Raw genomic sequence first — 144179 nt, 5'->3', positions numbered from 1 at the left:
GCTTGTTTCGTTCGTAGGTTAGTTCGCATGAAACCATGTGTGACTCATGAAACGAGTTGGGTAAAGTACAAGAGGGTTTGTACAACTATCGCTACTTGGTTATCTGTCATCTTGCCTCTATATGATGAACTTGTTACTATTAGTCCATGATACGTCGAAGGAAAACATGTACTCTTCGAAATGAACCTTAGTGTAAACACAACGCTTGTGTGCTAACTAGTGTCACCTTCACTAGTCGATTGTTTTTGGGTTAACCCTTGTCAACTCAATCAAGTAGAGTAAGGTGAGGGGGAAAACCTTAATAGGCACATAAGAGATATAATAAACTACTTCTCTGCTGGAACAACCTCCTCTGCTCTCAATAATTTGGGATCCCTCTTCCACATATGAAGTGAATAAGTGATATGCACAGTGTAAATGAAAAAATGAAAAGTTAAAAAAAAATAATCAAAAATCAAAATAAATAAGGCAAAATAAGAGAAAGGATTCCTACGTAGGGAGGTGATGCGAGTAACTCAGCCGGTGTACTGACCAGGCTCATTGGCAGCGGAGCCATGCTTGTGTTCCTATGTGACTCCATCGAGGTACTATCTAGGCCTGCTGGCAGTGGAGCAACACTAGAGATGAGACTAAGACTTTGACGACTATACTTCTTGTGCACCTATATACCCCTCAACCCCAATCAAAACAATTGTGTTTCCTTGGCTTGGAATGTGTGTCAATTGACCAAGAGTCTGGTAGATACTACATCTTACAATTAAACTAGTGTGAAGCCAGGATGAATTGAGAACTGAACAATAATTCCGGAGGTGTTAGATTTGCTTTGACGAACAAGTGTTATCGGGAAAACTAGTGTCTATATAGAGCTGCTAGTCCCACTAAGGCTGGTAGCTACCTTAGAAACAAACACACTAAAAACTACTTTCGTTTTCCTTTATGAGAAATAGATAAGAGAAGAATAAGGAGACCAACCTCTGTCTTGCGCTTGGTTCCTTGCTCGATTCCTCTCTCCTTTGGTAGGTCTTTGCCACTCGCTTCCTTGTCTACCCAGCTTCAAGGAGTACCTATAGAATCAAAGCAGCATAACACTATCCAAGAACATAGATCTATTATCATAAACAATATAGGATCAGATGTACATTGACCACACAAATGCATAAATCATCAATCATACAAGAATGTGGAGGAAAACTTGAATATCTTTATTGATAATCAAGAAAGAGAAAAGAGGATTACAACCAATTGTTCTGACCTAGCATCATCCTCTCAGCAAGAAAACCCTTCTTCATCTCATGAAAATCTTAGATCACCCAAGACTATGATATTGCGCCAAGAAACCAACAACACTTCCTTACAAGATACAAAATTCCAGCCTCTGGATCTCTGGGATGAGGGATCCATATATAGATGCCTGCAAGGGATGTGAGTCAGCTTTTGAGATTTGATTAGTGTCTTCTCTCTGATAGTTCTTGATTCCACTTGGAGATTGATGATCTCTTACTCATCCTTAGTCAAGTTCAGAGAGGCAAGTGTCACAAGAGAGGTTTCTGGAAGATTCCATGCTCCTCCACCTTGTAGATTGACCCTGCCATTTGTCCCTTCTCGCCCATCGCACCCCATAGAAGGTTTTTTTGACATGCATCACACCTACTGTGTGTATTCAGGTGGGATGCAATGCACTTTGCCTATGGAGCAGGTGAAATGGTCCAGTTTTGACCAGTTCTGAGTAGTTTTTTATGGAGAACTTCTGGGAGATGTTGTAATCAGTTGACCTTGTTCTTTTAGGGGTTGGAACAACACCTTTAGGGACTTAGGATCCCTTGGTTTATGGAAATTTATGCTTGGGGTTTCAGTGCCCAAAAATGTCTATAACAGTTGCCCCCTAAAGCATGAGGTCATTAATCTTTTGATGTCGGGTGAAATGCTTTATCATGAGGATCCGAAGTTTTTTCGAGCTGGAAGGAGACCTATAATAAGATACAATACAATACATTATCTTCATATTATTTTCATGATCTAGCTGAGGCGGGCATTCCCATGCTCAGCTTTATAAATTTATTTTCATGTACATAGGACAGACAATCGTCTGAGTGTAGACTGATGATTCTGGTAGAGCCATCATCCCTTAGATTGGATGATTATCTGTGCAGCAATGATGTACATTTGATGTCTTTATTTTCCTGAATATATATCGCAGCCCAAATGGATGAAACTAGATCCGGGGTCTTCAATCTCGTTCGATCTTCACTCAAAGTACAAGTCGATCCATGTGAGAGATGTTCTGGAGTCGAACATGGAAAGACATTGCCTGATTACCAGCCAATGATGTAAGTTGTTAACAGGCGCGAGAGGAATCACCGATAATGATAATGACCTTCAAGGTACTGCAGTACAATTCACGTGGTGTGAATAAGGGACTTGGCGTCGAACACCATGCAAAATCTTTCAGTCGAAGGCCATTGATGTAAACCTGTCGCCGGAAGTGAGAAACTTGCCATTGAGGCATGCAAGCTTCAAAGTACTGAAAGGGTTGTTCCTAGATCGACTTCTTGGATAATGAGCTGATGTCGACAAGAAGCGATCTGTCATAGGAGGGCCTTAGTGAATCCCACATCATTGACATGGAATGGAGAAAATGATTTTAATGGAGGTGAAAACGATCTGGTGATATACGGTTCAGGGTGGCGGTCATGAAAGAATGGAGCGAAAATGTATTATAGTGGGTGAGACACAGGTGAATTCTCTGAGCGACTTCTCTTGAACATATCGGTGACACTGACATGATGGATTGGTAGCATTAACCCCAAATTTGGATGGTGTGATGGAACCATGGTGATGTGACCAGTGAATGGAACAACCCAACCCGACTTGGATGCGGAGTGAAAGTGTCATGTTCAAGAGCGACCAGCTACCAACAAAGTTTCTTCAAGTTTTCTTCCCAATTTTTCCCCAGTCATTGCTGACTAGTACCTTTTTATTTTTTTCAAGCTTGAGGAGGATAACATATGCTTGTTCTATAATTTTCCCTTCGGGCAAACCCATCGTTATGTTTTAATGAGCCTAGCGATAGTGAAACTCGTTCTTGTCTGTTATGGACAAGTTTGTCGCTATTAGGTTTTAACGAGTTTAACGACAAAGATAACTCGGTCCTTTTCAATTTTAGAGAGTCTGAAAAGGGACATAAAGGAAACTCTAAAAATCCTTTTTCATCATCTAATCCCTTAAGTCCGAAAAAGTATAAAATAATACAAAAGGGATGGATTTTCGGTAATTTTAACGAGCCGAACAAAACAAGCGCTCGATCTTTTTGTGTAATAATCCCTCAGGTCCAAAAAGATTAAAAATCTAAAGGAGGGATAGCACTTCCGGTCACTTTAACGAGTTGGAGAGGCCAATGGCTCGACAATCTTTTCATATTTTACGAGTCAGTAGAAAATAGCTTAAAGGAGACTCGTTTTTGGGGAACGAGTGATAGATTTGGGTAGCAGCTGATTCTAGGTAAGGTTTGGAATTTTCCAATCACGGCAGTGTCACAAGGATGGCTAACAAGATCACTCTTCGCAGCTGTTCCTCAAAAGGGGTAAACAATCAAGTGGAGGTGAATGATCGGCCAATACAGAGTGGAGGTGATGATGAGAACACGACCAAGGCTTCAAAGGCTGAAGTAATACATTCACGATGGTTATTTACCGGAAATTGGTTCATTTTCTAATGAGTTTAAGCGTTGGGGAAACACTTGCTCATTTCTTATGTTTATTTTTTAACGAGCTTGAATTCCGTGTTAAAACTGCTCGATTAATCCAATCGCATAATAAGGATGTCTCATATATAAAAACGACATTATTTCAAATCTTTGCCCCGCATCCTTTCTTTATGCAAGTTAGGAAACGACCAATCCTACGAGTTTAAAGGGTTAGAGGACCTATAAATTTAAAAAATAAATGGTCGCTCTTTGCTTGCACGCCAAAAGGTTTGCATGCCCCCAGGTATAGCGAAGTAGAGTTTCCAGGTTACCCCTCAATTTGCAGACAAAACATTTGTTTTATCGGGAAAGGCCTACCTTTTCAGGTTACCCCTCAATTTGCAGACAAAACATTTGTTTTATCGGGAAAGGCCTACCTCAACAGAGGTATCTTATTCCGGTCTAATCCCATTTTCCAAAATGGACGGGTGTGTCAGGCCAGTCATATACTCTCCGCGGAAACCCACCCTATACCCAAGGTTTTCCTATCGAAACAGGCCAGGGTGCATGCCCCCTGGGTTTCAGTCATGCCCTCCGAATCACTCGCGCTCATCAGGAGGATGGACTGGGGATTGATGAGACATTCCTTGTGTGAAAAGACCATTCAGGGTTGGTATATGACTATTTGCTATGTGTGAACCGGGGAATGAAAGCTGATCTACGAGCTTGACCATTCTTCCTTCGTGCGGAAAACCCATTACTCTAAAAAGTGAGGAGACAATGGATCCCATGCAATAAATATAGTCTCGTCCAAGGAGTATATTATAATCCAGGGGTCCTTGGACTACCATTACGTTCATGTGAACAATTTTCCTTCTCAATGTTATCGGAACATCGGGAAGTATCCCTAATGGTCGACTGGTTCCTTTATCAAAGCCTGTTATATTTCTCATCTCAGGCAAAAGCGATGGCGAACCAAGCGCTTTCCAAGCAGTTGAGGAAGGGATACTCACAGAAGCCCCTTCATCTATGATGGTACCGGCCATGACCATTCTATATATTTGAGCAATGATTCGGAATGGTACACTAGCCGGTAAACGTGGTTTGCCTAGTAGATTCCAGTCAAAGGAAACAACCAGGTTGCTTGGAGGTGGGACCGAATAGACGGCCGGATATGACTCTAACAAACTTCCTTCCTGCAGTAAAGGAACCGGTAGACTGCCCCCGTGTTCATCGGAATCCGTGCTTACGAAGAGAATTTGAACGATGTCGTTCTTGTTCTCTTCGGTGACTGTATCATCTAAAGATGGACCTTCTGAAGGCAAGACCGGGTCAACTGCTGCCTCGACCTTTTGACTTTCGTCTAGTATGGATTCATATGGTTTATCTTCAATGATAGACCCTTCGGCTAACCACAAGGGCATGTCAGCTGGATTTTCAACTAGTGACGGACTCGGCAAGAGTTTCTTGTATCCAGGGGGAAGCCGTAACGGTGAAACTGGATGGTCGTCCAAAACTCTTTTAGCTTCGTCTAAGAAGGGACAACGGTGGATGGCGTGATCGCCTTCACACAATTTACAAGGAAATTTATATTTTCCTTTTTGTCCAGGGGCTTCACTTTCACTAGTTGACAGTGTATGCTCAACATGATCGTCAGAGGTTGATGACACCGGATTGTGCAAATGAGGAGACCAGTCCCTTAAGATCCGAGGGATGCAAGGACAATCTCGATGATAATGGTCTCCTTTGCAAATGACACATGGCGATTTAGGCCTGGTCGGTGCAGTGTGTGGATTTTCGCTAGACGATGCTTGGTTGCCCCTTTTCACCTTTGGCTCCTTCTTCTTCTTCTCTTTCTTCTTCTCAGTTACTTGATTTTTGGCTTTACCAGCTTCATCAAGCGAAGAGGAAGGAGGAGAGGAAGAATTGGACGAAGTCGATGGTTGGGGGGTAACTCTAATATCGTTTAGTTGCTGACTTGACTATTCAGGAATCATGGTATTCTGAACGACAGAAGTTGAGAAGAGCCATACGGGCAAGCCGATTGTCAATCCTGGAAGAGACAATGTGGCCATATGGGGTGCACCAACATCTCCCCAAGAGGAGAAGGGACTAGGATTTCCTCCAAGGGGAACTCCTTGGTTGGTGGACTCCATTTTTCTCAACTTAAGATCAACGTAGGAAAGGTGATGATTATTCCATTTAAAATAAATTTTAGACGCTTTGACACAACTTGTTTTTTCAATTTTTAAGAGTCGAGAAAAAACAAAAGATGACTCTAGTCGCCTTCGATTTTTAATGAGCCTGAAGTGACAAGTGCTCAGATGGACCTTTTCCATTAAGGAGTCTGAAAAGGAACGAAAGGGACTGCTCTGGAAATCTAGACAGAGGGATTACCAAACCAATCGCAAAACTGTAGAATACTTTTTACAGTACGGCAGTCAATCTTCCCGAATGTTGTGTTCAGTGCATTGCGATCGATAGGGCGGCAGACATGGCTTCCTATGGATAAAGGATAAAGCCTATTGTGGTCACCCAAAATATACTCGATGGTACATGGGAGCACAAGTTCGTACTGGCACTTATCGTCTCAAAGTGGAGGAATCACCCAACCAACAGTGAAAACAACAGTTACCAGGCTTTACAACGCCAGAATACGTCTCTAGCCTAGACTTCTAGATGTTGTGCGTTAGGTTCCAAAGCATTTTTAGATTCATTAAATTTATTTTATGGTTGATCTTGCTTAAGAAATTTTCCTTTTAGGTTCACCGCGTGATGTAGATGTACAATTCCTAAAATGCAATCTAAGATGATAAACAGTCGTTTAATCTTCTTTTTGCAATGAAAATCCTAGCTACTAAGGAAAGAGAGATGGCGTTCTTTCAACAAAGAGCAGAGAGCACACACTATATGCATTGTCCTAAATCAAGCCAACAAACAGTCTAAATGAAAATGCACATGCATTTATTTGTTTTCAACCTTCTTAATGTGTGAATGATAAAAAGAAAGCTAAGCGCAAATCTGAATTATTTTCCAAAGCAACAATTACTAACAAGTTTCTTTTCAAAACAAAATGAGGACAATGACGACACTTTGTTATTTGGAATTGAAAACTTGCTTTTGACACTTGAAAAACTACTAACTCAAATCAAATACAAGAGTAACAGTGTCATCGACTATCAAGAACAATCAGATTCTCTTCTATGGCTGAAAACGACACTTGCGACACTTTCAAATCAAGAAACGACAGTACAATTATGCTACTTCTTTGTAAAGGAGAACTGAAAATGACTCAAATACATAAAAACATTTACAGTTCTTTGCACAATGGAGGCGGAATAACAGCAAGGAAAGGGGTTTCAAATAGAGGTGTACTGACTACAGGCAGCAAAACTCTTGAATAGATCTGAAAAGAGTGAACACAAAAACCAAAATTTAGGAACAAGGCCTTGTCTGATTAGCGCACCTGTAACAGAGTGAAACTGAAATCAAACACACCTACTACACTCGGGAAGTGCGATGCATTTGAAGTTCACAGAACAGACAGTGCGCTGGACCAGGGACGAGACTTTGATTGGGTTCCAGGCCACAGTTTGCAGTTCAGTTCAGGGATTTAGGCCGAGCAAGTGGTAATCAGTAAATCAATCACAGGGGTAGATCTAAGGAGGTTACTAGAGCCACCACGAGGGCAATTAGAGAACTTGTAAACCAATCGTTTAATTCATAAACAAAACCTAGAGATAGACTGAAGCAGTGTTGATCTACTTTGCACTTGCATAGCAAATGCAGTTCGAAGGCTAGCTCGCTTGACTTCAGGCTCCATCTGTAAGTTTATAAAGTAAACAAATGTAGATGAACAAACAATTTACTCACTCCCTAGCGGAGTCGCGATTTTGTTATCGGGAAAACTAGTGTCTATACAAAGCTGCTAGTCCCACTAAGGCTGGTAGCTACCTTAGAAACAAACACACTAAAAACTACTTTCGTTTTCCTTTATGAGAAATAGATAAGAGAAGAATAAGGAGACCAACCTCTGTCTTACACTTGGTTCCTTCCTCGATTCCTCTCTCTTCTGGTAGGTCTTTTCCACTCGCTTCCTTGTCTACCCAACTTCAAGGAGTACCTATAGAATCAAAGCAGCATAACGCTATCCAAGAACATAGATCTATTATCATAAACAATATAGGATCAGATGTACATTGACCACACAAATGCATAAATCATCAATCATACAAGAATGTGGAGGAAAAGTTGAATAGCTTTATTGATAATCAAGAAAGAGCAAAGAGGATTACAACCAATTATTCTGACCCAGCATCATCCTCTCAGCAAGAAAGCCCTACTTCACCTCATGAAAATCTTAGATCACCCAACACTATGATATTGTGCCAAGAAACCAACAACACTTCCTTACAAGATACAAAATTCCAGCCTCTGGATCTCTGGGATGAGGGATCCATATATAAATGTCTGCAAGGGAGGTGAGTCAGCTTTTGAGATTTGATTAGTGTCTTCTCTCTGATAGTTCTTGATTCCACTTGGAGATTGATGATCTCTTACTCATCCCTGGTCAAATTCAGAGAGGCAAGTGTCACAAGAGAGGTTTCTGGAAGATTCCATGCTGCTCCACCTTGCAAATTGACCCTGCCATTTGTCCCTTCTTGCCCATCGCACCCCATAGAAGGGTTTTTTGACATGCGTCGCACCTGCTGTGTGTATTCGGGTGGGATGCAATGCATTTTGCCTATGGAGCAGGTGAAATGGTCTAGTTTTGACCAGTTCTGAGTAGTTTTTTATGGAGAACTTCTGAGAGATGCTGTAATCAGTTGACCTTGTTCTTTTAGGGGTTGGAACAACACCTTTAGGGACTTAGGAGCCCTTGGTTTATGGACATTTATGCTTGGGGTTGCAGTGCCCAAAAATGTCTATAACAACAAGGTCCATTCAGAGAGTTGGAGTTCTACCAGTGTGTCGGAAAGTGTTGTAGCGGCTACAACCACCCTCCAAAATTTTTCCTTAGCCTGTTTTGGAGCCCCCCTAAAAACCTTACACTGCAATTTGTCTTGCTTCATCAATCACTCAAGCTTCAAGTGTTTTCCTCACACAAAGGCAGCCTGTTGATCACAGTTGATCCATTCCCCTCATAGGTTGCTCACTCGGACTTGGTCCAGCTACAAGCTAAGCAGCATTTGCTTAGAAATTGCGCATTTCTAAATGGAAACCAGCCTTCCCTCCAGGAATTGTGCAATCCTCTCTAACAACCTGCTAGGCTCTAGGATTACGCAATCCTTCCAGCCAACCGTCGTAGTAGGATTTGCGAAAATTTTCCCAGCATCAGGTTGTTCAGCCCAGGATTTGCGCAAATCTAGGTATTAGTCAGCTGCTCTACCTAGAAATTGTGCAAATCTCCTAGGCATCCATCCCAGCTCCTAGCCAGAAATGCGAATTTTTCTCCACCAGTCGAGTAGTCTCTTGCATGTGCAGCTGAGTTGATCATTTCCCTTCGATACTGAAAAACAGACTTGCATGCATGGGATACTTCTCCTAAGGTAGCATGCAAAGGCATCCCTTATTTCAGGGATCTATGTTTAGCAGTTAGAGGTTACATTCAAGAAGAAATTTTGAAACCTCCCACCAAGTGTCACTTCCCCTAGATTCGTCACATGCGCGTCACAACCTCGTTGTTATCAAAACTCATCAAACAGACACTGCAGAGTTCATTCCTCACATCAACCTTGCAGCTCTAATATCCCACATCACATCTAAGAGAATTCAACACATTTAGCTTAACTTTTTTGGGGTAAGCCCGCTTCCCATGCCTTGTGCTGCATTTCTGTCGCTTTTTGTGTTTTCGCTTGTAGGAGTATTGTTTTCTTGATTTATTTGAATTCTTGCTGTCATTTACATATATACTAGCTTGTCCTAGTTCTGTTTTAGTTTTCGTTGCTATCTCACAATTTTCGCTTGCATGAAACTATTTTGCACGGACGTTCGCCCAACCGACGAACTGCCTCACCCACATGCATGCTGATCTATTTGTTGAATCTTTCATTCATGTTTTGCATGCAATGTCAGCCACTTCTACTATCACTTAGTGTCTCCATGCATTCACTAACTTACTTGCTTTCAGTTGCTCGTCGGTGAGTTAGGCCAACCTTGGCCCGGGCTCTGCCTTCACCAAGGTTGCATTACGCAATCTGGGAAAGGAAGGCTCACCTTCCTCTCTAGATTTGCGCATTCCTACTCGACACTAGCCTCTAGGACTATTTTGCACATTTCTGGAGGATAGTGGCTGCTTGGCCCAAGAACTTGTGCAGATTTGTGCCTAGGCCATCAGTCCTTCCCACTTCGAATTGCGCATTGCGTAATGCCAACAGTAAACAACTAGACTAGACTATGCATTGTGCTATTGTAGTAGTCAGTCGGTCTCCCAGCAGCCCAAACTATGCCTTGAGAAGTCTTGGTAGTCGGTCTCCCGACTTCCCGGTCGAAATTGCATAACCTTCATGATCATTCACCTAGGTATGTTGCAAGTTAGTTCTCATGTTCATTTTGGTTTTCGACAGACAGATTTCTTGCTATGAGTGTTGCCATGTCTCTAGGTATTGCAGGTGTTCATATGCCTCTCAGAAGTATAGGTACAATGGTTTCCAAGAGAGCAGAGATGAGGACACCATTCAGAGCACGCTTGGGGATGTAGTCGATCAAGTGTCTATGAGCTTGCCTACTCACGAAGACATCAAGTTGTTCGTAGACAAGGACATCAAGCGGCATCATCATATGAGAAGCATCATGAACAACAATTGAAGACAGCATACCAAATGCAATGAATGTAAGAGGAGGGTTGTTGACAACACAGAGGCGGAACAAGGTTGCAATCTTAAGCAGGTCCATTGATGATGAATGCAACTTTGGAGACTCTAGCTATGGAGTGACGGCATGACATGAAGATTGTGCGAAGGAAGAAGATGTAACAAAGAAGGAGTTGCATGTGTCGAAGCAGCAACTCAGGAAGAACATGAAGCTGCGCAAATAGACGAATGAGTTGTAGCAAGATCAGGAACAATAGTGGGTGCAATGTGCGCTCACAGATGAAACTGTACTCGAAAAAGTTAAAGATCCATCCCAACAGCTAACATGGAGCAGACACAGTGAGCAGTGTGGTTGATCACATGCAAGGGATTCAGTAGCATGCATGAAATCCAACCATTCAACAAACTCACCAAGGCAAAGACAAGAAGTAAGCCCAACTGGAGCCGAACGCGTACTTCGGCAAGTTGATGTGCATGACCACCAACACACACTTGAAGATTAGTACAGACACTATGCATCGGTGTGCTACCGGTTCAGCCGCACCTAACAAGACCATGCACATGTTAGTAGATGAGTTGGATGAAAGGACTGAACCAATGCACCGGTTGCAACGAAAGCAAGAGTTTGCTTTAGCAAGATGTCACCATGAGGTGCATGCACACCATCATGGATGACCAAGCTTGTCATTAGCTCACCAGCTTCACCATCACAAGTATGTCAAAGAGTTGGTCTCACCATAATAGATTGAGTGTTAGTGATGTCTTGCAAGGCTTGCTCAAGCCATGTTGTCTCACATGAGTATATGTGCATTGTAATGTTGAGTCATGTCAAGTGTAAGTCAAGTGTCAACAGTTGGATGTAACAGTCGTAGAGTAGGTGAAGAGTCATGAGGGTAGTTGAACTGTCAAAAAGGGGAATTGTTATAGACATTTTTGGGCACTGCAACCCCAATCATATATGTCCATAAACCAAGGGCTCCTGAGTCCTTAAAAGTGTTGTTTCATGCCCTAAAGGAACAAGGTCGACTGATTACATCATCTCCCAGAAGTTCTCCACAGGAAACTGCTCAAAACTGGTCAAAACTGGACCATAAATGTTGCTCAGTGCTAAGGGTGTGATGCATCTCACCTACCCAGTGTAAAAGGTGCGATGCATATTGAAAAGCCCTTCTGTAGGGTGCGATGGGAAAGAATGGACAAATGGCAGAGATAGTTTGCAAGGTGGATGATCATAGAATCTTCTGAAAACTTCTCCTGTGACACTTGCCTCTCTGAATTCACCCAGGGATGAGTAATAGATCATCAATCTCCAAGTCGAACCAAGAACTATTAGAGAGAAGACACTAATCAAAATCCCAAGAGCTGACTCACCTCCCTGCAATCATCTATATATGGATCCTTCATCCCAGAGATCCAGAGGCTATAATTTTGTATCTTGTAAGGAAGTGTCGTTGGTTTCCTGGTGGAATATCATAGTGTTGGGTGATCTAAGCTTTTCATGAGGTGAAGAAGGGCTTTCATGCAGGGAGGATGACACTGGGTTAGAACAATGGGTTGTAATCCTCTCTTCTAATCTTCATATTAATAAATCTATTCAAGTTTTCCTCCACATTCTTGTATGTCTGATAGTATATGCATTTGTGTGGTCAATATATATCTGGTCCTATATTTTTTATGATTGTAGATCTCTGCACTTTGAAGGTATTATGCTGCTTTGAATTTATAGGTACTCTTTAAAGCGGAGTGGTCAAGGGAGAAGCGGCAAAGACTGGTCGGTGAGGAGAAGGAACAAGCAAAGAACCGAGCGAAGGATTGAGGTTGGTATTTTTTGATCTTCTTCTATCTACTTCTCATAAAGGAAAATGAAAGTAACTTTAATTTATTTTTTTCTAAGATAGCTACCCGTCTTAGTGGGACTAGCAGCTCTGCATAGACACTAGATTTCCTGATAAAAAAATGGCGACTCCGCTGGGGAGTGAATAGATTGTTTACTTGTCTATATTCGTTTGTTTTACAAACTTAAAGACGGAGCCTGAAGTCAAGCCAGCTAGCCTTCGAATTACATTTGCTATGCAAGTGCAAAGTAGATCAATGTTGCTTCAGTCTATCTCCGGGTTTTGTTTATAAACTGAACAATCGATTTGCAAACATCCTAATTGCCGTAGTGGTGGCTCTAGTAACCTCACTAGATCAACCCCTATGATTTCTATTTACTACCTATCATTAGCTCGACCTAAATCCCTGAACTAAGCTACAAACTGTGACCAAGAACTAAGTTGAAGTCTTGTCCCTGGACCATTGCACTTTCTCCCTTGGGAATCTGGATGCATCGCACCTCCCGTGTGCAGTAGGTGCGCTGCATCGCACTTTCCCTGTGTTGCAGGTGCGTTGATCAGATAAGACCTCTTCTGCTCTTAGATTTTGGTTTTGTGTTCACTCTCTTCAGCTTTATTCAGGAGTTTTGCTATCTGTGATCAATATACCACTGTGGAAACTCCCTTCCTTTGCACGATTCTGCCTCCATAGTACAAATAATTGTGAATGTTTTTATGTATTGTGCACCATTTACAGTTCTCTTTTACAACAAGTAACATAATCAAACTGTCGTCTTTTGATTTGGAAGTGTCGCAAGTGTTGTTTTCAGTCAAAGAAAAGAATTTTATTGTTCTGGATGGTCGATTATACTGTTACTCTTGTATTTGATTTTAATTAGTAGTTTTTCAAGTGTCAAAAGCAGTTTTCAATTCAAAATAGCAAAGTGTCGTCATTATCTTCCTTTCGTTTTTGAAGAGAAATTTGTTAGTACTGTCGCTTTGAAAAGATAATTCATATTTGTACTTAGCATTCTTCTTGTCATTCACACATTAAGAAAGTTGAAAACAAATACATGCATGTGCATTTGCATTTAGACTGCTTGTGATTTTGATTTAGGACAGTGCATGTAGTGTGTGCTCTCTGCTCTATGTTGAAAGAATATCATCTCTCTTTCTTTAGTAGCTAGGATTTTCATTGCAAAAAGAAGATTAAATGATTGTTTATCATCTTAGATTGCATTTTAGGAATTTTATATCTACATCACGCGGTGAACCTGAAAGGCAAATTTCTTAAGAAATATCAACTGTAAAATAAATTCAATGAACATAAAAATGCTTTGGAACCTAACGTACAACATCTAGAAGTTTAGGCTAGAGACGTATTCTGGCGTCGTAAAGCCTGGTAACTATCACTTTCATTGTTGGCTAGGTGATTCCTCCTCTTTGAGACGAAAAGTGCCAGTACGGACTTGTGCTCCCACGTACCATCGTGTATATATTGGGAGACCACAATAGGCTATACCCTTTATCCATAGGAAGCCGTGTCTGTTGCCCTATCAATCGCAATGCACTGAACACAGCATTCGGGAAGATTGACTGCCGTACCGTAAAAAGTATTCTGCAGTTTTGCGATTGGTTTGGTAATCCCTCTCTCTAGATTTCCAGAGTAGTCTCTTTCATTCCTTTTCAGACTCCTTAAAGGAAAAGGTCCATCTGAGCACTTGTCACTTCAGGCTCATTAAAAATCAAAGGTGACTAGAGTCATCTTTTGTTTTTTCTCGACTCTTAAAAATTGAAAAAACAAGTTGTGTCAAAGCATCTAAAATTTATTTTAATTGGAATAATATCACTATTCTCGCATTGGTCTTAGGTTGAGGTAAATGGAGTCCACCAACCAAGGATTTCCCCTTGGAGGAAATCCTAGTCCTTTCTCCTCTTGGGGAGATGTTGGTGCACCCCATATGGCCACATTACCACTTCCAGGATTGACAATTGGCTTGCCAATATTGCTCTCCTCAACCTCTGTCGTTCAGAACACCGTGATTCTTGAACAATCGACTCAGCAACTAGATGATACTAAAGTTACCCCCCAACCTTCTACTTCGTTCGATTCTCCCTCTCCTCCTTCCTCTTCACTTGATGAAGCTGGTAAAGCCAAAAATCAAGTAACTAAGAAGGAGAAGAAGGGGAAAGAGAAGAAGAAGAAGTAGCCAAAGGCGAAAAGGGGTAATCGGGCATCGTCTAGTGAAAATCCACACACTGCACCATCCAAACCTAAATCTCCATGTGTCATTTGCAAAAGAGATCACTATCATTGAGATTTTCCTTGCATCCCTCGGATCTTAAGGGACTGGTCTCCTCGTTTGCACAATCCGGTGTCATACCTCTGAAGATCATGTTGAAAGTACACCATCAACTAGTGAAAGCGAAGCATTTGGACAGAAAAGGAAATTTAAATTTCCTTGTAAACTGTGTGAAGGCGATCATGTCGTCCACTGTTGTCCCTTCCTAGACGAAGCCAAAAGAGTCTTAGATAACCGTCCTGCTTCACCGCTACAGCTTCCTCCTGGGTACAAGAAACTCTTGCCGAGTCCATCACTAGTTGAAAATCCAACTGACACGCCATTGTGGTTGGTCGAAGCATCTATCACTGAAGATAAACCCGCTGAATCCATACCAGACGAAAGTCAAAAGGTTGAGGCGGCAGTCGACCTGGTTTTGTCTTCAGAAGGTCCATCTTCAGATGATACAATCACCGAAGAGAATGAGAACGACACCGTTCAAATTCTTTTCGTAAACACAGACTCCGATGAACATGGGGGCAATCTACCCATTCCTTTACCGCAGGAAGGAAGTTCATCAGATTCATATCCAGCCGTCTATTCGGTCCCACCTCCAAGAAACCTAGTCGTTTCCTTCAATTAGAATCTAGTAGGCAGACCCCGTTTACTAGCTAATGTACCATTTCGAATCATTGTACAAGCTTACAAAATGATCATGGTCGGTACCATCATATATGAAGGGGCTTCTGTGAGTATCCTTTCCTGAACTGCTTGGAAAGCACTTGGTTCGCCATCGCTTCTGCCTGAGATGAGGAATCTGACAGGGTTTGACAAAGGAACCAGTCGACTGTTAGGGATCCTCCCCAATGTGCCTATAACGTTGAGAAGGGAAACTGTTTATATGAACGTAATGGTAGTCCAAGTACCTCTAGACTATAATCTACTCCTTGGGCGTGACTACATTTATTGCATGGGAGCCATTGTCTCCTCACTCTTTCGAGTAATGTGTTTTCTGCATGAAGGCCGAGTGGTCCAGCTCATAGACCAGCTTTCATTCCCGAACTTACACATATCTAATAGTCAAATGCCATCCCTAAATGGTCTTTTCATGCAAGGAATGTCTCATCAATATCTAGTTCGTCCACCTGAAGAACGTGAGTAATTTTGGGGGTCGTGACAGAAACCCAGGGGGCATGTGCCCTGGTCTGCTCTGGCAGGAAAACTCTGGGTATAGAGTAGGTTTCTGCGAAGGATATATGACTAGTCTGACACCCGTCCATATAGGAAAATGGGATTGGACCGGATAAGATACCTCTGTTAGAAGGTATGCCTTTCCTGATAGAACGAATGTTTTGTTTGCAAATTGAGGGGTAACCTGTATAAGGTAGGCCTTTCCTGACAAAGCAAATGTTTTGTTTGCAAATTCAGGGGTAATCTATATAAGGTAGGCCTTTCCTGACAAAGAAAATGTTTTGTTTGCAAATTCAGGGGTAACCTCGAAACTCTCCTTCACTATACCTGGGGGCATGCAAACCTTTTTGCGTGCAAGTGAAGAGCAACCATTCAGTTTCTTAGTTTGTAGGTTCTCAAACCCGTTAAACTCGTAGGGTTGGTCATTCCTAGCTTACATAAAGGAAGGATACGGAGCAAAGCTTCGAAAGGTGTAAGCTCCATAAAAATGGAATCTATCGATGAGATATCCTTATTATACAACTGGCACGAGCAGTTTTTATGTGATGTTCAAGCTCGTTAAAAATTAAACCTAAGCAATGAGCAAATGTTTCCCCAAAGTTTAAGCTCATTAAAAAATTAACAAATCTCCGGTAAATAACCATTGTGAATGCATTATCATCAGCTCCTGAGCCTTGGTCGTGTTCTCATCATCACCTCCACTCTATTCTAGCCGAACATTCACCTCCACTTGATTGTTTACCCTTTTTTGAGGAACAACTACAAAGAGTGATCCTATTAGCCATCCTTGTGACACTGCCATGATTGGAAAATTCCAAACCTTACCTGGAATCAGCTGCTACCCGAAATTATCACTCGTTCCTCAAAAAATGAGTCTCCTTTAAGCTCTTTTTGTCTGACTCGTAAAATATGAAAAGATTGCCAAGCAGTTGGCCTCTCCAGCTCATTAAAGCTATCGAGAGCGCTATCCCTCCTTTAGATTTTAATCTTTTTGGACCTGAGGGATTATTACACAAAAAGATCGAGCGCTTGTTTTGTTCGGCTCATTAAAATTATCGAAAATTCATCCCTTTCGTATTATTTTATACCTTTTTCAGACTTAATGGATTATATGACGAAAAAGGGTTATTGGAGTTTCCTTTACGTCCCTTTCAGACTCTCTAAAACTGAAAAGGAACGAGTTATCTTTGTCGTTAAACTCGTTAAAAACAATAGCAACAAACTTGTCCATATAGACAAGAATGAGTCTCACTGTCACTAAGCTCGTTAGAACATAGCGATGGGTTTGTTTGAAGGGAAAATTATAGAACAAGCATATGTTATCCTCCTCAAGCTTGATAAAAATAAAGAGGTACTAGTCAGCAATGACTGGGGAAAAATTGGCAAGAAAACTTGAAGAAACTTTATTGGTAGCAAAGTCGCTCTTGAACATGAAACTTTCACTCCATGTCTGAGTCGGGTTGGGTTATTCCATTCACTGATCATATTATCATTGGTCCATTGTACCATCCATATTTGGGGTTAACGCTACCAATCCATTCCAAGTGTCGCCAATATGTTCAAGAGAAGTTGATCAGAGAATTCACCAACCCATCTTGTGTCTCATCCACTGCAATACCTTTACGCTTCATTATTTCATGACCGCCACCCTGAACCTTGTATCATCAGATTGTTTTCACCTCCAAAATTCATTTTCTCCGTTTCATGTCATAGATGTGGGATTCATTAAGGCCCTCCTACAATGGGTCACTTCTTGTCGACATTAGCTCATTATCCAAGAAGTCGACCTAGGAACAACCCTTTCAGTACTTTGAAGCTTGCACGCCTCAATGGCAAGTTTCTCACTTTCGGCGACAGGTTTACATCAATGGCCTTAGACCGAGAGATTTTGCGTGGTGTTCGACGCCAAGTCCCTTTCTCACACCACGTGAATTGTACTGCCGTACCTTGAGGGTCATCATAATTATCGGTGATTCCTCTCGCGCCTGTTAACAACTTACATCATTGGTTGGTAATCAGGCGATGTTTTTCCATGTTCGACTCCAGAACATTTTTGACATGGATCAACTTGTACTTCGGGCAAATATTGGACGAGTTTGAAGACCCCGGATCTAGTTTCATCCATCTAGGCTTCGATATATTCAAGAAAATAAAGACATCAAATGTACATCGTTGCTGCACAGATGATCATCCGAATCAAAGGATGATGGCTCTACCAGAATCATTACTCTACTACATAGGTGGTTATCTGTCCTATGTACATGAAAATGAATTTATAAAGCTAAGCATGTGAATGCCTACCTCAGCTAGATCATGAAAATATTATGAAGATAATGTGTTGTATTGTATCTTATTACAGGTCACCTTCCAGTTCGAAAAACCTCGGATCCTCATGATAAAGCATTTCACCCGACATCAAAAGATTAATGACCTCATGCTTTAAGCGGCAACTGTTATAGACATTTTTGGGCACTGTAACTCCAATCGTATATGTCCATAAACCAAGGGTTCCTAAGTCCCTAAAAGTGTTGTTTCATGCCCTAAAGGAATAAGGTCGGCTGATTACATCATCTCCCAGAAGTTCTCCACAGGAAACTGCTCAAAACTAGTAAAAAATGGACCATATAGGTTGCTCAGTGCTAAGGGTGCGATGCATCTCACCTACCCAGTGTAAAAGGTGTGATGCATACTGAAAATCCCTTCTGTAGGGTGCGATGGGAGAGAATGGACAAATGGCAGAGATAGTTTGCGAAGTGGATGATCATAGAATCTTTCAGAAACTTCTCCTCTGACAATTGCCTCTCTGAATTCGCCCAGGGATGAGTAATAGATCATCAATCTCCAAGTGGAACCAAGAACTATCAGAGAGAAGACACTAATCAAAATCCTAGGAGCTGAGTCACCTCCCTGCAATCATCTATATATGGATCCCTCATCCCAGAGATCCAGAGGCTGGAATTTTGTATCTTGTAAGGAAGTGCTGTTGGTTTCCTGGTGGAATATCATAGTGTTGGGTGATCTAAGCTTTTCATGAGGTGAAGAAGGGTTTTCATGCTGGGAGGATGACGCTGGGTCAAAACAATGGGTTGTAATCCTCTCTTCTAATCTTCATATTAATAAAGCTATTAAAGTTTTCCTCCACATTCTTGTATGTCTGATAGTATATGAATTTGTGTGGTCAATATATATTTGGTCCTTTATTGTTTATGATTGTAGATTTATGCACTTTGAAGGTATTATGCTGCTTTGACTTTACAGGTACTCTTTGAAGCGGAGTGGTCAAGGGAGAAGCGGAAAAGACCGGCCGGTGAGGAGAAGGAACAAGAAAAGAACCAAGCGAAGGATTGAGGTTGGTATTCTTTGATCTTCTCCTATCTACTTCTCATAAAGGAAAACAAAAGTAACTTTAATTTGTTTGTCTCTAAGATAGCTACCCGTCTTAGTGGGACTAGCAGCTCTGCATAGACACTAGATCTCCCGATAACAGGAATGTCAAGGGTCACCCCACCCTTTGATATAAATAGTCCCTTATAACTCATTGTATAGGCTTTTGGTTAGCCAAGCTTCTACTAAGACTATTTTGAAGAAGGCTTGGACAGTATTGTAATGCGCCTTGGCTTCTCCACTGCACGGAGCTAGTACATCTCTTTGGAGTAGCAGGTAGATGTGGCTATAATGTTCCACTATTGGGGCTAGCTAGTTTACATGGATGTATTGTATGATTGTGACTTACACTTCTTTATATAATAAGAGCCAACACATTTTCATGCATATGTTGTTATTGTAGTTGGACTGCTCCTTTTTCTTTAATGATATGTGTTGTTTAAATTACATACTTGTGTATGAAATGATTGGAATGAAGTTATATGAATCTTGTTGTTAATGTGTTGCATATGTTATTAATGCTTTCACTGTCCATTTCAACTGCTCTGCCAGACATTAGACAAACCTTTCACTTGAAACTTGCTATAACAACCATCACACTCATCTCATACTGATTCATGAGTGTTGTACATGTTATCTTACCTTGTATGATGTGGCTGTCGCATCCGAGTGGACTGCTCCACCAGAGGTTGTGCATGTCCTTTGTGTTGTGTTCCTAGCCGAGTTGGGACTGAGCCCTTTCGACCTGGAACTCACCTTTACCTCCTTCCCCTTTCGAAGTGTTGGAACCTCTCATACACCTTCCTTGACTCACTGCATCAGTCACATCCTTGTTGCTGACATAGTTCTTCTACTTGCCTCTGTGTGACACCGTGGTCAAGGCATTACCTTACGACCCACTGTTGGGACTCCTACACCAAATGGTCTGAGGTCTAATTGGGACTTCTTACCATGGGGATCCCCTTGACATGTTGGCAGATCCAGCACCGTCAACAGAACCTTTGAAATCTCACTTATATTATATTTCTCTAGGCCTAAGTGATGATCTCCAAGTTTCTAGGTAATCAATTAGTGGAATAATGGTGTCACTCACCCAAGAAGTCAACAAAAAATAATTCAACTATTTGGAAATATTTAGTTGATACTTTCCCTTTAGTGTGGAGATGGACTATTTGACACATTAGCAATAGGAAGAACGTTCAGATGGGGAAGGATTTATGGAATGGAGAAAATAAAAAATTTAGACTATTAGAGAATTTGGTGGCTCCTTTTCATGATTAGGGATTTTTATCTTTGTGGGATATCAAAAATCCAAATCCAAATCCAAATAGGGTAGGTAGTTTAGGTTTGAATATGGAAGAAGAGCTAGGGTTGTTTGGGCATCAAGTGAAGGAATTAAAATCATATGTAAGAAAGCTAAGCTCAAATTTTGTGAAGTTGGTGGAAGATGAGGAGGATTCTTTACGCCTGTCAAAAAACCCATTAACCAGAAATTTTATAATGAAACTTAGATATGAAGCTTAGGTAGAAGAGGCCTTCCAAAGTAAAAAAATTTGGTGGTGGGTTCAAGTGTGGAAATTGCATGCAATCCTAAAGGAAAAAATTATTATATGGTTGGCTCTTTGCAATAAATTATTAAACTAGGATAGCGACCTAATAAGGAGTTCAATTGGTCCCAATTGATGTCACCTATGGAAGTTGGATGCAAAACATATGTATCATCTATTTTTTTCATGTGATTATACCTCGTAGGTGTGGGTATTTTTGTTTAAAATTTTTTATCCCAACGCTAAATGGAATATTTCATTACTAGAAGAATGTGACAGTGCTTGGTTTCCTGATGCGTCGGTGATCAATTTTATTTCTCTCCCTTATATCTTTATCTATGTCATTTTGTGGTCTTGAAATATGTGTATTTTCCAGGATATGAGTATCTCTATGGAGGTTATATCTTCATTGATTGGGTATTTAACCAAGGAGCACAATGTGAGCCAAAGAAAGAAAAGCAGTGCAATCTTGTGATGTCTTTTCTAGAATATGATATACCTTAGGGATTCTTCGATAGAGCCAGCTAAGGGCAACCACCCAAGTTTGGGGTTAGTGTGTTCCTATATTTGAATGCCTCTCATTTCTATTAGTTTCCTTTTTATCTTGGACATGGATCTTATATGAAGGCTAAGTTTGCAACCCTATGGAATCTCATGTATTATGTTAAGCATCTTGGGTTATGAAAGTTGCACATTCTTAGGGACTCCATATCTATTATTGATTGGAGAAAAAACAAGATAAAGATATAGAATATGCACATTTTGTCTATGTTTCTTCAAATTATAGATTTCATCTAGGATTTAGAATGGATCTCTTTTTTCCACATTTTTAGGGAACTTAATATGAAAGTAGAACAACTTATCAAAGAAGATGTGACTCTCCAATATGGATATTTCATATCATAGGAGGTTTTTGATGGCTAGATGAATGAGAATATGTCCTTTCTCTTATAATTTTGTTTTCTCTTTAATGTGTTTATGATATTCATATGATTTTTGGGGGTTTAACATTTAATTGTACAATTTTTTGTTATATTATTTTCCTATGAATGTAATTGAATTATTTGATGGTATATATAATAGATGTTATAGGACTTGGAATGGATACATAGAGATAATGGAAGTAGAGATTTATTAAGGGAGGGGGATTGGTATCATTTTTTGAAATATTGATGGGACTAAAACATGTATATTTCCTTTATTTGATATATAACTATTTTGGTAAAAGTTAGCAAAAGAAATACAAGACAAGAAAGTGTTAGAAAATGCCTCAAGGTGTTGTACTTATATTTTTATTAATAGCATGATATGAATTTATAATCCATCAATAGACCTTCTATATATTCTAGATCTAGATTCAGATCTCAATGATAACTCAAAAGTGGATCATCATAACACCTCATCAAGATACGAATTAAAATTCATGATAATTGTATTCTTGTAATTTGTGATTATCCAGGGACTCACAGTCTAACATTTTCTACCTCAATCACAAGTTTGAATAATTGTACAACACTTATACCAATCAATTTTTTCTTCTTCAATTTGAAATTTATGAGTTGAGCTTCGATGAAGGTTTTCCTGAAAAACTGCCAATATTTGAATATTGGGAAGTGAACAACTACTATGTATGAACATTTCCATTGAATAATTGTAGATTTTTTATTGAGGAGACCTGTTTCTATGATGGAATTCCCAATTTTTGATTGAAATTTGATTAACAAGACCTTGAAACTTGAAGCTTGATATTTTATATTCCCCCCTGTTAGGTGCAAGGTGATAAGTTTTTCAATAGGTCATTCTTGGAAAGGATCCAAGCTATGGCTTTGGATTCTTTAAGTAGAGGTTTTTCTATATGACCATTAACCATCATCCATGGAAATTGGTGGTTTATGGTTTACTAATAACTAATCTACATTGAATAATGCAATGGTTTCTAGATGATCACTAACCAATCTTATTTGAATAAGGTGGTGGTTTTTGGTTTACCACTAATTGGATTCACTTAAGAAATATGGTGGTTTTGGATGACCACTAACTAATTTGACTTCATCAATTTACTTGCCCTCTTAAAGGTGTAGGAGAGTTTCTTTTATCATTGTGCTCCCCCCTTTAGGTGTGGAGTGTTGTTGGTTTGAGTTGGCTTGATCTAGGTTCAGAGTGTGCTGTGTACCAGAAAAACCCTCAACCACTGGTCATAGTCTCACTCGAAGTAGTTATGGGAGGTTACAAAACCAGGTTTCTACAACCGAAGGAATATCCACAAAGTGGCGCCATGTATTTACTTCTACTTTATATCAATCTTATAACTTTGCATGCATATGAACCTCATGCAGATGATTAATTTAATAGAAATGAATACAATTTACAAATAACAGTATATCTTACAGTTCTTCACATAATTCAGTGAAAATTATACATAATCAGATACACAACAATTGATAAATAATATTTACAGAGATACAACACCTCGCCAAAACTTCTTCTTTATTAAACAAATCTTCAATTACATTCACTTCTTTGACCTCAACACCTAGTTGCAGGTGGTCTGAACACTTATCTATAGACTCTTCAAGGTCTTCGTGCACTCAGTTGCGGAGCCTTCTCCAAAACTACAGACTACAGATGCGAAAATAGAGATTCAATTCAATTATTCTCCTATTCCCATTAGATTATCCTTTTCAAAGTATTACATATCCTTTTATACAATTCATCTATACAAAAACCATGGTCCACATACCATGGATCCATAAAACAAGGAATACTACTCGAAACCTGTTACAAAATAAGGGATTTATCCCATCCCAAAAGCCGTGATGAATATATCTTCATCAAATCCACATGGTCCACTCCTTTTGCGGGGTCTTTTTCCCAAAACTTCGACCAAGTTGGGCCATGCCCAACAGGCCCCCGACATTCACCTCCGACTCGTCCTAAGTCACTTAGCAATCTTCCTTCGGCGAAGTCCCTTCCTGCATAGTAGTTTATAGTCCAATGCCCACTTTCAACTGCAGGTGGCACTAAGACTTTCTTTCCTTCATTTTTCAGTGCAAAGCTCCAGTGACATAGTCGTCCCTATATATCTTCAATATACTACCATTCACTCATCCTGGAATCATCTGACCATTCAACTTCGCGAGCTGAACAACACCACCATCTGAAATGTTCTTGACGATATATGGCCCCAACCAATGCATTTTAAATTTTCCCAGGAACTTCACGAACTTACTGTCATATAATAATACAAGATCCCCTTCACAAAATATCTTCTTCTTGATGTGCCTGTCATGCCAGGCTCTCTCCGTTGCTTTCTGCACCTGCTGATGGAATCCTACTATTAATATGTCTTCTTATAAAGCTAGTGTCTACTACATTCTCTCGTTCATCATGTCGGGGTCTACCATATCTATGACAACTATTATCAGACTAGGCATAATGTATTCCATTGGTATAATTGCTTCTTATCCATATATCAACCTGAAAGGTGTCTTCCGAGTCAATTTCTTGCATGTCATTTTTTATGCCCACAACAACGCTGGAATCCTCAAGTCCCAGTCATCTCTGTTTACGTTGCACACCTTGGTCAATGCATTCTCCATAATCTTATTGAAAGCTTCAACTATCCCATTTACTGAGGATGATAGGGAGTGCTCTTCTAATGGTAAACTTGGAATTCCTCAATTACTGCTTCAATCGTCTTATTCAAAAAATGTGTCCCTTGGTCTCTCATCAAGATCTTTAAACAACCAAATCTAGATAATATATACTTGCAAATGAACTTTGCAATAGTTTCTATGCTGCAACCCTTTACCAGTTTTGCCTCGGCCCACCTTTCCAAATACTCAGTCATGGTGATGATGTATCTTGCACCAGTCCTTTTCCTCGATGGACTGATAGGTCCAACAAAGTCAATTTCCCATTTATCAAAAGCCTGCAAAGTCACCTGGGGTACTAGTGGCATTTCATCTCTTCTGGATGGCTTTCCTATCCTTTGACATACATCACATGCTTGAAAAAAGTCTTTTGCTTCCTTATGCACTACAGGCCACCATAACTCAACTCTTAAAATTTTCTTCATAGTGGCTTTTCCTACGTAATGTCCACCTGCGACTCCTCCATGAGCTTTCGTTAGAATTTTATGTGTTTCATGTTCAGGGATGTATCTGTGTAGTACTTCATCTGGTCCCATTTTATACAAGTGTCATGCAATCAGCGAAAAATCAACTACTCAAACCACCAATTCCTTCTTTTTCTTTGTAGTGTATGCCGTGGGTGCCATTTCTATGGTTGCATATTTCATCTCAGCTTCTGACCCTATATTCAATTTCCTCCTCTTCGATGGCTTCATTATATCAAGCACCTCTATCTCAGGTCCATTTACTTCATGATGTCCTTCTGACTCTTTGATGTCAATGTTACGAGGATCCTCATCCTCTTCTGCAGTGAGGTTATAACATTCTATCACATTCCAGATCTGCGCAGCCCAATTAGGATTCCAAATAACTGGAACTTCATTTTCAAAAATATTTTTCCTAACTATATTCAGCACTGCATCTATATGTGGATAGTCATCTTCAAATCTGAATGTCATCACAAATCCATCCACCATTTGCGCCCAACTAGTAGTGCCATGTCGAAGTTCAATTTCCAAATACTAGTTCTGAGGGATTGTTTCCAGGGTATGGATAAACCAATGCACCCATTCTTCTCATGAAATTTCTCCCCATGTTTCCATACAGAGTTGTATGTGGTCCCTAGGATTACTCTGGCCATCATACTTGTCTACGAGCTTTGTTTCTACTTATCCAAATCTTACCCACATCAACCTTCTACATTCTTTCCAATTTCCTATATTCTTCTTATGTGTACCCCACCATCTAGTAGGCATAGCCCTCAATGCTTGATCCAGTGCTGACAATCCCTAACATTTTGGTACCCACCTTTCATAATATTTAAAGAAAGTATTTACATCAGCCAAACCATCATATAAAGGTAAATCACGTACCTCTGTTGTCATGCAACGCACTACTTTAGTGATCCCTGCACATCGCCTTGTAGACACTTCATGCGATCTATTCTTCTAGTTCTCCAATTCCTCTTTTGAATTTGAGGTATAAGAACTATCTTACTCCCAAGTAATCTTTACATCTGCAGTGGGATTGATCTATTCCTCTTCCTTAGTTGTGATCTGATAGATATTATCAACGTCATCTGCGTGACATTCTTCTTTGACAGGTTCTATATACCTTGCCCCTTCTAATGGATCCAATGGAACAATAACCCTCACATTATTTCTTTCAAATATCATTTTCATTTTCTTCAAATTAATTTTAGCCATGTTGGAAAATGCCCAATCCAATCCAAGCAACACGGGGTAAGGAATATTATCATCTACTATCTCAATCACTTTGAAGTTATTGGTAGTGCACACTCCGTCGATGTCCACTATGAGATTAGACAACATTCCTAGGGGTAAGATTTTCTAATGATTTTCCATCTTAGCTGAATAGTAGACCATTTCAGCTTCGACTTACCCATCAATTCCCAATTATGTCTAGGCAAGACATTGGCATCAAATCCCATATCTAATATAACTTGCTTAATGTAATATTCTCCAATTTGCGTTGTAAGCATCATTTCTTTCCCTGTTCTCTTCTTGTGTCTATGAAGATTATTCATTGCATGCATCTCGCTCTATGGTATCTTCTTAGAAGTATAGGAGTCTATTAGTTATTGTAATCACTCCATATCCTTCTGATTCCTCATCAGCTTCATGCAGGTCTATAGAAAAGACTTCAAGACATTCGGATCCACCTCCTGTGTCACAACCGGTACTATTTCTATATTGTTTCATTCATGGATGATGAGGTTTATATTCACCTTTAACTAGCATGATTACAAGTTCTGAATCACCATACATGGAAATTCTTCGTGCACCTAACCTCTTCAAGATATTCAAACCTGTTATTAGTGCATCGTACTCCACCTCATTGTTAGTGAAATCAAAAGCCAACTTGTATGAGCACAATCTAACATGCTGAGGGAGATTACCTTGTAAGGGTTGTACATATTTTTTCTATTTTGGGTCAATTTTCTGAACTTTCACTTCAGACTCTTTTGAAGTTCCAATTACCTTCTCTGATGGCTAATCTAAACCTTTTTGTGCATTGTCTGACGGTTGTTTGGATGAACTTGGAAGCTGTTCTTTTTCTTGATCTCAAATTGTCCTCATAGTGTTGAAAATCTTCGGTACATCTTTAATTTCCAAAAGCTGACTATCTACATCGTTCAATCCACTATCATTATATAAAATAAAATACTCTAAATATGTATGTACAACATTTATAGGATTATTGTTAGGCTTATCCTTGCTAGTTATCATGAATTTTATTTTGGTTTCTCAGTACAACTTTCTCAATTGCCCAAAAACTAGGATGGTAGCATAGGAGAAGTCTAACTATAGTGTGCCTCTTAATTTCGCTCCCCAGGATCTCGACAATAACATGCCAAACTGTGGTGGTATATCAGCTACCACCACATCCATTAAAACATTCTTTGCAGGGATTTGATCCAGGGATACTACCAAATCTTTGATTAGGCTAAGAAAACGAACCTTACTGGAGTCAAAAGAATATAAGTCATGGTATTCACGAGTTATATCTAGACCCAACCTTTCCATGATGGATTTTGGAATTAAATTATGAGAGGCTCTGGAGTCAAGCATGGAGTTGTGAAGAATGAATTGGTGGATTCTTAAACTGAGATAAAATGGAGGAACATCACTATCTCTTGACTGACCATCTATGGATGGACCAAAAATAAATTTAGGCTGGTCATCTTCAATATTAACCATGTCAGACATAGGATCAACTTTGAGCATTTAAACTATATTAGACTTGTAATGTCTATTTTTGACTAGTTCAGTAAGAGGGATTGACACTTTCAACTTTGAAATTTCAATTTCTAGATTGAAAGAACTAGATTTATCTACCTCTCTTTGGGCATTGTCTCTCTTCTCAGGCAGATCTCTTGGCATCTGATCCTTCTTTTGACTGTCACGATCCTTGTTTGGACTACATGTAGATGGTTGGTTCGTTTGGCTTTGATCGACTACTACCAGCTCTTTACCTTTTCTTTGACTGCCTTGAGGATTTGATTTCTGTTGGGTATCTTTCTTCTGTGATGTCCTTTTCTGAATAGGAGTAATTGGGACATCCCTATTCCTCAAAGAATATTTCTTCTGCTGAGAATTGAGTGCGTTCAAATATCCTATTTGATAATCATTGGTTTAGGTTTCCAATGCATTGTTTCTTGCCAGTATGTAATCCTCATCTTTAGGATCCTCCACTTTTTCAACATACTTTTCATCTTCAGTCAATAAAATGAGATGGTTATCTTCCCTAAAGAAGTGATTTTACTCAATGATCAGGTATGTTTCATCGTCATACTCTCCTTGAGCATAATTTTTCTACAAGGGTGTCCGAATTGGCTGTTGAGATGTTGATGCTTCAGAAGCTTTTTCCTCTCTTTGTTTTATCTTGTACTGAGGTTGCTGCTGATTTTTGAAGTTAGGATTATGTACTTGAGGCTCTTGAGATCTATCCAAATTTATCATCCAGTTGGCCATTCTCTCCATGGTTTTGATCAGTGCATCTAACTTAAGATTGGTGGAAGAGGAAGGTTCTTCTTTGATGGTCACTCTCTTTTCTGGTTTCTCATGTTTCAATTGAGACTTCTTAATCATCAAGTTTGCTTCCACACTTACCGCATTGTTTTGCATGTCTTCCAGGGTTGTGGGATCTCTTTCCCTCAATTGATAAGCCATCTCCAAATCAAAAGCATCCAGGTAATGCTGAGGTACCAAATTAGGTGGAAGTTTCATGTTATCCAGAATGAAATTGTAGATTTGATTGAATCTTACAGTGAATTCGTGAGCCATCTCATTAGGATTCCTCTTCAATGTTTTGTATTCTGCCAAGATCTGTAATGGATTTTTATTTTCCTACCACCTGGCTAAGAGAAAATCATTCAACATCTGAGGAGTATTAATGGAGCCAGCTGCCAAACCACGAAACCATTTTTTGACATCTCTAGAAAAACTTTGAGCCATTAGTCTCATTTTCGCATCATCTTCATAAAATACCTCTAAGTCAATGAAATAATCCATTTTGTCAATATGTTGTTGCGCTGTCACTCCTGGGTTGCCATCAAATAGAGGAAGCCTATGGCCATAGGTCTGAGGTAAAACTTCCAACTGACTAGGTAATGCTAAAGGTGCAAATCTCGCCATAACTCCCGGAGAATGGTGGATGGGAACTGCAATGGGTTGAGTTGGTTGATATGAAGATGAGGGGGTGAAGTGGATGCTTTCGGAGGTGTAGTAGAGGGTATGGTAGAAGATAAGAGTTCAAGTTGATACTGAATATAGGCCTTTTCAACAGTGATTTGTAATTGATCAGCTAGGCTTTGAAGTTTTTCAAAATTAGACCAAACCTCATGCTCAAGTTTTGTAGACTGACAAACAGCAGAAGGTCGGTTAAACAAAGACTTTGAGGTAGGAAGATATGAGTCAAAATTTATGGGATCAAAAACTTCTTCGGTAAGACAAGACTCATATTTTGAATGAAATAGGGATAGCTCAAATTTAATGTTGATAGGTATATCCTCAATACTATGTATTTGATTTGGAAAGGAAGTGGTCCTTTCCAATTTTATGGTTTCAGTCTCAGGGAAAGGGACTTTAGGATTTCTTAACAATCTTTTGGGATTATCAACTGGAGAAGGAGGATTTGGGTCAGGGTTTGACCTGGTATATCTTTTCGAAGCCAGAATCTTAACAGGGTCACAAACTATATGAGGTAAAGGACCTAAGACTTTGAGCTGAATAGAGATATTTTCAAAGGAAAGTCTTCAATAGTGAAATCTAAAATTGGTAATGAATGAGAGCTTACCAATGAAATGAAGTTTGATCGAACTTGTGATTTGTAACCTTCTTCATTTCTTTGAACAAGCTCTGATTATCTTTGACTGAATCAACTCGAATAGGATGCAGAATTTGTCTTGTTTGTCTCCTTGAGGCCAGCTTCTACAATCTTGACACTGTAATTACTGAATCAACCTTTGTGAAGCTTAGTCCCATCATCCAGAGGAGAAAACTCCAATGAGAACTAGTCATACACCCAGGGAAAATCAACCTTTCATTTCCCCGCAATGGCACCAGTATGTTATCACTCCTCCGGATCTCCAAGGTTGAGGAAAAGTCCAGTTGAGGTAACCACAGACCAATCACTTGGTAGCTAGCCCTGCCAAGTCGGAAAGGGCTCTCTCCAAAGGATCACAGCCAAAAGGGTTGGATAGATTAGGTTTTTAGGCTAGGTATGATGTGTAGAGGTTGTTTGATTTGATTTGGTGGGGTTGTTGGAAGAGAATTAGGTAAAAACGATTAGGTCAGGGAAAATGAGGGTATGATTGCAGACATCTGATGGAGCAAGGTAGGTAGGCACTCAAACACTTTAAGGTTCTGAAGTGAGATGGATAAGACCGGTGAGGTGCTAGAAAGAGCAAGATAAGCATGTATTCCTTCTAAACTAAAGAAACTGGACAAATTATGAAGATTTCCCCAAAACAGATCATATAAGATGTATTCTGCTCATCAACTTGAAAATCAACATATCATAGAAGTGAAGTGAAATATGGGAGTACAAAACATTCAAACATATGCAACATAAGAAGAAACTAAGTCAAAATTCCATACCACAGGTATTCCATCAAAACAAGTGCAACTGATTCATTAAATTCTGCCAAATACTGATTACACTAGTGTCTTTGATCAATAGCCAAACATCCAACTGATTCCAACCCTTCTCTATGGTGAAGAGAGGGACTAAATAGACATGAAAACCACTTCCCGTCATCCTTAGGGGTCGAATCCATGAGGTGAGGAAGATATTACACAAAAATCTGAACTAATAGCTAACTTGTAGGATGGTCCAAGTGACTCATTCCTATCTTAAATGAACTGATTCATTACACCTCATCTGCTTGATTTACCTAATGCATTTACCCTAGGTAATAGTAAAAACATGATAATTACATCCAATTTGATCATTTACATAGGTAAAATCATCATTTGCCAAGGTGAAAATCAAAACAGGAAAGAAACGTAGAAAATTGGAGAAGACTATCAAACGCGCCCTCTCTTCGTCAAACGCACCCTTTCTTTTTCAAACACGCCCTCCAAGTTCAAGAATGGTTTTGGGTGCCTTCTCGGCATCCAAATTTGCTCTAAGATGGGTTGTTTGAAATCCCTTCAAGTCTAACTTCTAGACATGTCTTCAATTTTCAGTTTGGAGCTCATTTGCCTTGTAAAAAACTCAATCTCCCAAGACTAGTAAACGCGTAGCGCCCAAGCCAGAAATGAGGCAGAAAGGTGATTTTTTGGTGGTTTTTGACCTTTTTGACTGACCTATTCATCTCCAAATGCACAGGGTGCATGTCCTTATCACTTTGAATCCAATGATGTTGACCTTTTGCTCATTAGATGTCCCAAAAAAGAGCACAATGCCAAAGGTGTTGCGCGTTTGACCTTTTTATTGTGTTAAAAATGCCTCAAAAAACACAGTAATTCACAACTTGCAAAATTTTCTCAAAACTTTTCAAAATTGGTGGGATGATAGCTGATCATGTGTTTGAGGCATGGAGTGATGCCTTGTCAAGAATGTCTAGCCTCCTTTCCCCCTCTTGCTTAGTCAAGGCTTCAATCTTCTCCTTTGCAGCTTTGAGTTTTTCCCTAGAAATCCTTTCTCTATAGGCATAATGTTTAGCCATCTTCTTGTGAATTTCATTATCCATTTTGGCCTTGTCTAGGAGTTTCTCAAGATGACCATTCACCCTCTCGAGCCAATGTTCCCGGTTCTCATTTACCATTTTGGCAAATTGCTCATTTAGGGTGAGCTCATTAGCTAGTTCTGCCTCCCTTTTCTTTTCTAGCTCCAAAGCTCTCTTTAGGCCTCTAGTCCTTGGCCTTCTTCTTGGCACCTGTTCCTCCAGTTGATCACTGTATTCTCCATATGCCTCATCAAGTAAGGCCTTAGCCTTTTCAGCCTCTCTCTTTGCTTTGATGAGTTGAATCTCCATGAGCTCATGTTTGACCTCAAACTACTTGTTCTCCTGCTCATAGTATGAAATAATGTATTTGGCTCTTTGCAAGTTGACCTGGAGCTCTCCTATGAGTGCATTATTCTCCTTGATGACAATGGTTGTGTTCTCACTGTCATCATTTTTGCTTAGGTCAACTAAGTGAAAATCTTTCTCTGTCTCATGGAGGTCCTCCTGTTGCTGCTGGATCTCTGCCTCTGTCACCTTTTCCTTACCCTTCTATACCTGCTTTGCTGATGAAGAAGGCAAGGCCCCTCCCACAATCTGTGGGGAAAACACTTGCCTATGCCCTCTCTGATAGGTATGTGTCAAGGTACCTAAACCAACCCTTTTAGGCTTTCTTCTCTCACCGTGCTCAATGTGCTGCTCATTGACTTCATCTCTGCCAGGTGAATGAATAAGCTCATGAAATGGTGATGATGGAGGTGATGGTGTGGTTGACTCATTAGATGAAGATGAATGATGTATGGGATGAGGTGGAGGAATGGAGGTGGGTGGATGAGATGATGAAGGTGCTTCTTGGCCATGCTGAATAGGTGGGACAGTGAAAATATCATTGGATATAAAGGTGTCCCATGCAATGTTAAGTTGATCAAGGTAATGGAGGACTATCATCTTGATGAGGGAGTGGTGAAAGATACTTTTCATTTGATGATCATAATATTTCTTTTGGGCAATGAATGACATCTTGTCAATGCTCCGGTAAAGATAGTAGGGCATATTGAGCATTTTGACTCTTGTGAAATGCATGAGTAGCCGGATATGATAGGAATAAAGCCTAGAAAACCTACCCTCACAAGTGAAGTACTTCATGATGATTTTCATCATGGGAACATATCTGTCTAGGAGGTAAGAGAAAGGAAAAATCCTCTTTCTCTCATTCTTGTACCTTGGTTTAAGATATGGCTCATAATAGAAATGATCCAATTCTCCTTGTTTAAACCATTTTTCCCCAACATTTGGGATCCCAGAGGTAGCTGATATGATAGCAGGAGATACAGTGAAGGTGACACCAGCAAGGGTTACCTAGTTGTCATGGAGGTTGGTGATGAATAATCTAGTCAACACAGGATGATGTTGGATCCTTTGTACTTTCTCACAAAATTCAAAATAGCCCACATGCTTAAAGCCTGTCACAGTGATGAGAGATGCCATTCTGGTATTGGTTGGCTCATGTCTAATGATTCTCCCTCCTTTCTTAGATAAACTCCTCTCATGTATTTCTTCCTCACTATGACTTCTGTTCTCTTCTTCTACCATGAGTTATTGGAGTCAAACCATAGGGAGATGATGAAATGGAATGTAGGTGTAGAGAGTATGGAATGGTGTGAGGAAATTGAGGAGATGAAAATGGGGGATGTGTGATATGAGGGAGGTAACAGGGGGTAGTTTTGAAATGTAGCAATGGTAGTGGGATGCTAGAAAATGAAATTTAGGAATGGATTTATGTTACAGGGGTTTTGAATTTAGTAGGACACCAAAACACAATGAAACACCATATAATTCAACTATGGAGGAGATGAGTGATATGATTTCAACCTACGTGTTTTCTAGAGCATGTTGGTGACACATTTTGAAGCTTGGAGATGATGTAGTGCTCTTTGGGCAATCTCTGGATGTTTTCGGGCAAACACGCAACAATCTGGTCAAACACGCCCTCTCTTAACAGGCACACAATGCCCTTAGGAAACACTCAACATTTTGAGGCAAACACGCAACACTAGTTCAGAACACGCCCTCCAGTTTCAAAACGCACCCTTTGCCCCTGTTTTGCCTAATTTCTCAAAAATTCCCTTTTGCTGAGGATGCTTTGAGAGTGTAGGAGTGAAAATGAATGTTGAATTGATGTCTTTGAGGGCTTTTATATTTGAATGGGTTTAATTTATGCTTTGAAAACCCATTTTCTAATGTTTCATGTCACTTTTCAAATTTTCACACTAATGCTCTTTGACTTCTAACTTTTTTCTCTGCAGGTGGATGATGCTGAGCTTTTGGCAATGGAATTGAGTAAACAACTAAAATGGTGACTTATTACATATGATAAACATAAAATTACATAAATAAAATAAAAAATATTACATCTCTCTTTTGAAATAAAGTTACAAACTGGAATGAAATTCTTGCTTAAAATCAAATTTGGAACTTCAGCAACCATGGTTACATACTTGTAAATCCTTATTTGATTGAAAAAGGGATATTATTTGCTTTACTCTCATACTTTGCTAGCCTTATGCAGTGAGATGGTGCTTTATTGGACCTTGGGAAAATGAAACCTAGGTGACCTAATGGAACCTTGAATGATTGGACTTCAGGTGGACTTGACTGACATAAAACATGATGAAATGAGCCTTTATAGTCAATGGATGCTCAGAAAGACACATGAAGGTGGGCCAACAAATACAATTTTTTTGAGAGGGGAGTGTGATTTTTGATTTTGGGCTACCATCAGTGAGTAAATTTTTACATGATGACCTAGGTGGAATGATAAAAATTTCAAATGGGACACTAATATGATATAAAAGAGGAGTTTTGATCACTGATGGAAGTATGCAAATACTGACTCTAACATTGGCCTTATTTGGGGATGGCAGCTCCTTGGAGGTGCCAAGAACACCGTAGACCAAGTGCCTAACCATATGGGCCAATATGGTCAAAAACTCAAACTAGGATGCATGAGTAAATGCTGACAACTCAAATAATTCAAACTGACTCAAAACTGACTTACATGACTAAGGATTGAATACTAAAATGGCAGAAAATCAGTGAAGCTCCATGGCCTTCACTTTGGGCTCCGAACTCCAATGATCTTCAGCTTCACACTTGCAGAAAATTTAAAAGGTATGTACAATGAAACCATGACAATTCAGAAAAGATAATGCTTTAGGAGCCTACCATTGATTGGTCCTCCTAAGCATGGTTCTCCATTCATCTCATCCAACAAGAAAGCATTTTGTCCCCGGAAAGCTGAAATCTGATAAGGGCCTTTCCATAAGTTCTCGAATTTTCCATGTTTACCCTTGTCTTTGTTTCTAGCATCCCAACAAAGTACCACATCTCCAATTTTGAAATCATCTTCCTTTGTTTTCTGGTCATAAATCCTCTTTATTCTCTCATGAAGCTTGGAGGTGTTCTAAAATACCTCATCTCATTTCTGCTCTAAGTGAATCATCTGATTTATCTGGCATTGAATATCATTCTCTTCACTTCCTGCTTGTAACAATTTCATGACCATGACTGCTATTGATGTAGGAAAAACAGTATCTACTCCATATACAATCTGAAAAGGAGAAATCCCAAGAGATTTCTTGCTACTCACCTGATCTGCCCATAATGCATTGATCAGCTTTTTGTGCCAATTCTTTTTGTTGGCCTCCAACAGTTTCTTGATGATGTTGATTAAAGACTTATTGGAGGACTCCGCCAAACCATTTCCTTGTGGATAGTATGTTGTTGAATGCCCCAACTTTATGTTGTACTTGTCACAAAACTCAGTCATCTTTTTGGACTTGAATGTTGCCGCGTTGTCTGTGATAATCTTATTAGGACAACCAAAATGGGACAAGATATTAGTTTCTAAAAACTGAATGATAACTGAATCAGTTGCTTGCCTGGTTGGGATTGCTTCAATCCATTTAGTAAAGTAGTTCGTAGCTGTCAATATCCACTTGTGTTGTGTGGATGATGATGGATTGATCTCACCTATGAAATCTAGGCCCCACTGCTGAAAAGGTGAATTTACTGATATTGGTTGTAGAGGCAAAGGAAGAAGTTTTCTTTTACCTTGGAAAACCTGACACTCGTGACAACTCATCACTACCTTGTAGATATCTGCAAAAAGTGTAGGCCAATAGTAACCCACTCTAAATTATTTGTTGGTCATGGTCTTCCAATACAAGTGCCCCCCACAATCTCCTTTGTGGAAGTCATTTATTACTTCTTTGGACTCATCTTTGGTCAAACAGTTCAGCAACACACCTCCGGGATCTTTCCAATAAAGTGCACTGTCCATGATACAATATTTGGAAGCCTTCAACTTTAATGACCTTCTCTTAGCCTTAGACATGCTTGGAGGAGGATTTAGATGCTGAAGTACATAAATAATATCAAAATATCATGGAGATGATAGAAAGATTTCAGATACCTGAATGAGATCCACTTCTTCTTGATTGTCAGATAATGCTGCCACAAGGTTGATGTCTAGAGCATGAAGGTTTGACTCGGCCATGAGTTTGGCTAAGCCTTGACCCTTGATCAGCTTTGTAGGCTTGATCTCAAGATCATATTCTAATAGTGTTGCTATCCATCTACCTCTTCTACCTTCCGGGTCATTCTGCACAAGGACTTCTTTTACCACTGCATTAGGCACATAAGCAAGAGTATGCGAATGTAAAATGTAAACTCTGAAATCTTTGACTGCCTTTACCAAAGCCAAGGCCTGTTTCTCAATGATATTGTATTTAAGGGCTGCATCCCTAATGTTGTGACTAAAAAATGAAATTGGCAGCTCGGTTTTATCCCTTTTTTGCATTAGTACCACTGCCATAGTATGCTCGGAAGAAAATGAAAATATGATAAAATCATCGGTGTAATCAGGACTAATCAAAACAGGGGCAATGGTTAAGGAAAGCTTCACTGCATGAAAGGACTTGTGGGCTTCTTCGAACCATTTCACCTCATTATCATTTTTTAACATATTGTTCATTCCTCTAAGATGTTTAGCTAAATTAGGAATAAATCTACATAAGAAATTCATCTTACCATTAAATGCTTGGATTTCCTTTTTGTTGTGAGGGAAATCAATTTGCTGAATGGATTCTACTCGTGAAGGATCAATCTAGATGTCGTCTTTCGAAATAATGTGGCCGAGAAATTTACCTTCCTCCATAGAAAACAGACTTTTCTTTGGATTGAGAGAGATCTCGAACTTTCTACACTTCTGAAAAATGACTCTTAAATGATGCAAATGTTCATCATCTAAATGTGAAAACACGGTTACATCATCTAAGTATACAACCAAGAAAACATATTTTTCATTTGAAAGGCTATGTCCATGTCACGCTGAAAAGTGGCCCCTACATTTTTGAGACCAAATGGCATCTTTTCATATTTGAATGTGCCCCAAGCTCTGGTGAATGTTGTTTTGTCTTAATCATCTTCATGCACTAAAACTTGATTGTAATCAGAGTAGCCATCCAAAAGTGATAGTCGGGAACTGCCCACAACTCTCTGAAGGATATGGTCCATTTTTGGAAGTGGGTAATTATCTTTCAGAGATACTTTGTTCAAGTTTTTGAAGTCTACGTTGAGCCTAATCTCCCCAGTCTTCTTTCTCGTCAGGACTAGATTCGATATCCAATCAGAAAATCTAATAGGAAAAATGATGCCCTCCTTGTAAAGTCTGTTAACTTCTTTCTCTATGGATGGCAGCAACCTTGGGTTAATTCTCCTTAGCTTTTGTCTGAAGGGTTTTTGATTGGGCTTGATTAGGATGGTATGTTGAATTATTTTCTTATCATACTTCTTCAAATATACATAATCCCAAGTGAAAACATCAGAAAATTCAGACAATAAATGAATGTATTTATCTTTTACCTCAGGAGACAATGTTTTGGATAGCTTGATCATTTTTGGTTTGTCTGTTGTTCCGATGTTCATGTCTTCGACACCTTTCTATGTAGGAACCAATGTAGGCTTCCTTGCTACGTCATCCTGATCAAACAAGTCTTCCAAAGGTACCAGACCTTTCGGAATATTGTTGTCCTTCAGCTGTAATATATCAACTTGGGTTGCTTCAATGATCTGATCATCCTCATCATAAACTTCATCCATGGAACAATTTTCAAACTCTCCTTCACTCTGAAGAAAGTTATTCACCTGTTTGTCATCCCAGAATACTTGCCAATATCACAAGTTGTCAGGAACTGAGGGCCGATGCTTCACATGAATCTCAAACTTCTTGTTTGAAAAGATGGGGATTTTGAAATTACTTGCGGTTGTAGCTAATGAATCCGCCATAAGATTTTGACTTCTTGGTACAGCTGAAAGAGTATACTGAGCAAACATCTTAAGAATATCTAAAACTGCATTTCTATATTTTTTCATTCGCATATGGTGAGCTTTCTATTCACCTTTAACTTTCTTGATTACAAGTTCTGAATCACCATACACAGAAATTATTCGCACACCTAACCTCTTCAAGATCTTCAAACCTGTGATCAGTGCTTCGTACTCCACCTCATTGTTAGTGCAATCAAAAGCCAACTTGTATGAGCACAATCTAACATGCTGAGGGAGATTACCTTGCTGATGATGATGTGGACTTCAAATCCAAATGCCAATACCTGCTCTGTCTTTCCCAAGAGCACCATCAAAGTCCATGGTCCAAAGGCCACTTTCCTCTTCTAAGGGTTGTACATCTTTTTCTGTTTTGGGTCAATTTTCTGAACTTTCACTTCAGACTCTTATGAAGTTTCCATTACCTTCTCTGATGGCTGATCTGAACCTTTTTGTGCCTTGTCTGATGGCTGTTCGGATGAACTTGGAAGCTCTTCTTTTTCTTGATCTGAAACTGTCCTTATAGTGTTGAAAATCTTTGGTACATCTTTAATTTCTACAAGCTGACTATCTACATCATTCAGTCCACTATCATTATATAAAATAAAAGACTCTAAATCTATATGTACAACATTTATAGGATTATTGTTAGGCTTATCCTTGCTAGTTATCATGAATTTCATTTTGATTTCTCGGTACAACTTTCTCAATTGCCCGAAAAATGGGATGGTAGCATAGGATAAGTCTAACTGCAGTGTGCCTCTTAATTTCACTCCCCAAGATCTCAACAATAACATGCCAAACCATGGTGGTATATTAGCTACCACCACATCCATTAAAACATTCTTTGTAGGGATTTGATCCAGGGATACTACCAAATCTTTGATTAGGCCAAGACAATGAACCTTACCGGAGTCAAAAGAATACAAGTCATGGTATTCACGAGTTATATCTAGACCCAACCTTTCCATGATGGCTTTTGGCATTAAATTATGAGAGGCTCTGGAGTCAAGCATGGAGTTGTGAAGAATGAATTGGTGGATTCTTAAACTGAGATAAAATGGAGGAACATCACTATCTCCTGACTGACCATCTATGGATGGACCAAAAATCAATTCAGGCTGGTCATCTTCAATATTAACCATGTCAGACATAGGATCAACTTTGAGCATTTTAACTATATCAGACTTGTAATGGCTATTTTTTACTAGTTCAGTAAGAGGGATTGACACTTTCAACTTTGAAATTTCAGTTTCTAGATTGAAATAACTAGATTTATCTACCTCTCTTTGGGCATTGTCTCTCTTCTTGGGCATATCTCTTGGTATCCAATCCTTCTTTTCATTGTCATGATTCTTGTTTGGACTACTTGTAGATGGCTATTTTGTTCGGCTTTGATCGGCTGCTGCCAACTCTTTACCTTTGCTTTGATTACCTTGAGGATTTGATTCTGTTGGGTATCTTTCTACTGTGATGTCCTTTTCTGAATAGGATTGATTGGGACATCCCTATTCCTCAAAGAATATTGCTTCTATTGACAACTAAGTGCATTCAAATATCCTCTTTGATAATCATTGGTTTGGGTCTCCAATGCATTGTTGCTTGCCAGTATGTAATCCTCATCTTTAGGATCCTCCACTTTCTCGACATACTTCTCATCTTCAGTCAAGAAAATGGGATGGTGATCTTCCCTAAAGAAGTGATTTTCCTCAACGATCGGGTCTGTTTCATCATCATACTCTCCTTGAGCTTAATTTTGCTGCATGGGTGTCTGAATTGGTTGCTGAGATGTCGATGCTTCAAAAGCTTTCTGCTCTCTTTGTTTTATCCTGTACTGAGGTTGCTGCTGATTTCTAAAGTTAGGATTTCTAACTTGAGGCTCTTGAGATCTATCTGAATTTATCATCCGGTTGGCCATTCTCTCCATGGTTTTGATCAGTGCATCTAACTTAAGGTTGGTGGAAGAACAGGGTTCTTCTTTGATGGTCACTCTCTTTTCCGGTTTCTCATGTATCAATTGAGACTTCTTAATCATCAAGTTTGTTTCCACACTTACCGCATTGTTGTCTTCCAGAGTTGTGGGATCTCTTTCCCTCAATTGATAATCCATCTCTGGATCAAAATCATCTGGGTAATGCTGAAGTGCAAAATCAGGTGGAGGTTTCATGTTATCTACAATGGAATTGTAGATTTGATTGAACCTTATAGTGAATTCCTAAACCTTCTCATTAGGATTCCTCTTCAATGTGTTGTATTCCACCAAGATCTGTAATGGATTTTTCTTTTCCTGCCACCTTGATAATAACAACTCATTCAACCTCTGAGGAGTATTAGTGGAGCCAACTACCAAACCACGAAACCATTTTTTGACATCTCCTGAAAAAAATTGAGCCATTAGTCTCATTTTCGAATCATCTTCATCGACTTCCTCTAAGTCAATGAAATCAACCATTTTGTCAATATGTTGTTGCGTTGTCACTCCTAGGCTGCCATCAAATAGAGGAAGCCTATGGCCATAGGTCTGAGGTAAAGTTGCCAACTGACCAGGTAACACTAAAGGTGCAAATCTCTCCATAACTCCCAGAGAATGGTGGATGGGAACTGCAATGGGTTGAGTTGGTTGAGATGAAGATGGAGGGGGTGAAGTGGATGCTTTTAGAGGTGTAGTAGAGGGTATGGAAGAATATAAGTGTTCAAGTTGATACTAAATATAAGCCTTTTCAACAGTGATTTGTAATTGATTAGATAGGTTTTGAAGTTTCTCAAAATTAGACCAAACCCCGTGCTCAAGTTTTGCAGACTGAGAAGTAGCAGAAGGTCGGTTAAACAAAGACTTTGAGGCAGGAATATATGAGTCAAACTTTATGGGATCAAAAACTTCTTCGGTAAGACAAGACTCAGATTTTGAACGAAATATGGAGAGCTCAAACTTAATGTCGATAGGTATATCCTCAATACTATGTATTTGATTTGGCAAGGAAGTGGTCCTTTCCAATTTTATGGTTTTAGACTTGGGGAAAGGGACTTTAGGCTTTCTTAACAATCTTTTGGGATTATCAACTGGAGAAGGAGGATTTGGGTCAAGGTTTGACTTGGTATATCATTTCGAAGCTAGAATCTTAACAGGGTCACAAACTATATGAGGTAAAGGACCTAAGGCTTTGAGCTAAACAAAGATATCCTCAAAGGAACTTCTTCAATAGTGAAATCTAAAATTGGTAATGAATGAAAGCTTACCAATGAAATGAAGTTTGATAAAACTTGTAATTTGTAACCTTCTTTGTTTCTTTGAACAAGCTCTGATTGTCTGTGACTGAATCAATTGGATTAGGATGCAGAATTTATCTTATTTGTCTCCTTGAGGCCAACTTCTACAATCTTGACACTGTAATTACTAAATCAGCCTTTGTGAAGCTTAGTCCCATCATCTGGAGGAGAAAACTCCAATGAGAACTAGTCGTACACCCAGGGAAAATGAACCTTTCGTTCCCTGACAATGGCGCCAGTATGTTATCACTCCTCTGGATCTCCAAGGCTGAGGAAGAGTCCAGCTGAGGTAACCACAGACCAACCTTTTGACTTGGTAGCTAGCCCTACCAAGCTGGAGAGGGCTCTCTCCAAAGGATCACAGCCAAAAGGGCTGGATGGATTAGGGTTTTAGGCTAGGTATGATGTGCAGAGGTTGTTTGATTTGATTTGGTGGGGTTGTTGGAAGAGGATTAGGTCAAAAAGACTAGGTCAGGGAAAATGAGGGTATGATTGCAGACATCTGATGGAGCAAGGTAGGTAGGAACTCAAACACTTTAAGGTTATGAAGTGAGATGGATAAGATCGGTGAGGTGCTAGAAAGAGCAAGACAAGCATGTATTCTTTCTAAACTGAAGAAACTGGACAAATTATGAAGATTTCCCCAAAATAGAGCATATAAGATGTATTCTGCTCATCAACTTGAAAATCAACATATCATAGAAGTGAAGTGAAATATGGGAGTACAAAACATTCAAACATATGCAACATAAGAAGAAACTAAGTCAAAATTCCATACCATAGGTATTCCATCAAAATAGTTGCAACTCATTCATTAAATTCTGCCAAATACTGATTACACTAGTGTCTTTGATCAATAGCCAAACATCCAACTGATTCCAACCCTTCTCTATGGTGAAGAAAGGGACTAAATAGACATGAAAACCACTTCCCCTCATCCTTAGGGGTCGAATCCATGAGGTGAGGAAGATATTACACAAAAATTTGAACTGATAGCTAACTTGTAGAAACTCAGAAAATTGGAGAAGATTTTCAAACGCGCCCTCTCTTTGGCAAACACGCCCTTTCTTTGTCAAATGCGCTCTCCAAGTTCAGGACTACTTTTGGGTGCCTTCCCGGTGTCCAAATTTGCTCCAAGATGGCTTGTTTGAAAGCCATTCAAGTCTACCTTCTAGAATTATCTTCAATTTTCAATTTGGAGCTCATTTTCCTTGTCAAAAACTCAATCTCCCAAGACTGGTAAACATGCAGTGCCCAAGCCAGAAATGAGGCAGAAAGGTGATTTTTCGTGTTTTTTTACCTTTTTGACTGACCTGTTTGTCTCCAAATGCCTAAAAATTGCACAGGGTGCATGTCCTCATCACTCTGAATCCAATGATGTTGACCTTTTTCTCATTATATGTCCCAAAAAAGAGCACAGCACCCTAGGTGTTGCGTGTTTGACCTTTTTACTGTGTTAAAAATGCCTCAAAAAACACAGTAATTCACAACTTGCAAAATTTGCTCAAAACATGTCAAAATTGGTGGGATGATAGCTGATCATGTGTTTGAGACATGGAGTGATGCCTTGGAAAGAATGTCTAGCCTCCTTTTCTCCTCTTTCTTGGTCAAGGCTTCAATCTTCTCCTTTGCAGCTTTGAGTTTTTCCCTGGAAATCCTTTCTCTGTACGCATAATGTTTAGCCATCTTCTTGTGAATTTAATTATCCATTTTGGCATTGTCTAAGAGTTTCTCAAGATGACCATTCACCCTCTCAAGCAAATGTTCCTGGTTCTCATTTACCATCTTGGCAAATTGCTCATTTAGGATGAGCTCATTAGCTAGTTCTCCCTCCCTTTGCTTTTCTAGCTCCAAAGCTCTGTTTAGGCCTCTAGTCCTTGGCCTTCTTCTTGGAACCTGTTCCTCTAGCTGGTCATTGTATTCTCCATATGCCTCATCAAGTAAGGCCTTAGCCTTTTCAACCTCTCTCTTTGCTTTGATGAGCTGAATCTCCATGAGCTCATGTTTGACCTCAAACTACTTGTTCTCCTGCTCATAGTATGAAATAATGTATTTGGCTCTTTTCAAGTTGACTTGGAGCTCTCCTATGAGTGCATTCTTCTCCTTGATGACAATGGTGTGTTCTCACTGTCATCATTTTCGCTTAGGTCAACTAAGTGAAAATCATGCTCTGTCTCATGGAGGTCCTCCTCCTCCTGCTGGATCTCTTCCTCTGTCACCTTTTCCTTACCCTTTTGTACCTGGTTTGCTAATGGATAAGGAAAGGCCCCTCCCAAAATCTGTGGGGAAAACACTTTCCTATGCCCTCTCTGATAGGTATGTGTCAAGGTACCTAAACCAGCCCTTTTAGGCTTGCTTCTCTCACCATGCTCAATGTGTTCTTGCTCACTGCCTTCATCTCTGCCAGGTGAATGAATAGGCTCATGAAATGGTGATGATGGAGGTGATGGTGTGGCTGACTCATTAGATGAAGATGAATGATGTATGGGCTAAGGTGGAGGAATGGAGGTGGGTGGATGAGATGATGAAGGTGCTTCTTGGCCATGCTGAATAGGTGGGACAGTGAAAATCTCATTGGATATAAAGGTGTCCCATGCAATGTTAAGCTGATCAAGGTAAGGGAGGACTATCAGCTTGAGGGAGTGGTGAAATATATGTTGCATTTGATGGTCATAATCTTTCTTTTGGGCAATGAATGACATCTTGTCAATGCTTCGACAAAGATAGTAGGGCATATTGAGAATTTTGACTCTTGTGAAATGTATGAGTAGTCAGATATGTGTTGGGTGCATTATAGGGTCTATAAATGTACCAACATTTAATTTTTCAATCCGGAGAGTTCGTGAACTTCAAGACGCAGCACTGGAAATGCTAGAGAGAGTCCCTGGTAACCTGCAAAACAAATTGTAGTCTATCTTGCGATTAATATCGAAAATAAATGTAATCCTGCACTAGTGTGAGAAACACCAATCCAAACAATTAAAAGCATGTGGGAAAGTAAAAGAAATCAAAGTGAAAGGAAATTATAATTGCAAGTAAACAGAAGGGAAATCAGAACTAGAAATCAAACGCTGCCGACACAATATTGAAAAGACTGTAAATGCTGGAAAAAGCAATTCAAACTATTCTGCTTGCACTAATTCTGTGTAACAATCTGCTTGCACTAATTCTGTGTAACATTCTACTTGCACTAATTTTGCTTGTATTAATTCTGCTTGCACTAATTCTGTGTAACAATCTGCTTGCACTAATTCTGTGTAATATTCTGCTTGCACTAATTATGTGTAAGAACAATCCAGAAGTTAAAGGAAACCATAATATTAATTAAGCATTTATCATAGTGCAATTTCCCTTTTATACATGTTGGCTTTGCGTTATAAGAATCACAACTTTTAGATAAACTTATATGTGATTGTTGCTTTAATGATGCATGAGTTAATGATTAGATGATTTCACCATTTCATAATTATTAAATGCAGAAGGTGAACCCAATCAAAACACAGACCCATGAATTACCAACTAGAGTAGAGGATTCTTAGCATAAGCCAATTAGTCAATCTGGAGGATGCGATGTTTATAAAGAAATATCTTTCATGCAAGCAAAATAAAAATAATAATTTAAGTACAAGAATAATTTGTAGCAAAAAGGAAATTAATTTTAAAACTGTAAATAAAACATTGCAGCAAATTAAATCATCAACTTAAATAAGGAAAGAGACTGAAAGCAATTAAATAAATTTCACACAGTAAAGAAATAAATTAAATGCTTTCTAGCTAAAAGATGTAGAGTGGTGTCGAGTTGGTTTGGCGTCGAACCTAGCTAGCTTGCACCTTCTTTAAGTGCGTTGATTTACACAGGAATATAGATCATTAAATGCAGAAAATAAATAGGCAGATAAATGAACAGAACATGCTTCAATTTATTACTAAAGAAACAGTGTTTTACATAATGTAGACATCAGCTAATCCCAACAAGTAGGAGAAGCATTCCACACTGAAATCCATGTGCTGCTACATTGGAACAACTTCTCCTCCCATCTGCGTTGTGCCTTCGTGTGTGTGCTTCTGCCCTCCACTTAATTGATTGACTAATTAATTAGCTAGGCTTGGAGCCATAACTCTTCTTCTATAATCTTTTTACATTCCAAACTTGGCATAAAACAAGCCAATCGTTTGCAAACATCATGGGGTTTGAATCCCAACTAATTATCATTAATAGAATATTAGTACAACCATTTCCTTATTGAAATAATGGAGATTTACCATGAATTTCCCAAATCTAGGTATTTTCTAGAATTCTGGAAAAGTTGGTATTTTTAACAAACTTCCTCCAAATCCCCCTTCATATCTCCTTAACCATTACGAATTTTGGAAAATGGCCTAATTATTACCCAATTTCCTATGCTGGGAACCCATGTTTCAGAATTATGAGATTCACTATGATTGATGCAAAAATCAAGGTGTAAATAGGCAGTTTGGAAACTGCTACAGATTCGGGGTTGTTGCATTAATTATTCTCTAAATATAAATATGTATGACCTGGGTGTGTCTTGGCTTATGTGAAAGTTTTCAATTGAAATTTTGATCATAATCCTCTTTCAAATTCTCCCAGAAATGTGTCAATGTATGAAAGCCCCAAATTGGTGGAGGCACGTTGTAAAACTTGCATTGGTGCAGGCACATGAACTACATTGGTGCAGGCATGCTGTAAGAACTAAATTGGTGTAGGCACGCTGTAAGAACTGAATTGGTGTAGGAATCTGTTGCACAGTGTAGGCAGGTAAGTGTAGGTTCAAAACATGATCAAATCAACTTTAACTTGCAACATACAAACCTTTATTAAACTTCCATTAATGGTATTTTAATCACATTAAAACAAAAGAAGTAACAAATATTTGCAACAATAATGATTTAATCAAACAGTAACATGAGATATTTTGAGTGAAAAATGAGACAAAATTGAGGCCCAACATCCCCCCATGCTGACCATCTTTCATGTCCTCATGCAAGAAAATCCGGTACTGTTACTCCTTTGCAAAAAAACAAAATTAGAAACATGTATAAACATTCATAATGATGTTCCTGCAATTATGCATATTTACATTTCCTGCACTTGATAAAGCTTTCTCTTAAAAACAGAGTGTCTGCTAGACTCTTTATTTACTTAAACTGATTTCAAGAAAACCTAAAATGAAAACTACCATGGAAAAACTAAATTGCAAGGATGGTGTTATTACTTGAGAAAAATAGACATCTTTTAAAATTTTCAAAAATAATATCTCGGAGGCATCCCTTCCTAGAAGTTACACTTTAAAATCCTCATTGTGAATATGAGTGACATGATTTAAAAGCCATGGTGTTAAAAGTAGACATAGCAATACCTTCCCATAGTGATAATTTTACCATTATCCATGGATAGTTGAAGCTTCTCTTGTCTGGGCACAATTAATTACCTACACCAAGGGTCCCCACATCCATAAAAATCATTCCAAAAAGATAGAACTCCAAGGTATAACAACAGAAGGATTTTAAAGCCATTCTCAAAGAGATTGATAGTGAGTTCATGGAAAGAAAAATCAACCAAGTAAATTATAGTGTAGAGTTAACTTTAATACAACAGGCATGGCCTTGCTGCCAGCGGGCGTCCATAGCCTTGACAGGGATACCTTTTAGCCTTAGGAAATGCTCGTGTCCCACCTATTAGATATAGATTCAGAGTTATTTATGAGCATTTACTTTTTCTCTTTTTATAAGTTAATTGAAGGACGTTGTCCTGGCTTAGCAACAAGTTAACGACAATGCTATTCACAAGAACTAACAAGAATGAACAAGCCGGCTCACGATGAGACCTCTTGTCTTTCAGCTTTTCAATTGAAAGCCATTATCATGGCTTGGTGACCATCGTGGTAATGTCATTTTCTGTAGGACCCATGATCATAGTAGGTCGGTTCGCAATGAGACCTCCTATCCCTCAATTAATTCATTTATGTTCTTAGAATAAAGGTCTGATTATGATTAACCTCAGATAGGTTACTTAATAGGTGGGGAAGCAAGTATACTCCTTAAGAGTGCAGGATGGTGTGAAAAGATTTTAATTACTACTCTTTACTGGTTGGTTATGCTAGCCTAAGAACTTTATTAAAAAACATCTCAAAGAATGACCAAAAATATTCCTTGAGTTTATCATGCTAGGGTTCTTGATGAAAGCTTATTAGGGTTTTGGAAACAGTGGTCCACCATAAGAGGTTTTTCATTGATTCCTTCGAAGAGGGACTTGAAAATATTTTCTGGATGATAGTTTGTTAGAATAAGAGAAAGTATTACATGTAACTTATAACAATACATATTGATCCACAATCAAAGTCACTTTAAAAATATGAAGCATTAAGTGTAAAGTACTTTTGATAAGTTTTACCATGAGAATGCGTAATAATAAAAATTTCAAAAGCTGTGCTTTTATGGAATCACAAGTTCAAGAGTGTTGTTATTCATCTTTATTCATTACCCTACCCTATTTTTAAAGAGAGAAATATCACTTTCAAGTGTAGGCATACTTCCAATGAAGCCATGTGCGTAACAAAATGCTGATTATACTCACACTTAGTTTTAAAGAATAAACTTCAATACATACCAAAGTGTGAGAAACCAGTTTCTTTAATTGACATGGTACCAAGATTTTTTGAATGATGAAGAAGTAAGATGGGTTGATGGTTGCTCAAAACCAGGATTCAATGGAATCCACGTATTTATGATTCTCCAACTGATACAAGTCTTCCACAATTTGATAGTCATTCTCTTGTAAGCACAAAAAATTTGTGAACACAAGATAAATCCCTCAACTTCAGGCTCAAATATTTGATTTTCAGATTCACAAGAAAGGTTGAGAGATATTCTAGGGCTTTGAGTTTCAACAACATTTTCAGAACAAGTTCTAATGAAAGATTGATCCTCAGGTGGTCTTTGAATTATATATTCCCAGGGTAAATGTTCTGCGATAATGGGGGAAGTTTCCAAATTCATTCCCTTTCCCAACATTGAAGGTGTAACATCTTGTTCAATATGGGAATCAACAAAAAGAATAGGAGGTTCAAATTGTTTTGCAACTTGATGGTTTGGATTAGGGTTTTGGTTCAAGCTTGGAGTAAGGTTTGGATTGGGATTACAGTTAGGGTATGGATGGAAGCATGGACTAGGGTTAGGGTATGGATGAGGGTATGGACTAGGGTTAAGATAGGTTAAGATAAGGTTGCACATGCAGTTGGGAACATGAAGGAGGCTAACATAATGGTGTATCGGAAAGAAATTTTGATTGTTGTTGGTGCTCATATGATTGAATTTTCATGGGAGATTTCCCTATTGTTGTTGGTGCTCATATGATTGAATTTTCATGGGAGATTTCCCTAGAGAAAAGGATCCAAATGATTCTTTAGGCCATGGAGATATTTGGCTTGAGGATGAGGGCCAAGGAGAGGGCCATTGTGGCCATAAGGTGGGGTATTGAATCAAAGGAGGATTATAAGTTTTCCATGGAACTGTAGGGTTGTAGATGTGTTTAGGAATCTATAGGGGACAATAAATATTATTCCAAGTATTAAATGATGATGAGTTTCGAGTTATACCTGGAGGTAAATTTATTTCCTTACTTGATTCCTTAAATACTTTTTGAAACCCCGACAGTGATGGAAAATAATTTGTTGAATGATCCTCCTTGCACTACTTCCATTCTTCCTGCAAATCATCCAATTGTAAATTTAGACAAGATTTTGTAGCTCCTATTTTTGTAGTTGATTCCAAAAATTGAGAAGAAGGTTCTCGAGAATTCTTACCAATCTTGGAGATTCCTCTTGAATAAATAATGCACAATTTACAAACATCATCATATGGTAAGTGAGAAACATCACCTACTCCTATAAGATTTAAAGGTTTTAAAAATTCATCTTTGACTCCTTTGAGTAGGAGTGTTTTCAAAGTATCTTTTACCAAATTCCTATGTTTTGATTTTTGGAGGTTGTATCTAAATCGCTCCAAATAATCCTCCAAACTTTCATTTTCCCATTGTGTTATCCCAAAAATATCTTCACCAGCCTGGCAATATTTTTGATATTTCTCCAAGAATGCATTCTTCATGTCTTCCCATGTTTGAATGCAGTTCCCACCAAGATTCGTGAACCATTGGAGAGCTGCTCCTTTAAGAGTAAGAGGAAACACTTGCAACCTTTGAGAATTAGTACAATAATGATATCCTCTACAAAGTACTTCAAACTCAAATAAGAATGTATCTGGGTCTTCATTTTCCAAACCATGAAATTTTGGTAGTGCAGATGGGGGAATATTATGCATTTCAGCCACTCCTAGATCTTTGATAGGAAATTCAAAAGTAACAATGTTTTCCATTTTTTACAAAGCTAAAAGAGGTTCTCCATGTACTACTTCGAGACTCCTTCTTTGAATGTTTCTTCCAACTAATCAGTAAAATAGGTGCATTGAATGATTGATGTTAACCTAAACTCTTCATTGAAAAATGCCTCAAATACCATTTTTCTATCTTCAACAAGACCACTGGTACATTTGTTAGCACATGAATAGTGTATATATATATATGTGTGTAGGGTAGGTGGGGGGTGCTTACAACATTAAATAAAATGATAAACCTTAAAGCAATAGTGCAGGAAAGAAATAAATTCAAAGAACATAAAATTGCAAGAAAAACTAGGTGAAGGAAAAAAACCAAATGCGGCAGATCACCAAGGTCAATCCCCTAAGCGCCTCCCTGAGAACGATGCAAAAATGTTGGGTGTAGTATAAGGTCTATAAATGTACCAAAATTTAATTTTTCAATCCGAAGAGTTTGTGAACTTCGAGACGCAGCACTGGAACTTCCAGAGAGAGTCGCTGGTAACCTGCAAAACAAATTCTAGTCTATCTTGTGATTAATCTCGAAAATAAATGTAATCTTGCACTAGTGCGAGAAACACCAATCCAAACAATTAAAAGCATGCGGAAATGTAAAAGAAATCAATGTGAAAGGAAATTCTAATTGCAAGTAAACAGAAGGGAAATCAGAACTGCAAATCAAGCGGTGCTAGCACAATAACGAAAAGACTGTAAATGTTGGAAAAAGCAATTCAAACTATTCTGCATGCACTAATTCTGTGTAACAATTTTCTTGCACTAATTCTGTGTAACATTATTCTTGCACTAATTCTGTGTAACAGTTTGCTTGCACTAATTCTTTGTAACATTCTGCTTGCACTAATTATGTGTAAGAACAAACTAGAAGTTAAAGGAAACCATAATATTAATTAAGCATTTATCATAGTGCAATTTCCCTTTTATACATGTTAGCTTTGCGTTATAAGAGTAACAACTTTTAGATAAACTTATAGGTGATTGCTGCTCTATTGATGCATGAATTAATGATTTCATGATTTCACCATTTCATAATTATTAAATGCGGAAGGTGAACCCAATCAAAACACAGACCCATGAATTACCAACCAAAGTAGAGGATTCTTAGCATAAGTCAATTAGTCAATCTGGACGATGAGATGTTTATAAAGAAATATCTTTCATGTAAGCAAAATAAAAAATAATAATTTAAGTACAAGAATAATTTGCAACAAAAAGGAAAGAGACTGAAAGTAATTAAATAAACTTCACATAGTAAATAAATAAATTAAATGCTTTCTAGCTAAAAGATGTAGAGTGGTGTCGAGCTGGTCTGGTGGCCAACCCAGCCAGATCACACCCTCTTTAAGTGCGCTGATTTACACAGGAATATAGATCATTAAATGTAAAAAATAAATAGACAGATAAATGAACAGAACATGCTTCAATTAATTACTAAAGAAACAATCTTTTACATAATGCAGACATCGGCTAATCCTAGCAAGTAGGAGAAGCATTCCACACTGAAATCCATGTGTTGCTACATTGGAACAACTTCTCCTCCCTTCTGCGCTGTGCCTGCCTGTGCGTGCTTCTGCCCTCTGCTTAATTGTTCGACTAATTAATTAGCTAGGCTGGGCTCCATAACTCTTCTTTTATAATCTTTTTACATTCTAAACTTGGCATAAAAGAAGCCAATCCTTTGAAAACATCATGGGGATTGAATCCCAACTAATTATCATTAGTAGAATATCAGTACAACCATTTCCCTACTGAAATAATGGAGATTTACTACGAATTTCCCAAATCTGGGCACTTTCTAGAATTCTGGAAAAGTTGGTATTTTTAACAAACTTCCTCCAAAGCCCCCTTCGTATCTCCTTAACCATTATGAATTTTGGAAAATAGACTGAGGCTTACTCAATTTCCTATGTTGGGAGAAAAACACACGTTTCAGAATTATGAGATTCACTATGATCAATGTAGAAATCGAGGTGTAAATAGGCAGTCTGGAAGCTGCTACAAATTCGAGGCTGCAACATTAATTATTCTCTAAATATAAATCTATATGACCTGGGTGTGTCTTGGATTATGTGAAAGTGTTCAAATGACATTTTGATCATAAACCTCTTTCAGATTCTCCCAGAAATGTGTCAATATATGAAATCCCCAAATTCGTGGAGGCACGCTGTAAAACTTGCACTACTGTAGGCATGCTAAATACACTAGTGGAGGCACGCTGTAAAACTTGCATTGGTGTAGGCACGCTAACTCCACTGGTGCATGCACACTGTAATAACTGAATTGGAGCAGGAATCTATTGCACAGTGCAGGCAGGTAAGTGTAGGTTCAAAACATGATCTAATCAACTTTAACCTGCAACATACAAACCCTTATTAAACTTCCATTAATGGTATTTTAATCTCGTTAAAACAAAAGAAGTAACAAATAATTGCAACAATAACCATTTAATCAAATAGTAGCATGAGAGATTTTGAGTGAAAAATGAGACAAGACTGAGGCCCAACGATATGATAGGAATAAAGCCTAGAAAACCTACCCTCATAAGTGAATTACTTCATGATGATTTTCATCATGGGAACATATCTGTCTAGGAGGTAAGAGAAAGGAAAAATCCTCTTTCTCTCATTCTTGTACCTTGGTTTAATATATGGCCCATAATAGAAATGATCCAATTCTCCTTGTTTAAACCATTTTCCCCCAACATTTGGGATCCCAGAGGCAGCTGATATGATAGCAGGAGATACAGTGAAGGTGACACCAGCAAGGGTTACCTAGTTGTCATGGAGGTTGGTGATGAATAATCTGGTCAACATAGGATGATGTTGGATCCTTTGTACTTTCTCACAAAACTCAAAACAACCCACATGCTTAAAGCCTGCCACAGTGATGGGAGATGCCATGAGTTCTCTGGTATTGGTTGGCTCATGTCTAATGATTCTCCCTCCTTTCTTAGATAACCTCCTCTCCTGTCTTTCTTCCTCACTATGACTTCTGTTCTCTTCTTTTTCCATGAGTTATTGGAGTCAAACCCTAGGGAGATGATGAAATGGAATGTAGGTGTAGAGAGTATGGAATGGTGTGAGGAAATTGAGGAGATGAAAATGGGGATGTGTGATATGAGGGAGGTAATAGGGGGTAGTTTTGAAATGTAGGAATGGTAGTGGGATGCTAGAAAATGAAATTTAGGAATGGGTTTATGTTACTAGGGTTTTGAATTTAGTAGGACACCAAAACATAATGGAACACCATATAATTCAACTGTGGAGGAGAGGAGTGATATGATTTCAACCTACTTGTTTGTTGGAGCATGTTGGTGACACATTTTGAAGCTTGGAGATGATGTAGTGCTCTTTGGGCAATTTGGACATTTTTGGGCAAATGCACAGCAATCTGGTCAAATGCACCCTCTCTTAATAGGCGTGCATCACCCTTAGGAAACACTCAGCGTTTTGAGGCAAACGCACAACACCAATTCAGAATGCACCCTCCAGTTTCAAAATGTGCCCTCTACCCCTATTTTGCCCAATTTCTCAAAAATTCCCTTTTGCTGAGGATGCTTTGAGAGTGTAGGAGTGCAAATGAATGTTGAATTGATGTCTTTGAGGGCTTTTATATTTGAATGGGTTTAATTTATGCTTTGAAAACCCATTTTCTAATGTTTCATGTCACTTTTCAAATTTTCACACTAATGCTCTTTGACTTCTGACTTTTTTCTCTGCAGGTGGATGATGTTGAGCTTTTGGCAATGGAATTGAGTAAACAACTAAAATGGTGACTTATTACATATGATAAACATAAAATTACATAAATAAAATAAAAAATATTACATCTCTCTTTTGAAATAAAGTTACAAACTGGAATGAAATTCTTGCTTAAAATCAAATTTGGAACTTCAGCAACCATGGTTACATACTTGTAAACCCTTATTTGACTGAAAAAGGGATATTATTTTCTTTACTCTCATACTTTGTTGGCCTTATGCAGTGAGATGGTGCTTTATTGGACCTTGGGAAAATGAAACCTAGGTGACCTAATGGAACCTTGAATGACTAGACTTCAGGTGGACTTGACTGACATAAAACATGATGAAATGAGCCTTTATAGTCAATGGATGCTCAACAAGACACATGAAGGTGGGCCAGCAAATACAAATTTTTTGAGAGGGGAGTGTGATTTTTGATTTTGGGCTACCATCAGTGAGTAAATTTTTACATGATGACCTAGGTGGAATGATAAAAATTTCAAATGGGACACTAATATGATATAAAAGAGGAGTTTTGATCACTGATGGCAGTATGCAAATACTAACTCTAACACACGGTTGATCTTCTCTTGGCTTAGCGGTCATCATTTGGAGATTTGCTGCAGGCTGTTGGTTTCTTTTCTCCTGCATATTTGCAATGAGGATGAGACATTCTTCTATGACATGATCAAAATCCTTACAGTAATTGCAGGTTGTTGTTGGGTTTTGACAGTCTCTCATGAAGTGCCCTGCCTGTCCACAGTTATAGAAGATAATTTGGCCTCGTACTGGACCAGCGCTTCCTCCTCCTTGAAATCCTCCTCATCCAGCATGCTGGCCTTTCTCTTCATGTGTGTGTCCTTCAGCTTGTAGTCTATAACTATTAGCAGTGCGCTCCATCATTAAGTCATGACTTCGACAATTTTTATCATTTATGGCCTACTGATCTACCAAAGTTACAAAACAACTCCTTCGGGGTTTGTATTTTTTTTTTCATAGATAACAATCTTCAGAGCGATGTTGACCTCGTGTCCTACAAATCCCACACCACTGACCCGAATTTACTGGATTAGGCGCTCCACTTGCAATATAATCTCTAAATACTGCTCATTGATCCTTATAATGACCTTTCACTTTGCACTTCATACACCACACTTCTGATCTTTCTGGTCTAGCTTCTTTACCTTTCTTTAGATCCTACTATCTGAGGGTCAATGTATCTAGCTGATTCTATATCTGTTGTACTCCTGCATGAGTATCTCCAACCAGTGAAGCTTCCATCTTCATCGCAATCTCCAATGCTTCAGCTTGCATCCTGATCTTCTGTTGTGTCAATGGTAACCTAATATGTGGCAGTAGAACAGCTATGAACCATTCCTTATGTTGCTGTGGAGGTATCTCAAATCTAACTTGACCCATCAAAACCTTGAATCATTGATCCAATTCCCACACAGATTCAGTCAGTGCTTGCTTGATCTCTTTCAGCTTTGTGATACACTATGATTTTGATTTTGGCTTCTTGAACTCTGCTACCAAGGATTTCTTAATTTCATCAAACGTAGCATTCAACTTACTCATGGAGTATTTCATATGCCATGTCAACACTCTCTCCCTCAGTAACGTGATGAGCTGCAACTTCTTTACATCATCATTATTAATATATCTTTCCAACCATACTGTGTCAGCTACAAACCAAAATTGGTTAGGGTCCTCTGTTCCCATTCCTCTAAATATAGGTAGCTTAATGTCATCAACCATTCTTCTTCTCGGGGGGCTAGGTGGAGAGGGGAGTGGAAGTGGAGTTGTAGGGGAAGTATGGGGAAGGGGATGGGGTGTGAGGGGGCTGGACTGATAGGGAATCCCAAAGATGCCCTGATTATTTTCAGCCCTTGACTTCGGCATGCCTTCAAGATGGCGGGGGAATATCACAGGGTTTTACGGTTACTTCTTTCTTCTTCATTCTCAAATCCGAACATAGGGCTATAGTTAACCTCAATAAAATTCTTCGGATTTATTCTATATTGTTTTCCACTTTGCGTAGCTCTTGGTTTTGGCTTATTTCTTCTTTTCCCAAACATTAATGTGACTGCATTTGCAGAATCCTTTTTTCACACAATAACATATTAATCCAAAGCTTTAGAGAATTTAAAAAATTACCTTGTGGTCCTTTGAAGAATCTTCATTTAGCTTCGCTATATAACATGATTTGGTCGATCGCGACCTCAATGATAAATATTCCAAAAATGTTATCGATCCAGAAATCAACATCCCTTGAGATACTGTTATCGAATCTCCTGAGCCGATGTATCAAATCAGGGTTCCACTCCTTAGGTTCGTCATATTTGAAACAATTATTATGCTCAACTAACTTAGATATCCACTCAAGCAATTCAATGTGGAACAAAATAAAGAAAATATCGTATTGATGTTGGCTTAGGGGGTCTCGACCCAGGTTCAGAGTTAGTTGCGCCAATGAACAAAATCCTACACTACTAGCACTTTTGGAAACAACCTACATAGCGCAGGCTACAATCTCACCCGAAGCAGTATGTGGGGATGCTGGAACTAAGTTTCCACATCCAGAGATCAGTGTGATGTCTTTTAGCACCCTAGGTATTCCTTCGTGTAGATCTATAAGCCCTTAGGGCTTCGTACTGCAACTCCTTTTAAACAACTGCTAGTCCTCCGTGAAGGTCTACGATTGGTCTTTGCAGACCCTTAAGAGGTGAATCATCCAATTACGCACATTAGAAAATAATCCTGTATCTGAGCTCGCACAGATCTACTTAAGTATTTTAATAAACATAAAAAAATGTATCACAATCTTCGCGAAAGTAATTAACATGTAGTGCATACAGCTATTAAGACTTATTCCATAGAGTCGCGCATCATTAGATCAATATTTCATAAATACATTATTCATCCACAACATATATCACAGTCATAAATAAACAGAAGTAAATAGATAAACATAGGAATTCTTTGATAATATTCTTTATTGATCTTCAGTTAGGATTTACAGACTCAAAACTATCCTTCGCACTCAGCTGCAAGGGTCTGTGCACTCAGTTGTGGACTCTTTCTAGGCCTCTGCACACTCAGCTACAGAGCCTTTCTCTCCTATCTGACCCAATTGTCCGCCCTAGGAATTCTCTTCTATTCACCCATTATAGCTCAGATTATGCCTTAGACTCTTTAAGGCACACCTATTTATAGATTTCTACATACAATCCCATGGTCAGCGGAGCATGGGTGGATCTCAAAACCGACTCAACTTTTACATAAACAAGGGCTAAAACCCCTTTTGACTCCTAACCATCTACGTGCTCTGCATCCAAAAATCACAAAGACTTTACATAATTTACAAAAATTACATCAAAACTTGGGTTTTTAACCCCAAAAATGACCCAGGGGACCCCATCCCAACAAGCCCCCAACACAAAGATCGTGACTTGCCCTCGAGTGACTCGGTTGGTGTGATGATCTTGCTGTGAAGATCCCCTGGCTCCACCTGAACTACTACAATGTCTGCAGTGCTTTGAGTGGTTGCCTACTTGATCTCCTCTAATAGCTGCTCTGTAGGTGGTGCTTTTGCGGCCAACGTCAGTGTCTGCTGCAATCTCGTCAGCTTCTCCTAAATGTTGGTCATGACTTGGTAAGTTTCATCTAACCAAGGCCCCAACCTGGCCTTAAGAAAGGCCTCCTTCTTCTGTGTTGCTTCGACCTGAGCGAGGAGCTTCTTCCCTTCCTGCAACTTGGCTAGGTGTTGTGCTGGGGAAATGGAACGTGCCATTGCCTGGACTTCATCGTACTATTTTTGCAGCTCCCGCACCTCTGTATTCAATATCTGTAGGGTTGGATCTTCTTGCAGAGTCATCACCAACTCCATTTCCTGCTCAAATAAGGCCGAATAGTCAGCGACTGGGGCATCCAAAGTGGTCATCTCGGACCTCTGTCAAATTGAACCCGACTAACCTCAAATTTTGCCTCACGCACACCAACAACCAATTTTCTAACCTTTGCCTCTGTATCTGCATCCTAGGGAATATGGAGTTCAGGCACAATTCTGCATGCCTCTGCGACTGCTAACTCTAATCGTGAATTGTGCGCCTGGAGCGCCTCCCTTTCTTCCAAAATCTATGTCTTCTCTGCGAATAGTTGCCGATTATTCACCTTGATCTCATTGACAGTACTAAGTGCTCACTGTTCCCGAAGTTGAAACTCTCACGCAATTCCATGTAATAATTTATGCAATGTCTCCAGTTACATCACAGTGAGGTTTAGGCCCATCTTCGAGATGCTATCAAGGAGGGCGTGTTGTTCCTCATTCTTGGCATGTACTGAATCGTAGGCAATGGGAAGACTCGCACATCCATCGTCGGCCACAAAAATAGCTCTGTGCCCGTACTTTGTTCTTGTGCCAAGATGCCCGCTATGCCACTCACTTTGCTGACATCTACTTGAAGCTTAGTTGCTTGGAGCTGCAACTCTCGAAGATCCTTCTGCACTCCTCCCAAGGTATGAATGTATTGTTGTTCCAACTGCTGCAGTACTTCTATGGCGACGTCCTTGAATTTATCACCAATCTCATCAAGATCTATTTTTGTGAGCACAAGGGGGCTCAACTTGTGTTTTGTGCGCCTTCTAGTTTTTCCTTGACCCAGCTTCTTGTTCCAATTCTTGCCTTTTCACCATGAAGGGGTTGCATTGCCCTTACTCACCGCCACCACCTTTCCCTATTTCTATTTCTATTGCCGTCAAAGGTGACTTGTCACCTTGCTGGGTCTCGCGTTGCTCCTGCTCTGCCTTCTCCTTGGTAGCACGTTCCTCCTCGACCCGAGCCTTTTCTGCAGCATCTTTCTTCTTCTACACAGCCAAGTTCTGCGCAGCCTGCTTGGCTGCCTCCTTCCTTTTCTTTGTGGTTGCACTCTCTGCACCTGTGCTTGACCTAGAAGCTAAATCTAAAGGGGTACACTACTCGGTTGGCTAGCACGACACTACCTCCTCCACATCCGAGTCCGTTACCAAATAAGGTAGGTCATACCACTTCTGGGCGGGATCCTTCCATGCCTGGATATAGACCCAGTGGAAGTCAGCCTTGAAAGCTGCGTAGGCTGACAACTGTGTATACAAGGTTGGGGACAACCTTGGGCACTAGTTAACTACCATGCAGAGACTTTCTTCCATCAAGACCCAAAAAATATTTGTCTCCATGATGCGCATGGGCTAGAGGGAGGCGAACTGCGTTGCCTTCGGCAATCCTTCTTCCAATGGAGGAATCTGGATTTCCTCTGGCAGCTCCCGCCCAACCAGAACAATAGATAGCAAAAACCAAGTGTAATGGAATGACTTGGTCTCATCCTGTGCTTCATGGAAATTCACAAGGAATTCTTAGCACAGGTACTAGACCAATTGAATAGTATGCCTTTCACGCACTAAGCTGCTAGAGATACGACAAGCACCAGAACTTCATATATGCGACACTTCCTCATTACCTTGTCAGCCAATATTTATGTGGCCAATTGAACTACAGGGTTGTTTATTGACAGGATGGAATACCCTCGCACTTTCTTCACTAGTTTATAATCATTTTTCATGCACTCAGCCAACTCCTTCTCTCCTGTCTTTCCGCCAAACTCCTTGGCTGGATTCAACCCTTCATGTGGCAAGTGTGTAATCCTGTGAATCAGCATATCCGTGATGGGTATAGACCCTCCTAGCCATAAACACCATCAGGCACCAAAGTGAGGAATTAGCGTATGCAAGTTGTGTTAATTGGGGTGCGGTGGTAATGTGGCACCCAAAGCAAGTTGAGCATCCCAGATTTCTCAACACCGCGGGCCCATTCCTTTATTTCCTACGTTGTCACACCCATGCCTTCATAATATACTCATTTCATGAAGTTATCCTTTGTTAAGTGTGGGAACTTAGCGTGATCCACTAAGTCCCAGTCCTCCATCTTCAGTAATGGGACTCGTGCGAGCCGCGGACCTTCAAAAGGCACCTGCTCAGGTAGCAGGGGTGTGGAAATGAAATATTTCTTAGATTCTGGGTCTTTTAGAATCTTTGCCTTTCCTCTCCTTGGAAGGATATACGGAGGGAGCTTTGTGATGGGCTCCGCTCCTTCGACGTCAACATCTTTGGTTCTCTAGCCTTCTTCTGCCTCCAGGTCTAAAACCTTCTCTTTGTTTTTTGCTGGATGCTTGTCCTTTTTCTATGTAGGTGTCATGGTATGCTTCCTAGGGGAAGCGTGTATCTGTACCAAATTCTAATGCTTCTCTTTTACCATGGATTGTTTCGATCTTGGTGACCTCGGCGTCATGGGCACCGCAGGCGTGGCTTCAACACTGGATATTTCAGGGCCTAGGGCGTCAGATACAATGACCTAGACACTCAAAGCTTCCGCGGGGTTAGTGGTAGTCATCCTCTCCATAAATAGCTCATGGGCTTCAAGAGAAATGTTTGTGTGGGCGAAGAACTCTTCCCAAAACACTCAGCTCATAAGCAACAAACAACAAATTTTAGAAAAAGCTCCAAGTGTGAAAAGTGTTCTTTGTTGGACTGGCACACATAATTTATAGGGGCTTTTGAATTCAAATCTGACCATTCCACCCAAATTTTGACCATTAATACTGTTTTGGCGGTAGATCTTCAAAGATTTTAGCCTTCAATGCTGCCAGCCTCTTATGCTTAACTGTTTTATGGCTATCAACTCATGAACGGTGACTCCAACGATCACTTTCCTGTTGTGCTACGTGGCACCTCCCCCCATAGTGTAGCTTCCTATATTTCCACTTCACCATTTTCGACGCAACCTGCTCGCTGCGTAGTCCTCCAACCCTGGCAGTGTAGTTTATAGTCCCGTGCTCCCTTGCAATTGCCTGGAGCACTAAGATTGTCCTATCGTCATATAGTCATTGGGCATGATCCCCTATATACAACTTCAAGCGGCTTCCATTTACTCTTCCTAGATAAGGTTCTCCATTCAGCTTCATGAGCTGAACTGTGCCTCCATCTATAATTTTTTGATAATATATGGCCCCAATCAATGCATCTAAAACTTACCCGGAAACTTAGTGAACTTACTATCATATAACAATACTAGGTCATTTACCTTGAATGTACGAAGCTTGATGTGTCGATTGTGCCATGCTTTTTCACATTTCTTTTGTACTTACTAATGGAATCCATCCAAGAATCTATCCTAGTGAAGCTCCATCAGCTGCGCGAGCCGTTCCTCCAAGGCTTCATGATTTTCCATACCTGTTAAAGCTGTTATGCATAGACTAGGCACAATATACTCCATTGGCATTACAACTTCTACACAGTAGACCAATCTCAATGATATTTGTCCTGACAGCTTATTGCAAGTAGTCCTATATGCCCATAGCACTACAGGTATGAGAAAATCCCAGTCATTTCTCTGCATGTCGGAAATATTCGTTAGCACGTTCTCCAAAATCTTATTAAAGGCCTCAACTATTCCATTTGCCTGTGAGTGATACGGTGTACTTTTCTTATGATAGACCTGGAAATCCTTAGTCAACACGTTGATTGTCTCATTCAGAAAGTGTGTACCTTTGTCACTCATCAACACTTTCGAGCAGCCAAACCTTGTTAAGACATACTTGAACAAAAAATTTGTTGTTGTAGCCCCTGTAAAATCCTTAACCGGTTGTACCTTTTCCCATCTGGTTAGACACTCCATCGCGGTGATGATGTAGCGCACACCTATCTTCTTTCCTAGGGCTGAATTGACCCAACAAAATAAATCACCCATTTTTCAAATGGTTGCAATGACACTTGAGGATTCAGTGGCAACTCGTCCCTCTATGATGGCCTACCAGTTCTTTGACATGCATCATATGCCCTACAATATGCTTTGGAATCTTTATGTATCATGGGCCACCATAGACCTGCACACAAAATCATCTGCGCGTTCACCTTTCCTGCATAATATCCTCTAGCAGCCCCTCCATGACCTTCAGCGAGGATGCTATCTCCCTCAAAATCCAGCACATATCTTCACAATATCTCGTCTGCACCCATCTTATACAAATGTCCTGCAACCACTGAGAATTCTATCGCTCATGCTACTAGTTCCTTCTTTTTCTGACTTGTATACCCTTCTGGTGCCATCCCCGTAGTAAAAAATTGGATAATATCTGCAAAACGATTATATGCTACGCGCACTGCGAAGAGCTGTGCATCTGGAAAACCTTCCTCCAAATTAGTAGGCTCTTCTCCTGTTTCAATTTGCGATAGATGGTCAGGTCCTGTATTCAACCTTCATGGCTTCACGATGAGCTCAAAGTCATATTCTTGGAATAGCAACAACCATCGGTAGATCTTCCCCCCCAACACAGGTTTATTGACTAGGTATTTCAGGGCATAATGATCTCTGTACATCTTGAAATGTCCACCCAATAGATAGTGCCTAAAATTTTGAAGCATGTACACCATATCCAATCCTTCGTGCTCCATCGTTGAGTAATTCTTCTTAGTCTTCAATAATTTACTACTTGCGAAGGCTATAAGATGGTCCAGCTCTCCCTCACCAGCCTGTGTTAGCACTACACCCAATGCAATGAAAGAAGCATTGACATGTACATGGAATTCCTTCTTTTGATCAGGGAAGACCAAGATCGACGCGGTGACCATATTCTCCTTTAACACGTCCTTCTTATACATTTTTTCCATGGGTGTGACAATCTGAGCATAAGTTTTGATGAACTTCTTGTAATATCCAGTATGTCCCAACATCGTGCACAGCTACTTAACGCTCCTCGGGGCCTCAAAATTTACTATCACTGCAATCTTTGCAGGGTTCATAATCAATCCTTGCTTGCATACCACGTGACCTAGCAAAATACCAAAGGGGATACAAAATAGACATTTCTTCAGATTCAACACGATCTGGTATCTACGACATGTATCCAACATCAAGTGTAGACTTGCTACATGGCGCTTTACTAAACCAAACATCACCCATTTGTCAAAGTAAACTTCCAAGAACTTATTGATAAACTCTTTAAATGACACTATAACTACGTGAGAGAATATCGTCGACGCATTCTTGAGCCCAAACGACATCATGGTATACTGGAAACAACCCCATTCCATCGCAAAGGTTGTTTTTCTCCTATCCTCTGGTGCGATCTTGATCTGATGGTACCTAGAAAACCCATTAGTGAATGAGTAGGCCTCCTGCCCTCCAATGTTGTCCAATATGTCATTTGTAAACGATGTTGGGAATGGGTCATGGACACAGGCATCATTGAGCTTCCTCATATATATGAAAATCCTGATTTCATCCTTCTGTTTCTTCTCTTGGACCACCATGGGGCTCACCCAGTCAGACTCTTCCATTGGTTCTATGATGCTTGCTTCTAGCATCTTATCCAACTCCAAGCGAACCTTTTCCTTATACTTAGGATTCAGGTGATACAACCTCTGCTTAACAGGATTCACATCCGGCTTCAGAGTGATTTTCATAATGCCCAAGTCTCCTATTATGCCCTTCAATTCCAAAAACTTAGTAGGGAACAAATCCTGATATTCACAGAGTAACTCAGCAACCTTATCCATAGTAGCATCATCCCAATAATCCCCAATTTTTGCAAGATTCAGTTCTGCTTCAGTCCCAATGTTTACTTTCTTGGTTTTCAATGATGCGGTGATGTCTGGGTTCTCTATTTGTGGACCTTCAACTTCGTGATGCCCTTCGGCCTCTGGAATATTAATATTTCTTGGATCTTCATCCTCCTCCTTAGCTGTCACATTATAACATTCCAGTGCATGGCACAGCTAAGTGCTCCAATATGGTTGGACCCATTCTAGATGTTCTTACGGTATTTTGAAGATCACTACCTTAACCTCCTGCAGAGCTTCATTAATGCTTTCGAACCTGTCTTCAAAACTGAAGGTCATTAAAAATCCTTCTCTTAATATGTCCCACTCTACGGTGCCATGGCAGAGCTCCGTCTCCAAATACCAATTCATGGGGTTTGTGTCTAAAGTATGACAAAACAAGTGTACCCACTCCGACTACGGTTTCATTCCATAATATTTAGTCCACTTTGCTAGGTAATCATGTGGATCATTGCTCCCATCATATTTCTCAATCAATTGAAGGTTAGTTTGACCAAACTGCAACCTCATCATTCTTCTATGGTCCCACCATCCATCAAAGCTATCCTTGTGCATACCCCACCATCGTGCGGGCATACCACGTAGTGCCAAATCCAATGCTTGGAAGCGGTGATGCTTAGGGACTTCACGCTCAAATGCATCCAAAAATTTATCCATATCAGTTAAAACATCATAATAAGGTAAATTCCTTACCTCCGATGAAACACAGTAGAATGATTTAGTCATCATGTTGTAGCATAGTGTAGATACTTTATTCAACCGATTCTGCCAATATTCCAACTCTTCATCTGAATCAGAGGTGCAAGAACTCTTCTAGTCCCATGAAATCCACCCATTTGTTGTTGGATTGATCTAGTCTTGATCTCACACTGTGATTTTGTAGATATAACCTAAGTCATTTTCACTTTCCTCGTAGTCATGGACTGGTTCAGTGTAGCACGACCCTTCTGCAGGGTCCAATGGTACTACAACTCAAAGAAATTTCTTTTGAAATGACATTGTTCACTTCTTCAAGTTGATCAACCCATTCATGTCAATAGCACAGTCAATTCCAAGGAGTGTAGGGTATGGATTATTGTTATAGACATTTTTGGGCACTGCAACCCCAATCATACATGTCCATAAACCAAGGGCTCTTAAGTCCCTAAAAGTGTTGCTTCACACCCTAAAGGAACAAGGTCAGCAGATTATATCATCTCCCAGAAGTTCTCCAAAGAAAACTGCTCAGAACTGGTCAAAGCTGGACCATACAGACTGCCCAGTGCAGAGGGTACGATGCATCTCACCTGCTCAGTGAAAAGGGTGCGATGCATACTGGAAATCCCTTCTGTAGGATGCGATGGGTGAGAGTAGAAAAATGGCAGAGATAGTTTTCAAGGTGGATCATCATGGAATCTTCCAGAAACTTCTCCTGTGACACTTGCCTCTCTGAATTCGCCCAAGGATGAGTAAGAGATAATCAATATCCAAGTGGAATCAAGAACTATCAGAGAGAGGACACTAATCAAAATCCCAGAAGAACTCACCCCCCTGCAATCATCTATATATGGATCCCTCATCACAGAGATCCAGAGGCTGGAATTTTGTATCTTGTAAGGAAGTGTTGTTGGTTTCTAGGTGGAATATCATAGTGTTGGGTGATCTAAGCTTTTCATGAGGTGAAGAAGGGCTTTCATGCTGGGAGGATGACGCTGGGTCAGAACAATTGGTTGTAATCCTCTTTGATATTCTTGATATTAATAAAGCTATTCAAGTTTTCCTCCACATTCTTGTATGTTTGATGATATATGCATTTGTGTGGTCAATATATATCTGGTCCTATATTGTTTATGATTAGAGATCTCTGTTCTTCGATAGTATTATGCTGCTTTGATTCCACAGGTGATCTTTGAAGCTGGGTAGACGAAGGGAAAGCGGCAAGGATCTATCAGAAAGGAGAGGAACCAAGCAAGGAACCAAGCACAAGACTAAGGTTTGTGTCCTTTGTTCCCCTCTTATCTACTTCTCATAAAGGAAAGCGAAAGTAGTTTTAGTTTGTTTGTTTCTAAGATAGCTACCAGTCTTAGTGGGACTAGCAGCTCTGAGTGGACACTAGTGGGAGCAAATAGATTGTTTTCTTGTCTATATTTGTTTGTTTTATAAACTTACAGATGGAGCCTGAAGTCAAGCCAGCTAGCCTTCGAACTGCATTTGCTATGCAAGTGCAAAGTAGATCAATGTTGCTTCAGTCTATCTCCGAGTTTTGTTTATAAACTAAACAATTGATTTCCAAACCTTCTAATTGCCCTAGTGGTGGCTCTAGTAACCTCATTAGATCAACCCGTGTGATTTATATTTACTGAACACCACTTTCTCGGCCTAAATCCCTGAACTAAGCTGCAAACTGTGACCCGAAACCAAGTTGAAGTCTCGTCCCTGGACCGTCGCACTTTCTCCTCTTGGGAATCTGGATGCATCGTACCTCCCATGTGCAGTAGATGTGCTGCATCACACTTTCCCTATGTTGCAGGTGCGCTGATCAGACAAGACCTCTTCTGCTCTCAGATTTTGGTTTCTGTGTTTACTCTCTTCAGCTTTATTCAGGAGTTTTACTGTCTGTGATCAGTATACCACTGTAGAAACTCCCTTCCTTTGAATGATTCCGCTTCCATAGTACAAAGAATTGTGAATTTTTTATGTATTGTGTGCCATTTACAGTTCTCTTTTACAAAAAGTAACATAATCAAACTGTCATCTTTTGATTTGGAAGTGTCGCAAGTGTCATTTTCAGTCAAAGAAAAGAATTTTGTTGTTCTTGATGGTCAATTATATAGTTACTCTTGTATTTGATTTGAATTAGTAGTTTTTCAAGTGTCGAAAGCAGTTTTCAATTCAAAATAGTAAAGTGTCTTGATTATCTTCCTTTCGTTTTTGAAGAGAAATTTGTTAGTACTATCACCTTAAAAAGATAATTCAAATTTGTACTTAGCATTCTTCTTGTCATTCAAACATTAAGAAAGCTGAAAACAAATACATGCATGTGCATTTGCATTTAGACTGCTTGTTGGTTTGATTTAGGACAGTGCATCTAGTGTGTGCTCTCTGCTCTATGTTGAAAGAATATCATCTCTCTTTCTTTAGTAGCTAGGATTTTCATTGCAAAAAGAAGATTAAATGATTGTTTATCGTCTAAGATTGCATTTTAGGAATTGTATATCTACATCACGCGGTGAACCTAAAAGGCAAATTTCTTAAGAAAGATCAACTGTAAAAGAAATTTAATGAACATAAAAACGCTTTGGAACCTAATGCACAACATCTATAATTCTAGACTAGAGACGTATTCTAGCGTCGTAAAGCCTAGTATCTGTCACTTTCATTGTTGGTTGGGTGATTCCTCCTCTTTGAGACGACAAGTGCCAATATGGACTTGTGCTCCCATGTACCGTCAAGTATATAGTGGGAGACCACAATAGGCTATATCCTTTATCCATAAGAAGTCGTGTCTGTCGCCCTATCAATTGCAATGCACTGAACACAGCATTCAGGAAGATTGACTGCCGTACCGTAAAAAGTATTCTGCAGTTTTACGATTGGTTTGGTAATCCCTCTATCTAGATTTCCATAGTAGTCTCTTTCGTTCCTTTTCAGACTCCTTAAAGAAAAGGTCCATCTGAGCACTTGTCACTTCAGGCTCATTAAAAATCGAAGGTGACTAGAGTCATCTTTTGTTTTTTCTCGACTCTTAAAAATTGAAAAAACAAGTTGTGTCAAAGCATCTAAAATTTATTTTAATTGGAATAATATCACCATTCCCGCATTGGTCTTAGGTTGGGAAAATGGAGTCCACCAACCAAGGATTTCCCCTTGGAGGAAATCCTAGTCCTTTCTCCTCTTAGGGGAGATGTTGGTGCACCACATATGGCCACATTGTCACTTCCAGGATTGATGATTGGCTTGCCAATATGGCTCTTCTCGACCTCCTTCGTTCAGAACACCGTGATTCCTGAACAATCGAATCAACAACTGGATGATACTAAAGTTACCCCCCACCCTTCTACTTCATCTGATTCTCCCTCTCCTCCTTCCTCTTCACTTGATAAGGTTGGTAAAGCCAAAAGTCAAGTAACTAAGAAGGAGAAGAAGGGGAAGGAGAAGAAAGAGAAGAAGAAGAAGGAGCCAAAGGCGAAAAGGGATAACCGGGCATCGTCTCATGAAAATCTGCACACTGCACCGTCCAAGCCTAAATCTCCATGTGTCATTTGCAAAGGAGAACACTATCATCGAGATTGTCCTTGCATCCCTCGGATCTTAAGGGACTTGTCTCCTTGTTTGCACAATCCGGTGTCATCAATCTCTGAAGATTATGTTGAAAGTACACCATCAACTAGTGAAAGCAAAGCATTTGGACAGAAAAGGAAATGTAAATTTCCTTGTAAACTGTGTGAAGGCGATCACGTCGTCCACCATTGTCCCTTCCTAGACGAAGCTAAAAGAGTCTTGGATGACCGTCCTGCTTCATTGCTACGGCTTCCTCCTGGATACAAGGAACTCTTGCCGAGTCCATCACTAGTTGAAAATCCGATTGACACGCCATTGTGGTCGGTCGAAGCATCTGTCATTGAAGATAAACCCGTTGAATCCGTAACAGACAAAAGTCAAAAGGTTGGGGTGGTAGTCGACCCGGTCTTGTCCTCGGAAGGTCCATCTTCAGATGATACAATCACCAAAGAGAATGAGAACGACACTGTTGAAATTCTTTTCGTAAACATAGACTCCGATGAATATGGGGGAATCTACTCGTTCCTTTACCGTAGGAAGGAAGTTCGTCAGAGTCATATACGGTTGTCTATTCGGTCCCACCTCCAAGCAACCTAGTCATTTCCTTTGATTGGAATCTACTAGGCAGACCCCGTTTACCGGCTAATGTACCATTCTGAATCATTGTACAAGCTTACAAAATGATCATGGTCAGTACCATCATAGATGAAGGGGCTTCTGTGAGTATCCTTTCCTCAACTAATTGGGAAGCACTTGGTTTTCCATCGCTTCTGCCTGAGATGAGAAATCTGACAGGCTTCGATAAAGGAACCAGTCGACCATTAGGAATCCTTCCCAATGTGCCCATAACATTGAGAAGGAAAACCGTTTATACAAACATAATGGTAGTCCAAGGACCTCTGGATTATAATCTACTCCTTGGGCGCGACTATATTTATAGCATGGGAGCCATTGTCTCCTCACTCTTTAGAGTAATGTGTTTTTCGCATGAAGGCCAAGTGGTCCAACTTATAGATCAGCTTTCGTTCCCCAGCTCACACATAGCTAATAGTCAAATTCCATCCCTAGATGGTCTTTTCACGCAAGGAATGTCTCATCAATCTCCAGTCCGTCCACCTAAAGAGCGCGAGTGATTCGGGAGGACATGACTGAAACCTAGGGGGCATGCACCTTGGTCTATTTCGGTAGGAAAACCTTGGGTATAGGGTAGGTTTCCATGGAGGATATATGACTAGTCTGACACACCCGTCCATTTAGGAAAATGGGATTAGACTGGAATAAGATTCCCCCATCAAAGTTATGTGAGTGGAGGCGACCACGCCACTCACCTTTGTCTATTTTGGTAGGCATCTCCAAGGAAGTGTTTTGTCTGCAACTTGGATGGAGCAATCTTGCATATGCGAGAGCTTTCATATGGTAACCTGGAAACTCTACTTCGCTATGCCTGGGGGCATGCAAACCTTTTTGCCTGAAAGTAAAGAGCGACCATTTATTTTCTTAGTTTGTAGTTTCTCAACCCTTTAAACTCGTAGGATTGGTCGTTCCTAGCTTGCATAATGAAAGGATCCGGAGAAAAGTTTCGAATAGTGCAAGCTCCCTAAAAATTGAACCTATCGATGAGACGTCCTTATTATACGACTGGCACGAGTAGTTTTTATGTGGAGTTCATACTCGTTAAAAATTAAACCTAAGAAATGAGCAAATGTTTCCCCCAGAGTTTAAGCTCATTAAAAAATGAACAAATTTCTAGTAAATAACCTTTGTGAATGCATTATCATCAGCTTTTGAGCCTTGGTCGTGTTCTCACCATCACCTCCACTCTGTTTTAGCTGATCATTCACCTCCATTTGATTGTTTACCCCTTTTGAGGAACAACTGCGAAGAGTGATCATGTTAGCCATCCTTGTGACACTGTCGTGATTGGAAAATTCCAAACCTTACTTGGAATCAGCTGCTACCTAAAATTATCACTCGTTCCTCAAAAGACGAGTCTCCTTTAAGCTCTTTTCACTTGAGTCATAAAATATGAAAATATTACGAAGAAATTGGCCTCTCCAGCTTGTTAAAGCTATCGGGAGTGCTATCCCTCCTCTAGATTCTAATCTTTTTGGACCTGAGGGATTATTACACAAAAAGATCAAGCGTTTATTTTGTTCGGCTCGTTAAAATTACCAAAAATTCATCCTTTTCATATTATTTTATACTTTTTCGGACTTAAGGGATTATATGACGAAAAAGGATTATTGGAGTTTCCTTTACGGCCCTTTCAGACTCTCTAAAATTGAAAAGGACTGAGTTATCTTTGTCGTTAAACTCGTTAAAACCAAATAGCGACAAACTTGTCCATATAGACAAGAACGAGTTTCACTGTCACTAGGCTCGTTAAAACATAGCGACAGGTTTGCTCAAAGGGAAAATTATATAACAAGAATATGTTATCCTCCTCAAGCTTGATAAAAATAAAGAGGTACTATTCAGAAATCACTAGGGAAAAATTGGGAAGAAAACTTGAAGAAACTTTATTGGTAGCAAGTCGCTCTTGAACATGACACTTTCACTCCACATCCGAGTCGGGTTGGGTTATTCCGTTCACCGGTCATATCACCATTGGTCCATCGCACCATCTATATTTGGGGTTAACACTACCAATCCATGTCAGTTTCGCTGGTATGTTCAAGAGAAGTTGCTCAGAGAATTCACCTGTGTCTCATCCGCTGCAATACGTTCATGCTCCATTCTTTCATGATCGCCACTGTGAACCCTGTATCATCAAATTGTTTTCACCTCCAAAATCATTTACTCCGTTCCGTGTTGTAGATGTGGGATTCATTAAGACCCTCCTATGACGGGTCGCTTCTTGTCGACATCAGCTCATTATCCAAGAAGTCGACTTAGGAACAACCCTTTCAGTACTTTGAAGCTTGCATGCCTCAATGGAAAGTTTCTCACTTCCGCCAACAGGTTTACATCAATGGCCTTCGACCGAAAGATTTTGCATGGTGTTCGATGCCAAGTCCCTTTATCACACCACGCGAATTGTACTATAGTACCTTGAGGGTCATCATCATTATCGGTGATTCCTCCCGCGCCTATTAACAACTTACATCATTAGCTGGTAATCAGGCGATGTCTTTCCATGTTCGACTCCAGAACATCTTTCACATGGATCGACTTGTACTCTGAGTGAAGATTGGATGAGTTTGAAGACCCCGGATCTAGTTTCATCCATCCGGGATGTGATATATTCAGGAAAATAAAGACATCAAATGTACATCATTGCTGCACAGATGATCATCCGAATCAAAGGATGATGACTCTATCAGAATCATCAGTCTGCCACACAGACGGTTGTCTGTCTTATGTACATGAAAATGAATTTATAAAGTTGAGCATGGGAATGCCCGCCTTAGCTAGATCATGAAAAATATTATGAAGATAATGTATTGTATTGTATCTTATTATAGGTAGCCTTCTAGCTTGAAAAAACTTCGGATCCTCATGATAAAGCATTTCACCCAACATCAAAAGATTAATGACCTCATGCTTTAGGGGGCAACTGTTATAAACATTTTTGGGCACTGCAACCCCAATCATACATGTCCATAAACCAAGGGCTCCTAAGTCCCTAAAAGTGTTGCTTCACACCCTAAAGGAACAAGGTCAGTTGATTATATCATCTCCCAAAAGTTCTCCACAAAAAACTTCTCAGAACTGGTCAAAGCTGGACCATAAAAACTGTCCAGTGCAGAGGGTGTGATGCATACTGTAAAGCCCTTCTGTAGGGTGCGATGGGCGAGAGTAGACAAATGGTAGAGACAGTTTGCAAGGTGGATCGTCATGGAATCTTCCAGAAACTTCTCCTGTGACACTTGCCTCTCTAAAGTCGCCCAGGGATGAGTAAGAGATCATCAATCTCCAAGGGGAATCAAGAAATATCAAAGAGAGGACACTAATAAAAATCCCGGAAGCTGACTCACCCCCTTGCAATCATCTATATATGGATCCCTCATCACAGAGATCCAAAGGCTGGAATTTTGTATCTTGTAAGGAAGTGTTGTTGGTTTCTAGGTGGAATATCATAGTGTTGGGTGATCTAAGCTTTTCATGACGTGAAGAAGGGCTTTCATGCTGGGAGGATGACGCTGGGTCAGAACAATTAGTTGCAAGCCTCTTTGCTATTCTTGATATTAATAAAGCTATTCAAGTTTTCCTCCACATTCTTGTATGTTTGATGATATATGCATTTGTGTGGTCAATATATATCTCGTCCTATATTGTTTATGATTAGAGATCTCTGTTCTTTGATAGTATTATGCTGCTTTGATTCCACAGGTGCTCTTTGAAGCTGGGTAGACGAAGGGAAAGTGGCAAGGATTTGTCAGAAAGGAGAGGAACCAAGCAAGGAACCAAGCACAAGACTGAGGTTGGTGTTTTTTGTTCCCCTCTTATCTACTTCTCATAAAGGAAAGCGTAAGTAGTTTTAGTTTGTTTGTTTCTAAGATAGCTACCAGTCTTAGTGGGACTAGCAGCTCCGAGGGGACACTAGATTTCCTGATAACAATTATTGTCATCAACAATCTCTATGACTTCAAAATAAGCTAGCGTGCTCGCACCTTTTATATCCACTATTACTCCATGTAGTCATCCCATAGGGATGATCTTCTGCTAGTTTTCCATTCTAAGCTGGATTGGAGACCATTGCAGTGAAAGTCTCCCCATTCTCTCCCATGTCTATTTAGGAAAAACGTTCGCGTCAGACCCTAGATCCAGAATGACCTGGTCCATCTCATATTATCCTATCTGTGTGGTGAGCCTCATCTGTGTGGTGAGCCTTATGTTTGCCAATTTTTCTCACTACGTGGTGTCCATCAGGGGTGTTTTATTTGCCAACGCATTTGTTTATTAACTCTTGCAGGTCTTTCATAGCATTTCTATCACGTAGCAGCTTCATGCAGGTTTCCAAGAACATGGTAAGCATAGAGGGATCAACTTCTGTAGGCATGCTAGTTTCTGGTACTTTGTTTTGGCTTCCATAAAATTTTCCTTAGTGCGTGCCAAATCAAAACCAACTTCTTTTTCTAGGGCCTTGCGGACCCATCCGTCCTTTTCAAGTTGTTTTCCCTTATCATCACCAATCATTATTCTACTTCTTAACACTATATTTACATTCTGATCTTCTTCACAAGGCTCAACTCTCATCATTTGTAAGTTTTGCATAGGTTGCTGAGGTTGCACCTTCTTCTCCTGCATCTTGGCTATCAACACAGGGAATTCTTCTATAGTGTGGTCAAACTAGCTGCAATATTGACATGATGGGCGCGTCTGATTTTAAGACTCCCCCGCGCAGTGCCCTGGCATTCTACAATTATAGCAGATAACCTATCTGCGACCTCTACTAGATCCTCTTCCTCCTCGGCCCTGTCCTTTTCCTTGATAACCTCTGCGTGCTCCTCTGGGACCCTGCTCTGGAGGCCGAGTTTCTGCTTGCATTTGATAAGTAGGCATTCATTCCATCATCAGTTCATAGCTACGACAATGGCGCTCATCATGTCCCGCTGATTTGCAGAAGTCGCAGAACAACTATTGTGGTGTTTGAACAAAATTTTGAAGCAAATGATGGGTTTTCCATTGCATTTTTTTCCAACCACCTAACAAATAGCGCACCATAGCACAACCCCCATGCCTGGCCCTACTGGAGCTTCTGGTCTTAGGGGCATTGGTCTCCCTCTTGTGATATAGTTTTCAAATACGAGACAATGGTCTTTATCATGCTCCTGAATCTTACACTTCAGAAACCATACTTCCTCATGCATCTATAGCTTAACCTCCTTATCATTCTTCAAACTCCGCAATTCTAAGAATAGGCTCTCTAACTGAGAATGGATTTGCTATACTCCCAAGGTTGCATCCTACACAGGTGTTGAATGTAACCTCATCGTGATTTCTAGGGCTTCTACCTAAGTTCCTATCTTCTGCAGTGACAAAGAAATCCTTAGGTGGGGAAGAAGCGAGTTTATAACCACTCGCGGTGCTGACCATCTATGAGTTGCATGTTAGCTTCACGGATCACACATTTCAACCTCTGATCTAACTACCAAGGCGTCTCATCAACCATCATCATGATCTCCTTAAATCCAACTACTGACTGCAAGTTAGACTTAGGCTTACTAAACTCTTTTTTTAAGGCAACCTTAGTCTCTGCTAACGTTTCCACAGGATGATCAGAACAATATTAAATTTTCAACATCAGTGCACGATCCTGTAGAGCAGTAACCAACTGCACCTTCTTTATGTTGTCATCAGTAATCTACTGTGCTATCCACACAGCATTCCCAACCAACCAAAACTGATCTATATCTTCGCTCCCTACACCCTTGAATATTTGCAACTTCATTATGTTCAACATGTTGAATGGAGGTGGTGGTGGTGGAGGTGTGGGCGAAGGTGTATGCGATGGAGGTGGAGGTGGAGTTGGAGTGGATGGCTGATGTGTTTGTGGAAAACCCTATCTTATCATCTGAACAACACTCCGCAGTGAACCCTGTACCGCTCCCTCATCATCGCTCGAAGGAGGTCCAATCAACGGGTTGTATTCAGGACCAAATCTCTCTCGATCCTTGAAGAGTTTTACTCTTCACGTAGCTCTGAAAATCAAGGAAATGGCATAACCCATTTATCACACAAGAGCATCTTAATCCAGGTATTCAAATATCTCAGATAATTACCTCACAGTCCTTTGAAGAAGCGTCGCTCTGCTTCACTGTAGTTGATTGAGGTATCAATTGCAAATTCTGTAACAAATCCTCCTATGGTTCAATCGAGCCAGTGATCAACAGCATGCATGATCTTGTCTTTAGAGGCTTCTAATCGTCACACTAGCTCTAGAGTCCACACTATTGGACTGTCAAGCTTCCACCTCCCTTGGTCGTCTGCCAACTTAGCTAACCACTCGTATAATTCGATCGAGAAGGTGCAGAAGAAAAATTCATGTATTTCCGTATGCAAATATCTATCCAACCACTGCTCCTTTGATAGGCATGGATTCCTATCTTCCTGCACTGCGAAGTCATGAATCTTTCTATCCAACCACTTTTCAATTTCCTTCTTGGTCGAATTCTAGTGATGTGACATCACACACTCCTTCAAGCAGATCCTGGTCCCGGCAATGGAACCATTTGTTGGCTTAGGGGTTCTTGAACCAGGTTCAAAGTTAGTTGCAGCAACCAACAAAACCCTACACTATTGGCCCTTTCGGCAACAACCTGCGTATCATATTTGCCTATGATTAATAAAAGCTAAGTTCTCTTACTTTTGCACTGATTTATATGTGGATTTAATGGTTGTCTTATCTTTGATATTTACATGGTTCTATGCTGGTTATAAGCATGGTTAAATGACTAGTTCATGTCATGGTTATTTCATGTATTTACATGTAACTATTAAATGGATGGATGCAAAACCTAATTGACGATGTAGTAGTTCAATGGAGAAGGAGGTGATCCTTCTCGTTATGTTTCATAATTTGTTTCAGCCATTTATGCTCTGTCTTTTATCCTAGACCTATAGGTTGCATTGATGCAAGTTGTTTGACATAATGTTAGTCCTAGTTGGGGATGCTCAAGCCTAGTCCGGAGGTTTATTTTGATTGATCAACATTTTTATCATGTATTTAATGAATTTTGGAGGTTGTAGCAAGTTCTGGGCAGAGGTCAGGATTCTGGGCTAGAAAAGTGGCTCAAATCTCAGGGTCATTGGCACAGAACTAGAAATGTTGGTCCACAATCGCTGGCAAGCAGGCTTGTGAGAGAGACTTTAGGTTATTTGTCACTCCCTTTGCCCATAGCATGAGAGTGACTATGGCCTAAGAGATCCAAAACAACAGTGGGACACAAGGACATGTTGTTTGAGTGGTTGACTTGTCTCCTGAGGGTTCTGTTGATGATGTTGGATGATTGTGTGTGATGTTCCATCGATTCCACTTCCTTAAGGTCACATAGGAGGTCGAATTTGATCATAATAGCCTCTCATCAGAGCATGGTTCACCCCTCGTACCAGATGGGGCAGTGTGTGTTGGTCATGCATGCATGTCAGTTGCGTGTGTGTCTCTTACACTTGTGTTCCATGTGCTTGTTGCATTGCATCATGTTGATCATGGTTGTAGTAAGGTTATCATGAGGAACATGATGTGATTTTGTGGAATGTAATGTCAGAAGTATATGACTGGTTACTTGATTATATGCAGCTTATACATAGCTTGATTATATGTAGCTTAATTACATCCTTGTATGTTGGGTTTCACTCTTGATTGTTTCATTACATGTATCAGTCTTGTAGGTTGGTTACAAGAATTGATTGCTTATGCTTGACTACATGTTGTTATGCATATGTGTAGTCGATTAGGCATTGCTTCTGCATGTTGATGCTTTCATGTGGCAATGTGTATGATGGAATAACGGTTGTTTTCATGCATAAGGTCATAGCATGCATTGTTGATATGGCCTTGCATTGATGACTGGACCCTACCTAGAGGGATGTTTATGTGTTGATGCATTTATTCGATAGATTTCTATATGCTATTAAGATTATGTTATATATGTATCACACTGATTTAATGATATTGCAGACAATGTATCCTCCCCGAATTATCCTAACGTACATTGGTTTATTGTAATTGGTTTAGCTGACATATTATACCTTGTAGGAAATAGATCAAATGCTCAGTAAGGTGGTAGACTACATACAATATCCCTATGCATCAGATGAGGAATGTGGTGTGGGGTGTTATCACTCCTCTGGATCTCCAAGGGTGAGGAAGAGTCCAGCTGAGGTAACCACAGGCCAAACTTTTGACTTGGTAGCTAGCCCTACCAAGCTAGAGAGGGTTCTCTCCAAAGAATCACAGCTAGGAGGGTTGGATGGAGTAGGCTTTTAGGCTAGGTATAAAGTGCCAAGGTTTTTTTGATTTGATTTGGTGGTGTTATTGCTGGATGAGGGTATTAGATCAAAGAGGCTAGGTCAGGGCAAATGAGATATGATTGTAGACATTCAAAGGGGCAAGGTATGCAGGAGGATTAGCATTTCAAATGTGGTTTGGTGAGATGGTTTAAGACTAATGAAGAGTTAGGAAGAGCATAGGAGATGTATTCTTCCTAAACTGAAGAAAATGGACAAATTATGATAAATTTCCCAAAATAGAGCATGAACAAACATGTATTTTGCCTATCAACTTGAAAATTACCATATAATAGACATAAAATTGTTTATGAGCATAAAAAACATTCATATAAATGATCACAAAGAGAAAACACTACTAAACATCCATACCACATGTATCCCAAAGAAATAGCTGTAACTCATCTATACTGGCCAAAATCTGATACAATAGTGTCTCTGATCAATCCAACAACATCCAACTAAGTCCAACCTTTGAAAAGACTGAAAAATACAAGATATAGGCCTCAAACAAACTCCTCCCAGCCATCAGGGGTCGAATCCATGAGAGGAGGAGAAGTTCCACCAAAATCTAAACTGATAGCTAGAGTGTAGGGTGGTCAAAGTGACTCATCCCTAATTACAATGAACTGATTCATTACACCTCATAGAGTCTATTTACCTAATGTATTTACCCTAGGTAATAGTAAAAAGACCATAATTACATTTACATGATCAATTACATCAGTAAAAATTTGATTTCCCAAGAGGAAAATCAAATATGGAGAAAAACAGTGAAAAATTAGGCAACTAGTCAAACACGTAGCGCCTGTGTCAAATGTAGAGCGCCATATTCAGACCCACTTTTTCCTACCTTCCCAGTGTCAAAATTGAGCCAAATTGAACCTAGGATAGCTCGTTGGAAATCTTATCCTGTCTAGTTTCTAGATATACCTTTAGTTTGAAAAATGGACTTGATTTGACCCTCCAAAAATGGATTCTCCCAAGACTGGTCAAACGCGCAGCGTCAAGGTGAAAAAGGAGGCAGAACATTGATTTTTTAGGTGTTTTTTCACCTTTTCACCTGCTAGTTGTGCAAAACAAGGCTTGTAAATTTGTTTTCCTGCATGTATTCCCTACTCTAAATCCAATGGTGGTCTTCTTTTGTCCAAAAAGTGACCCAAACAAAAGCGCAATGCCCTTGGCATTCTAGCTGTCAAAAACTGTGTATAATTACTTGAAAAGCACAAAAAACTTCAAAATTACCCCATAACTTCTCAAAATTGGTGAAATGATTTTTGATCATGTGTTTTGTGCATGGAGTGAGGCTTTAGCAAGGATGTCTAGCTTTTCCTTCCCTTTTTGGTGAGTTAGGGCCTCAAATTTTGCCTTTGTAGCCTTGAGCTTTGCCCTTGCATTCCTTTCTCTGTTGGAATAGTGTTTTGCCATCTTCCTCTGAATTTCATTTTGTTGATTGGCTTTGTCTAGGAGCTTCTCTAAATGATGATTGACCTTATCAATCCAATTCTCCCAGTTCTCATCGATCAAGATGGAAAATTGCTCATTCCATGTGAGCTTATTAGCAAGCTCAGCCTCCTTTTGTTTCTCTAGTTCTAGAGCTCTTTTCAACCCTCTAGTTCTAGGTCTTCTTCTAGGTTCTTGCTCTTCTTCAATTTCACTATACCTATCATAGGCCTCATCAAGCAATGCCTTGGATTTCATTGTTTCTTTCTTTGCTTTGATGAGCTGAATCTCCATGACATCATGTTTGGCTTGAAGCTGCTTATTCTCCTGCTCATAGTATGAGAGGGTGTATTTTTCCCTCTCTAAGTTGATCTGGAGCTCCCTGATGAGTGCATCATTTTCTTTGATGAAAATGCTTGTTCTCTCACTGTAATCATGCTCACCTAGGTCAAGCAAGTCAAAATCCTGCTCTGTCTCATGGAGGTCTGTCTAGTCAATTTAACGTCTTAAATTGCTCTACATAAATTATCAATCCAGGTATCGTAAACTGATGAAGTGTGGTGCACCATATGTGCTTAGTTAACCTATTTTCTTACTTCATTGTTTTATAGCTTTTTATCTTGTTTTGGGGTTTTGTTCTTGTTGATCTCCTAAAGTGTCTAATGCAAATGGAAATCCTATTCTAAGGTCTTAAGAATACTTTTAAAGGTCAAGTATGGATAGAGATTTCAAGACAAGGTTTATGTCTCTTATGGTAACTTCCAAAACTTAACACTTCAAAAGATCTCAAAACATGCTATTAATACTTGAACAGGAATGTAAATATAAAGCTACTTAAATAAAAAAAAAGATGAAATACTGATTAGGAAATCAATGTCTCTGCTACCCATCTAATTGTAGAAATAAAATCTAAACTATTACACTCAAACAAACCAAAAATTGCAGACTAACAAAAGCAAGATCAATTTACTTCACTTATAATCCGATAGTTCGCCAAGTAGCTTTTCTGGGTTAAGCCATGGCTTTGGAGATAACGTCAATAACATGAAGAATTGATATCTAAATTACCTACTTGCAAATGAAAGTAAAATCAAGCCACTTCACATATAATCTGATAGCTCACCAAGTAGCTTTTCGGGGTTGAGCCATGGCTCTGGAGATAACATCAATAACATGAAAAACCTGATATCTAAATTACCTACTCGCAAATGAAATTAAAATCAAGTCACTTCACTTATAATCCGATAGCTCGCCAAGTAGCTTTTCGGGGTTAAGCCATGGCTCTGGAGATAACGTCAATAACATGAAGAACTTGATATCTAATTGCAGAGATGAAAGTAAAATCAAATCACTTCACTCATAATCCGATAGCTCTCCAAGTAGCTTTTCGGGGTTAAGCCATTGCTCTGGAGATAACGTCAAATGACATGAAGAATTTGATATCTAAACTAACTAACAACAAAAAATAAATAATACTGAAATCAAAGCATAACTGAAATTGAAAAGCTTAAGAAAAAGTTCAGCAGAGAGGCAAATCTCATGTCACTATTTGATGCAAAAACATGAAAAGAAAAAATAATCTACAATCAACCAGTTGAACACACTTGCATGAATTAAAATTGCATCAATGAAAACTCTAATCTATCAAACTTGAAAGTAATCAAATGACATAATGAAATCAAAGCAAAATTACAAATAAAATCTACTCTACCTTACATTCTAATGTGCTCCATAACATCTACTTCACATCTCCTTCCATGTTAAGAACATCAAAGCTTTATTCAAATTCTTCAAAATTACAAAGTACAACAAAGCTCTCCAAAGCTTTCCAAAGCCATCAAGGAAGAACTATAAACTCCAAACTAAGCTAAGACTAACAGGCTAACAAGCTAAGCTCTAAACTAAAAAATGAAGGAGAGAGATCTCCTATTTATACAAAAAGATGAGAAGTCATCTCATTAATTAGAGTCCATGAATCTCTTCCTCTACCTCTAGAGTCCTAATCAAAATAGGAACTGATAAGACACATGTCTTCTTAGAGTTTCAATACAATTAGGAGATGTGACACATATCCTCATGATCCCATGCTTCTTTCCACTCAAATTCGAATTTGGCCTTAGAGTGCCACATAAGGGTCTTCTAGAAGCCTCGTTTTAACCTACACATGTCAACAATCTCAACCCACTTGTTAGGTATAAACATATGCACATTATTTTCTAATTTTTAACCACAAATTCACTTAAAAAGGCCTAGAATTAATAAAGTTTGGAAAAACATAAATGTGGCCCAATGATAATGAAAGTGGGATGAATGTGGTGACACAGTAGTGAAATGGAGGTGAAATGGAGGTGATATAATGGACATAATAGTGAAAGTGTAATGGAAACGAATGACATTTTCAAGACCCAACATACCCCCCAACTGAAGTTATTGCATGTCCTCATGCAATATATATTACATTAACTCTTTTGATCCTTGAGCTTTGGCTTAACTTTGCATGATATCATTTGATAACTTCATATTTTTGCAAAGTGTTTTACTTGAATTGCAACATGGTTGGTTCTTGTGTTACAACCAATTTTTTTGTTGTTGCATTTTGATCTTTGAACTTTGCATAATGATATTTTGATTATTGTTGCAAAGTATATCTTTATTAGATTGCATGATGGTTGGTTCTTGTGTGACAACCATGATTTTGTTTGTATCCAATTTATCCTTTAAGCACTTTTTGAAAAGCCATTATATGCTCATAATAACAATGTAATAGTTAATATATGTTGGAAGTATGTGGGCTCCTAAGTATGATATGGACATGACAAGATATGTATATGAATGTATTCCCTCCCCCCCCCCCCAACTGATGGTATTGGCAATTTTATGAAATGAGGAAGAGAAATGTTTTTCCAACAATTATCATTCTAGCTTTTTATGGAATTCTATGGTCAAAAGTTAGAAAATGGCGTACCTTAACTTACCCTTTGGAATGGATGAATTGTATGTGTGGTGGCTGCAAAATTATGATCATATTCTTCTTTAAGTGGTTGAACAAGAGGAGTCATGGATAAAGAGTTAAGATGATTTTTTTATTGCTTCTACTAAAACTTGTTGAATCTGCTAAAAATAATAATCTTCATGTCTTCAAAACTCATTGGCACTATGTGAAAAGATGTTTTGATGCCGAACATAGTAGGAAATTATTGACTTAGTGACCATTAATGGATGCCACTAGTCAACACGAGAACTCTCACCATTGATGACAATGAGAGTCAAGATGCTCAAACACATCTTGCTAGGTACAAATGAATTTGCCGATGTCGAGTCGCCTAGAAGATCCAACGAACAAGGGACATTAATGTATTCTCATTATTTGTCAGCATGAGAACTTGCCATTAAGGCATGCAAGCCTCAAGGTGTCTTTACAAGAAACTTAGACTCAAAGGACTATGGACTCAATAATTTTCATTGAAGCAGGGCTTATTTGTGAAATGAAAATGACAGGAAATGGAAGATGGCAATGGAGAGCAGAAATGGAAATGGGCAATAAGAATGTGAATGAGCCTCTTTATTTTATTTGTGGATTATGAATGGACAAAAAGAGATGGAAAGTGTATATGAATGTAAATGGGAAGTATGAAGTGAAATGAGGTGAATGGTTTATTATGAGGTGTGGATGTGATGGAGACAATAGTATTTGGAATTTTTTCAAGTGTTTGGATCTGATTTTGCATCAGCATATTTCCTCTTTGTTGCTGATCATCCTCTTATGAAACAAATTGGTCTCTTAGAGAGACACCATTCTCTTGTAGTCATTTGTCCTTCCTCCTGGAACCTGCAAAAAAACTAATACTTCTTCTACAATGGAATGTAAGATTATCAAATGAGAGAGGTGATCAATCTCTCTAGTTATGATATTTACACACAAAACTAAGAATTTGTATTAATGAAACAAGTTTCCAAAGGAAAAATCAAAAGAATTTATACCTGCTTTGGAATTGGTGCCCTAAGTTGAATGTTGCTTCTTTTCAGCAATTTATTTCATTATTTACCATTTCAAACTCTAATGATGGATTTCTCATTGTATAGATCTTGTTGAGATATTTCCAACGATACTTGAATCATCAAAATCTGATTTTGTATGAGAAAGATAGGCTGATTTGAACAATGAGGTTTTTCAGCTGCGGAATTGGAGAACAACTGCGGAATTGGACTTTAGCTGTGGAATGTGCACAGTTTCTGTAGCTAAAAATCTTGAATAAAAAGTTAGCCATTCATCTTTCATCATCAGTCCAAAATTAATCAATACTTTCAGAAAAATGAGCAAATAACTTATTCATTTCATTGATTCAAAATTATTAATTTTTTTCTTTGACATGCAGCGACTTAGTGATAACACATACGTTGAATTCCCTTTGACTGGGGTATTTTTTATCGACTTGGATCAAATGAATGAGACACCATCCATGTACTGACATTTTCCCAGCTACCCATGTGGCTCATTTTGTCTCTCGACACCTGTAACCTACAAAAGTATGAAAATGGCTGCGGAATTGCCAGTTAGCTGTGGAATCAGGCTGCATTCCGCAGCTAAAAGACAACCAACCATCAGTTTTGAATTTTTTTGTATGTATAGAGGATTATTTTGCAGACCAACTACTGCAACACTCAAACTTGTTTTGGATTTGACAATTCTCAAGAAACCATTTCTCAAAATTTCATAGTTGTTGAATGAGATAGCCATGGTTTTTTTACATTTCCTTTGATAGAGTTTAGCTGTTTTTGGTTCAGGCATGCATATACTGAGCCATAGCTCATGTTTTAAGACAACTCCCAGGAATATCCAGGCGATGATTCTAAAAACAAACAACACAACTACCTGCATGGGATTCATTCCACTTTGATACTTTTTCTTCCTCTCTGGTAGTTCCAGGCAACCAATGTAATTAGAGGCAATTTTGGGTTTAACTCACAGGAAATATACATGAACAAAATGTGAGTGAGTTTTCGAATGGCCTCTGCATCGAATGCCAAGAAGCTCCATGCCACGTCTATTGGTTGGTTGCGAAGAGCCGTATCCAATTAAGATTGTTGTTAACAGGTGTTACGTCTATTAGCGAAGAGCCATATCCAATTAGAATTGTTGTTAACAGGTGTTACATCTATCAGTGAAGAGCCGTATCCAATTAGAATTGCTATTAATTAGGAAGTGGCAGAGCAGGTGTTAGACGGGTGGCAAAAGGCGGGAGATGTATAATTAGCAAACGGTTAATTATCAGCACGCCATTGATTTCAAATCGGAAGCAACCAAATTAAATCAACTGTCAGTTAATTAATTCAAATTCTATTTTTTCCTCACGGCCTGCAAAAATGGGCTTCAAAGAACCGAGGAGATCTCCCAAATCGCTTCAAATTTCTTAAAACGATTTTTGAGTTATCTAATTGACCCTATTGCCGAAAAAACCCATGTTTTATTTTTCCCAAATTCATCTTCATTTGGCCAAATCGTGTAGTTAAATTTTGACATTTTTTCCTATTTTGAGTTTTCCTGAATTACTGTTTTTACTGTTCTGCATTTTATGAATTGCTGCATTTGACTTTCTGGGTTTCATTTGCTATGTAATGGCTCTTGGGGCTAGCTATTTATCTATAAAGTAAGGATATATGCATTCTAAATCCATGTTTTAAGATCTCCATATAATCAAATCCCTGTAGCCTCGTGCTAAACAGCGTGTTTGATTTGCAGTGTAGTTTTAATCACATTCCCCCTTGTAAGTAACCTGACCAGTTTCTCATTATTGTCCACTATAAGCAATCTAGATTGGCCTGGTTTACTTAGTGTTGTGTGCCTAGGAGGGTTTAAGCTTGTCTCGACCAAAGATAGAGGAGGGTTGTGTGCTTTGTAATGAACCTTTGCTCAATTGATATCATCACAATATACTCCTATATTATGATCCCTGATATTGTATGGCTCGCATCTCATTGGAAAGTTATTGATTTCCTTATAAATGTTGGCAGACATCTCCATATAGTTATGGTCTCAGTTGGGATGTTCCAACAAGACGGAGGGATGGAAGAAATGATTGAGATGAGAAATAACAGCTGTAACAATGTTGATGATACTTCAACAATGGATGGAATATGGATGAGTGTTGAAGATTTTCACTAACATTGGCCTGCTGCTGTTGATTACAAGAGTCAGGTAAACAACTAGAGGAGGCTATTGCAGGTTTTATTTTTTTTTTTTATGATTTTACAGGTTTGTTTCAAGGCCAAAGCTCAGACAGGAATGCAGATTTTCTATTGAGACCATAGTGAAAACTAGAATTGGGGATAGCCATATAAACTGGTTTTTTTTCGATCTGAGCTGGGTGACTAGGATAGGATCCATGTCGGGACAATTTTGGAGATGCCCATGTGGTTGGTTTCTTCATTGGACACCTGTAACCTGCTAAACCTTGAAATTAGTTGCGGAATCAGGCTACATTCCACAGCTAAGTTGCAAAATCTTATTAAAATAGGATACAGTGTTTTGAGGACCACTACAAACCATAACCAGTCAATCCTGGACAGTTTGAACCTATCAAAGCAGTCTATTTTTTTTTAGTAGTTTTTTTTTTTGAATCAATTGAAGATGAAGTTTATTTTGTCTCCTTTTTTTTTCTTTTCTTTTTTACATAACAATCCTTTTTCTGATCCTCCAGATCACACAAAGTGCAGAAGGAGAGCATACTCACGAAATTATTAAAAAAAAAATTTACATAACAATCCTTTTTCTGATCCTCCAGATCACACAAAGTGCAGGAGGAGAGCATACTCAAGAATTATTAAGTTTTTTTTAGATGTAAGAAATAAGGTCTCCTAATTACACCTCCCCGACAACAGCACCAAAATGTCTAGTCAATTTAACTTCTTAAATTGCTCTACATAAATTATCAATCCGGGTATCGTAAACTGATGAAGTTTGGTGCACCATATGTGCTTAGTTAACATTTTTTCTTACTTCATTGTTTTATAGTTTTTTATCTTGTTTTGGGGTTTTGTTCTTGTTGATCTCTTAAAGTGTCTAATGCAAATGGAAATCCTATTCTAAGGTCTTAAGAATACTTTTAAAGGTCAAGTATGGATAGAGATTTCAAGACAAGGTTTATGTCCCTTATGGTAACTTCCAAAACTTAGCACTTCAAAAGATCTCAAAACATGCTATTAATACTTGAACAGGAATGTAAATATACAGCTACTTAAATCAAACAAAAGATGAAATACTGATCATGAAATCACTGTCTCTACTGCCCATCTAATTACAGAAATAAAATCTAAACTATTGCACTCAAACAAATCAAAACTTGTAGACTAACAAAAGCAAGATCAATTTACTTCACTTATAATCCGATAGCTCGCCAAGTAGCTTTTTCGAGTTAAGCCATGTATTTGGAGATAATGTCAATAACATGAAGCATTGATATCTAAATTACCTACTTACAAATGAAAGTAAAATCAAGTCACTTCACGTATAATCCAATAGCTCGCCAAGTAGCTTTTCGGGGTTAAGCCATGGCTCTGGAGATAACGTCAATAACATGAAGAACCTGATATCTAAATTACCTACTCGCAAATGAAAGTAAAATCAAGTCACTTCACTTATAATCCGATAGCTCGCCAAGTAGCTTTTCGGGGTTAAGCCATGGCTTTGGAGATAACGTCAATAACATGAAGAACCTGATATCTAATTGCAGAGATGAAAGTAAAATCAAATAACTTCACTCATTATCTGATAGCTCGCCAAGTAAATTTTTAGGGTTAAGCCATGGCTCTGGAGATAATGTCAAATGACATAAAGAATTTGATATCTAAACTAACTAACAACAACAAATAAATAAGACTGAAATCAAAGCATAACTGAAATTGAAAAGCTTAAGAAAAGTTCAGCAAAGAGGCAAATCTCATGTCACTATTTGATGAAAAAACATGTAAAAAAAAACTAATCTACAATCAACCGGTTGAACACACTTGCATGAATTAAGATTGCATCAATAGAAACTCTAACCTATCAAACTTGAAAGTAATCAAATGACATAATGAAATCAAAGCAAAATTACAAAATAAAATCTACTCTATCTTACATTCTAATGTGCTCCATAACATCTACTTCACATCTCCTTCCATGTTGAGAACATCAAAGCTTTATTCAAATTCTTCAAAATTACAAAGTACAACAAAGCTCTCTAAAGCTTTCCAAAGCCATCAAGGAAGAACTATAAACTCCAAGCTAAGCTAAGACTAACAAGCTAACAAGCTAAGCTCTAAACTAACAAATGAAGGAGAGAGATCTCCTATTTATACAAAAAGATGAGAAGCCATCTCATTAATGAGAGTCTATGAATCTCTCATTCTACCTCTAGAGTCCTAATCAAAATAGGAATTGATAAGACACATGTCTTCTTAGAGTTTCAATACAATTAGGAGATGTGACACATATCCTCATGATCCCATGATTCTTTCCACTCAAATTCGAATTTGGCCTTAGAGTGCCACATAAGGGTCTTCTAGAAGCCTCTTTTTAACCTACACATGTCAACAATCTCAACCCACTTGTTAAGTATAAGCATATGCACATTATTTTCTAATTTTAACCACAAATTCACTTAAAAAGGCTTGGAATTAATAAATTTTGGAAAAACATAAATGTGACCCAATGATAATAAAAGTGGGATGTAAGTTATGTACCCTGTGTTGATTTGGACATTAGGAAGGAGAAAGAAGGTCGGCTCTGCATCATAGGATGAAACCCTACTGACAGGGGTTTACAGGCCGTCCTACGGCCCTGTAAGCCCCCTCTCCATCCGTACTATCCCCCTGTACTTTACTTTCCGAGCTGGAATTTCCTTTCCCCTCTCAACCCGCGGCTCCATATACTTTTTTTACCCTTATTCCCCCGTTTCATTTTTTACCTTTGTTTTTACCTGGCTGCACTCCTCGCATCGGAACGGCGCATCCTGAATGGCCGACAGCACACGGAGGTGGTCGCTTTCATTCTTCATCCGAAGAGAGCGACCTGTGAACCTGCATATCCACAACGGTCTCCCCGCGGTCGGTGCCGACGGTTACCAGGTTACGAGGCGGGCACTAGCAGGCGGTTACCAGATTTCCGAGGTGGGCACTTGCAGCTGTCGACATGGACTCAGAAGAGGTGGATTATTCGGATTCCCCGCTGGCGGAAAGCTCCATCTGGCGCTCCACGTTCTCATCATCTGGGGGTCTATACAGTGGGAATATGTCTGCTAGTTTCGAGCATCTCTCTCCTCCGATTGACCCGTCTCTCCCCTCCTCCCTTTACCCTGGCGAGCCCTCCTCCTGGAACTCCTTTGCTGTTCCCTCCCCGGCTTCTCTTGGTTTCCTTGCGGACTGTTTACAGTCCTCCCCGAACGGCATTGCCCCCCATATGCCGGAGTTACCCTCCCAACCCCTTTTCCCTGCAAATCCCTCGGAGATCCCTTCTCACCCTGTGGAAAACCCTCCCCTTTCGGACCCTAACCCTCCCTCGGCCCCTCCTGTTCCCTCTGGCAGTTATCACGCCGTTCCCCCCCTCCCCCTGAAGCCATCCCCGCCCCCGGGTCTAACCCGCTCCCCCCCCCTCCTGTTCCCCCCCCTGCGGGCTCACAGGCTCCTGCAAACCAGGGCCGCATGTCCTCCCGTCCCTCTAAGAAACAACGTTGTTTTAAATCCACAGCCGAGGACGCCTTCCTGAGGCTGGAAGAGGATATTCAGTGGGGGGACGCCATGGATCTGGCGGACTGTGTCCTCGTGGGTCGGATTCGAGGCAGACATACCTCGGCGGAAAAAATCAAGCAATGGGCCACAGAGATCTAGGGTCAATACCTAGCGGAGATCCCATCTGTACAGACGTTCGTGCGAGGATGGTTCGCACTCAGATTTGCAAGGGCGGACCACACGAGCTGGGTTCTTTCATCTTTTTGGCACTTTGAAAAAGCCCCGGTCCTGCTCAAACGGTGGACGCCCCTCTTCGACCCGGAGACGGAGCTGCTAGGCATTGGACCGGTCTGGGTCAGACTGCCGGGCTTGCCCCTTCAGTACTGGTCCGACGATATCTTCAGGAGAATTGGGAACGCGCTCGGCACTTTCATGGAAACTGATAAATCCTACATCTCGACGGGCTCGATGGCTTATGCAAGAATTCTAGTGCACATGGATACCAGAGGAGGAGTGCCAGAAAATATCACAATTCAGTGGAAAACCACCTCAAGGAAGCAGAAGCTTGATTATGAGGGCATCCCCTATCGATGCAGAAGATGCCACCAGGTGGGGCATCTATACAAGGACTGCCCCCTTCTCCAGAAGACCCAGCAGGCAGCTACAGGCCAGGATCCGCCCACTACAGAAGGTCACCCCGACCCCCCTGCAGCAGTGGCACCAAGAGCGGACCACATCATAACATTTGACATGGTGGAAGCGCCTCCAGCACCTCGCCGCAAGAAGCAAGAATCGAATTTGAATCGGCCGCCATCACCTCCACTGACGCGTTCAAGAGCTACAAAGGGAGCCGTCTTCTCTTCGGGTACGTCCTCTATATTGTCTGCCTCTGCTTCTCTACTTGCATCTTTGAGTTTATCAGCCTCTGGCATTCCCCCCCCCATCAGGATCCCCCCTCCCTCATCCCCGTCTGCACTTGACCTGGTCAAGATGGTTTGCCCTCCACACCCCCCTCCCCGTTCACATTATGTGTCTTGCCCCATCCCGAAGCCATCTGGCTTTCCCACCTCCTCCTCGCTTCCCTCTTTCCCCCTCCCCTCTTTTCCTTCGCCCTCCCCTTCGGTTAACTCATCTCCGAGATACCCTACCCGCTCGACCACTAAGCTGAAAGTCTCGGACTCCATTGGGCTGTCGGTGGAGTCCCTTATCCTCTCGCCCAAGCAGGGGCGTGGTCGACCTACCTCAATGTCAAAAGCTCAGAAACAAGCGGAGGACGAGGTCCTCCAAGGCAGACAGCATACTATTCATAGGGCCCTTAGAGCACAGGACACCCTCCCCCACCCCCCTCCATGAAAATCTTGTCCTTCAACTGCAGAGGGTTGGCCAGCCCGGAAAAAAAATCGGCCCTGAAGCGCCTCTTACTATCGAACCCGGTGGACATCATCTTTTTACAAGAAACCTTATGTAAAGCAGACTCGGTAACCTCCATTCTTGGTCTATGGCTGCCTGGGTGGACTTTTACAGCCATTGATGTATCAGGCCGTTCTGGAGGCATTGCTATTGGCTTTAAGAATAATTCCATACTTCTAAAGAATATCTGGGGTGGAGGGGGTTATTTGGTGGCAGACATATACTCAAAAGAAATGGAGGAAAATTTTAGAATCATCAATGTATATGGACCCTGTCTAAACAGAGAGCTTTACTGGAAAAAGCTCTTCAGCTCCCCTCTTCTCCAAGCTGAGAATATTATATTGGGTGGAGACTTAAATTTCTCTTTGGGTTTCTCTGAATCATGGGGACATCTGGCACAAATCGATCCCCTCTCTGACTACTTTGGGTAGCTGCTAGAGGATCATCATTGGATTGATCTCCCTTCTGCAAAAATCCAATACACATGGAAGAATAACCGATCAGGGGACCAAAGCCTAGCCAGAAGGCTGGATCGATTCATCATCAAGGAAGGGCTCTGCAACCATCACCCTAGATCTCGGCAGTGGGTGGGAAGTGGTGGGATCTCGGACCATCGGCTCATATATTTGGAGATGGGAGCTAGACAACAGACCCACAAAGCCCCTTTCAAATTTAATTCCACTTGGCTCAGGGATCCCACTTACACCAAACTTATATCTGATTTCTGGAAAGCACATACGATTCCTGAGGACGTGGACCCTGCCACTGGCTTTGTCAGGAACCTCTCCGAGATCAAAGGGATTTCAAGAGAATGGGAAAAAATGAAGAGAAAACAGGATGATCAAACTTTATCTCTGGCTGAACAAGCCATCGAGGCACTTGAATCTCACACAGATGGAACTTATATAACCCCAGACCAGAAATCTATGTATGAAGGCCTCATCAGCAGGAGAACACAGGTTCTCAGAGACAGGGAGGACTCTTGGAGACTAAGGAGCAGAGCCATTTGGCTCAAGGAGGGGGATGAGAACACAAAGTTCTTCCATCGTTTTGCAAATGGTCGGAAGGCGATCAACACTATCTGGGAGCTGCAAGACGATCAAGGACAGCCGGTTAGTAACCCTGGAGAACTTGCCTATCTAGCCTCAGCACACTTCAGGAACATATACAAAGCCCCAGAACAAGCAAGTCTATTAGAAATCATGAGAGTGGCAGAACTCTTAAGTAGATTTGTGGATGATGAAGCTGCAGAGGAGCTTACAAAAGAAATTACTTTGGAGGAATTGGAAGCTACCATCAGGGGATTCCAAAAGGACAAAAGCCCGGGACCTGACGGCTGGACCATTGAGTTCTACTTAGCCTTTTTTGAGCTGCTAGGACAGGACATTCTCAAAGCTATCAATCACTGTAGCCTTACAGGATCTGTCCCCTCGAGCATCAAAGCCACCTTCATTGCCCTCATCCCCAAATCTGATAAGCCAGAATCCTTTAATGATTTTAGGCCTATCTCGCTCTGCAACTGCCTCTATAAGATTTTGGCCAAAATCCTAGCGAACAGGCTCAAGCCCATCCTCTCGGCCAATATATCCTCCGAACAATTTGCTTTCCTCCACCGACGCCAGATCCATGAAGCTATTGGCACTGCTCAAGAGCTTCTTCACTCAATGCAGAGCAAGAATCTGAAAGGAATGATCCTCAAGGTAGACCTCTCAAAAGCCTTTGATAGGGTAAATCTGCTATACATCAGAATGCTCCTCACCCATCTGGGCTTCCCTTTCCTTTTCATTAAAAGAATCATGAGCTGTATCTCCGATGTACCATTCAGTGTCCTCCTAAATGGCTCCCCCACCCCTTTCTTCACAGCCGAAAGAGGCCTCAGACAAGGCTGTCCCCTATCTCCCCTACTGTTCCTACTCATCATGGAAGGGCTAAGCAGGCTGATTGCTTCTGAACACAGGAGAGGTCGAATAAAAGGGATTAAAATTGCGGACAACTGCTCCCTTACTCATCTTTTGTTTGTGGATGATGTACTTATCTTTTTAAATGGAAGCATGGCTGACTCATCCACGTTACAACACATTTTTGATCTCTTCCAGAAAGCCACAGGTATGGTTATAAATGTTCAGAAATCCACCATAACATCTCTTGGCTGTACTCCACATGAAATCATCTACACAAAAAATCGCTTCCCCTTTCAAATTCATCCTATGGAGGAAGGGCTGAAGTATCTGGGTTTCCGTGTGAAACATGGTGGATATAGGATCGCTGACTGGATATGGTTAATCACAAAGGTGGAGAAGAGAATTAATGTCTGGTACAATAGATACCTTACAAGGGCTGGAAGACTCACTCTTATAAAAGCAGTGCTGGAAGCTACGCCGGTGTACTGGATGTCTCTGGCATGGATACCAAGAGGGATCTTAACCAGGCTTCAAAAAATTTGCTGCAGATTCCTATGGAAGGGGAACAAACAGGGAAACCTCTTCGCCTGGGTAAAATGGGACACCATTGCAAGACCTAAAAAATGGGGAGGCTGGGGAATAAAGAGACTAGATTTATTTGCAAATGCTCTGGCAGCAAAATTGGGATGGCAACTTCTCACATCTCATAGTCTCTGGAAACAAGTAGTTATGGAAAAATACATTGCACCGGAAAGCATTTACAGCTGGATTCGCAGGGAACACAGGGGAAGTGGAAGACACTCAATCATCTGGAAAGCAGTCCTCAATTCCCTCCCCCTAATTCGGGAGGGACTTACATGGAGAATCCATCAGGGGAATTCTGTCCGCATTGGTATAGATCCCTGGATTGGATGCGGCAATATGCATAGGCTATCTGGGCAGCTCATAGCACATCTAATGGATCAGGGGGTCACACATGTTGCTCATATTGCAGACCAAGAAAACTCCAGTTTTCTTCATCAGGCTTGGAAGACAACGCTAGATCTCCACATTCCGGAACAATGGAGACAAGAATGGGAGTCATATACTGAGGCTCTCACACAAGCACACATCAGAATATCGGAGGAGGAAGATGAGATTGTTTGGGCACTAGCTAAAAATGGATTATACACCCCAAAGGAGGGATACCTGCAGCTCATGCAACCATATCAGCCCGACAATACACAACAATGGTGGAGAGCTATTTGGCATCTAAAAGCAGCTCCCAGAACGCGACTGCTAATGTGGGCTATCCTTTACAACAAAATTCCTACTGGGGCAAACTTAAAAAAACGATCCTTCTATGGACCTTTCTGGTGCCATTTATGCAGAAGGAATGAAGAAGACACTGAGCATCTCTTCCTTGCCTGCCCGGTAGTTCAAGAACAATGGTCCCTCCTTTCCTCACGCTCTCCCTCCCTCCAGCAATGGAATGGCCTCTGCATCATCGATGCTTGGAAAAAATGGCAGGAGCAGCACTCTGGAAAAGATAAGAATATTCCACTCCTCATGTGCTGGTCCATCTGGACAGCAAGGAACCGTGCAATTTTCGACCAAAAACTTCCTCACTGGCCTAACATTATTTCCCACATTTTTGCAGACCTAGCACTCATCCCTGATGATCCTCCACCAGCCCCTACTCGGACTATAACCCCTGAACTCATAGATAAATCCATCCCCTGGGCCTACTTTGATGGCTCAGCCCAAGAGGAAGGTTGTGGGGGGGGAACCCTCCTCTACCTCAGAGAAAACCACTATTTCATGCTCCAAATTCATCTGGGTCGGGGCACAAACAATTATGTCGAGCTCACTACTGCAAAACACCTTATCTCCTTTGCACATGAGAAAGGATGCACTAAACTACAATTGTTTGGGGATTCGCAACTTGTCTGCAATTGGCTCACCAGAAAATCAATTTGCAATGCTTTCTCTTTGAGACATATTCTGGATGAGGCACTCAGACTAACAGATGCATTTGAAAAATTTGATTATCATCATATATACAGGGAGCGCAACGTTCGGGCGGACTACCTTTCCAAGCAAGCAGCGCAGAGGCAAGAAGCGGACTGGCTAATTCAGGAAGAACTGGATGGAACCTTCTTTCAACACTACCACAGACCCTTTGATGATCAACAAGCACAAAGGGGCGCTCAGCATTGAAAGGGGTCCCATCATTCATAGAATTCTGTTTTTTGCTATGCTTTTATATATAATCTGTTATATATGAACTGTACCGTCCCAAGGCGGATAAACATATTTTGTTTTTAAAAAAAAAATTGGGCAGCAAGCTACAGCTACACAGTATGTTACAGCACCGGAAAACATACACAGTATATGTTTTTCCTTACTCTGTTGTCTTTTTTGGATATATACCTCTCCCGAGGTGGCACACTCCCTGCGTGGAGATAAACAGTTTGGGGAGAGGAATGACTTCTCTTTGCTTACCTGTTCAGTTTTGAAACTATCACTACAAGTTCTCTTAGACAGCTTTGAGAGGCATCCAACCTCAGTAGGCATATGCTCAGCATCTACAGAATGTAATTTCTTTTGACTTAATAGAAATTACAACTTTTTCTACGGGAAAAAAAAAAGATAATAAAAGTGGGATGAATGTGGTGACATAGTAGTGAAATGGAGGTGAAATGGAGGTGATATAATGGACATAATAGTGAAATTGTAATGGAAATGAATGACATTTTCAAGACCCAACAAGGTCCTCCTCCTCATGTTTGATTTCTACCTCTGTCATCTTTTTCTTGCCCTTTTGTACCTTCTTTGCCGATGAAAAAGGCAAGGCCCCTACCACAATTTGTGGGGCAAACACCTACCTATGGCCTCTCTGATAAATGTGTGTCAAAATGCCCAAATTAGCCTCTTTGGGCTTGATGATCTCAACCTGTCCAATCTGTTCCAGCTCTCTGATTTCATCTCTGTTAGGTGAATGGATATGCTCATGAAATGGTGATGATGGAGTTGATGGTGAGGGTGATTGATTAGATGAGGAGGAATGATTTTTTGGCCAATTTAATGTCTTTAAATTTTCAGTCATAAATTGTCAACCAGGGTACGTATACTAATGAAGTACAGGTGCACGATATGTGCTAGAAGTTATTTCTTATGTCATTATGTTCTTGTTAGGGTCTATACTTAAGATTAGTATGGAGATGGTGTCGTTGATTATATTATTGTCCCAGTCCTTAAAGTTATCAGCTAATTTCATAGGAGTTATTCTCTATTGAATCAGTTTATGGATGATATGAGAGCTATTCTAAATTCTACTTGTGTTAGATTATTTTGGATTTTTATCTTGAATCTTTATGCTGCAGCTCTAATTTACTAAGTGCAAGAATTTTTTTTTTATCAAACTGTAAAGAAGTACTGCCTGAATTCAATTGTTAAGAAGAAGTCTCTCACACTTTTACTTATTCAATTTCATTCAAACAAGATATTCTGAACAACATCTATACTTATGAAGTAAACACAATTGGACTACACTAGATAAAATTAAATTAAATAACCATGTTGTACTAGATAAAAAGAAATTCAAATAGCATATTAAACTAGGTATAAAGCAAAGGGAAGTGCTCATGCATATAATGATTCATTGGCGAACTCATCATACTGCATTTCTTCACACAAAAACAGAGTATTCAAGGAATGAAAAGAAATCTAATTGCAATTGGTTAAAGACCTGTCACTGGTCGTAGGGGCCCTCCATGGATCAGTCCATAATCTCCAATCAACGTAGTGCATACACACACAAAACCAATTCTATTGCTTGCAAATGAAATTTAACAAACTGTTTCAAAATTACATCATCTGGCGCGCACCAAATCACAGTGCGGCCATAATTTTTATAACAAGTCTTTGGCATAACAACATGAGTATTTTAAGCCTAAATATCTTTATTCTAACTAAAATATATTGCTAAACCTTTGATTTTCTATTGCGAAATCAAATCGATAAGGTTTTGATGAAACTCGAATTCTATTCTGGCGACAATCCTATGGTTGACTTTGGGGTTTGACTATGATATCCTACGCTCATTTTGATGAACTGGTTCAAGGGGATAGGAAGGGATCCATGAAGGGACCATTCCTTATCCATCTGTATCCTTCATTTCTGACTTGGAGCTCCTAAACCTTGCAAACAATGGAGGCAGCTGCAGAAATCTAGATTAACTGCGAAAACATACCAATTTTGTAGCCAATTGCATTCTTTAACAAAACAATTGGGTATATAGTAAAACATGAAGAAGAAGACATATTATTGCTTACCTTTACAAAAACCTTATGGATATGGCATTATTTATGTGGTAAATGTAGGAAAAGAGAGGAAACATAGGCAAAAAGGGGTGTCATGGTAAGATAATCTTTGGACTCTATAATGATCTATGGGCTGAGATGGAAGAATGGAGGTGGAAGGGTGAGATGATGAAGGGATACTTTTAACATTCTGAGTAGATGAATTAGTAAATATGAGATTGGCTATGAAGGTACTACATGCAATGTTGAGCTCTTTGAGATGATGAAGGACTATGACTTTAATGAGGGAATGATGAAAGAAACTATTCATTTGATCTTTATACTCTCTTTTCTGGGCAATGTAGGCCATCTTATCAATGCTCTGGAAGAGATAATAAGGTATGTTGAGCATCTTAACCCTTGTGAAATGCATGAGTAGCCGAATATGATAGGTATACAGTCTGGAAAACCTTCCTTCACAAGTAAAGTATCTCATGATGATTTTCATCATGGGAACATATCTATCCAGGAGGTAAGAGAAAGGAAACAGCCTCTTTCTATCATTTCTGTATCTAGGTTTAATATAGGGCTCATAGTAATGCTCCTCCAAATCACCTTGTTTAAACCATTTCTCCCCAACATTTGGGATTCCAGTGGCAGCTGATATGATGGTAGTGGATACAGTGAAAGTGACACTAGCAAGGGTTACCTGGTTGTCATGGAGATTGGAGATGAACAGTCTACTCAACATAGGATGATATTGGACCTTTTGTACTTTCTCATAGAATTCAAAACATCCTAGATGTTTGAAAGATGTCACAGTCATGGGAGATGCCATGAGTTCATTAGTATTTCTTGGCTCAAATCTAAGGATTCTCCCTCCTTTGTTTGACTTCCTCCCTTTTCTGTCCTCTTCATTAGAACTTCTGTTTTCTTCTTCTGGCATTGTGTCTTGATTTTAAAACCCTAAGGAGATGAAATGATAGTGGAATGTAGGTGTAGGGAGTTAGGAATGGTGTGAGGAAATTCAGGGAGATGATGATCCAGGTGGATATTGATGGCCACCTGCCAAGTCCACTTGGACCCCCACCATTGTTTCTTTCAGCTTTTCAGTTTCCTTAATTGTAGCATAGTTTACTATTTTTTAGCAGTTTTTTTGGTCCTAAACTTCTGAAGCCGTTTTGAGGCCCTAAACGACATTTTTTGGGAAAACTAGAAGCAACATGGGTCCATGTGTTTCTCTTCCCAAAGTTGTAGTTCTTGGATAGATCTTTCTAATGAGATATTGTGCGCGTCAAATGGAGATTGTATGCCAAAGTTACGACCCCGGGAAGTTGATGTACCAATTTACCCAAACGGGGCCCACAGTTTGGCGTTTCATCTTCTAGGGTTAGGTTTTTGGATGTTTAGGGTTTTCCATTGTTTCTCAACAATAAATAGGCCTTTGAGCCTCATTGTAACACAGTTTAGAGGCATGCGGATGCCACATCTCTTCTCAAAGATAAGCTACCATTGCCCTAGCTGGTTTATTTCCATTACTATTTGTAAGCATATTTCAGTATTTTACATTAATGAAGTGAAGTATTATTTCCACTGCATCTCTGTATTTATGGTTATCTCTGTAATTTATTGTGTTCATGTATAAATCTGGATCAATGGTATCAGAGCAGTCCGCTTTTTCTCTGTTTTTCTTTGCATGTCCCCAACGAGGTCGGGATATAAGGAGATAGGGCTTGAACTGGTCAAACCTTTGCAAGACCAGCCCTGCAAATCTTGACGGCCTCCCATGGCAGATGAAAAGAAAGACAAGAGGGTAGGAGATCCTCTCAAAATCTTGCTTGAAGAAGCCCTCGAGTGACAAAGGAACACGAAGATGGACAGCTTTGCCCAGATCCTTCAGTGGCTACCCGGGGGCAACGCATCGGCTTCCAACAGCTACTCTGGAAACACCACACCGTTTAAGGTACAAGTTAATTTTGAAATCCCCATATTCAAGGGACAGAGAGACGTAGATGCTGTCGATAAATGGTTAAATCTACTAGAGGGTTATTTTTCTGTTCATGATTTTTCCAATTGGGAAAAGATTATTTTCGCTCTTCTCAAAGCAACCCCCCACGTCAAGGACTGGTGGGAAACCTACTATGAGTAGAAGGATGAAAGTACAGATTCACTATTTTCAGCTTCACCAACTTGGGATTCATTCCAAGATGCCATCAAGGAGTAGTACTACCCTGTCGGAAGCTATGAGGATCAATACTTAAAGTGGACCACGCTGCGGCAGGGAAGGGACCAAGACGTGCCGGATTTTACCAATATTTTCCATACCCTTTGCACAAAGTTGGGTATCAAGGATCCAGAGTAGCATTTGGTACTCAAATACCACGGCTGCCCACACAAGTACATCTATGAAGAAATAGAATTCCTGAACATCCCCTCGCTCGGCGCGGCATACCGATATGCCGTCAAGGTCGAGCAAAAGTTTAAACAAAAGAAGCAAAACTTTGGATCTGTGAATCAAAAGCAAGGGAAAGGTGCCCCCAAACTACAGAACAAAGGACAAAGCCAAGGCGGGGCGGCCCAAGACAACTTGCCAAAGTTGCAAGCAAAGAACAGTGCCGTGAAGCCAAAAAAGGACATGGGAAAGTGGTGTGAGTTCCATAAGAGCTCCACTCGCAACACAAGTGAGTGTCGAGCCAAGCAGTCATTGGTGGCTGAGCTAAAGGTTTCAGAATCAGATGCATGTTTCAACTCTGAGTTAGAACCCAATAAGGGGAATGACAAAGGGAAGCAGATTATCAATGCGAAGCCTAACGCCACCGTTGCCACCATGAAGATCCAGAAGGAGGAACCCAAAGATCCAGAGGAGGAGGAGCATCTCTTCCACTCCCAGATGTGGGTAAAGAGCTCCCTGCTATAGTTCATTGTCGATAGTGGGAGCCAAAAGAACCTCATTTCCATAGAGGTCGTGAAGTGGCTGGGCTTACCGACCACAACACATCCACAATCGTACACCATCGGGTGGCTTCACCAAGGACGAGATCTTCACGTGAGCTAGCAGTGTCGCCTTCCATAAAACATCAAGCCCTTCACGAATGAGGTATTGTGTGACATTGCTCCCCTTGAAGTTTGTGATTTATTATTAGGACAACCATACTTGTGGAAGCGACATGCTATGTATGAATCAAGGTCCTGTGCTGTTATTGTTACTTTGGGAAATAAGTTGTACAGGATACTGTAGGTATCACCGCCTACCGCCATCTCTTTGGTTACTGTAAAACAATGCAGTAAGCTCATTTCCAAAACCAGGGAATTTGTTTTCTTGATGATACACCCTCAAGGAAAGAAGAAGACGGTGGCCACGACCTCTAGAAAGGGCCCCTTTTCACGACAACTACAGATAGACAAGGTCGTGGAGGAGTACGAGGACATTTGACCCCAGGTGCACCGCTACCCAATGGACCAATCTATCGACCCTCCGTTTTGGAGAAAGATGAAATCAAGAGGCAGATTTAGGAGCTGCTACAAAAAGGTCACATCCGTCCGAGTTCATCACCCTGTGGGAACCCGATCGTGTTGGTACAGAAGAAGGATGGGACTTGGAGACTCTGTATTGACTATCGGGCGCTGAATAAGATCACTGTCCATAATAGGTACCCGATCCCACGGATTGATGACCTCCTTGACCAACTGAAGGGGGAAAAATATTTCAGGAAGATCAATTTGAAGTCAGGATATCACCAGGTACCAATCGAACCCTCTGATGTGTGGATGACTGCCTTCAAAGCCAAGGAGGGCCTTTTCAAATGGTTGGTTATGCCTTTTGGATTGAGGAATGCTCCTGCAACCTTCATGAGGCTAATGGATGACATCTTGCGGCCATTTTCCAACTCATTTGTAGTGGTATACTTGAATTACATCTTGATCTTGAGCCAGATTTGGGAAGAGCACCTCCACCACATCTGACAGGTTCTCCAAACACTGCGGCAACACAAGTTATGTGCCAATTTGGAGAAATGCACTTTTGGCATGACCCAGGTTTAGTATATGGGATACATTATTGATGAACATGGGGCACATGTGGATCCAACCAAGATCCAAGTCATTCAGGATTGACCATCTCCAACCACTCTGACAGAGCTCTGCAACTCTCTAGGTCTTGACAACTTCTACCGCAGGTTCATGTTGAGATTTTCTCATATCACTTGGCCCCTGAGTCAAGTCACCAAGGGAGGAGCAAAAGCAAAATTCTTTTGTTCTGAATCTCAACAGAAGGCATTCATAGAGTTAAAATATCAACTCTGCATGGCACCAGTGCTCGCATTACCAGAATTGCAACAACCATTTGAGGTCGAGACATATGCCTCTGACTATGCTATTGGGGCAGTCCTTACTCAACACGGGCATTCAATGGCATATCATAGTGAGACACTTTCAGACACAGTCCAGAAGTATCCCACTTATGACAAAGAGATGTATTCCATTGTGCAGGCCTGCCGACAATGGAAGCATTACATTTTGGGGAAGGAAACGATCATCCACACAGACCACCGAACCCTGTAGTTCATATAGACCCAAGGGAAATTGCAGTATGATCGCCATCCGAAGTGGTCCACATACGTACAACAGTTCCATTTGAATATCAAGTATAAGAAGGGAAACACCAATAATGTTGTAGATTGCCTCAATCGACCACCGATAATGGCGTTAACCACCATGCTCAACTCTTGTAGGCACAAGACTTTTGATTGGCCACTTCTCTACAAAAGCGACCTAGAATTCGGCCACACATACCAGACACTCTTGGAAGGTCAGTATGTTCCATATTTTCACCTCCAGGATGCCCTGTTATGCCACCTGGGCCACCTTTGTGTTCCTTCAAGCGAGTTGTTAGCACCTAAATTTGCCTTAGGCTGAAGGAAGGCAAGATTTAGGGTAACCAAAAACCACGCTCAGCCTCGTAGCTAGCCCTACGAGGACGGGAGAGGGCTCTCTCTGGGTCACGCTCAGTGAAAAATGGACGAACAGGGTCTGAGAGTGACTTAAAATGGATACTAATTTTAGGCTAGGTAAATAAATATGAAAGGAGTATTTTGATGAATGACTGAGTTTTCTAGGATGTGTGGGGCAAAGGAACAACATGAGCAGAGAATTTAACTGAAAGACGCAGATTACTTCGTGAGGCAAGATAGGCGGAAAGTCTAGAAATTAGATTTGAAATAATATGAAGTGGAGAGATTGTTTAAGAGTGTGAAAAGGGCATAAATACATGAATCCTTTTCAACAGAAGAAAACATAGAACATGAAAACTATCCCAAGGCAGAGCAATACACTGAATTCTACCTTTTCTTACTTAGAAAGCTTTCTGTTAGAAAATTATATATTACGGAGCAATGGAACACATAAAATATTGCAAAAATATAAACACAGAAAACGCACAAAACAAGAGAGACACAGATATACGTGGTTCACCCAATTTGGGCTACGTCCACCCCGAATAGCCAGTCCTTCCTTTCTATTATCCAGCAAAATGAAGAGACACAACCTACAACAAATCTGCTCTAATATCCTCGGTTTTCTCTCACAGTCTCACCTCTCTGTTTCTCGCTCACAGAGTACACATCTATATCTCAGCCTCAAATACAATACCCTCATACAAAGAGAGGGGTTGCCTTCTAGGGCAAAAATCCCTAAACTAAACATAAGTTCTACCGTCAGATCATCCGCCTAATGAACGGCCCAGATTGACTAGAAATTACTATACTTTTACAAGGCAATTTTACATTTGTTTTTAGCTTTGGGGGCGCTGCCCCCGAGCCCCCGCCGGGGGACCACTGGCCCCCGGACCCCCCAGCGGGGGGGATCGGCCCCCCCGAACCCCCGCAGGGGGACAAGTCCCCCCGCACCCCCCCGCGTGGAGGGGTGTACAAGACTTCCTGGGGTATACATCCAGCTGAAACAAAGACCTTTGAACAATCATGCTCCACACACAACAATCTCCCACTTGGAGAATGATTGTAGCAACTCCACTGCTGCTTCATTTGCTGGACAATGACTCCTCTTTGGACCTGGCTATTTTTCATCTTCATCGTCATCCTTGAAGACCAATTGAAACTGAGCATGTTCTCAGTTTCTCCCTGGTTACAACTTTTGTTAGCATATCTGTAGGATTCTTGCTAGTGTGTATCTTTTCCAGCTTCAACTCTCCATCTTCCAACACTGATCGTATGAAATGGTACTTGAGCTGTATGTGTTTAGTCCTGGAATGAAATGCTGAGTTCTTTGCAAGATGAATGGCACTTTGACTATCACTGTATAACGTGCCCATATCATGCTCCTTACCCAATTCACCCATAAACCTTTGTAACCAAATCATTTCTTTACTAGCCTCTGTAGCAGCAACATACTCTGCTTCTGTTGTTGAAAGTGCAACAACACTTTGGATTTTTGAAACCCAACTAACAGCTGTTCCTCCAACAGTAAATACATATCCTGTAGTGCTCCTCCTGTTATCTCTGTCACTTGCCATATCTGCATCAACATATCCTTGCAGGGAGATGTTTGAACCACCAAAGCATAATGCTTGATTTGTGGTACCTTTCAAATATCTGAGAATCCATTTCACTGCCATCCAATGTTCCTTTCCTGGATTGTTCATGTACCTACTTACAACTCCCACTGCATGTGCAATATCAGGCCTTGTGCAGACCATTGCATACATTAAGCTTCCAACTGCTGATGCATATGGAACTTTAGACATATAATCCATGTCTTCTTGGGTCTTTGGGCACATTTCCTTGCTAAGTTTGAAATGGCTAGCAAAAGGTGTACTAACTGGTTTTGCATTGTGCATGTTAAATATTTTCAACACCTTTTTTATGTACTCATTCTGAGACAATGTTAGTTTACGATTTTTCCTGTCTCTAGTTATTCTCATACCAAGGATTTGTTTTTTAGCTCCCAAATCCTTCATTGCAAATGAATTTGCCAATTTTCTTTTGAGCACATTTATTTCTTGCATGTTAGATCCTACAACAAGCATGTCATCTACATACAATAACAGTATAATATAGCTGCCATCATTTTGCTTTTTCAAATAAACACAATGATCAGAGTGACATCTAGTATAACCTTGTTCAGACATAAACTTGTCAAATTTTAGATACCACTGCCTTGGAGCTTGTTTTAAGCCATACAAGCTCTTCTTCAACCTGCACACTAGTTTCTCCTTCCCTTTCACCTCATATCCTTGTGGCTGCTGCATATATATCTCTTCCTCCAAATCCCCATGGAGAAAGGCTGTCTTTACATCTAACTGCTCAAGATGCAAATCTTCAGCTGCTACAAGACTTAAAATGGTTCTGATTGAAGTCATTTTAACAACAGGAGAAAATATTTCATCAAAATCAATACCTTTCTTCTGTGCAAACCCCTTCACCACAAGTCTAGATTTATACCTATGTTTTCCTCCATCTTCTTCCTTCAGCCTGTAAACCCATTTATTCTTCAATGTAGCTTTTCCTACAGGAAACCTGACTAAATCCCAAGTCTGGTTATGCATTAAGGAGTCCATCTCTTCTTCCATGGCTACCTCCCACTTCTTCCTGATTTCAACCTGCATTGCTTCTTCATAACATTCGGGTTCACCGGAATCAGTGAACAATAAATAATATAATGAAGGAGAGTATCGTTCAGGGGGTCTACTTATCCTGGTAGATCTTCTAACACCACTTTCAGGTGTTTGGGGTGCCTGTTGTTGTTGTGGTGGTTGCTGTTGTTGTGGTTGTAGATTATTATTATTTTCAGGCACCTTTCCTTTTTCAGTGATTTCATCAAGAACTGCGTATTCCTTGTTTTCCTTTTCTTGTTTCTTTTCCTGCAACTGATTCTTATACAAGACCTTTTCATTGAATATTACATCTCTACTCCTAATGATTTTGTGATTTTCGTAATCATATAAGCGATAACCAAAATCATTAACACCATATCCAATAAAGGTACATTTCTTTGACTTTTCCTCAAGCTTTGTTCTATTTTCTTTATCAATATGGACAAAGGCCTCACAACCAAAAGGCTTTAAAATAGAGTAGTTTACCTTTTTACCTATCCATGCTTCCTCTGGAACACCACCATCCAAGGAACTTGAAGGCCCTCTATTTATTAGATAAACAACAGTGTCTACAGCATCTGCCCAAAACTGTAAAGGCAATCCTGCATGCAATCTCATGCACCTTGCACGCTCCATGATTGTTCTGTTCATCCTTTCTGACACACCATTTTCTTGTGGTGTTCTTGGAACTGTCTTCTCTCTGCGAATTCCATGCTCTGAACAGTACCTATCAAACTCTTTGCTGCAATATTCACCTCCATTGTCTGATCTAAGACACTTCAATTTCTTTCCTGTCTCAATCTCAACCAAAGCTTTCCATTTCTTGAAAGTATCAAATACATCAGATTTATTCTTAATACAATAAATCCAAGTTTTTCTAGTTTCATCATCAAAAAAAGTAACATAATAACGAGAGCCACCGAGAGATGATACCTGAGCAGGTCCCCATACATCTGTATGCACAAGCTCTAATTTTTCATTCTTATTTTCTTTCCCAACTCTGAGAAATCTGACTCTCTTCTGTTTTCCATAAATACAATTCTCACAGAAGTCCAAATCAACATTCTTAAACCCGGCAACAAATTCCTTGAGTGAAGAATCTTCATCCCCTTTTCACTCATGTGTCCGAGCCTATGATGCCATAATGTTGCATCTACTCCTTTGGAAGTTAAAGCATTAACAGAGTTAGAAATACCATTGCATAAATACAATGTACCAACCTTTTCGCCTTTTGCTATTACCAGGGCTCCTTTGGTGACCTTCCAAGCTTTATCTGTGAAATTTGTCACACAACCTTCACCGCCTAACTGCCCTATTGAAATCAGATTTTTCTTTAGATCTGGAACATGCCTTACCTCCTTTAATAGCCATTGGTTTCCATTCTGCTGTTTTACAAGAACCTTACCCATTCCAACGATTTTACAGGGTTTATCATCACCCAGACGAACTTGTCCAAAATCTCCTTGAACATAATCATGAAAGTATTTCTTATCAGGTGTGGCATGGAATGAAGCCCCTGAATCTACCACCCAGGAATCAGTAATATTTTCGAAAGAAAGAATCAAAGCATCTTGTAACACCTCACCTGTCGCATTTGCTTCATGATTGTTTTCTTGTTGTGCATCTCCTTCTTTTCCCTTCCGAGATCTACAATCTTTCTTTAGGTGTCCTTTCTTTCCACATTTCCAGCACACTATCCCCGATCTGGACTTGGATCTGCCTTTCCTTGATTTACTGCAATATCCTGAGCTCTTTCCTCTTTCCATTTTTCTTCCTCTAGACTCTGCACTCAAAGCATTTCCCGATGTCTCACTGGAGCTTTTCCATCGCATTTCCTCGCTAAGGATAGCACCGACAACATCATCAAACTTTAAAGTACTAGATCCAGAAACAGAGTTACTAATAGCCATTACCAAACCATTCCAACTTTCTGGTAATGAGCACAAGAATAACAGAGCTCTAACTTCATCATCAAAGTTTACCCCTACAGAACTTAACTGACTTGTAACTGTATTAAAATCATTTAAATGGTTTGCAACAGATCCACCTTCCGACATATTCATATTAAATAACCGTTTCATAAGAAATACCTTGTTTGAGGCCGAGGGTTTTTCATATAGTTTCGACAATGTCTGCATCAAACCCTCTGTCGTGGTTTCCTTCGAAATGTTGAAGGCGAATGACGCAGCAAGGCACAACCGTATTGTTTCGAGTGCCTTTTTATCGAGAAGGTTCCATTCTTCATCTTTCATACCCATCGGCATCTTTGTTTTTCTGCCCAATGGTAGGTATAGATCTTTCTGATACAGATAATCTTCCATCTACATCTTCCACAGCGAGAAGTTTTGGCCGTTAAATTTCTCAACCCTAAACTTACCATCTTCCGCCATTGCTCCCACTCAAACCAGGAACCCTTCTTTCCTGTGAGTTTATCAGCCAAATAGACCTTTGGCTCTGATACCAATTGTTATAAAATTATATATTACGGAGCAATGGAACACATAAAATATTGCAAAAATATAAACACAGAAAACGCACAAAACAAGAGAGACACAGATATACGTGGTTCACCCAGTTTGGGCTACGTCCACCCCGAACAGCCAGTCCTTCCTTTCTATTATCCAGCAAAATGAAGAGACACAACCTACAACAAATCTGTTGTAATATCCTTTGTTTTCTCTCACAGTCTCACCTCTCTGTTTCTCGCTCATAGAATACACATCTATATCTCAACCTCAAATACAATACCCTCATACAAAGAGAGGGGTTGCCTTCTAAGGCAAAAAACCCTAAACTAAACATAAGTTCTACCATCAGATCATCCGCCTAATGAACGGCCCAAATTGACTAGAAATTACTATACTTTTACAAGGCAATTTTACATTTGTTTTTAGCTTCGGGGGCATTGCCCCCAGACCCCTGCAGGGGGGACAAGTCCCCCCCCGCACCCCCCCGCGTGGAGGGGTGTACAAGACTTCCTAGGGTATACATCCGGCTGAAACAAAGACCTTTGAACAATCATGCTCCACACACAACACTTTCACCAGAAATGAATGTGAATGAAAATATGAAACATAACGAAATACATATGAAACATAAAGAAAATACATTTGCTAAACTCACGCCATAGGAATCTTATGAACCAGAGCTGCAACCTTTCATTAATTCTCTGTCAAAATGTACAATAAGTGATTGGGTTTCTCTCCCAGAGTTTCCCAGAAATTCCAACCCTTTACAAAATGACTCTCAATACAATAAATAAGCTTTCCCATTGGAAATTCGATCAACCCAGGAAATGAAGAGCCAACCATCAGTAGTTACATTTAATTTTCTATGAGGACCAATTAGAAAAAAGCAAACATGAGCGTAGATTTTTTAGGTGGCTGTTCGCCTCCATTTGGCCACTTGGATAGAAGCCAAAAATGTTTTTTAAAATTTTCCTTTGATGCTGGGAAAAATGTATTGTAAATGAGCAGGCCCACTTGGAGAAAATTTTGAATCGAAATTTCGCGGAGCGGGAGTGATTTTGGCCTTTGGGTCTCTGTGCGCCGCGCCAAAATCTGTATGCATCATGCCACTTTGGAGCTGGTTTTGAGGCACTTCATGGAGTCCAAATTGAGCCCAAGTGTGCTTGTTGGAAATCCCTACCTGTCTAATTTCTAACCCAAGTGAAATTTTACAATTTTGATGTCACTTGCCCCTCCAAAACTGCAATCTCCCAAGACTGCTTCCTGTGTGTCAAAATAGGGGCAGAGAGGTCATTTTTTTGGTGTTTTTGACCTCCTGAGGACTCAAAATTGGCCCAAACTTCTTGGCCATGCACCAGCAGTCGTAATTTTCCATGGAAAATCCAAAAATATAAACTTTTTGTCATTTGGAGCTCCCTAGTGAAAGCACGCGCCAGGTGGCACAACGCATAGGGAGAAAAAACCTGTTTTTTGTGCACAAAATTTCAAAATGCAAAAATGTGCTCCAAATTTCTTGAAATTTGGGTGGTACCTTCTCTATCACATGTCATGCTAGAACAAAGAAGCCTCGGCCAAGATTCGGAGCCGATATTTCTCTTTTTGCCTCTTTTGTCTTTTTGTCACCTTCCTTAATTTCACCTTTAGGCTCTTGATTCTTGCTTTGGAACTCATATTTCGTGCCATGTAATGATGGGCCACGCAATCGAAATCACAATCCTTTGCTTTCGATCTCCAGATAATCAGGTAACATGCTCTTCGAATTGGGTATCAAATCCCCAAAAAGAGCAACCATCACTGAGGCAAGTTACTAATAAATTTTGCCGCATTAGCAAGCTCTCCAGCAGCCTGTATTTCCTCTGTGTTGCCCCATATTTACCATATGCAATATTCTCCTTAATAGTGGTTGCATAGAGAGCAGGTTCCTAGTTTACAAGTCCAATATTTTGCCTTATCCATTAAATTATTGATATTGACACTATCTATAACCACTTCACTAGCTTGTGGATCATAGAATCTATCTATAAGACTTATAATTGTGGACTTCCCACTTTCACTCTCTCCAACTATAGTTGTAGTGGTACCTCTATAGTTGCAATGGTACCTCTGGCTATTTCTAGTGAGAACCCTGAAAATATGTGAACATTAGGCCACGCTAGGTAACCTAAGTGCACATATTTAAGCTCAATATCACCCTGAATATCCTCAAGTACCAATCCATTTGTATCATATACATCAATCTCTAGCTATCTATAAATTGTCTCAAACCTTTTGTAAGCTACAGCTTCTCCAGCTCCAAAGGCATTTAACCATGATGACGCCTCCATTCAGAACTGCAATGATGAAATTAATCACACTCAGCTCCAGAATATCCTTCATGAATGATTAACCATTATCCATACCAAAGAGTCAATGCAAAGGTGGAGAAAAAAATAAAATGTAAGGACCCAACGCCCAAACTAGCTGCCAACCATTGATGAGCAATAGCCTTGTAAGCAATCGCAAGGGAATTTTCATAGTCAGCCACAACATTCTTCTCCCCAATAAAAGCAACAACTGTGCTAAATGAAACAACTGCTCCACAACATTGCCGGCTTCTACATATGCTTGTTGGCCTCAGCTTTACATCCTTGATATTATCATAGCCATAGCACTTATTACGACATGCTTGATGAAGATCCCCCTTTGTGCTTCAGTTCAGCTCCTCCATGCTTGAATCTATACTTGTGGAATAAAGAATTTTCAATTTTGAGGAAGATTTGGAAGAATTTCAGGCCTTTTTAGCCCAGTGCCCCGCGCCTTCCCTGTGCACCGTGCCAGTGTAAATTTACACTAGAAAATTTCTCCCAGTGCGCCGCGCCTCCCCAGTGTGCCGCGCCTTTTTCCAGGCATCTTTTGGAGGCCTTCCTGGCATCCAAAATGGGTGTAGTATAGCTCATTGGAAAGTTCTTTGAGCCTACTTTCCAACCCAACTAGAATTTGGAGTTCACTTGCCTTGTCAAAAATCAAATCTCCCAAGACTGGTCAAAATGTGCCAAATGAGGCTGCCTCAAGGTAGAGTGTTGTTGCAGTCAGCTTTTGAATGCCTTCCTCAACTCCAAATTGAGCTCATGATAGCGCATTGGAAATATCTTTGTGTCTAGTTATCATTTGACTCATCAAGAAAGTCATTTGGCTAACCAAGCTAGAAGAAAACTTGATTTTCCCAAGGTCACTTCAGAGGTGCATCAATTCTCCCGAGGCGACTATATTTTTGATGTTTCTCTAAAACCATGACACCTGTTTAAAATGTGAAGGAGGTTTTTCTTTTTTGGCCTTTTTTGGACAAAAACCTCTCTCATTTTTTTCAAATTCATCTTTCCTTGCTCAGAAACAGCATTTGAGTAAAACCTACCCCAATGTGTGGAACAAGAGATTTGTCGAAATGAAGCGAAATGAAGGGGATAGGGAGCTTCTAAATTCTTGAGGAAATTTTGAGAAGTAGGGAGGGATGTTAGGAAGTAGGGGAAATTGTAATCTCTGGAATTGAGTGAGGGGAAGGGGTCCAAAAGGGAAAAACACAGACCTAGCCTAGAAAATAGGGTTTGTAGCAAGAAACTAGGGTTTGTGTGAAAATGAGGAATTTGGGGGATCTCAGTGATGGGAAATATTTAATAAGGTACATTAAGGATAGGGGAAGGTGGATGAACATTAGGATACAAGTTTTGCTGATGATTTGACCGTCCAAGAGAAATTGCCTTGAAAACCATTGGAGAGGGAAATGACCTTACCTAGGCGCAACTGAAGCATGAACAAGGTGTAAAATGACCCATTGGAACCTAACATGATGGTGGCAACCCTCTGAATGATGGTAGACTCAGTTGAATAGTGACATAGACCAACATTTGGACAACTTTAGAAGGAGTGAAAGCAAACCCTAGATCTAATGCCTAGTGACCAAATTTTACTTGAAGACTCACTGAAATGATAAAATTTTACCTTGACACCTTAAAATCACTTTGTAAGAGCATGTTTGATCACTGGAGGAAGGCTGGAAAGACTGACACTAACATTGGCTCTAATGGGGGTGGTAGCTCCTTGGAGGTGCCAAGAACGACAGATCTTTGGGAGAGCAGACCAACGCCTTCGTCCATTGGGCTATGGAGTTATTATCTCGACAAACAAAACAACACTTTGACTCATTTATTGACTGAAACCTAGCTCAAACTAACTCGATGCAATACTGAAATGACTGAAAAAACTTGACTCTAACAAACTAACTCAAAATACTAAGACCTGAACTTAAAACTTAAAGCTTGGTGGCAGTGCTTGACCACCTGTGTTTCTTACAAGACAATATATCCTCAAACTATATCAAAATGCCAATGTAACCAATCAAGAAGATGGCTTCTTGACTGATTCTTCTGATCAGATCTTCTGGTCAACAGTAGATACTTGTAACTGGGTCTCCAAAAAGCTAATTGACCATGATCTCCTTCATCACTGAATACTGCCATAATCACCTTCAATGCTGACTGCAACAGATTTGCCATTGGATCATGAAAAACATGAAGATTTTCGATTGCCACCTCCTGCTGAGAAAACAAGATGTCTTTTTCTTTTGATTCTGATTTTCCTTCATAATGTACTTCAGAAAAAGTATGGTCCTGGTCCTCAAAAAATTCTGAACAAGTAGATGAGCAGATTTCCTCTTCAAAGAACACTTCAAAACATGAGACATATGAGGAAGAATCTGAAATGGAGTCCTGAATGATCTGACCTTTGGTAGTCTGAATATATTGTATGTCATCTTCATATGATATGACAGCCAGATTTCCTTTGCATTCATCAATCATGAGAAAAGAAACTTCAGATGTTTCTTGAAACCTAACACTAACATTTCTATCATCTACCATAAATTCATCCAGAGGAACTTTTTCACTTGCTTGAGCAAAGATCTCATCTTGCTGTTCATGAGCTGACTGGATTACCTCTTCATGAAGACTGTGTTCTGATGACATGAGAACATTTGGATCCAAAACTCTGTCTTCTTCATCCCAGATGATTTCAGTAGTAGAGTTCTCTTTCATGGGACTTAGTACAAGGTTTTCTTGGTCATCACAATCTGAATCTACATCTGAAATGGCTGTCTTAACATTATCACATTCTGAATTTGAAACTTGACTTCTCTGCATGCTATCTTCTTTTATGGACATTTATGAAACGACACTTTCTCTTTCATCACTTTCAGCCATATGGAAATCTTCAACCTGCTAATCTATAAAGTTGCTTACAAGGCTATCATCATTTTCACCAGAGGAAGAAGTTCTATCGTCACCTTCTTGACCATGTGCACACTGCATATTTGTGTTAACTTGAGCTGTAACCTGACCGTTCAAGAGTTGATCTATCTCATTTTCAGATAGAGAAGATAATACTTTTTGTTTTCTCTTGCTCAAACAGTGATTGTCTTCATTAATTTCAAATGAAGGAGTATACAAATTTTCCTCATATAGCTGATCCATTTCATGTAATTCCTGTTGACTGTCAAGATGAAAAATTCCTTCATCTTCCACCGTACTAAGATCTTGATCATGCTGCAAATTTTCATGATTGTCTTTATGCTGTTGAAATGAATTCTCATACAATGCTTCCATGATTTCTCTGTCCACCAAGTCATCACGCCCACAAAAATTCTCAAGATCTTCAATAAAACTATGAACATGGCTACAACAGTCCTGAACTAAAGCCAAGGATGGATATGATTCTTTATACCTTTCAAAGAATATTGCATGAAAATCCTTTAAACAATAAATAGAAGCAGGTGGCAAACTTTCATACCAAGATCGGGCTTCGTCTTCCAGAGTAGCCATAAACATTTTCATCAAACAGTCTTCAGGAAAATTGATCTTTAATTTATGCACATGAATGTGAAATTTCACCAGATGAAGAGCAGCGTCATTACCTTCCACATTTCTGAACATAGGCAAATTCTGAAGCCAATCCACCTTGGGCATTTTATTCGGAAAACCTGGGATGTGATCTCGGCTCATGGGAGTGTATCTTCTTGCAACCCGCTCCATTTTGAAAATCTCAAAGCTACTGATCTCTCTGCAGTGGAGTCACCATGAAGGATTGATTGCTAGATTCTTCAGTGAATGGAGTCACCAGGTGAATGATTTCAGCCTTCTTATGTTTGATCGTTGTTCACCATCAACAATCAGCTCTGAACTTGAGATATGTACTGGGGCAAGACAATCTACAAGCAAACCATTTTTTCCCCAGTGGAGTCGCCACTATGTTAGCACCTAAATTTGCCTTAGGCTGAAGGAAGGAAAGATTCAGGGTAACCACAAACCACGCTCAGCCTCGTAGCTAGCCCTACGAGGACGGGAGAGGGCTCTCTCCGGGTCACGCTCAGTGAAAAATGGACGAACAGGATCTAAGAGTGACATAAAAAGGATACTGATTTTAGGCTAGGTAAATAAATATGAAAGGAGTATTTTGATTAATGACTGAGTTTTCTGGGATGTGTGGGGCCATGGAACAGCATGAACAGAGAATTTAACTCAAAGACGTAGATTACTTCATGAGGCAAGACAGGCGGAAAGTCTAGCAATTAGATTTGAAATAATATGAAGTGGAGAGATTGTTTAAGGGTGTGAAAAGGGCATAAATACATGAATCATTTTCAACAGAAGAAAACATAGAATGTGAAAACTATCCCAAGGCAGAGCAATACAATGAATTCTACCTTTTCTTTCTTAGAAAGCTTTCACCGGAAATGAATGTGAATGAAAATATGAAACATAACAAAATACATATGAAACATAAAGAAAATACATTTGCTAAACTCACGCCACAGGAATCTCATGAACCAGAGCTGCAACCTTTCATTAATTCTCTGTCAAAATGTACAGTGAGTGACTGGGTTTCTCTCCCACAATTTTCCAGAAATTCCAACCCATTACAAAATGGCTCGAAAAACAATAAATAAGCTTTGCCATGAGAAATTCGATCAACCCAGGAAATGAAGAGCCAACCATCAGCAGTTACATTTAATTTTCTATGAGGACCAATTAGAAAAAAGCAAACATGAGCATAGATTTTTTGGGTGGCTGTTTGCCTCCATTTGGCCACTTAGATAGAAGCCAAAAATGTTTTTTAAACTTTGCCTTTGATGCCAGGAAAAATGTATTGTAAATGAGTGGGTCCACTTGGAGAAAATTTCGAATCGAAATTTTGCGGAGCGGGAGTGATTTTGGCCTTTGGGTCTCTGTGCGCCGCGCCAAAAACTATATGCGTCGCACCACTTTGGAGCTGGTTTTGAGGCACTTCCTGGAGTCCAAATTGAGCCCAAGTGTGCTTGTTAGAAATCCCTGTCTGTCTACTTTCCAACCCAAGTGAAAATTTTCAATTTGGATGTCATTTTCCCCTCCAGAACTGCAATCTCCCATGACTTCTTCCTGTGTGTCAAAATAGGGGCAGAGAGGTCATTTTTTTGGTGTTTTTGACCTCCTGAGGACTCAAAATTGGCCCAAACTTCTTGGCCATGCACCAGCAGTCATAATTTTCAATGGAAAATCCAAAAATATAAAAAAAAATTCATTTGGAGCTCCCTAGCGAAAGCGCACGCCAGGTCGCGCGATGCACAGGGAGAAAAGACCTGTTTTCTGTGCACAAAATTTCAAAATGCAAAAATGTGCTCCAAATTTATTGAAATTTGGGCTGTACCTTCTCTATCACATGTCATGCTGGACCAAAGAAGCCTTGGCCAAGATTCGAAGCCGATCTTTCTCTTTTTGCCTCTTTTTTCTTTTTGTCACCTTCCTCAATTTCGCATTTAGGCTCCTGATTCTTGCTTTGGAACTCATATTTCGTGCCATGTAATGATGGGCCACGTAATCGCAATCACAATCCTTTGCTTTTGATCTCTAGATAATCAGGTACCATGCTCTCTGAATTGGGTATCAAATCCCCGAAAAGAGAAACCATGACTAAGGCAAGTTACTAATAAATTTTTCCGCATTAGCAAGCTCTCTAGCAGCCTATATTTCCTCTGTGTTGCCCCATCTTTACCATATGCAATATTCTCCTTAATAGTGGTTGCAGAGAGAGCAGGTTCCTGGCTTACAAGTCCAATATTTTGCCTTATCCATTAAATTGATTGATATTGACACTATCTATAAGCACTTCACCAGCTTGTGGATCATAGAATCTATCTATAAGACTTATAATTGTGGACTTCCCACTTTCACTCTCTCTAACTATAGTTGTAGTGGTACCTCTATAGCTGCAATGGCACCTCTGGCTATTTCCAGTGAGAACCCTCAAAATATGTGAACATTAGGCCGCGTTGGGTAACATAAGTGTAAATCTTTAAGCTCAATATCACCCTGAATATCCTCAAGTACCAATCCATTTGTATCATATACATCAATCTCTAGCTTTCTATAAATTGTCTCAAACATTTTGTAAGCTACAGCTTGTCCAGCTCCAAAGGCATTTAACCATGGTGACGCCTCCATTCAGAACTGAAATGATGAAATTAATCACACTCGGCTCTAGAATATCCTTCATGAATGATTAACCGTTATCCATACCAAAGAGTCAATGCAAAGGTGGAGAACAAAATAAAATGTAAGGACCCAACACCCAAACTAGCTGCCAACCATTGATGAGCAATAGCCTTGTAAGCAATCGCAAGGGAATTTTCATAGTCAGTCACAACATTCTTCTCCCCAATAAAAGCAGCAACCGTGCTAAATGAACCAACTTCTCCACAACATTTCCGGCTTCTACATATGCTTGTTGGCCTCAGCTTGACATCTTTGATATTATCATAGCCATAGCACTTATTACGACATGCTTGGTGAAGATCCCCCTTTGTGCTTCAGTTCAGCTCCTCCATGCTTGAATCTATACTTGTGGAATAAAGAATTTGCAATTTTGAGGAATATTTGGAAGAATTTTAGGCCTTTTTATCCCAGTGCACCGTGCCTTCCCAGTGCGCCGCGCCAGTGTAAATTTACACTGGAAAATTTCTCCCAGTGCGCTGCGCCTCCCCAGTGTGCCGTGCCTTTTTCTAGGCGACGTTTGGTGGTCTTCCCGATGATGATATTGGGTACAGGATAGCTCGTTGGAAAGGTATTTGAGTCTACTTTCCAACCCAACTAGAATTTTTCAATTTGGAGTTCATTTGCCCTATAAAAAATGAAATATCCCAAGACTGGTCAAAATGTGCCAATTGAGGCTGCCTCAAGGCAGAGTGCTATTGCAGTCAATTTGGGAATGCCTTCCTCAACTCCAAATTGAGCTCATGATAGCTCATTGGAAATATATTTGTGTATAGTTATCATTTGAATCATTAAAAAAGTCATTTTCCTAACCAATCTAGAAGAAAACTTGATTTTCCCAAGGTCACTTCAGAGGTGCATCAATTCTCCCAAGGCGACTATATTTTTGACTTTTCTCTAAAACCATGACACCTATGTAAAAAGTGAAGGAGGTTTTTCTTTTTTGGCCTGTTGTGGACAAAAAAGTCTCTCAGTTTTTCCAAATGCATATTTCCTTGCTCAAAAACATCATTTGAGTAAAACCTACCCCGATGTGTGGAACAAGAGATTTGTCGAAATGAAGCGAAATGAAGGGGATAGGGAGCTTCTAAATTCTTGAGGAAATTTTGGGAAGTAGGGAGGGATTTTAGGAAGTAGGATAAATTTCAATCTATGGAATTGAGTGAGGGGAAGGGGTCCAAAAGGGAAAAACACAGGCCTAGCCTAGAAAATAGGGTTTGTAGCAAGAAACTAGGGTTTGTGTGAAAATGAGGAATTTGGGGGATCTCAGTGATGGGAAATGTTTAATAAGGTACATTAAGGATAGGGGAAGGTGGATGAAAATCAGGATACAAGTTTTGCTGATGATTTGACCATCCAAGAGAAATTGCCTTGAAAACCCTTGGAGAGGGAAATGACCTTACCTAGGCGCAACTGAAGCATGAACAAGGTGTAAAATGACCCATTGGAACCTGACATGATGATGGAAGCCCTCTGAATGATGGTGGACTTAGCTAAATAGTGACATAGACCAACATTTGGACAACTTTGAAAGGAGTGAAAGAAAACCCTAGACCTAATGCTTAGTGACCAAATTTTACTTGAAGACTCACTGAAATGATAAAATTTGACCTTGACACCTTAAAATCACTTCGTAAGAGCATGTTTGATCACTGGAGGAAGGCTGGAAAGACTAAAACTAACACGAAGGTGCCAAGATGATTTTGGAAGCACACTACAGTCAGGCTGCTAGGCATTTCGGGGTCGAGAAAATGGTGGAAATATTGCAGAAGTATTTCTATTGGCTGAATTTTCGACAGATGTTGGGAAGCACATCAGATCATGCACTGCCTGCACCATTGCCAAACCGAACATCAAGAAGCAAGGTCTCTATACCCCGCTGCCTACTCCTAGTCGACCTTGGGAATCCATCTCCATGGATTACATGTTAGGCCTTCCTTCCACTAAGCATGGAAATGACTGTGTTTTTGCGGTCGTCGATAGGTTCTCGAAGATGGCCATTATGGCGGCTTGCAAGAAGAATATCACAGTAGAAGGCACTACTAAAATCTTCTGTGAACGAGTGTGGGTACACTTTGGGATCCCACAGTATATCATCTCAGATCGGGACAACAAGTTCCTCAGTACATTTTGGTCCAGTCTCTAGTAGATGCTAGACACCAAACTCACTAAGTCCACAGCCTTCCATCCTCAAACTAATGGCCAGACAGAGATTGTCAACAGGATGATCGTACACATTTCGTGCATGTACAACCCAAAGTATCGATGCACATGGGACAAGAGCCTCCCCTGTGTTCAGCACAGCTACAACTGGGCTCTCCACATCTCGGCTGGCCACAACCCTTTTCAGGTGGGCTTGGGATTCCAGCCACTATGTCCCATTGATGTGGCCATGCCATTTCCAGCTACTCACGTAGATTCGGCTCATGTCCAGTCCGAAATAGATAAGGAAAACAGCTTCATTGAGCGCATCCAACATATTCACCAGTAGGTCCATGACATTCTAGAGAAATCAAATTCCAAGTACAAGCAGTGACATGATCAACATCAGGTGCCACACAAGTTTCAGGTGGGCGACAAAGTTTGGTTGCATTTGCAAAAGGAATGCATTACCGGAACATATCGGAAACTCAGATCACTCCAATATGGTCCTTACACCATTACCAAGGCTGTGGGAGACAATGCATTTGAGCTCAGCATTCCCCCATTCCTTGGCCTGCACCCAGTGTTCAATGTGGACCGCCTTCGACCATACTTTCCACCATTACAAGACACATCTGACATTGCAGAACAACTCACACCCACAGAGTTAAATCCAGATTGCATGGAACAAGATGCAACTAATTAGATCATGGACACACAGATCAATCACACTCGCCAGCAGAATATCCAACTGTATCAAGTTGTCAAATTAGGCCAACTCCTTCACCAGGGCAAGTGGTTCACTAGGGAACAAGTTCAACAGAAGTTTCCTCATCTCATGGAAGAACTCAATGCAATGGGGACCATTGCTTCCTAAGGGGGGAGGAATGATCCAGGTGGATATTGGTGGCCACTTGCTAAGTCCACTTGGACCCCCACCATTGTTTCTTTCAACTTTTCAGTTTCCTTAATTGTAGCGCAATTTACTATTTTTTAGCAATTCTTTGGGTCCTGAACTTTCGAAGCCATTTTGAGGCCCTAAATGACGTTTTCTGGGAAAACTTGGAGCAACATGGGTCAATGGACCGATGTTGCTCTTCCCAAAGTTGTATTTCTCGGATAGAGCTTTCTAACAAGATATTGTGCCCATCAAATAGAGATCGTATGCCAAGGTTACGACCCCGGGAAGTTGATATACCAATTTACCCAAACGGGGCCCACAGTTTGGCGTTCTTCTTCTAGGGTTAGGTTTTTGGATGTTTAGGGTCCATTGTTTATCAACAATAAATAGGCCTTCAAGCCTCATTGTAACACATTTTAGAGGCATGTATCCACCACATCTCTTCTCAGAGATAAGCTACCATCACCCTAGTTGGTTTATTTCCAATGTTGTTTGTAAGCATATTTTAGTATTTTGCATTAATGAACTGAAGTATTATTTCTACTGCATCTTTGTATTTATGGTTATCTCTGTAATTTGTTGCGTTCCTGTTTAAATTTGGATTAGATGAGGGAAGGGGTTTAAGGTTTAAGGGAAGTAACAGGGAGTGGGAATGTAAAGGGATTTGGGATAGGTAATTTTATCACAGGTTAGGGGTTTTGGGAGCCTAGGTAAATAGAACACCTAGGTTTTAGGGTTTTTGGAATAGAAGGCTTTGGGAGATAGTGAAATGATACAAGGGTTGGGAAAGGGTTTAATAGGGGTATGGGAAAGGGATAGAAGTATTAGGGTGTGAAATTAGAGGTGTGGGAATGAAACTAGGGTTTGCAGGTTTGAAGACTTGAAATTTCATTCAAGAGACTTAACCATGAAGTTGTGAGATGTGAAATGAAACGAGGGTATACTTCAGGGCTACTTACTTGCTGGAGGAAGAGAACAACCGAACTGAAGCTTCAGAGGCAATGGAACTTTCTTTTAGAGGTTGGAGAGCAACCCTAGTCAAACGTGTAACGCTCAACTAAAATGTGCCCTTTCACTAGTCAAACACACAACATATAACAGAAATGCACCCTCCTGGTCAAACATGCAACGTGAAACTGAAATGTGCAGCGTAATGCACAAACGTGCAAAGAAAACTTTGTTTTGTTGGTTTCACCTGTCAAACTCGAAAATTTCTCCTTTGTTGAGGTTGTTCAACCATGACAAGAGAAAATGAGGGGGAAATGGATGTCTTGAAGGCCTTAGATACTTGATATAATTTGACTTTGTTGATTTAAAACCCATTTGCTAATGTTTTGAAAGTGCTTTTGAAATATTGCACTAATACCCTTTTACCTTATGCTTTTGCTTTACAGATTGATCAATTGTTGGAGTAGATACTTTTTGTTTTGACATTTAATGTCTAGTTGGCATGTGGAACTGAGTTGGCAGCTTTGGGAAAAGTTACTTATTACATATAATGACATAAAATTACATAAATAAATAAAAAATAGAAATACATCTCTGTTTTTGGAATAAAATTACAATTTGGGATGAAACTCATACTTGAAATCAAAATTAGAACTTTGGCAAGCATCTTCACATGTTTGCAAATCCTCTTTAAATGAAAAAGGGATATTATTGGTGTTCACTCTCATACTTTTTCTAGCCTTATGTAGTGAAATGATGTTTTATTGGACCTTGAAAAAATGAAACCTAGAGACCTAATGAAAACCTTGAGTGAGTAGACTTCATGGTGACTTGACTGACATAGAGACATGATGAAATAAACTTTCATAATTGATGTATGCTCAGTAAGGCATGAAGGTGGGCCAACAAGTATAGATTTTTGAGGGAGAGTGAGGTTTTTTACTAGGGCTACCATCAGTGAATAAATTTTTGAATGAGGACCTAGGTGGAATGACAAAAATTTCAGAATGGGACCCTAACATGATATAAAAGAGGAGTTTTGATCATTGATGGCAGTATGCAAATACTGACTCTAACATCAGCCTTATTTGGGGATGGCAGCTCCTTGGAGGTGTTAAGAACACCGTAGACCAAGTGCCTAACCATGTGGGCCAATACGGTCAAAAAAATCAAACTAAAATGCATGACTGAATTTTGACAACTCAAATAACACAAACTAAATAAAAAATGACTTACTTATCTAACGAATGAACTTTGAAAATGGCAGAAAATAAATGAAGCTCCATGGCCTTCACCTCGAGATAAAAAACTCCAACGATTCTCTACTTCACACTTGCAGAAAATTAAACTGTTATGTATAATGAAACCGGCCTATTTCAGAAAATATAGTGCTTAAGGAGCCTACCATTGACTGGTCCTCCTAAGCATGGTTCTCCGTTCATCTCATCCAACAAGAAAGCATTTTGTCCTCGGAAAGCTGAAATCTGATAAGGGCCTTTCCACAGATTTTCGAATTTACCATGGTTACCCTTGTCTTCTTTTCTAGCATCCCAACGAAGCACCACATCTCCAATTTTGAAATCATCTTCCTTTGTTTTCTGGTCATAGATTCTCTTTATCCTCTCATGAAGCTTAGAGGTGTTTTGAAATACCTCATCACGTGTCTTCTATAAGTGAATCATTTGATTGATCTAGCACTGAATATCATTCTCCTCACTTCCCGCTTCTTGTAACAATTTCATGATCGGGACTACTAATGATGAAGGGAAAACAATATCTACTCCATACAAAATTTTAAAAGGAGAAAGTCCAAGATATTTCTTACTAGTCACCTGATCTGCCCATAATGCATTGATCAACTTTTGTGCCATCTTTTTGTTGGCCTCTAACATTTTCTTGATGATGTTGATTAAGGATTTATTGGAGGACTCGGCCAAACCATTTCCTTGTGGATAGTATGTTGTAGAATGTTGTATTTGTCAAAAAACTCAGTCATATTTTTAGACTTGAATGTTTCTGCATTGTCTATGATGATCTTATTAGGACAACCAAAATGGGACAAGATATTAGTTTCTAAAAACTAAATGATAACTGAATCTGTTGCTTCCCTGGTAGGAATTGCTTCAATCCACTTGGTAAAGTAGTCTGTAGCTGTCAATATCCACTTGTGTTGTGCGGATGATGATGGGTTAATCTCACCTATGAAATCTAGGCCCCACTGTTGAAACGGTGCATGAACTGAAATAGGTTGTAGAGGCAAAGGAAGAAGTTTTCTTTTACCTTGGAAAACTTGGCACTCGTGACAACTCATCATTGCTTTGTAGATATCTGCGAAAAGTGTAGGCCAATAGTAACCCACTCTCAGTACTTTGTTGGCCGTGGTCTTCTAGTACAAGTGGCCCCCACAATCTCCTTTGTGGAAGTCATTTATTACATCTTTAGACTCATCTTCAGTCAAAAAGTTCAGCAACACACCTCCATGATCCTTCCAATAAAGTGTGTTGTCCATAATACAATATTTTGAAGCCTTCAACTTCAATGACCTACTCTTAGCCTTATACATGCACGGAGGTGGATTTAGATGTTGCAAAACATAAATAGTATTAGAATATCGTGGAGATGTTAGAAAGATATCAGATCCCTGAATGAGATCTACTTCTTCTTGATTGTCGGACAATGCTGCTGCAAGGTTGATATCTAGAGCATGGAGATTTGACTCAGCCATGGGTTTGGCTAAGCCTTGACCCTTGATCGGCTTGGTAGGCTTGATCTCAAGATCATATTCTAATCATGCTGATATCCATCTACCGCTTCTACCTTCCGGGTCATTCTACACAAGAACTTCTTTTACTGCTGCATTATGCACATAAGCAAGAGTATGCGAATGTAAAATGTAAACTGTTAATGTCAGTCTTTGAAGCCTTCCACCAGTGATCAAACATGCTCTTACAAAGTGGTCTTAGGGTGTCAAAGTCAAATTTTGTCATTTCAGTGAGTCTTCAAGTAAAATTTGATCACCAGGTCTTAGGTCTAGGATTTGTTTTCCAAAGTTTTCCAAGTGTCGATCCATGTCACCATTCGGTTGAGTGTACCATCATTCAAAAAGTTTTCATCATCATTTCAGATTCCAATGGGTCATTTTACACCTTGTTCGTGCTTCAGTTGTACTTGGGTAAGGCCCAATTCCCTCTCCTAGGGTTTTGAAGGTAACTTTTATTGGATGGCCAAATGATCAACAAAACTTGTGTCCTGATGTTCATACACCTTCCCATATCCCTAATATACCTTCTTAAACAATTCCCATCACTGATATCCCTCAAATTCATCATTTTCCCACAAACCCTATCTTATTGCTACAATTTGACAATTTTCTAGGTTAGGCCTGTGTTTTTCCCTTTTGGACCCCTTCCCCTCACTCAATATTTGAAATTCAACTTTCCCCTACTTCATAACATCCCTCCCTACTTCCAAAAATTCTCTCAATAATTTAGAACCCCTCACCCCCTTCATTTCCATTCATTTCTACAAATCCCCTGTTCCACATATCGGGATAGGTTTTCTTCAAACTATGTTTTTGAGCAAGAAAAGATGAATTTGACAAACGTGAGAGAGGTTTTTTTCCATCCTTGACCCAAGAAGAAAAACCTCTTTCAGTTTTTACACAGTTTTCATGGTTTTGGTGAAATGTCAAAAATATCGTTGCCTTAGGAGAGTTGCTACACCTCTGGAGTGACCTTGGTAAAATCAATTTTTCTCCTAGCTGGGATGACCAAATGTCTTCCTTGATGAGTCAAATGATAATTAGACACAACTATATTTCCAATGAGCTATCATGAGCTCAATTTGGAGTTGAGGAAGACTTTCAAAAGTTGACTACAACAACACTCTACATTTAGGCAGTCTCATTCTGCACATTTTGACCAATCTTGGGAGATTTGACTTTTGACTTCGCAAATGTGCTCCAAATTGAAAAATTCAAGATTTTTTTGGAAATTATACTCGATAAGCTTTCCAACAAGCTATCACATGCCCAATTTAGACACCGGGAAGGTCTCCAAAACGGGTCTGAAAAATGGCACTGCGCATTGGGAGCTCGGCGCTGCGCATCAGGCAGTTTTCTCCTGTGTTACTTTACACTAGCGCTGCGCATTGGTGAGAAGGTGCTGCGCATTGGCCAGTAAGACTTCAAAACTACCAAAATTCACCTCAAATCATTCTCATTGCTGCATTTCTCTTCCAATCAAGTAAGTAAACTCACTTTTGATCTCAGATAGGGTTTTTATGCTTTACTTATGGTTTTAGCCTCCTAAAACTCAAAACCCTAGTTGTCTTCTACCTAATTTCTCACCATTTCAATCTCTTGTCACTTGTCTCCATTTTCCCATTATCATTTGCCCTAAATTCACCTTTAAATCCCATCTTACTTAACCGATATCATCTTCCCCTATTTCCCTACAAAAATTAATCCCTTCACCAAGCTCTAAACCCACTCACATCAAACCCTAATTCCTTATAAACCTCACTTACCCTCTCATTTCATCTCACCATTGTTTTCCTTCTTATAAAATCTCTTCATAATCATTTTTTCCCCACATAACTATCCATCATTCATTAAATCATCCCAAAGAGACAAAAATGGAGTGAGATAGTGAGTTTGAATATGAGGAAGACACCCTAAGTTTCTCGTGGCATTCCCAACTGACTAAGCTGATGCAAAACAATAATTTTGATGACAAAGAAATTCCTCTCTATAGAAACTTTCATTTCCCATGAGATGTTCAAGGGGCCTCAAATCTTTTCATCAGATCCCTAAGAAGAAGGTGAACCTTCAGGACAATAAAAGGTACCTGAAACTAAAACAGAGAATGTTCCTGTATTTGTCACATATGAGAGAGGCACTAGGATGATCTTTGCAACGGCCAAGCGAGTACTATCTCCACAAGAAGTGGGAGGGGTCTCACCTTCATCTTCAGAAAAGTAGGTACATGGGCAGCAAGACAAAGGTAAAGGAAAGGCCATTGATGAGGAGCTCCATGATGATGTTGAGAGGGGATTCTCACTTGAGGAGCATGATGATGATGTGTCACCTCATCACACTCAGGTAATTGATCTTGACAACCCATCCTTAGCTCAAAACATGGTTTTTAAAGAGCAAGAGGATCATATTCATATTTTGAATGATAAAGTGGCTAGAGCTAGATATATTATCAATTATCTAGAGCAAGAAAACAAATAGTTGGAGGATAAACAAACCCAAATGGAGTTAGAGATGCTAAAAATTCAAAGGCAAAGTAGTAAAGAGCATCCAATTCTCTTGACTCCAGTTGAACAAGGGGTGGTAAATGATAGAGAGATATGGCTTGAAAGGGTAAATATCCACCTTGAGGGTCTTCTAAAGAAACCAACAGAGACAAAGAGATGCGTAGGCATATGGCCTAACATTACTTGACCCAGAATAGGATAGGTAACATGAGAATTAAGCATCTTAAGGCAAGATTAAGGAGGGCCTTAAGAAGAAAAAAGTGGGGTGACAAACTTGAGATCTTGGCTGATGTTACACTTTCCCAACAAAGTCACCTATGATGCAACTTTGAGCCAAAATTGGGCAAATTTTGAGACAATTTTTTCATTTTCCAATTTTTGCATCCTCTTGAAAAATGGCTTATAGATTTGGATTCAACATCAATAGAGCAGAAAACCCAGAAATTTTCATCAAATTTGGAGGAGATCTTGGCCACCAAAAGGGCAAAAAACACTCAAAAAATGACTTCTTTGCCACTTTTTGGACACACAGAAACCAGTCTTGGGAGAATCCACTTTTGAGGGGGCAAATGACCTCCAAATCAGAAAATTCAAAGTGTTCCAGAAACTAGAAAGGCAGATATTTCCAAAAAGCTATCTTGGGCCTGATTTGGATGAGTGGAAGGCCTTCAAAATCTTCCATAAAGTGGTGCTGCACATCAGGCAATTTTTTGTCAATTTTGCCTAAAAGTCAAATTTTGCCTAGTTTCTTCAGCAGTTGACTTCTTCTTCTTTTCTTGGTAAATTTTGCATGGTAAATGATGTAATATGATGTAAATATTGATGGAAAAAACTTGATGGGGTAGATACATCAAATCAAAAGTGGTTTTGAACTGAATGTATCAGTTTCCTTAGTTTTAGAGGCAAGCTGTTCCACTGCCTATTTTCTTGTTCCTAGTTTAGATGTTGTTGAAACAACTCCTTGACTCATGGATTCGACCCCTGATGACTAGCATGAGTTGTTTGATGCCTATATTATGTTTTCTCTTAGTCATTTGTAAAGGTTGGACTTTGGTGGAAGTGGTGGAACTCATTGAACATTTGTATCAGCAATTTGGCAAGGAATAAAACCAGGTTTCACAGCTATTTTTGTGGGATTCTTGTGACAATGAGTTTATGTATTGTTTCTTCTTTGTAATGAGTTTTTCTTATGTTTTATATGTATCCAAATCCATCTTTCTCTTCTAAAACTAAATGAATCAAGGTGAATGGACAAAATACACTGTTGTGCTTTGTCTTGGGAATGCATTTGGTTTTCAATGTTTTCAACTGTTTGAAGAGGATTCATAGTTTCTTTATGTCCTCCTCAACTCCTCAGCTTTCTTAATCTATCATCTTAATCCATTTCTAGTACATAAACCCTTGTCTACCTCACCCCACAGAACATGACTGTATCCCTGAGTTGATTTCCTAGACCCAATCTGCCTTCTCCAAATGATCTAGCAATCAAAACCTAAAAATCAAACCAGAAACCCTGAGCTACTATACCTACCATAAAATCCAATCTTGATTAAGTCATCTCCATTGAGATTGACAAGGAGAGAGCCCTCTCCTGACCTGGTAGGGCTAGCTACCAGGTTAAGCGTGGTTTGATGTTACCCTAGACCTGCCTTCCTTCAACCTGAGGTAGATCTAGGTTCTAACATAAACTATGGAATCTTTCACTACCTTTACCAAAGCCAAGGCCTGTTTCTCAATAATGTTGTACTTAAGGGCTGAATCCATGATGCTGTGACTGAAAAATGCTATTGGCAGCTCGGTTTTATCCTTTTTCTGCATTAATACTTCTGCCACTGTATGTTCAGAAGCAAAAGAGAATATAATAAAATCATTGGAGTAATCGGGATTGATTAAAATAGGGGCAGTGGTTAAGGCAACCTTTACTGCATGAAAGGACTTGCGGGCTTCTTCAGACCACTTTAAATCATTATCCTTTTTCAACATATTGGTCATTTCTCTAAGATGTTCAGCCAAATTAGGAATAAATCTGCGTAAGAAATTCATCTTACCATTGAATGTAGGAAGGGTCAATCCAGATGTCGTCCTTTGAGATGATGTGGCCGAGAAGTTTTCCTTCCTCCATAGAAAACAAACTTTTCTTCGGATTGAAAGAGATTCTGAACTTTCTACATTTCTGGAAAATGATTCTTAAATGATGCAAATGTTCATCATCTGAATGTGAAAACAATGTTACATCATCTAAGTATACAACCAAGAAAACATATTTTTCATTGGAAAAGGCTATGTCCATGGCACGCTGAAAAGTGGCCCCTGTATTTTTTAGACCAAATGGCATTTTTGCATATTTGAACGTGCCCCAAGGTGTGGTGAATGTTGTCTTGTCCTGATCATCTTCATGCACTAAAACTTGATTGTAACCAGAGTAGCCATCCAAAAGTGACAGTCGGGAAGCACCAACAAATATCTGAAGGATATGGTCCATTTTGGGAAGTGGATAATTATCTTTCAGAGATACTTTGTTCAAGTTTTTGAAGTCTATGAAGAGCCTTATTTCCTCGGTCTTCTTTCTCACCAAAACTAGATTTGATATCCAATTGGAAAATTTGATAGGAACAATGATGCCCGCCTTGAAAAGTCTGTTGACTTCTTTCTCTATGGATGGTAGCAGTGTTGGGTTAATCCTTCTTAGCTTTTATCTAAAGGGCTTTTGATTGGGCTTGATTGGGATGGCATGCTGAATTATTTTCTTATCATACTCCTTCAAGTCTTCATAATCCCACGCGAAAACATAAAAAAAACCAGACAATAAATGAATGTATTTCTCTTTTACCTCAGGAGATAATGATTTGGATAGCTTGATCATTTTTGGTTTGTCTGTTGGTCTGATGTTCATGTCTTCGACACCTTTCTCTGTAGGAACCAATGTAGACTTACTTGCTACATCATCCTGATCAAACAATTCTTCTAAAGGTATAAGACCTTTTGAAATAGTGTTATCCTTCAGCTGTAGTATATCAACTTGAGCTGCCTCAATGACATGATCATCTTTATCGTAAACTTCACCCATAGAACAATTATCAAACTCTCCTTCACTCTGAAGAAAGTTATTGACCTGTTTGTCATCCCAAAATTCTTTCCAATATCGCAAGTTGTCAGGAATAGAGGGCTGCTGATTTACATGAATCTCAAATTTCTTATTTGAAAAAATGGGGATTTTGAAATTGCTTGTAGTTGTAGCTAATGAATCCGCCATAAGATTCTAACTCCTTGGTACAACTGAAAGTGTATATTCAAGAAACATCCTCAAAATATCTAAAACAACATTTCTATATTGTCTCATTCATGGATGGTGAGCTTGATATTCACCTTTAACTTGCTTGATCACTAGTTCTGAATCACCATACACAGAATTTTTTCATGCACCCAATCTTTTCAAGATCTTTAAACCTGTGATCAACGCTTCATACTCCACCTCATTGTTAGTGCAATCGAAAGCTAACTTGTATGAGCATAATCTAACATTCTGAGGGATCTCACCTTGTTGATGATGTGGACTTCGAATCCAAATGCCAATGCCTGCTTCATCTTTCCCAAGAGCACCATCAAAGTCCATGGTCCAAAGGCCATGCTCCTCTTCCAAGGGTTGTAAATCTTGTTTCTTCTTTGGGTCAATTTTCTGAACTTTGTCTTCATGGCTTTCTGAATTTTCCATTACCTTCTCTAATGGTTATTCTGAGCCTTTCTCTGCCTTATCGGATGGCTATTCAAATGAATTTGGCATATTTTCTTTTTCCTGATCTAAAACTGTCCTTATACAATTGGAAATATCTGGTACATCTTTAATTTCCACAAGCTGACTATCTACATCATTCAATCCACTATCATTATATAAAATAAATGACTCTAAATCTGTATGTACAACATTTATAGGATGATTGTTAGGATTATCCTTGCTAGTTATCATGAACTTCATTTTGATTTCTCGGTACAACTTTCTCAATTTCTCGAAAACCGGGATGGTAGCATAGGAGAAGTCTAATTGCAGTGTGCCTCTTAATTTCGCTCCCTAAGATCTCCACAATAACATGCCAAACCGTGGTGGTATATCAGCTACCACCACATCCATTAAAACATTCTTTGCAGGGATTTGATCCATGGATACTACCAAATCTTTGATTAGGCCAAGACAATGAACCTTACCAGAGTCAAAAGAATACAAGTCATGGTATTCACGAGTTATATCTAGACCCAATCTTTCCATGATGGCTTTTGGAATTAAATTATGAGAGGTTCCGGAGTCAGGCATGGAGTTGTGAAGAATGAATTGGTGGATTATTAAACTGAGATAAAATGGAGGAACATCACTATCTCCTAACTGACCATATATGGATGGACCAAAAATCAATTCAGGCTGGTCATCTTCAATATTAGCCATGTCAGACATAGGATCAACTTTGATCATTTTAACTATATCAGACTTGTAATGGCTATTTTTTACTAGTTCAGTAAGAGGGATTAACACTTTCAACTTTGAAATTTCAATTTCTAGATTGAAAGAACTAGATTTATCTACCTCTCTTTGGGCATTGTCTCTCCTCTTGGGCAGATCTCTTGGTATCCAATCCTTCTTTTGACTGTCATGTTTCTTGTTTGGACTGCTTGTAGATGGTTTTTTTGTTCGACTTTGATCGGCTGTTGCCAACTCTTTACCTTTGCTTTGATTACCTTGAGGATTTGATTCTGTTGGGTATCTTTCTACTGTGATGTCCTTTTCTGAATAGGAGTGATTGGGACATCCCTATTCCTCAAAGAATATTTCTTCTGCTGAGAACTGAGTGCGTTCAAATATCCTCTTTGATAATCATTGGCTTGGGTGTCCAATGGATTATCGCTTGCTAGTATGTAATCCTCATCTTTAGGATCCTCCACTTTCTTGACATACTTCTCATCTTCAGTCAAGAAAATGGGATGGTGATCTTCCCTAAAGAAGTGATTTTCCTCAACGATCAGGTCTATTTCATCATCATACTCTCCTTGAGCTTAATTTTGTTGCACAGGTTTCTGAATTGGCTACTGAGATGTCGATGCTTCAAAAGCTTTCTGCTCTCTTTGTTTTATCTTGTACTGAGGTTGTAGCTGATTTCTGAAGTTAGGATTTCTAACTTGAGGCTCTTGAGATCTATCTGAATTTATCATACGGCTGGCCATTCTCTCCATGGTTCTGATCAGTGCATCTAACTTAAGGTTGGTGGAATAAGAGGTTTCTTCTTTGATGGTCACTCTCTTTTCCAGTTTCTCATATTTCAATTGAGACTTCTTAATCATCAAGTTTGTTTCCACACTTAACTCATTGTTCTGCATGTCTTCCAGAGTTGTAGGATCTCTTTCCCTCAATTGATAATCCATCTCTAGATCAAAAGCATCCGGGGAATGCTGAAGTGCCAAATCAGGTGGAGGTTTCATGTTATCTAGAATGGAATTGAAGATCTGATTGAACCTTATAGTGAATTCCTGAACCTTCTCATTAGGATTCCTCTTCAATGTGTTGTATTCCATGAAGATCTGTAATGGATTTTTCTTTTCTTACAACCTTGCTAAGAAAAGCTCATTCAACCTCTGAGGAGTATTAGTGGAGCCAACTACCAAACCACGAAACCATTTTTTGACATCTCCTGAAAAAATTTGAGCCATTAGTATCATTTTCAAATCATCTTCATCGACTTCCTCTAAGTCAATAAAATCAACCATTTTGTCATTATGTTGTTGCACTGTCACTCCTAGACTGCCATCAAATAGAGGAAGCCTCTGGCCATAGGTCTGAGGTACAATTTTCTCAATTGCCCGAAAATCGGAATAGTGGCATAGGAGAAGTCTAATTGTACTGTGCCTCTTAGTTTCACTCCCTTGGACCTTCACAATAACATAGCAAACCGTGGTGGTATATCAACTACCGCGACATCCATTAAGACATTCTTTGTCGGGATTTGGTCGAGGGATACAACCAAATATTTTATTAGACCAAGACAATGAACCTTATTGGAATCAAAAGAATACAAGTCATGGTATTCACGAGTTATGTCTAGACCTAAATTTTCCATGATGGCCTTGGGCACTAAATTATGGGAGGCTTCGAAATCAAGCACAATGTTATGAAGAATGTATTGATGGATTCTTAAACTCAGGTAAAATGGAGGAACCTCACTATCTTCTGACTGACCATCTATGGCTAGACCAAAAATCAATTCAGGCTGGTCATCTTCAACATTAACCATGTCAGACATAGGGTCAACTTTCAGCATTTTAACTATATCAAACTTGTAATGACTATTTTTGACAAGTTCAGTAAGAGGGATTGACACTTTCAACTTTGAAATTTCAGTTTCTAAATTGAATGAGCTAGATTTGTCTACCTCTTTTTGGATGATGTCTCTTTTCTTGGGCAGATCTCTTGGTGTCTAATCCTTCTTTTGACTATCATGATCCTTGTTTGGACTGCTTGTAGATGGCTGATTTACTTTGCTTTGGTTAGCTACTGCCAGCTCTTTGCCTTTACTTTGGTTTCCTTGAGGAATTTTCTTCGGTTGAGTATCTTTCTCCTGTGATGTCCTTTTTTGAATGGGAGTGATCAGGACATCTCTATTTCTCAAGGAATGTCACTTCCATTGAGACCTGAGTGCATTCAAGTATCCTATTTGATAATCATTTGATTGGGTTTCCAATGCATAGTCATTTGTGAGTATGTAATGTTAATCTTCAGGTTCCTCTGTCTTCTCGACATACTTCTCAGTTTCAGTCAAGAAAATGGGATGGTAATCTTCCCTAAAGAAGTGGTTTTCCTCGACAATCGGTTCTGTTTCATAATCAAATTCTCCTTGAGCATAATTCTACTACAAGGGTGTCCGAATTGGCTTCTGAGATGTTGATGCTTCAGAATATTTCTTCTCTCTTTGTTTTATCTTGTACTGAGGTTGCTATTGGTTTCTAAAGTTCAGATTTCTAACTTGTGGCTACTGAGGTCTATTTGAATTTATCATCCAGTCGGCCATCCTCTCCATGGTTTTGATCAGTGCATCTAGTTTGAGATTGGTGGAAGAAGAGGGCTCTTCTTTGATTGTTACTTTCTTCTTTGGTTTCTCATGTTTCAACTGAGACTTTTTAATCATTAAGTTTTCTTCCAAACTCACTGCATTATTTTGCATTTCTTCTAGAGTAGCAGGATCTCTTTCTCATAGTTGATAAGCCATCTCCGGATCAAAAGCATCCAGATAATGTTGAAGCACCAAATCAAGTGGAGGTTTCATGTTATCTGGAATGGAATCATAGAAAATTTTAGGGGCGAATGTTCGCCCTTTGGCGAAATTAAGGGGTTTTAAATTTTTAGTGGGCTAATATTTTGTATCATAGTACATTTTTACAAATCACCTCAAATAGCCCACCTTATTCTAAGGGAGAGGGTAAAAAAGGTAAATTTAGCCCTTGAAATTAGGAGTTACAACCTTCCATTCACCCATTTTCAAGAATAGATTTTATTTAAGTGAATCCATTCGCCCATTTTCAAGAATAGGTTTTATTTAAGTGAATCCTATGGGCCAAATACCATATTTATAAAAGAGGTATGGTAAATTAATAAAAATATAAATAAATGAGAGGTATGGTAAATAAATAAAACATTTTTTATATTTACTCCATAAGTCGCCTTATATACATGCAAGGGTGTAAACAAATAAAAATATAAGTAAAGTGGAGGTATGGTAAATAAATAAAACGTCTTTTTATACTTACTCAAAAGGTATGGTAAATAAATAAAAATATAAATAAACTAGACGTATGGTAAATAAATAAAACCTCTTTTTATATTTAGTCCATAACCCTCATTCTATTTATCAAGGCTCAAGAAAAATGTTTTATTTAAGTGAATCCTATGGGCCAAATACCATATTTGTAAAAGAGGTATGGTAAATTAATAAAAATATAAATAAACAAGAGGTATGGTAAACAAATAAAACATTTTTTTATATTTACTCCATAAGTCACCTTATATTTATGAACACTAAAAAAATGTGTTATATTTAGGTGAAACCTATGGGTAAAATACTATGGGACAAATACCATGGACTAGATTGTTATTAATACCATGCAAAAAAACATTATTAACCCTAATATTAGTATTAATAAAAATAAAAATGGCACATGGTATTCACCCATGGTATTCACCAAAATGGCACATGGTATTGACCCATGGTATTCACTGAATGTAGCCTATTTAAATGGGGGAATTAAACTAGCATAGATCCATCTTTACTCTGGATCTACTAACCCCCAAGAGGTATCAAATATCGCAATATGAAAACTAGCATAGAGTGAAAACATATTTGATCCCTCTTGGGGTGGATCAAGAGTAAAACCCCCCAAATATTGCAATATGCAAACTAGCATAGAGCGAAAACATATTTGATCCCTCTCCGGGTGGATCAAGAGTAAAACCCCCCAGAGCTATCAAATATCACGATATGCAAACTAGTATAGAGTGAAAAAATATTTGATCCCTCTCGGGGTGGATCAAGAGTAAAAATGGATGTTGTAATTTAATGTATGTTAAACATTTTAGCTTGGTTAAAATAAAAAATAAAATAAAAATCAACTATTAATTTTATTAATTTTTATAAATTACTAATAGTAATTTTTAAGCTCCAGGTTTATGATAACCCATGGTATTGACCCATGGTAATACCAAGATCTTACAAGATTTTATAATTGAGTAAAATATTCGCCATGCCTAGTGAGAGATTCGCCAAAAAATTATATATACATATTATATTATTGATAAAATTGCCTTCCATTTTTCCTATATACCATGGAGATTCGCCCATTTATTATACATATAAATTTAGGCAGGGTTCTTAAAGTTTTCCCTAAATGGAATTGTAAATCTGATTGAACCTTATAGTAAACTCCTGAACCGTCTCGTTAGGATTCCTTTTCAATGTATTGTATTCTACCAAGATCTACAATGGATTCTTCTTTTCCTGCCACCTGGCCAAGAACAATTCATTTAACCTCTAAGCAGTATCAATGGAGAAGTAGCAGAAGGTTGATTAAACAAATATTTTGAGGCGGGTAAGTATGAATCAAACTTTATGGGATCAAACACTTCCTCTGTAAGACAAGATTCAGACTTCGAACAAAATAGGGATAACTCAAATTTAATGTTGAAAGGAATATCCTCAATACTAAGTATCTGATCTGGCAAGGAAGTGGTCCTTTCCAATTTTGTGCTTTCAGTCTTGGGGAAAGGGACTTTAGGTTTTCTTAACAATATTTCAGGATCATCAACCAGAGAAGGAGGATTTGGGTCAGGGTTTGACCTGGTATATCTTTTCGGAGCCAATATCTTAACAAGGTCAAAGATTATGTGAGGTAAAAGACTTCAGACTTTAGCGAAAAAAAAATATATTCAAACTTCACAACAAAGGAAAGTCTTCAAGAGAGAAATTTAAATTGGTAATGATCAAGAGCTTACCAATGTAATGAGGTTTGATTGGACTTGTGATCTGTAACCTTCTTCACTTTTTGAACAAGCTCTGAATATCTTCGATTGAATCAGCTGGATCAGGATGCAGAATTTTGTCTTGTTTGTCTCCTTGAAGCCAGCTCTACAATCTTGACACTGCAATTATGGGATCAGCCTTTATGAAACTTAGTCCCATCATCCAAAGGACCAAATTCCAATGAAAACTTGTCGTACACCAAGGGAAAATGAACCTTTCATTCCCCGACAATGGTGCCAGTATGTTATCACTCCACCAGATCTCCAAGGCTGAGGAAGAGTCCAGCTGAGGTAACCACAGACCAACCTTTTGACTTGGTAGCTAGCCCTACCAAGCCGGAGAGAGATATCTCAAAAGAATCACAGCCAGGAGGGTTGGATGGATTAGGGTTTTAGGCTAGGTATAAAGTGCAAAGTTTTTTTTTATTTGATTTTGTGGGGTTATAATTGTTGGATGAGGGTATTAGGTCAAAGAGGCTAGGTCATGGAAAATGAGATATGATTGAAGACATTCAAAGGGGCAAGGTAGGTAGGAGGCTTAACACTTCAAAGGTGGTTTAGTGAGGTGGTTTAAGACTGATGAGGAGTTAGGAAGAGCATATGATATTTATTCTTCCTAAACTGAAGAAAATGGACAAATTATGATAAATTTCCCAAAATAGAGCATGAACAAACATGTATTATGCCTATCAACTTGAAAATTACCATATAATAGACATAAAATTGTTTATGAGCATAAAAAAAATTCATACAAATGATCACAAAGAGAAAACACTGCTAAACATCCATACCACATGTATCCCAAAGAAATAGTTGCAACTCATCTATTAATACTGGCCAAAATCTAATACAATAGTGTCTCTGATCAATCCAACAGCATCTGACTAATTCCACCCTTTGAAAAGATTGAAAAATACAAGATATAGGCCTAAAAAAAACTCCTCCCAGCCATCAAGGGTCGAATCCATGAGAGGAGGAGTAGTTCCACCAAAATCTGAATTGATAGCTAGAGTGTAGGGCGGTCAAAGTGACTCATCCCTAATTACAATGAACTGATTCATTACACCTCATAAAGTGTATTTACCCTAGGTAATAGTAAAAAGACCATAATTAAATTTACATGATCAATTGCATCAGTAAAAAGTTGATTTCCCAAGAGGAAAATCAAATCTAGAGAAAAACAGTGAAAAATTAGGCAATTGGTCAAACACACAACGCCTGTGTCAAACTTGCAGCGCCAGTGTCAAACGCATAGTGCCATCTTCAGACCCACTTCTGCTACCTTCCTGGTGTCCAAATTGAGCCCAGGATAGCTCGTTGGAAATCTTATCCTGTCTAGTTTCCAGATATACCTTTAGTTTGCAAAATGGACTTTATTTGACCCTCCAAAAATGGATTCTCCCAAGACTGGTCAAACACGCAACATCAAGGTGAAAAAGGAGGCAGAACATTGATTTTTTAGGTGTTTTTTCACCTTTTCACCTACCAGTTGTGCAAAACAAGGCTTGTAAAGTTGTTTTCATGCATGTCTTCCCTACTCTGAATCTAATGGTGGTCTTCTTTTGTCCAAAACTTGACCCAAACAAAAGCGCAACGCTAAGGGTGCTGCCCCGTTGGAATTCTAGCTGTCAAAAACTGTGTATAATTACTTGAAAAGCACAAAAAACTTCAAAATTACCCCATAACTTCTCAAAATTGGTGAAATGATTGTTGATCATGTGTTTTGTGCATGGAGTGAGGCTTCAGCAAGGATGTCTAGCTTCTCCTTCTCTTTTTGGTGAGTTAGGGCTTCAATTTTTGCCTTTGCAGCCTTGAGCTTTTCCCTTGCATTCCTTTCTCTATTGGCATAGTGTTTTTCCATCTTCCTTTGAATTTCATTTTGTTGATTGGCTTTGTCTAGGAGCTTCTCTAAATTTTGATTGACCTTATCAAGCCAATGCTCCTAGTTCTCATCGATCAAGATGAAAAATTGCTCATTCCATGTGAGCTTATTAGCAAGCTCAGCCTCCCTTTGTTTCTCTAGTTCTAGAGCTCTTTTCATCCCTCTAGTTCTAGGTCTTCCTCTAGGTTCTTTCTCTTCTTCAGTTTCACTATACCTGTCATAGGCCTCATCAAGCAATTCCTTGGCTTTCATTGCTTCTTTCTTTGCCTTGATGAGTTGAATCTCCATGACATCATGTTTGGCTTGAAGCTGCTTATTCTCCTGCTCATAGTATGAGATGATGTATTTTTCGCTCTGTAGGTTGATCTGGAGCTCCCTGATGAGTTCATCCTTTTCTTTGATGACAATGCTTGTAAAATCACTATCATCATGCTCACCTAGGTCAACCAAGTCAAACTCCTATTCTGTGTCATGGAGGTCCTCCTCCTCATGTTTGATTTTTGCCTTTGTCATATTTTATTTTCCCTTATGTACCTACTTTGCCGATGAAGAAGGCAAGTCCCCTCCCACAATTTTTGGGGAAAACACATGCCTATGGCCTCTCTGATAAGTGGGTGTAAGAGTGCTCAAATCAACCTCTTTGGGCTTGATGATCTCAACCTGTCCAATCTATTCCAGCTCTCTGATTTCATCTCTATTAGGTGAATGGATATGCTCATGAAATGGTGATGATAGAGGTGATGGTGAGGGTGACTGATCAGATGAGGAGAATGATCAATGGGCTGATATGGAGGAATGGAGGTGGAAGGGTGAGATGATGAAGGAATACTTTGAACATTTTGAGTAGATGAATCAGTAAATATGGGATTGGCTACGAAGGTGCTCCATGCAATGTTGAGCTCTTTGAGATGATGAAGGACTATGATTTTGACGATGGAATGATGAAAGAAACTATTCATTTGATATTTATACTCCCTTTTCTGGGAAATGTAGGCCATCTTATCAATGCTCCAGAAGAGATAATAAGGTATGTTGAGCATCTTAACCCTTGTGAAATGCATGAGTAGCCGAATATGATAGGTATATAGTCTGGAAAACCTTCCTTCACAAGTAAAGTATCTCATGATGATTTTCATCATGGGAACATATCTATCTAGGAGGTAAGAGAAAGGAAACAACCTCTTTCTATCATTTCTATATCTAGGTTTAATATAGGGCTCATAGTAATGCTCCTCCAAATCACCTTGTTTAAACCATTTCTCCCCAACATTTGGGATTCCAGTGGCAGCTGATATGATGGAAGTGGATACAGTGAAAGTGACACCAGCAAGGGTTACCTGGTTGTCATGGAGATTGGAGATGAACAATCTACTCAACATAGGATGATATTGGACCTTTTGTACTTTCTCACAGAATTCAAAACATCCTAGATGTTTGAAAGATGTCACAGTCATGGGAGATGCCATGAGTTCATTAGTATTTCTTGGCTCAAATATAAGGATTCTCCCTCCTTTGTTTGACTTCCTCCCCTTTCTTTCCTCTTCACTAGAACTTTTGTTTTCTTCTTCTGACATGGTGTCTTGATTTTAAAACCCTAGGGAGATGAAATGATAGTGGAATGTAGGTGTAGGGAGTTAGGAATGGTGTGATGAAATTTAGGGAGATGAGGGAATGGTTTTCAGGTTTAAGGGAAGTATCAGGGAGTGGGAATGTAAAGGGATTTGGGATAGGGAATTTTATTACAGGTTAGGGGTTTTGGGAGCCTAGGTAAATAGAACACCTAGGTTTTAGGGTTTTGGGAATAGAAGGCTTTGGGAGATAGTGAAATGATACGAGGGTTGGGAAAGGGTTTAATAGGGGTATGGGAAAGGGATAGAAGTATTAGGGTGTGAAATTAGAGGTGTGGGAATGAAACTAGGGTTTGCAGGTTTGAAGACTTGAAATTTCATTCAAGATACTTAACCATGAAGTTGTGAGATGTGAAATGAAACGAGGGTATACTTCAGCGCTACTTAATTACTAGAGGAAGAGAACAACCGAATTGAAGCTTCGAAGGGAATGGCACTTGGTTTTAGAGGCTGGAGAGAAACCCTGGTTAAACGCGTAGCGCTCAACTAAAACACACCCTTTCACTGGTCAAACACGCAGCGTGACACTAAAATGCACAGCATAATGCACAAACGCGCAACGAAAACTCTGTTTCGCTGGTTTCACCTTTCAAACTCGAAAATTTCTTCTTTGCTGAGGTTGTTCGACTATGACAAGAGAAAATGAGGGGAAAATGGATGTCTTGAAGGCTTTAAATAATTGATAGCATTTGACTTTGTTGATTTAAACCCGTTTGCTAATGTTTTGAAAGTGCTTTTGAAATATTGCACTAATACCCTTTTACCTTGTGCTTTTGCTTTACATATTGATCAATTGTTGGATTAGACGCTTTTTGTTTTGACATTTAATGTCTAGTTGGCATGTGGAACTGAGTTGGCAGCTTTGGGAAAAGTTACTTATTACATATAATGACATAAAATTACATTAAAAATATATATATATATATATACATACATCTATGTTTTTGGAATAAAATTACAATTTGGGATGAAACTCATACTTGAAATCAAAATTAGAACTTTGGAAAGCATCTTCACATGTTTGCAAATCCTCTTTAAATGAAAAAGGGATATTATTGGTGTTCACTCTCATACTTTTGCTGGCCTTATGCAGTGAAATGATGTTTTATTGGACCTTGAAAAAATGAAACCTAGAGACCTAATGAAAACCTTGAGTGAGCAAACTTCATGGTGACTTGACTGACATAGAGACATGATGAAATAAACTTTCATAATTGATGTATGCTCAGTAAGGCATGAAGGTGGGCCAACAAGTATAGATTTTTGAGGGAGAGTGAGGCTTTTGACTAGAGCTACCATCAGTGAATAAATTTTTGGATGGGGACCTAGGTGGAATGACAAAAATTTCAGAATGGGATCCTAACATGATATAAAATAGGAGTTTTGATCACTGATGGCAGTATGAAAATATTGACTCTAACATGGGGCATTCTTCTGATTTGGTAGAAACATTGAGAAGCTTGTGGGAAGAAATAAGGAGTTCCAATGTGAACAATGATAAAATCATGAAAGCACAAGAGAAACAAATAGAAGTGAATGTAATACTACTTTAGAGTTTGTCAAAATTGTAGCGACAGGGGCCACTTTGGATCAACCATAGGCAAGAGGATAGAACTAATGAGACATATGGCAATAGGTCTCCTAGTAGACACAGAACTTATGGTGGGAAAATGTCAGATAGAACTGACACAATCAGAGATGGTAGGTTGTTGGACACTCTAGATAGGAGAGGTACTATACACAAGTATTATTCTAGTTCTGGTTCTGATAGGCATCATGATCGTCATCTTTATCACCCTTACAGGAGGAGTTATAGGGGATACTTGTCATATGAGTTCAAGAAGGTGAAGCCACCTACCTTTGATGGAGAGATGAAGAAATCGCAGGATGAAGAGGCATGGTTGCTTGGTATGAGGAAATTATTTACATTGCATGATTATTTAAAAAACATGAAAGCAAAGATAGCCCTTTTCAGTCTCAAAGGTAAAGCAGATATTTGGTGGGAATATGTGAAGAATACTAAAGGTATTAATGAAGATTATTTGGCTCGGCATGCATTTGAAAGGCCCTTCAAGAAGAAGTACTTGTCGAAGAGGTATTATGATGATAGAGATAAGGAGTTTTATGAGTTGCGGATGGGTTCTATGACTAGTTATGAGTATACTAGCAAGTTCTTATAGTTGTTGAGATATGTGCCTTACCTTAAGGAGGAGAAGACCAAGGTTCAGAGATTCATTAGTGGACTACCAGTAGCATACAAAGACTAGATTGAGTTCGATGAACCTAGAACATTGGAGGAGGCCATCCAAAAGTTGAAGCATTGTTATGAGTAGTCGAAGCACAAAGTTGAGCTAAAGCATGACTTGAAAAGAAATGAGAAAGCTAAAGGAAAATGACAACCAAAGCGAGGAAGACCTCAAGATGCAAGTGAGAAAGAATATGAATTTCCTTACAAGAGATTCAATATAGTTAAGAAAGGACATGGAGAGTAGCAGACTAGAGGCGTGGTAGAGAACCATTGCAGTGTTGGATATGTGGTAAGGATCTTTGTAAGAAGGATTGTCTGCAGTATTAGAGTGGTGGTAGACAACAGATATACAGTGCTCAGGAGGTGAATACAGTTGGTGATGTTGGTCATAGCATTCATTGGATCTATGTAATTGTTGACAACAGGCAGGAGGATCATCAGGCATTTATCATTGAGATGGACGATAATCTTTGTGATCAAGTTGTTTCTATTTTGATTGATCCTGGATCCAACTATAGTTATATTAATCTTGACTTGGTGGATAAGTGTGGCTTAAGAAAAAAAGTCCATGCACAATCTTGGTTGGTATAGTTGGCTACAGGTACAAAGAAGCGACTTCAGCATGGGGTAAGAGCTTGTGCATTTGAGTTAAATGGTATGCCTACAACAACACACTTGAATGTGTTTCCATTGGGATCGTATGACATGCTTTTGGGTATGGATTGGCTATACCTTCACAAAACCAAAGTGGATTTCTTCGACAAGGCCATTGAGTGTGTGGATGATAGTGGTGAAAAGAGGACCTTGTAGGTAAATAAGAAGCCTAAATTAGTGAGGATGGTTACCTCTATGCAAGCTAAGCATAGTTGCAGAAAATTTTCTGTGATGTTTGTTCCAGCAACAAGGGTAAGGAGGTTGAGGATGTGGATGTGTTGAGTAGATACCCAGTTTTGCAACAGTTTCAGGATGTATTCCGTGAGGACATTATTGAGTTTCCACCTCACAGGGAGGTATATTTATCTATTGAGTTAGTTCTAGGGGCATATGCAACATCGAAATCACCTTACAGCATGAACACACCTAAGTTGGTTGAGTTAAATTTGTAGTTGAAGGAAATGTTGGACAAGAGATACATTAGGCCAAGTATATCGCCTTGGGGCACACTAGTGTTGTTTGTGAAGAAGAAATATTGTACTATTAGATTATGCATTGATTACAGGCAACTAAACAATGCAACGATCAAGAACATATACCCTTTTCCAAGGATTAATGATTTTTTTGATTAGTTGAAGGGAGCAACATTGTTCTCTAAGATCAACTTGAGGTCGAGATACCATAAGGTATGCATCAAGGAAGAGGATATCTTCAAGACTACATTTAGGACAAGGTATGGGCATTATGAGTTTGTTTTTGTTCCATTCAGTTTGACTAATGCTCCAAATACATTTATGTGTTTGATGAATAGTGTGTTGCATCCTTATCTGGACAAGTTTGTTATTGTATTCATTGATGACATACTGGTATATTCTAAAAATGAGGAAGAGCATGCCGAACATTTAGTAGCAGTGTTGAGGTTGCTAAGAAAGTATGAGTTGTATGCTAAGCTTAGCAAGTGCAACTTCTTTCATACTGAGGTACACTACTTGGGACATGTTGTATCCAAGGAAGGCATTATAGTAGATCCAAAAAAGATAAGGGCCATCGTAGGGTGGGAAGCTGATAAGAATGTAGATGAGGTGAGATCATTTATGGGATTCGCAGGTTACTGTAGGAGGTTCATCACGAACTTCTCATACATTGCATATCATATCACATCATTGCAGTGGAAAGGTAAGAAGTTCAAATGGACAAAACGATGTGAGGTTAGTTTTGAGCAGCTTAAGTAGTTGTTGACACATGCACCAGTGCTAAATATTGCAGATCCAGATAAGGATTTTATAGTGTGTACAGATTCTTGCAAGATAGGATTTGGTGGAGTTCTCATGCAATAAGGTAGGTAGTGTGCTATGAGTCACGGAAAATGAACGAGCATGAGCATAACTATCCAATGCACAATCTTGCGCTAGCAGCAATTATACATGCATTGAATATGTGGAGGCACTATCTTCTTGTCAGGAGGTTTACATTGATAAGCGATCATAGTGGGTTGAGATATTTGTTTGATCAGCCGAATCTAAACATCAGACAAGATATATGGTTGGCCACCCTTAGTGAGTTCAACTTTGAGATTAGATACATCAAAGGGAAGGAGAACTGGATTGTAGATGCTCTTAGCAAGAAGGTACAGGTAAATCATATAGCAACTATGAGCTCTTATGGGACAGAGTTAGAACATAGGATCTTGCAGAAAGGACAACGAGATGAAAAATACATGGAGATCATGCACAGGTTACAACAGAGTACAATTGCAGGTGATCAGGATGTAGATTATCATCCCACAACAGATAGTTTGGTGAGATTCAAGGATAAGATCTATGTGCCGAATTGTAGTGAGCTCAAGAAGATTATCTTGAGAGAGTTTCATGTCAAGCCATACTCGAGTTATCCAGGATATCAGAAGATGTTGATGTTGATGTTGATGTTGAAGATGTTTGTGGCTAGATGTTTAGATTTTCAGCAGGTAAAGGTGGAATGTAAGCATCCAGGTGGTTTACTATAGCCTATTTTGATTCCAAAATGGAAATGGGAGGTCATTTCCATGGATTTTAGTATAGGTATTCCCAGGACAGTAAAGAAATATGATTCTATTATGGTTGTAGTTGACAAGTTGAGCAAGGTAGCTCACTTAATTCCAGTAAAGACTACATATTAATCTAGTGAGGTAGCACAGGTGTTCATCAGAGAGATGGTGATACTACATGGTGTTCTGAAGAAGATTGTGTCAGATAGGGATGCAAAGTTCAGTGAAGTTTTAGAAGGATCTATTTGTAGGCTTGGGTACAGAGTCGACCTTCATTACAACTTATCATCCGCAGATAGATGGACATACATAGAAGGATTTTGAAGGATATGTTGAGGATGTACGTGATGCACCAGTAGAGGAAATGGGAGGAGTATCTTCCTTTGGTTGAGTTCGCATACAACAACGGTTATCATGAGTCATTAAGTATGATTCCTTTCGAGGCATTATATGGGTGGAATTGTAATACTCCTATCAACTGGAGTGATCCAGTGAACAAGGTACTTATTGGACCTAATAAGTTGATAGACATGGAGCAGGAAATGCAAGTTATAAAGAGGAATCTAAAGGAAGCACAAGATAGGCAGAATATTTATGTAGATAGAAACAGGTTGTTCAAGGATTTTCAAGCTAGGGAGCATGTTTATTTGTGCATCAAGCCCAAGAAAACCTTTTTGAGGATTAGTTCATGTGCCAAGTTGGTACCATCGCATTGCAGGCCTTTCGAGATCCTTGAGAGGATTGGATCGGTGACATATTGACTTGCACTGCCTCTAACAGTGAAAGTCCATGATTTTTTCCATATTTCATTGCTTAAGAAGTATATAAAGGATGTTGATCATATTATTGATTGGTTTGTATTGTAGGTGGAGCAATAAGGAGAGTCCAGCCAGAGCCTCAGTGTATATTGCAGCAAAAACATCTCATGCTTAAGAACAGAGCCATAGAGAAAGTTAAAGTGCAGTGGAAGCACTTTGGGCCTGAAGAAACTACATGGGAGATGGAGGATCACATGTAGGCCCTATATCCTTCATTGCTTTCCGATTGAGGCAACACAATTTTGGTGATGTTGGTATATGTTTGGCATATGTCTTGTTGATTCTTTGGTATATGTATGTATATGCATATCAATGTAAATACCACCATGAGATAAGTTATAAAGCTCCAATAAGTAGTATGGTTATTATCTTGTCATGTTGTCATGATGTTTTTCTTTGAGCAGGTCTTTTATTGTCAATATTGCAATGAGCTAAGTTATAAAGCTCCATGGGAAGTATGTTGGCTTTTCTGTGGTTTTGCTGAGGTCGTGGTGTGGTTTAACACCGAGAGGATGGTGTTTCCCAAGGGGGGGGGGGCTCTGTAACAACCCTGGTGAAAAATTCATGTAATAAAAGTTAATAAAGGCAAAATAAGACCACAGTTAAGGGACACTTATTCCAAGTTGAGTGTTGGGTAAAGATATCCTAGTGGGCATCATTAGATGTGTATTTTGGCTAGGGAAATTGGCAAACTAAATCGTTAAGGCTTTGGAAAGGAAAAAAGGAATTTTTGGCACATTATTTATGAAAATAAAGGAAATTAGGAGAAAATTAAGGTGAAAGGTCACAAGTTTCAAGTGAGGAGGAGATTGAAGGAAAATAATGGAAAATGCAAAAATTAGAGGCATCATGCATAAAAAGACTCCTGAGGATCAGTTCATGGCTTTTTTCCGTTCAAGTTTGGAGCTCTCTCATTATTCTTTCTCTCTCTCTCACTCTCTTAGTCACTTAGAGTTTTCTTGGAGCACTCTGACTTTGGATCAAGGAAGGAAAAGCAAGCAAAGGTAAAGGAATGCGAGCAGGGGTCAAGGAAAGGAAAGCATGGTCAAGCGGCTTTAGCAGGAATACTCGTAGGTAACCTTTTGCATGTGTGATTTCCTAACCCGTTTGGACATGCATTACTTTGCATGTTTGTGTATGGTTCTCTTGTTGTTGATGGCATGGTTTTTGCTAGGTTATGACAGTGGTTTTCAACCTAGCCTTTCCTTTTTCCGGATGCCATGGTGTTGGGATATGTATTTTAGTTTTTGAGATTTGGTTTGCTGGATGGATTTAGTAATATGGGGTGGATGCGGTCTCAAGTTCCATTCCCAAAGGCCTAAGAATCTCTTGACCAGTTTTGGCAAGATGCATAGTATATCCTGAGGGAGATGTCTCGGTTTAGGGCCTAATGATCCAGGTTTGGATTGAAGTGAAGCCTGAGAGACAAGGAGACAGAAAAGTCCTCAAGGATAGTGATGGAATCTGGATCATATTCCAAGTTCTATTCAGTTGTGATCGGAGCACCAATTTTGGTGTGATCACGGTTTGATGAGGGTGGAGGTGGTTTAACCTATGGACTCCCTTGGTTTTTCTTGGATTGGTTATTCAATGAGATCCCACATTCATGCTTGGAATATGGCACAAGGGTGACTGGCTGAAAGAGAGATTTGGTTCAACCATGTCTATGGTAGGGTGGTATGTGGAAGTCCCGAACCTGGTTAGATTTTCCTATTATTGATAAAAGCTAAGTTTTCTTACTTTTGCACTGATTTATATGTGGATTTAATTGTTGTATTATCTTTGATATTTACATGGTTCTATGCTGGTTATAAGCATGGTTAAATGAATGGTTAATGTCATGGTTATTTCATGTATTTACTTGTAACTATTAAATGGATGGATGCAAGACCTAATTGATGATGTAGTAGTTCAATGGAGAAGGAGATGATCCTTCTAGTTATGTTTCATAAGTTGTTTCAGTCATTTATGCTTTGTCTTGTATCCTAGACCTATAGGTTGCATTGATGCCAAGTGTTTGACAGAATTTCAGTCCTAGTTGGGGATGCTCAGGCCTAGTCCTAAGGTTGATTTTGATTGATCAACATCATTATCATGTCTTTAATGAATTATGGAGGTTGTAGCAAGTTTTGGGCTAGAAAAGTGGCTCAAATATTGGGGTTGCTGGCAAGCAGGCCTGTGAGAGAGACTTTAGTTTGCTGGTCATTCCCTTGCCCATAGCCTGAGAGAGAATATGGCCTAAGAGATTTAGAACAATAGTGGGACCCAGGGACAGGTTGTTTGAGTGGCTAACTTGTCTCTTGAGGGTTCTGTTGATGATGTTGGATGACTGTGTGTGATGCTTCATCCATTCCACTTCCTTAAGGTCACATAGGAGGTTGAATCTGATCATAGTAGCCTCTCGTCTCATGTTTACCTCAGTTGGCATGGTTAATTTGGGTAGACTTGGGAGGGAAAATTTCTTTGTTCATTTTTCAGGTAGAATTGTAGTTAACTATGTCTTGACCAAAATCTAGGACTTGCACAACTTCTTTACTTATTGATTCCA

The 144179-nt window shown here is 39.6% G+C and overlaps 1 protein-coding gene across 1 annotated transcript; it reads right to left on the bottom strand.

Moving 5' to 3' along the window:
• Window positions 1-24367: 24367 nt before the first annotated feature.
• On the bottom strand, window positions 24368-24901 carry LOC149237584 (uncharacterized). Its single transcript, XM_089369324.1, has one exon. The coding sequence runs from the start codon at window positions 24899-24901 to the stop codon at window positions 24368-24370; it is 534 nt and encodes a 177-aa protein (XP_089225450.1).
• Between the last annotated feature and the right edge of the window lie 119278 nt (window positions 24902-144179).

Source organism: Pinus tabuliformis, chromosome 8 (genome assembly GCF_031772625.1).
Source record: "Pinus tabuliformis cultivar Carrire ecotype Pingquan chromosome 8, CPIR1, whole genome shotgun sequence".
In the NCBI taxonomy this organism is placed as follows: domain Eukaryota; kingdom Viridiplantae; phylum Streptophyta; class Pinopsida; order Pinales; family Pinaceae; genus Pinus; species Pinus tabuliformis.
This window is presented reverse-complemented; position numbering and strand designations above follow the sequence as displayed.

Bases quoted from the DNA above. Each gene is read 5' to 3' on its own strand.
- LOC149237584 (XM_089369324.1), bottom strand. From the start codon at position 24,901: ATGGGACCAGATGAAGTACTACACAGATACATCCCTGAACATGAAACA.